General features: G+C 44.0%; 3 protein-coding genes across 5 annotated transcripts; all 3 read right to left on the bottom strand.

Annotated features, from left to right (window-relative positions):
- Positions 1-12,008: 12,008 nt before the first annotated feature.
- LOC119456019 (ras-related protein Rab-11A-like) lies at positions 12,009-39,180 on the bottom strand. The gene is made up of 5 exons (XM_037717611.2): positions 38,915-39,180; positions 33,893-34,088; positions 25,708-25,901; positions 20,177-20,257; positions 12,009-13,465 (listed from the first exon to the last, which is right to left on the bottom strand). Exons 1-5 carry the CDS (start codon positions 38,952-38,954, stop codon positions 13,323-13,325), a joined length of 654 nt encoding a protein of 217 aa, XP_037573539.1. The 5' UTR covers positions 38,955-39,180; the 3' UTR covers positions 12,009-13,322.
- Positions 39,181-39,410: 230 nt separating this feature from the next.
- Positions 39,411-78,214, bottom strand: LOC119456016 (centrosomal protein of 152 kDa-like). 2 transcript variants are annotated; one of them, XM_049669502.1, is made up of 22 exons: positions 77,982-78,214; positions 76,475-76,581; positions 73,886-73,962; positions 72,520-72,586; positions 69,376-69,631; positions 68,850-68,987; positions 65,891-66,030; positions 64,763-64,963; positions 62,192-62,357; positions 60,964-60,990; positions 57,865-57,956; positions 57,727-57,803; positions 56,489-56,669; positions 54,552-54,653; positions 50,644-50,774; positions 48,712-48,840; positions 45,759-45,937; positions 44,277-44,437; positions 43,761-43,835; positions 42,754-43,011; positions 42,325-42,391; positions 39,411-41,742 (listed from the first exon to the last, which is right to left on the bottom strand). In XM_049669502.1, coding segments are annotated over exons 1-22 (3,015 nt in total). In that variant the 5' UTR covers positions 77,983-78,214; the 3' UTR covers positions 39,411-41,359. The 2 variants fall into 2 exon arrangements, with proteins under 2 accessions (XP_049525459.1, XP_037573533.1); XM_037717605.2 differs by lacking the exon at positions 60,964-60,990 and having other exon boundaries at positions 62,210-62,357; positions 77,982-78,213.
- Positions 78,215-80,685: 2,471 nt separating this feature from the next.
- On the bottom strand, positions 80,686-118,858 carry LOC119456017 (hypoxia up-regulated protein 1). 2 transcript variants are annotated; one of them, XM_037717608.2, is made up of 22 exons: positions 118,657-118,858; positions 118,301-118,397; positions 117,686-117,750; positions 117,083-117,114; positions 116,892-116,970; positions 115,220-115,451; positions 114,310-114,438; positions 113,154-113,331; positions 111,771-111,957; positions 111,067-111,201; positions 110,172-110,390; positions 105,091-105,275; positions 103,867-104,008; positions 100,020-100,103; positions 98,083-98,205; positions 95,916-96,002; positions 93,487-93,638; positions 91,005-91,215; positions 90,072-90,284; positions 87,403-87,583; positions 84,677-84,760; positions 80,686-82,177 (listed from the first exon to the last, which is right to left on the bottom strand). In XM_037717608.2, exons 2-22 carry the CDS (start codon positions 118,374-118,376, stop codon positions 82,098-82,100), a joined length of 2,874 nt encoding a protein of 957 aa, XP_037573536.1. In that variant the 5' UTR covers positions 118,377-118,397; positions 118,657-118,858; the 3' UTR covers positions 80,686-82,097. The 2 variants fall into 2 exon arrangements, with proteins under 2 accessions (XP_037573536.1, XP_049525460.1); XM_049669503.1 differs by lacking the exon at positions 100,020-100,103 and having other exon boundaries at positions 118,657-118,849.
- Positions 118,859-125,042: the final 6,184 nt, after the last annotated feature.

The raw sequence follows: 125,042 nt of genomic DNA, 5'->3' as shown, positions 1-125,042 counted from the left end.
CCAATCAGAGAGGGCCACAGCAGCCTCTGATTGGCTTAAATTGCCGCCATTGGCAAATTCGACAACATGGCGGAATTTGGCAATGTCCAGAACAGTACCCCCGGTCACCTCGTACCCTGAAGTCGCGGCTCCTGCCTCGTCACCCACACGACGAGTCCCCTAGCGGCGGTGACAGGTGAAGTGCGCGGTACAGCAATAGTGCTGCGTCACCGGGTTGGTGACGCCACCGGGCGCCGTCGGACTGGGAGGCAGCGTGAACCTGGACGGGCGCGGCGGCAGTGAGGGCGTGCTCTGCTCTGCGCGTCCCTCGCGCGTCGAGAAGATGGGCACGCTGTACTCGTCGCCCGAGTGCACGTCCAGCATGCAGATGCCGTTCATGCCCGAGGTGCGCGTGAACCGGATGCAAGTCAGCGTCGGGCAGCACGGCCGCGTCAGGAAGTGGCACTGCAAGCGCGCAGAGGCGGCGACAGATAGGCAGAGCTCGTGTTATACAATTGCCGCCATCTTGCGCCATTGCTACGAAAGCGTCGCTACCGCAATGAATTTTGAATCGCAGTACAATAAAATAATGTTGTTCAGGATGTCCTCGGCTTTCTACAGATGAAAGGAAAGTAAGGGGAGAAAAATAGAGAGAAGGTTGCCAATGTGCGCGCGCAAATCAAGCGGACACTCACACTCACTCACAAGTATATATATATATATATATATATATATATATATATATATATATATATATATATATATATATATATATATATATATTTCGGTTATGCGCGTACTCGCACTAGCACTAACGTCCATCCATACTGATTGCTCTAATTGCAGGACTCACTCGCGACATTGGCACTCGCGCACTTACTCACTGTAATACAAGCACACAACGTAGAAAAGACAAATTGTGTGCCTACTCTATTGCTCTAAATGTACACAAAGACGTTCTGGAACACTTTCACGAACGTGTTTGTGTACTGTTACAGAAGAACAGAGTTGTATGCAACTATATACAGTGTATACGTGAGAGTCAGTATCTTATGAATAAGTAGCGGAGAAATAAGAGGATAAATATGATATAAGAAAAAGTGGCACACTTTCCAAACTTGCGGCGAAATAAATGGTCATTCAACGTATACCGTTTTCTCACAATTACTTCCGTATGTCCTTGTGGAACAGAACTACATGAAGCGTTAATGTACTCCGTGGCAGACTTCCATGGCGAATATATGTTGAAATCAGTGCCATATTCCGAGTGTTTCTGCCATGTAGAAATGTTCTTGAGATATCTCAGTGTTTTCAATTTCGCAATTAGCAACGAATAACCTAATTACAATTATTTAACTTATTAGGAAGCTGAGGAAATTATCCAGGCTTTATCATTGCTTATCTCGCAATATCGGGTGACCCGTCGGCGTGAACACTGTGTCGCCGAAAAGAAAAAATACGTTACCTCCGCTGCACTGTGTTTAAGATTCCAGCTATGAACACGCTCCATTTCAAGTCCTTGTTGGAACAGTCTCTCTACAACGTCGCAGTTATACATGCCGCAGAAACAGCGTCGGCGACGGATTGACAGGGAAACCCGCCAATGCCGCGTCAAATGCCGGAGCTCGCGTACCATGGGTCTCGTGTATCATTTCCGCTTGTCAGCGAAGCCGACGTTATCCACCGCCGACAGACTGAAGACACCATGCACGCACAGTCCTGCGTGTACGTGCGTGCGTGTTTTCAAGGTTATAGATATTCTAAACCACACAGTTGTCGCGCGTAAGATGGTGAAACATAGCAAGTATGAAGCCTGTGGAACCTTTAGATATTTTTCAATTTGATAAAAAGTTGGTCTCGAAATGCCAGAGCTCGTCATGAAATGCCGTATACCGTCATGACAATAAAAAAAAAAAAGTTGTGGACGTGCGTAGCAACAGGGCACGGTGTTCTTACACCGTGCAACAGCGCTAGTTATGATGATGTTTCTCATGAAAATAATAATAAAATTAAGCAAGCTGTCGGCGCGCGTGACTTTTGTTTGCACTCGCGTTATGCAACCACCACAACGATCGCGGGAACGGAGCGAGCCAGTGTATGATGACGTAACTGGATCGCAGAGACAAGCATTATAGAAAATTATAGTTGGCACGCCAGCTGACGCTTGCCAGTATTTCATCTAGGGTTTAGAAGTTCTACACATTCATTTAAGGCAGAAAAGTGACAAGTCGAAAATGCTGAGCAAGTATACCCAATTAAACGAACACCCTATATACGGGATGATCATTCTTAAGTTCTACGGAATTTTTTTTTAATCGTCTGTGGTAGATAGCATAATTCTATTGGTTTTTACATTCCCATAGCATGTGGGGAAGCGATGCTGCCTCAGTCTTACAGATCTTGCAAATGTTACTAGGGTAGGTGTTCTACGGAAAAAAGTTCTACGGAACTTTTTTTTTTTAATCGTCTGTGGTAGATAGCATAATTCCTGTCCTTGAGCTAGATTATTCGAAGAGGCGGACATTACTAGCACGAGAAACCGAAACACATATAGAACTAATTAACTTCCTAATTATTTACTTTACGGCACATATTTACGAATTGTAGCCGGTGAGTTTGTAAGACGTATCCAATTGAAATAAGTTTGGATGGCACCAGTTTCGAGATATTATTTCCGAAAATGTGGGGCGAATTACATCGGCGTTTTAGATACTTTTGTGCTTCTATGCATAAAAGAGCGTTTTGTTAAAAAAAAGTAAGTGGCACAACAGTGCATTTTTAAAACGAGCTTTAAAAAAATACGTTATGGGGTTTTACACTTTAAAACCACCATCTGATTATGAGGCGGCGTGCCTCATAATCAGATGGCGGGACTGCAGATTAATTTGGACCACCTGGGGTTCTTCACAGTGCACCTAAATCTCGATCAGTACACTAGTGTTTTCTGCATTTCGCCCCCATCGAAATGCGGCCACCGAGGCCGGAATTTGAACCCGCGATCTCATGCTCAGCAGCTCAACACCATAACCACTAAGCAACCACGGTGGTATAAAACGAGTTTGATGGCGCATATCTCCAAAATGATGTCATTCTTGAGAGAGAGAGACAGACAGAGGCAGAAGAAAGGCGAAAGGCAGGGAGGTTAACCAGAGGGGAAGATCCGGTTTGCTACCCTACGCTGGGCAAAGAGGGGAGGGAATGTGATAGGAAGTAGAGAGAGAGATAAAAAAAAAGGGAGCACAAATACACAATCCCAGTCGGTCACTGTCACCGCATACTATCACCGCACAGTAGCACTATAACCATCGGTTCAGCCTACAGCCGCTTGTGCAAGTCAGTTGTCCTTAAAAACTGTATGGAAATTCATTCCAAATGGATACACCTTGTAAGCTCACCGGCTACAATTCGAAAATTGCAACAGGTGCCGTAAAGTAATTGATGAAGAAGCGTGCACTTCCACAAGCACCTGTAAATGTTGGACGTATCTATAGAGCGAAATTAATATATGCAAAGAAGGATGACATTTACTGCTAAGTATGGGTGATTTGATTAAATATTTGAGGAATTAGATTATTTGTTATGCAGTTTTGCAAACACACCACACACACACACACCACACCACACACACCACACACACACACACACACACACACACACACACACACACACACACACACACACACACACACACACACACACACACACACACACACACACACACACACACACACACACACACACACACACATACCTACATACATACATACATACATACATACATACATACATACATACTACTACATACATACATACATACATACATACATACATACATACATACATACATACATACATACATACATACATACATACATACATACATACATACATACATACATACATACATACATACATACATACATACATACATACATACATACATACATACATACATACATACATACATACATACATACATACTACATACATACTACATACATACATACATACATACATACATACATACATACATACATGAGCAGCCGATAATATGGGAGTAACTCCTCCTGCTCCTCCCCCACGAGGGAGGCTTAAACACCTTGAGTATGGCAGTGTATACAAGCACCCCTTGTGTTCAAAGTGCGCTTGGTGAGCTTCTCTTTTTACATTGCCAAAGCGCTGCTTCCTTACTATGCTTCCTTCCGGCGTGCATTTGTCGTCCGCCCTGGCATGACCGGCCGCCCACAGAATGACGACTGCCAGACGCAGCTGCGTGTTCGAAAACGTAAGGGCGCGGTCGGTTACGTTCCAGTGGTAATGCAAATCAAATAATAGTGAAGATCGCCGTTAAATGGGCGATGTTTAAATGTTGCACCGGTCGAAAGCAGCAGACTAAGTAATAAATGATAAGAGCAATGTGTGCGAGAGAAATGAAAACGAAGGTTCATGAAAGAAACACGTACAACGTGATGGTGATCAGCAAGATCGAGTTTTCCATTATCTCTCTAGCTACTTTCAAGAAAATCATTTTAATGATGTTTATGGTAGGACGATATATGCATCGCGTCACATATACAAATTGTTAATATCTGCATGACATCTGTAACATTTTCGCAAAAGCTTTCCCGCGCCCTGCGTGTTGGAAGTTCAAGTCACGTTCAGAAATCATGTTTCAGGTGAAAGGCAGAGTAGCCAAGTGTGAAGCGCTACCTGCACTCGAAAGAGTTACAGAAGCGCGACAACCCGCTAGATTCTGGTTTGCACGTTCGAGCGGCTTGTTTGAAGGACTGTTATATGACCTGCTTGATTCCGCGGACGGGCAGCTTTTAGAAGAAAAACGTGCTAGAATCTGATTTTTCTGAAACTGTAAATGAAATTATACACAACGTTTTATGCGTCTGTTATCGCACACACCTTTGGCAACCTTGGATTCTCATGTGGGTAATTGCAGAATTAGATCCTTATTTAACGAATTAGATACACTGTACAAAGTGGTATACTTACCACAGTATTCACTAAACAAGAAAAGGTTTTTTTTTTTTCTGACGACATGTCTACGCCACGGTGAATGCATTACATTGTCTCAATTATCACTGCCGTATTAATTATCGCTCCTTCAAACAGATAAACAGGGTTAATTTGCACACAGCTCACATCACATGACAACAAAGAGCAGAAAAGCGAAAATCGCAGCATAAGCGCATTTTACTTAGCGATAAATTATTTCGTGAAAATAATGAGCACTGTCAGGATTCAGCAGTGATAATACCAATACACCCCTACATCCTAACACATTTGTAAGTCATAATATGCGAAAATATAGCTTCATGTGTATAATCGAATAATTTAAGGGTGTATCACGGGTGTTTTTCCAATAGTTACGCCCTCTTCTGATAACTATCAATATAGACTGCTTAAACACAAGAACTTTGCGGGACGATACGATGTGCGTCCCTTCAAATCCTTTAGTTCAACGTACGGTAACGCAAACGTAAAGAAAATGATGACGATTATGATTTGTATTGGCACTCCTAAAGCCCCTTCGTTGCGTCTACAGCCGCTACAGGCAGCGGACGAGAGCAGTATATGGACGGGCTTTAAATAGTCACCCAGCCTGCTTGAGCTTAGTCAGGTATTATATACAGGCATAGCAGTCTAGCATTTTGGCTATCTCTCCTTGATATTTCTCTTCGTTAAAACATATGTCTATTGCTTGGGTATGTTTTTGTCCTCAGGCAGCCACCTCGGACCTCTGATAGCAAGGCACTGCCCTTCGAGCTATCATACAGATTTTCTCTCCCGATTTCTTTCTTGCCATTCTTGTAAATCACCATGGGCTTCTTTTAATTATTTTTTCGTTTCCGTCTTTCGCATATAAGTTACAAACTCCGTTTCTCTCACTTTCTCTTTGACGACTCCTGGTTGTTTGTTTACACTTATTTCAATTACCCTGTACTTGGTTGCCAACTTTCTCGCCCTCTTCACTATTCTGCGTCCACGCTTTTGAGGTACGAATATGTGCACTTTAGCCGCCCACTTCTTTTCATCCATGCTCCCGAGTCTTTCTTCAAAACTTCAAGCATTCATAACACAAGACGCTCAAGCGCCGGGCGGGCGGGCGTATATGAAGCGAGAGAAACGGCGAAACCATCGGGACGTTTCGCACTGAAGTGGGAGCCACGGGTGCCACCTTGTATATGACGGTATTTGTTAACGTGCGTAAAGATTACATACATAAATTGAAGTACTCAAACCACGGTGTCCCAATTGCGTACGGACCATGTGTGACGTTACTTTTTTACGTATAGGTTTGCTTGCGAACGCTATTCTCAAGCTCATCAATATCAAAAGTGGTGCGCGCGACTTAACCATTGAGGGCGTAAAACTTTTACCGCTGTTATTCACCCAAGGACAGCGGACCTTACACAAAGTAAGCCAACTATATATATATAGCCCAATAAGATTCCCGATATCTCCGCTCCATGGTGTTCAATTTCTGACAAACAACACCTATACCGGTGCAGTAATTTTCGGTAATGTTGTGCAGAAGCCGCGGGATATAATCTGACACTTACCATTTCAACCACAGCCTCGACGACAGTCTATCCAGAATGGCATAACAGCACGGGTAACGGTTTAAATAGTGTGAACTACGCGGCCGTGAAAGCAAATCCTTGTGAAAGACGATCGAGCGCAGCAATTTATCATTCACACCGGCGGCGCCTTTGATAAGCCGCTCGATCTCTAGCGGCTGCAGGTAAGTTAAAAACCCGACGCAAGAAGGAAGTTCGTAAACGGCGACCATAAACTGTCTCCTCCGGCGGCGCCAATATGCGCACGCAATAATTTTCCAGCCGAGGAACTGCCCGAAAGAGTTCTCGTGGTGCGTGACACGCGCGCGCGGTTAAAACAAGGGCGCCCCTTTTGACGAAAAATACGTGACCAGTAAGCAAAAGTGAGGCGGCGCAATACTTTTTAACCGAGCCGAGCACGCCATCGAAGCACGTATCTGTAAATCGAAAATAACTGATCTGGAAAGTCGCTTCTAACGCGGTAGTTACACGCATCGCAAAATGCGGGATGCGCGTTGATGAGAGCGATGGCAGATTGGGACGTTTTCTTCTCCTTTCCCAAGTCCCGGGCAATTAGGTGTGTTGAGGCCTTATGTTGAGCAGAAAACTTTCTAGTATAATAATCTTGGTAGGCACGGTATATGATACATTTCACAAACGCGTGAGCATGTGGCGCTCATTACTATTACATTTATATCGTTATAATTGTATACTATAGGGCCTACAGATGGCGTAGCGCTGGTGTCAACACAGCTCCAATCTTTTTTTTTTTTTTTTCATTCCGGGCATACGAAAAATCCTGGAAGATAAACACAAGCAAGAAGCCAGTATTCATAGACAGTCTTAAAACAATGATGTGACAACTAATCCAACTTGATCTTGCTAAGTCAGCATGACAAAAAAAAAAAAAAAAAAAAAGCTTTTTAACACTGCGACTGAAAGGCCTTGCAAAATCAGGTCTCTCTTGCACATGGTACTGTTGAAATTATCTGCTCTTGCACGTCAGTCACCGCTTCAAGCGATCGCACCCGCCGCGGTTGCTTAATGGTTAAGGCTGATTCACACTACGCCGACACGAGAACGATTTTGGTCTGCCGACTGATGACGCGAGCAGTTTACAGGACGGAAAACGGTGTGGCCAACGGTTTAAAGGAAGGAAAACGCCGTCGCCAACCGTCGGCAGACCAAAATCGGTGCCGCGTCGGCCTAGTGTGAATCAGCCTTTACGGTATTGGGCTGCAAAGCGCGAGGTCGCGGTATCAAATCCCGACCACGGCGGCCGCATTTCGATGGGGGCGAAACTCAGAAAACACCCGTGTATTTAAATGCAGGTGCACGTTAAAGAACCCCATGTGGTCCAAATTTATCCGGAGTCCCCCACTACGGCGTGCCTCATTATGAGATAGTGGTTTTGGCACTTTTTTTTTTTTTTTTCAAGCGATCGCATTGACGAACTTGCAGTAGCGTGCATTGGGTACACGTAACGTTAAAGAACGTATGTGGTCAAAGAATTAGGTGGTCAAAGTTAATAAAATCGTGTAAAGAGAAGCAATAAATCATTCTTCACAGATAAATCAGTCTTTCAAAGGTCAATTTTCCTTAAATTTCGCGGTAGTATGTTTACTCGCAGTGATAATGAAGGTCGCAGTTCGATTTCTTCAATTTTGCGCCAAAACCACAGGACCGATACGTCACTGTGAAATCACCTTTTTTTTTTTTTTTTTTCCTGCATTCTGACCATTGTGGTTTAGTAAATGTCCTCGGAGTTCAGTCCTCGGCTCCTCTCGAACACACTGGTGTCCATGCTTACCGATAAATAATTAATTGCCTATTACAGAGCCGATCAAACGCCGTCACACAATCCTTGGCGTCACTGAGAGCTGATGCGGGAACTTCAAAGAGGCGTCGCCACGGTCACCACACGTCTTTCGTTCTTGCAGCTGTGCTGGTCAAGTCTCGTCTCACGACAAGAGTTTAAAAAATTTTGGAGGACGCTTAAGCTTCGCCTTTAATATTGGAACGCGAAAACATACGAAGGTCCCTGAATGCTTGTCATGCTTCCCGGCAACTGCAGCTTTCTTTTTTCTCCACCTTCGCCTCTGCGCGCCGCTGCCGTTTTACGCTGCCGTAGGGAGCCCGGAGCCTAACATGCAACGCTCAAGCCGAGCGCGCCGCTGTTGGTATGGTAGAAATGCTAGAAAAGGGGTTTGTGTTTGAGTTTCCTCGTAACAGAATTGTTTTTTCTCGTACATTCAAATTACAATCCGACGCTATCATGTCTGTAGGTTGTGGTTAAGTCGTACTTTACGATTTTCGATTTATCTTACTTTGAGAAATTCAATTCTGTTCACTAACGCCTTGCGCCACGCGGAGGGCCTGTGCGGTCGGTGTGGTTCGGGATAATTTTCTCAGCCACCGACGCCGGATTTTCTGCTACGCTGTCGCGTTAAAATTTCTATTCCGGGGTTTTACGAATCAAAACCACGATTTGAATATGGGACACACCGTAGTGGGGGGGACTCCGAATTCATTTTGACCACCTGGGATTTTGTATAAAGAGCACCCAATGCACGGTACACAAGCGTCGTTGCATAACAATGGGCCATCCATCATCCGTTTTGACACCTGTGCTAAGGCACCAATGGCGCGCCACGCACTGGAGCCGAAATTGTACACGCCGGTCAGTCTACGGCCGCGATCTCGTGGAACCTAGCCCTTAAAAGAGGTGGGGAGGGGCGAAGGATCTCGAGACGCGTCTGTCGTCCACCTGTACTCGAGTTAGCACCCTTTGGGGCTTATCTTGTCCCAAAACGATAATCATCTTGCGCGCCTTTCCTTTTTTAACACTGCGCGCCCGGTACTTCCAGAAACGGCATGCGCGTTGTCAATGTGGCATTTGACAGCAAAGTAGCGAGCGCAGTTTTTTTTTTTTTTTTTTTTTTTTTTTTCAGTAAAGGAAACGCAAGCAAGGCAGATGATTATCGTGGTGTGGGACAAGCCCCAAAAAGGTGCAAAATGTTTTAACCTCTTCTCGCCTGTTGTCGCGATTTCGCGACGTAACGAATCCGAACTCATTAATTCAAATCGGAAGTTTAAGCAAGAGAAATTTCACTTTTGATGCTATGTAGGGTTATCCAGCAAACTCACGTCCTTGTGTACCTATCTCTGACTCGGAAAACAACTCTTTCCGCGTGGTGTTTCAAACGAGAGAACGCAATTCATGCGGCTGCATCCATTCAGATGCATAGTGAAGTCGTGATCTCTGCGATACAGACTACGTTATAGACTGCCATAAGGTGCCAGGCGATTCACCTGGCATGTGCAAGTTTGTTCAGAGCGAAAACATGCGAATACTATCAAGACATTGTTCTGTGTTATATGCTCGTTTCAGTTTTCTTTAAACAAGTCTACAAATTTAACCCGGGGTAGCAAGTGGTGTGACAGGAATTCTGGACGTTTTTCTCTTGTATTCAAGGCTTTTTAAACTGCAACTCGAGTACTTTTCTTCAGATAAGAAAATTCTGGCTATAAGAGGTTAAAATTTGTTTTAAAGAGTATGGGCCCAAGATAAATGTACACGATCCATATGATTGCCGCAAATCTAACCAAGCTTCCTACTAAAAGTGTCCCCATGCGCCCCCCCCCCCCCCCCCCCTCCCAAACGACGGTTCCAGGGTAATTAATCCCGGAGGCCATGCCTTTGCATACTGCGAGCGGCAGAAGCAACGTCACGACGCCCCATTTTTAACACTATACAAGCAAACATTCGGCAGCCACACTTACGTGTCGGCATGCGAAAGCATTGTAGTCGCTTTGGTGAAAAGTTTTCGCTAAGGTATTCATTCATCAAGCATGTCGTTAACGTTTACAACGTGCACGGCGTTACTTTTGAGACATGATGGCAGTTGTACACGTACCTCATTTTACACTCACGATTTGGCATCGAATGTTTCCCGTCACTATGTGGCTCCTACCCGCTATGGTGGATTGGCCAAGAAATGGATACGCGGAGCGCAGCGGTGCCGTTTCGTATTGAAGGTTCATTAGCGCGATAGAACGATGACGACGGCGACACGCACACTATCAAAAGTAATGCGCGAGTTTTTGCATATCATATACGGAAGACACGATGCCGGGTTGTGCAAGAGAGAAATTTGACGTCAATCCGAGAATCCTTGACGTGTTTACTCTCCGCCGTCGGCCATTTTTGGTCACGCCGCCACCGGATTTTCGTGAAATGGGGCACATAATGCTTTCGCATTAAGTCGCTCATCAGCCTCACCACTTACCTATGTACTGTTCTTGGCTACCAGGCTGTAACAGCATGGATAAAACCTGCCAATTTCCAAGACATACTCGGGGTCTTTGCTACCATCCATTCACGATTACAATTGATCTCAATGGCTGTTGTCAAATTAATTTACCGAATAGCCTGTGTCAAGGTCCTCGCTTGTTTCCCATCAATCATGTGGCTCCTACTTGGAACATTCAGGTATCCAGCGAAAAAGAATTTGTCTACTTATGAATGCAACATGAAATTGGTAACTGCAGCCGAAACTTCACAACTCAAACTTCCCTGTGCACTTCTCAATTTCACTTCGTCCGGATTAATTGCGAATATAATTATGCACAAGGGTGCACATACAAATAGCTTTGATAATCTGAACCAAGATTCCTTGCGACATGCACGAACCACTTCGGACGCATTCATGTTGCTCCATCACATTAACAATGCAATGTCAGCAGTGGATGCTGGCAGTGCAATGAACTATTTCCCATTGCAGAATGCGTACAGGCTTGTGCAGAGAAAAGCAAAACTCTATAGAGGGAGTAGGCAAGCAGATCCATGCTATAGACAGCAAAGCTGTGCGTCACAAAAGCGTCAAGACAGCAAAGCTGTGCAGAGTAAGCAACATGGAAAGATTGTGCAATATAGTGGTCAGTTAGCTTGCCAACTCGCCCAAAGAACATTTGAGCTTGGGGAATGCCAAAGCACAACAAATATCAGCTCTGACTGGTGATATGCAATTCTCTGCAAATGCACTTGAGCATCATTATGAACGTAGGCTTTTACAGCAGTACTCGGCTACTTAGATTTTGTGCTGCTATGCACAAGCTTTAATAAGCAAAAATACGATCAGCTTGCTCGTGACAAATTATTGTGCTTGCGTACATTTACGCAGTCATTAAGCTCAGTAAAAAATAAACAATGCCCACCTCAGTGCGAGATAGATGGCTGTCCTCACAGGAACAGGTTAGGACAGGGTTCAGAGAGGCCAAGAATCCCAAGTGCCACCAATGTGCAAAAAGCAAATCAACTACAGAGCCCACAGAACTACGAATGCATCCCTACAAGCCATACAAGCAACAAAAGTATGCAGCTGCATGGCCCGAGGCTGTCGTGAGGCCCCCAGATGACATGGCATTACAATACCACAGAAGAAAAAGCAGCAGCGCTATAAGCGAAGACATTGGGGACTTTATTGGTAATTATATATATATACACGGGATGACAGGGCCTCCACGTACACCAGCGCTCACTGCCACGGCGCTTGCTTATGGGGCGACATGCACAAAACAGGGCCTGTTGGCCGGGGCAGCCAGTGCTGGTGCACCGCAGATGCATAGCAGATTCCTCTCTCTCGCACACGCTCGTATGGCATCCAAGAAATCGTCCACGCAAGCAACGACGTCATCCATTGTACAGTCATCGAAATACAAATTGATCATTTCCACAAAACTTTCTCTCTCAATCTGTCGCAGCAACAGCTGAATACAGAACACCTATGACAACCGAGTAAAAAAAAATAGAAAAAGAAAGGACTACCCAAGCGAGGAGCCTCCAGCAAATTACTGCCGCAAGTACACACTCAATGGAAAGATTGCATGGGCTAAGGCGCAGTTAGGGACCAATGAAATCGGCATGCCTTCACAACAAAACACCTGGCACTTTGAATCAATTCGAGGCTAAATTATGGGGAGGAGAACAGCTTGAAGCGCTGCTTTGAATACCAGAAACAATGCACCAGGGTTAAATTTCGCGCCCATCGCTCATGTCCCTCCTCAAAGGCAACAAACATTGAAAAGCTGAACGCAAGCCACTGAATTCTAAACAATACACATGTAGTGTATCAGCAAACTTTATCGCGACATAAGCGCGCAGCTGTATTAAATAAACAAGTGTCCTCTTTATTCTCACAGCATACAGCAGCATCAGGAATGGCAGAAAAAAAAGCCAAGACTGGTCTTCAAAAGAAAAAAAAAAAAAAAAAAAAAAGATTAGCTTGTACCTCTCACTAGACGATTTGACAGTTCCCTTCAGGCAACTGAAGGGCCTCACTGAGCAGGTGACTTGAATACACCAGTACGCTCGGCCCGCTGTAGCACAGTTCACGAGCAATGCTGCTTCAGTTCAACACTGAGGATCTCTAAACGAGAGCAACGCTGGTGCTAAACATAGCAATGCTACAAAAATTAGCCATTCCTTGGTAAAAAAAAAAAAAAAAAGTAAAGGAAGGGGCAGTAGCTGGGGGTCATCTGAACAAGGGAGAAAAAAACTGAATCAAGGAATAGGGCACTGTTAAAAAAAGTAAGAGGGCAGAGGGCAACGTAGGGGCAGTTTTTTGTTTCCTTTGGAAAGAACAAAAGTGGAAAAAGAAAAAGGCCACAGTGCAGGAGTGCTCTTGTGCCCTCCTCGTTTCTTTTTTCTCTTGTCCCTCCTACTTTACAGGGGCCCTGCGCAGCCGAGTGTTGTATCCAGCGGTCAGCATGCTACTGCTGGCAGGCACACGACTTCTTGCGGTTGTCCGTTGGGTCCGTGGGGGCAATCGTGATGGGGATGTTGTCTCGAGATGGAGACGGATCATTGTCCCCTTCACTCCGTATCTGCTTTTGTGACACGATGTGGTAGATGTCTGCACGAGAAAGGAAGTAACAGTGAATGCTCTGAGAACTCTCATGCTCCTAAACAAAAGACCTGCACACATCAGTCTAAAGACACATGGATGGTCAGAGGGACCTTCTGTGCACTGTTGATGTGGCATCTGAAAACCACATGCAGTAAGTAAATTCTGCCCTTGCCAACACTGCCCCATGATGACAAGTTAAAGCGTAACTCAGCCAACCATGGAAAGCGATCCTCTTGGGAACAAAGGATAACACAAAATGACACTAATTGTACCCTGAATTATTCAGGGGTGGGACAGCTGCAACAGATTTTGGAGCAGAATATCTTTAATTTGGAGAGATCTGGAGCAGCTTAACAAGTGTAATCGCTATTTTTGCACTAGTCGTTCCTTTTTTGGATTTACTCCTGCAGCACTTTTCAAAACTGCCTCACAGTTGCCCTACTAGATCCAACTTCAGAGAGCTCAAAAGACTGCCATGTTCTGCTTTCTAGTGTCCACCACATACCGTGCAGACTCTTATTACAGTTCGTATAATTCAACTAACAAATAGCTCGAGCAGCATTTTATGACCCATTGTAGTGGAAGACATTCAAATTGAAAACTCGCTAATCGGACACCTTAGTACACAAGACGGTTACTAAAATTCCGGTCAAACACTACGGCGTACACAGCAGTGTTGCGGAATGGGCAACCCCATTCCATTCCAATCCGGGAAATTAAAACTTGCCGCAATTCCATTCCTTTCAATTCCTCGGGATGAAAAAAACTTAGCCCATTCTCACTCCGGGAATGGCCAGACAGTTCAATTCCATTCCTGTAATTCCTTAACGTAGGAAAGGCATCTTGATAGTTTTATAGAGTTAACGATGAACACATCATAAAGCTGATGTCATCAGACGCGTTAAGAACTGCAAAAATACGCAAAACACGTTACCAATGTCAAGAGAAAGTAGCTTGGTGACATATCTCATACAGTAAAACCACCCTACCAATTCCCATAGGGGCAGTTCTCCCGCTACCTATAGATTTTGCATGGTCAGCATCTTTTACCGGCTTGTAAATATTGCTTAAGCTTAACCCTTTCAGGCCTGGAGTCGTCAAATGACAACAGGACTTAAAATCGGAATTTTCAGCATGAAAAAACAACCGAAACTGCTTGTACTTTTCCCACATCATACTATTGGAAATGCTAGTGCCATCGCCATGGTTAGTCACATGACTCTACGGAGCCGTGTCGAACGAGGAAGAAGAAATGACAACAACCAACATGGCAGACACGCCGTCGGGTACGTACGCTTTTTCTTTTATAATGAATAACTCCTGCGTAGTTTCAGTTATTTTATATTGTCTAAACAGATTGCAGAGAACGCATGTACTTGAATAAGCGTCATTGCAAGGTGATATTAGTTGTAATGCTAAAATGACGACAAAGCGAATTTTTATGCTGACAAAAGTAGTGTTCGAGAAGACCTTATATTATGGCATGGTCAAGAGCATCCTTTCAATTAACAGGTGCAGAGCTCCATCCAGCGATGAAGGCTGACATTATCTTTGGCTTGGCTTGCCAGCCTCTTGTTGCGTGTACTCACGTTCACGCTTTCTTTTTAGGTGTCGAATCAAATTAGATGAAACTCCGACTACAGCATGTTTGTTTTCTTCACGGGTAACTTTAAAAAAAAAATTGTTTCCAATGTGCCATGTTGGCGGACTTACTGTGTGCGTGAGCCGCTGGGCACAGGAGCCACATTCTTTTCTAGGACAACATAGTCCAAAACAAGCCCGCTGAAGAGCTCGATAACGGTACCGACGCAGATGTGGGACAAATGCCCCAGAGTCATCCACGACCCGTCATAAGACACCGCGATGTTGCCCGGATTGTTCAAGTTTAGGTCCGCATAAAGTTCGCGAACCGAAATCGCACACTCGCTGGTCAGTTTCTCAGCAGCGCGGGTAGCGGCGGGCATCAGCTTCGTTTTCACGTATGCCTGCCACGTTTTTGTATGCAGGCCGCGATGTGTAATATTCATTGTTGCAAACACGTCATTTAGAGCGGTTTGCCTGTTTCCCGTGGCCCGCATAGCGCGCGCGGCGAGCACATTCACGCTGAACGGATTCATATTTTGGTCTCCATCGACGCGCGGCGAACTCCACCCCGATGTCACGCCGCACTGTGCACACACAAACAGCAGCTTGACGGCAAGGCCATATTCCCGCTCACCTTTGTCAATTTTCACGTCGCCGTTGCAGATTTTGCAGTTTGCAAACGACAGCAAAGCATTCACTAACTCCAAGCTCACAATTGTGAATGTTGTAGTTGTAGCATCGGGCGGGGGAGCCGCGGCACTGGCGCGTTCGGTGAGGAAGTTTTGTTTTCGTTCCATCGCTGGAAGGGATGACATCTGCTTAAGTTTCACTGCAGCTTTTTCCCGGATGTCTTGTAGCTGCGGAGCTTGCAGGATTTTCGTGTCGTGGCGCACACGGCCGCTGCCCGCGGTGTTGTCGGTAGCCGACGGGTTCGCTGGGCCACCGTCCGATAGGCCTACCGCTGGTGGATCGGCCGGCTCGGCCGGCTCAGCGATCGCACCAAGCACTGCCCGTCCATCACCTTGGGCGTCCTCAGTTGTCGTAGGACGCTTGTTGAAGTTTTCGGCCAACGACCGCTTTATCCGCTTCCCAAACTTATGCTTGCTGCGGAACTTCTTCAGTTCTCGAGCCATGACTGCTTGCACCGTCGGCGACAGACAGAAAAACAAAATGGCATACGCGAGTGCGCGCGACAACGCCGTGAAGCAGACGATGGAAAAGCCGCTAAGCTAATCAGATGGCGCGCTGCGCAAAGCAGCCAATACGATCGCGCACTGGTACCTCACGATGACGCTTATTTTCTAGAAAGCCAATGAACAAGGACAGACTGGGTTGGCGGGAAATTGAAGTTGAGGGGCCGCTCTTTCAAATGAGACCAAGATGGCCTCGATAGTGCGTCTGCAACGGCTCCTGTGCGCGATGAGAAAATGCGGTTTCGGCGTAAATTCTGGCACAGATCCAGCTCAAACAGATTATATAAATTAGTTTTGCGGCAAAAATAATGATAAGTGAAGCTAGAAACTTCGCAATTTAGTGCAAGAATGGTTCTAGATTTCGAAAATGCCAGCTTCAAAAAGGATTTTTTCGCAATTTTCGGTCTTTCAATACCCGTGTCCCCTCTAAACTGACCGATTTTTTTTCTCAGGCTTTCATTCGAATTTTGTACAATTCGAATTTTCGTAGCATCCCTGCGGAATTCGAATTAACGAGCTTTTACTGTATCTGGTTTCTAATCTCACCAAGGGTCACCACTAGATGCTTGCTCCTTTATTGCCCACAGGGGTGCGATTGCACCTGTACACAAGCACGCGCTAGTATATATAAACAATGCCACCTTATGCGAACGATGCTGCCATATATTAATGCATTTCTTTTTTTTTGAGAATTGAAAAATGATTGCCCCTCGTTTGGTGACGAACTGAAGGATTACTGCAAGTTTTTGACTCATTTGGTTTTTCTGATGGGCGCACAACTATAGAGCGTTTTGTGTGTGTTCACATACAAAGTTTGATTATGGTATGGACGTGCGTGCCGGTTGCTATTCTGCATGCGAGTCTCGCATCGATTACTTTGATGCAGACTACTGTGCCGAATCGGATGCAGTCAAACCCACTTATAATGATTCCAGATATAACAATATCGGTTATATCGTACACACTGCAGTGCATTTATAATTTTACAACCCTGCCTATGAATCGGCATCACTGTCGTTTTTGCACAATTGTCAGGGGAGGTGTATGATAAAGGGCATGCCAAGGGGTGTACACTCGCGCATGCGCCAGTGCAATATCAGATGCGGCGACGGTGTCTGTCTCGCTCTTACACAATTGTCCGTGCAGCACCACATGCATTACGTCTGTTTCAACGATTCGGATTTGGAACAACCATCTATGGCCTTTCACCATGTAAACAATGGCCGCTCAAGTGTTCCCGTTGACGCAGCCCGAGTCAGCGAGAATGCTGCACCGCACGCTGCCGCCATGCACTGTAGCAAAGGATCGGCAGTTACTATGCCATAATCGGGAGATGACGGTTCGTGGTAACGTTTTACCTTTTGAACATCTCATTCCTTTCGCACTAGGGGCATGGGTAACATAATTTTACGGCCCTTGTATGGCTCACAGGCAGTCATAATGCTGAGACCATTATGCCCAAGACCTTTGCAGAACGGTGGCATGCCACAGTAGTTTCCGAAGTTTACGCTTCCAGTCAACTACAGCAAGTCGCTCCCTTGTGCAGAATACAGTCGTGTCCCACCGGTAGTAAAATACATCACGAGCTTCACAATAATAATGGCGACTGCGCTTGCAGTTTCAGAATGACAGGTGATCGGAACCGGGAGCTGTTTTGAAAGAGCTATGAAAGAAAGATGGACGTTTCTAACAGAAGTTTGCAGCTAGGTCCCGGGAATGCACTGGGAACAAAATTGAAACTGAAAAATCGTTTTCAGAGAAATGTGCTGCACAACTTTCACTGCTGACCCCAGCTTCAATGCAGTTAATTTGCGAGTCCATATGTAATGAACTACTGGTATAATGACAATTTTTCATGGAACTATTGAGTTCTTTATAAAGTAGGGGTGTGCAAATATCAAATATCACTGAATCGAATATTCAGCGTTCGAATAATTCAATTCGCAAATCAAATATCTACTATCCGATTTTTTAAATATTTGGTGTAGAGACTCGCACAGTGTCACGGGCGCGGTGTCACGAGCGCCGTTGCTCCATGCCATCCGAGTGAGCGTTTCACTTTGTTTTCGGCGCAAAAGGAGCGCAGAGTGCACTGCGGACGGCCCGCTCCAACATCGGCTCGGTGCGGGGGATAGCACACACAGTGCCCGAACGCATAATTCACAGAATGGCACCGCGTCAGCCGGGGCCCGCCTCTGTCAGCACAACGTTTCAGCACAAGGTTCGCCCGGGTCAACAGGACCGATCGAAATGATAACACGACGTGGACAGAGGGAACGGCAACATAAGCAGCGCATATTACATAAAGTGCAAAGATCAGGTCAATTAGCCGCCGATAGGCACAAAGATCAGGTTGGGTATGCAGCAACGAACCTCACGCCACTTCAACAGCCGTCAATCTAACCCACATGCATAACCCTGGAATCGTACACATGATGAGCCACCCATATAAACATACTTGTGGCAAGCATTCTGCGACAGCTTGCTGCCCGTTACTACATCGACCAGCGGCGAATGTTTGTCACTGCCACACCGCCTAGGCCATTATTAGGCCGAATCAATGCCATTTCGTCGGGCGTTGGCAACTAATGTTACGGTTTGGTTCAATCTCGATGCAGATCTATTCACAGTAGCCACGCTACACTTGGACAGCCGACAAACCGCCTCGCAAACAAAAGCAAGTGCGCAGGATGGCAGCAAGTTGTTCACGGCCGCCATGTTTGCCACACACGAAATGGCGGTCTCTCGTTACCAGCACCGTTCGTAGAAACTTTTTTTTGTAGCTTCGAGCAACCCATCACAAAACTAGCTTTAGATTTCATTTAAACGGCAGGGGCGTGTAAATGTCATGACCTGGTTGCATACAGTGGCTTGATCTTGCTGCGACCCTCCAGATTTTAGAACTTTTGACAGGTGGCAAATCGCACCGAACCTGACAATGAAATGGAGCGGACGGCACCTGCTCTTTAATGTCAGCGCCGGCAACACCAGTCACGTGACTCGTGGTCCTTTTGTATGTTGTGCTGATCGGCCTTACAATACCTTACCTGCCATAATGTAGGGATAGCCCTACTGCATTTCGTAGAAAAACTGGAAAGCAAAACTTTCTATGAAAAAAAAAAATAATAATGATTGCCGCAAAACACAGGTCCACTATTAAGCTCAGAACGTTGTTGGTATTCTGTAGAACATATCGTGGGAAAAAAAAAAGCACTTGATTCTATCAACAGAAATTCTGATAAAATACATTTCCAGACCTTCATAAACAAGAACAGAGCTGTAATCAGTGCTGGCACATTATATTTGGCATTCCCTTTAGAGTAGACCGTACTGTATGTCTTGATAACTTGCTAGGTTCTTGTTATGCAATGCTAGGAGACTTCTGAGCAAGTGCAGCACGGTTTTATTTGAAAAAATTTGTAAAAATTAATATTTGTGAAAAATTTTTCGATATTCAATTCAATATTTGACCTTTCTTTTTCTTGATTCAATTCGACATGAACTCTACTATTCGGTATTCGCACAACCCTATTATAAACGGGTTTGACTGTATATTCCAGTGTATCTACTTTTTTTTTTTACCAAGATATTAAATCCACAGTAAAAAAAATTTTTAAGTGACCCTCAAAGGGTGAATAAATTAAATAGAAAAATTTGAATATTGAAGTTCAGAATAAACATTCCTTAAACCCAAACACGAACATTTCTGCCGAGGGCAACATGCAATGAAGCATGCACTGTGTGCGTATCACATTGCTGGTCAGCTTTCTCATCACAGTTTACAGACATGGAGCAGCACAAGCTGCGTATCCTATGTGGTTGGGCCTTTAGAATAATCTGGTTTTACTGCACAAATTATCAGACTGCACAAGCACTTTGATGAAACAAAATGAAAGACCACCAAGAGCAGCATAAAAAAAAAAAAAAGCTGTTGCCTCACCTGTTAATATTTGATGGAACGCTGCTTCTACATTCGTGGAGTCTAACGCAGATGTTTCAATAAACGAGAGCTTGTTTTTCTCTGCAAAGAAAGCAAAAACAATACAGGATAAGGCAACAGACAGACAAAAAAAAGTTAGGAGGAAGCTTTCCCTATTCAAATACAAGTAAAACACATTCTTTTACAAGGCAACCACTGCACGAATTTCAACAAAATTTGTTACATTTGAGAGAAAAATTCTAGCTACTCTAGGAGATAGAATTTCGATTTAGAGCCTAGAATTCCAACATTGAGAGAAATTGGCAAGTATCAAAAATTTGAAGCATGGAGTTTAGATGTACAGTCAAACCATGTTATAACGAAACGAGATGCAGTCAAACCTGGATATATCAAATCTGAAGGGGATCACACAGAAGTTCGATATATACAGTGGAATCTCGATGATACCGATCACGGCTAATACGAATTTCCGGATGATACAACTTTTTTTTAGGTCCCGGCCGAGCCCCATTACTTTGCAACGTGCTAGAGAACGGTTGTTACGAATCGATTTTCGACCCGCGTCGGTTGATACGAATAAGCGCCGCCCCACCGACGGCCGCGAAAGAGAACAGCGTGCAGTCGCGCGTTTTCCCTTTCTCTTTTAGTGCGGAGGCGCGGAATCCGCGACTGGGCGCGAGGAGTTTGAAGTGGTGGCGCTTTTGATGCTTTTGTGCTTTTCTTTTTGACTCTTTGCTCGCTCGGCGGCTGCACTTCCCCACGCGTGGCCGCCGCAGCAAGCGAAGGTTCGTGCGGTCTATCGCTTCAACGGGAACTGAGCGGCGTAAGCACAGCGCATACAAAGGTCAGAGCCGTGTGGAGATCGCTTTCAAGATACGGTGCGCGCGACAACACCGACAGCCGGCACAGGTGCAAAGTACAAGAACGCATTTGTTGGCAGAGTAAGAGCCGCCCCTCCCACTCCCTCCTTCCCGTGCTACCTTCCCGCTTTGCTCCTTTCGCGTGGGGTGATTGCGTCGCCAGTTACCCTTGCGCTCGGTTGCAAGATACGCATTTGGTGCCGCAGCACAGCTTCGCCCCCCCCCCCCCTCCCTCCCTCCCATACCCCCACGGCCTTTCGTGCAACAGAAGTCGCGTTTGCTCTCCGCTGTGCGTTCGCTGTCCGTGAAGGCGCGCGTCGTCCCCCGCGCGCTTTCACTCGCACACACGGCGCGCGGTGACTACTTTATCGCCCTTGGACTCGTGCTGCACGTCTCATGCTCCTCCTCCGCATCGCCCTCGTTGATTTCCTCTCCCATCGGTGGGCGCACCTCGTGCTCGCTACCGCCCTTGTCGGCGAGATTTTCCCGCGGAAGCCGCAATTTCGTCTCACGCGGCTGCATTGTAAGCGGTATGCGTATACATGGAGTTCTATGGGAGGGTAAACGGGAGTAGGAAAATGCCGCGTTGTAGCCAGTTCTGCACTATAAACAGTTACGTTATAAGTGGTCTATACTGTAAATGCTTTTTACGTACGTGTGCCTGAAAGAGTTCACCTCTCGACTCTTTAATTTAGCTAGTTTTAATTGTGTTTCGATGATACGAATTTCCGCTAATACGAATTTTTTTCGTGACCCCGTGAGATTTGTATCATCGAGATTCCACTGTATAGGTAATTCGATATACAAAATAAAAATTTTATACAAAAAGTTGCAAGGGGATTTTACTGCTGTTTGTTTTGTGTGCTATATGAGGGTACGATATATAAGAGTTCGAGTGTATAACGAAACAGTGGATATAACAATTTAGGTGAAATTCCCTTCGAAATCCCCACAAACATTCATAGATACAAACTCGGGCTCCCCTTTCAAATTTGTTATAACGAGGTTTTACGGTATTAGGTGCAGTTTGCAGAATTCCAATATTTTTCATTGTCAAGGAGTAGTAAACATGATAGTGAAATCTCGATAAAACGAACTTCAGGGGAGCGCGGTAAATCGTTTGTTATTCTGAAAGGTCGTTATAGTGAAAGCCCCAAGATTAACCTTTCTGCCTCATCAACCCATCAGTTTATTAGTTGTCACCATTTGAGCTAGCCACAAAAACGTCGCTGTTGGCTCTCAGCCCAGGCTGTTGCTATTTTCCATAGATTCTGCGACTATGCACCATCGTAGTACAGCATGAGACGCATGCAAAACAGACGCCTAGATAACTACTGACAAAGAAGGAAGCTCTATGTCGCCTCCAAAGCACAATCTTTCTTGTTTGTTCTTTTTTTCACATTCCTTGCCATGGACACCACGACTTTCTCACTCAAGACAGACACCTGAATTATTCCAAAGCGCAAGCGCGTGTAAACGACAACGTCCAGAAAGTGCAAAGTGCGATTGTGTGGCATCCCCGCAAGTAGGGAGGTTACATTTCTCCGCATGCGTAGCTATAGCTAGTATGACCGCACAAAGAAGCACGAAAGGACAAGAGGCGCCTCCGTTGCTAGGCGGCACTTGTCTAGGCAGAGCATTCGCTCACAAAACCCGATGCGTCGTCACCTCCACAGTAGACAAAAATCTCCCACATTTTTTTTTTTTTTTTGGCATGCGCTGTCTAAGGTTTTGCGAACTTATGTGCCATGGCGTCCACTTTCTGCACCTCATCTGCTAGCTTACTGTTTCGGCTGCCGTGAAGGATACATGGAAATCAAAGAATCCCCCCCCCCCCCACACACATTTTGGAATATTAGTTCGTAGTACTGAGGTGTTAACATGACACGGAAACCAAATAACAATCGTTATTCTGAAAAGTTCGGTATTCTGAAGTTCACAGTACTGAAATATTTTTACATTAAAAATATAACATGTCAGCTGGGGATTTCTGAAAAGTTCGTTAATGTGGTGTTCGTAGCAATGAAGTTTCACTGCAGTTGGGTTTTTTGAAGTTTTACAATATTCAAGATTTCTGGAAGATTGACGGCCTAAATAAAAAGTTTGCTGCCTAATTTATCTTTTTCTTGTAAATGCAACAAACCTAAATTAAAATTGGTGCAGTGGTTGAGAAAAATTATTTCTCCATTTCCATGTATTTAGATAGCTCCCGAGCTAAACCTTCCTCTTAAAGCGCGGGTACAGTCCAGCGTGCCCAGCTGCGGCCAGCAAAGTGACGTCACATCGGCAATGCCAGTACCACCAAAAGTTTACACCCTGTATACCTCGGCACGATGAATGTGGCACGTAGCAGCGTGGTGATCAGCTGTGGCCGCAACACGCCATATGCCGCTAGGCACGATGGCTGTGCAGTGACGCTATACCCAAGGGCGTCAACTTTGCACTGGTGTAGCGCAACTACACCGCGCATGATGCATGCCCGCGTTACACCGGACTATATCTGAACCTTTATGGTAGTGACTCTACTACTTCAATAATGAAGTGCTTTAAACTGGTAATAAACCAGTGTGTGCAATCAATAACAATAATAGTACTATCACAAAATAAAAGGCTTAACACGAACAGAAAAGCATGGCCTGCCTTTTTCCTGAGGATGCTCTAAGTAAACCGGAGAGAGTGCTGCTAGACAGTGGCCAAGCCAGTAATCCTTTGAAAGAGCTCACTTCACATACGATGCACTACATTCAGATGTAATTTGTCCTGTGACAATAACTGTCCTTTGTTATTTTTCACTATGTTTTCTTCTTTCAGATGTAAATTGTAGAACATACGGCAATAAAGATGAGCGCATCACACCGTATATGCTGTGTATTTACGTGTTATTGCAACTGTAGCTTATCCTTGAAGTTAAGCATCTTTGTTTCTGAGGAGCTGCTTCTAGTTTGCTTTCAAAAAGGCCCAGCATACTTTTATACAGTGCAGCATCATAACTTTTAAACAAATAAAGCACAATTCATTGAACTTCACCATTGTAGTCGTGCAGAAGGGACACTGCGTTCCAAAAACAATATTTACAGTGGCTAGATTTTCTTGGGCTTTACTGAGTTAAAGAAAGCACAGAAAAGACAAAATTCTATCCTAAGGAGTAAAATTTTAGTTGGCCTAGACTGCCCACGCGCCACTCCATCCTACCATTTAGTTCAAGGCATCATCTACAAGGTAGTGCCACAGCCAGAATATAAATGATTATATGTCTGCTTACAAATTAAACCTACTTTTCGCCACTGAATCACTCCAAGGACACTTCATAATGACAGTGGCGTAGTCAGAATTGGCAGGCAAATTATAGTCTTCTCCCACGAAACTCCAGCAATTACCAGACTAACATAATTGGTTTTCTGCAAGGGCTGCTTTAGCAAAACGGCTGACAAGCAAGTTAGTTGCAGAACAGCTTCCTAGGAAAAACAACTGGCAAATGAGGCCTTCAAGCAAGATGGGCAAAGGTTTGGTACAAGTGCAACACATCGAAGTGAAAGAACACTAAACAGGTCCTACAGAGCCATTCTCAATGTTCACGTTGCACATTAAGTGTTAAAATTACAATCTCTCCAACTATTCTAACAAGCAAAATGTGCCACATGCTTTAGTGGCTGCTTGCCACAAATGAAGTTTGTAGATTTCAACAATGGTTTTACAAACTCCAAGTAAAATCTTGCCAACGTTTTAATAATACGACATGCAATCTTCAGAAATTTTTTTTTTAAGTGCCTCTTGAAGTGAACAAGGGTGGACCCAATATGTGCCATTTTCCTGGGCAGTCTTCATCGTACTGGTGTACATAATGTGAAGACACTATAGATGTGCAATTACTGCCGGGACATGAGCAATTTGTCAGATCACCTCCCACAGTCGTTGCTCAGGTTTTCACTCGAGTGTGTGTGTAGGGAAAAATGTGTTAATGTGGGCACAGCAGGAAGCATGAACATGACACAGGCCCAATCACTGTTTGCACAGTCAGTGAATTCCAAGAGCACCATGCCTTTCTCTGCCAGCTCAGGAACAGTGGGTTTGCAGGCATAGCATGTTTTTATAAGCAGCGTTGCTTACCTGCCAACTTTGATGAACTTATTGCAAAATACCTAGTTTTCAAAGCTCTCTTGCGATTATCATAATGACACCAATATTTTACAATTTATTTGCATCTAGTTAAAGGTACAACTGATTAAAAAAGAATAGAAATAGTCAAGTACCAATTGCTCAGACATTTTTCAGACCTGCTCGATTTCCTGTCCTACTTGATGCAGCCGCCAATCCCATTGAAAAATTTTTATAACAGCAACCGAAATTTCAGCCACAACTTTGTGTATCTTGCTTAGAAGTATGGCTTTCCTGCCTATTTTGAGTACTGCTACTGTAAATTTGTGGCGCTTTATGAAAACTGCTGTCAGCAACAGCTAATCTGATCCATTCCAGTGGCTAGATCGAATTCCTGGTTCGAGCATTGTAGATCATGTCTCGCTTTCGCTTGCCCATTTCCCTGAACTTGGCCTCATGCAAACTTAGCCTCATGTGGATTACAGGCAATCCCACTGAGGCGCAAACGATTAGCAAAACAGCTTTAAAGGCTTCAATATTTTCATTTTTATGGGCTGTAGTGCAATTAACACTAACCAGCAAAGGCCTTTGCTTCATCAGTAGGCACAGCCCGAAGGTGTCTGAGGTCATTCTTGTTGCCCACAAGCATGATGACTATGTTCTGGTCAGCGTGGTCCTTCAGCTCCTTCAGCCAACGCTCCACATTCTCATAGGTCAGGTGCTTCGCTATGTCATACACCAACAGTGCACCCACAGCTCCCCTGTAGTACCTGCATATAGGCACAGCATACATCCAACCATGAAGCAACACAGCAAGCATTCTTATGCACAGGAATGATCATTGCAATGAAAAGAGGCTTCTAACTTTAGTTGAGTAATTATACCACCGGAAAAATTTCTGTGGCAATGAAAGGAAAGCTAAGGGGCTGGAGCTTTAGCACATGTGTTGCCACGCCATGTAGTTCAGCAGCGTTTGACAGCACTTTTCGACTTCTCAGAACAGACGCAGCTTCCACACGAAACAGTTTCGTGTTTGCCCAGACACCATTAAGAGAAAATAGGTCAAATTCAAGACTCAGTGTGTTCTGCCTTATTTTGTTCTTGTAAATAAGGTGTTCACGGTTCACATGGATGAAAATGTGGGACTTTTTTCAGAGGCGCGTTTGACGCTTTCCCTTCACTGCCACAAAAAGTTGTCCACGAGTATACCGAAAATACAAAGGGTTATAAGAGTATTTTGATGCAAAGGTGAAAAGTGGATGGAAAAAATTTAGCAGTATCATGTGTAGCATTGCTATGAAATCTAGAATAGCAGTCATAGGTCTCCATGCCTAAAGAGTGCATACAAGCAGGTATGCACCCGATTTTCACTTTGAAGCAACCAAGGACCCTTACGCATTCTCATACTAGTGTCGAACCCGGATACAGTCAAACCTCGATATAACAAACCTCGATTTAACATAATATGCGATGTAACGAACTATTTATATTTCCCCATCTTAGTTCTATTCAATTAACAAAACCTCGATATAACAAAGTTTTTCGCTGCAAGTATGTACAACTTCGTTATATCGAGGTTTGACTATATTGAATCTGAAGGACATCACAAAAAAGTTAGATATATAGGTATTTCATGCAAAAGTTTTCAAGGGGATTTTACTGCTGTTCGTTATACCAATTATTCGTTATATGTGGGTTCCATATTGTTATGAGCCCGGGTTCAACTGTTATGAGCAATGTGCCCTGTGCCATCCTCAGATTTTAAAACTAATGTCTGATTGTTATAGTAATAATCTGTGCACTGTTTTACAAGGTTCAGCATTTGCTTCATGGTAGATTACCCCCCCCCTAATGTGTAATCCGGTTCAATTCCCACTGGGGGCAAAATTTTTTAGCATGTTGATACACAGCCACGCATGTAGCATGTTCCCATGTTTAAAAAAGTGGTATATAATACCAGCGTTGTTTGTCATTTGCTGCCCCTGAATACAAACCTGAAACTTCTGCACATGTGTGATGCTATGATGAAATAAATAGGCCACATGCTAAGAGCTATAACAAAAGCAGTACGTACACTCCCAGAGGTTAACTGATTTATGGGGAAGCCCTCAGAACACATACCATAGAGAAGTTTCCCTTCAGATGAACAAGCAAGACATCTAGGAAGGCATTTGCAATGTGCACAATGAGCACCTGTGTAAAGCTGCATTCTGCACATTAACTCAAGTCGAGAAAGATTCGTTAGTTTTAACATTTTTAACAAAACCCTATTTATGTCAGCATGTGTTTAAAGCATGCAACATCACCAATCATAACCTGCCAAGGCTATGATCACTTCATAAATGAGTCCTGGTAAGTGCCACTACAATATGTTTTTAGCCACAGCACGACATCTTGTTTTCTGCATATGGCTCAATAAAAAAAAAAAAAAAGACCTACCAGTGTTTTAGAATGACCTGTACCCTAATCAAGGTGTCTAAAAGCTAGAAGTTTGAGAACCACTTCCAAGCATACTTTATAACAGAATAAGTCACAAACAGCAGACAGACTCTACAAGCCTAGTACATCCTGCGAAATTGGTCCTATGTAAACAAGTGTGTGGCGAAATACCAAAAAGTTAGAAACACTGTATTGGGTCAGGGACCCAACTTTCTTTTAGCCTGCTTTTACCTGAACGTGCATCTTCAAAAAAAAAAAATTATACTAACACTGCCAGGGTGACCCCCCATCAATGTTAACAAATTAGCATACAACTACACTTAGCAAGCACATACACGAGGCCAGATTCCAATTGCAATTTTATAGCTCTGCTTCATTCAACGTTGCAAAGGTTACAACAGGGATTCTCAAGTTAATGAAAAAAAAGGCTCATTGCAGCGCTCTCAAATCGAACAAGAAACCCAAAAAATGAACTTCAGCATATCAAAAATTACAACTCTATCCAACTCTTTGCAGTACAGTAAAATCTACGTGCCACACCAGCAGGCCATGAACAAGAACTAGATTGGCTCATCTATTGTTGACACCTAATCCTCCCACACACCAGCTGAATGACAGGATTGTACAAATAAGAGGGTGTTTCTAGGTTGACCAATAGGAACTGTAGCTTTTATTCCACTACACAGTTGGCTTTGAATCAAATTTGGCTACATAGATAGGCAAACATTGAATCCGTACTACATTAAATTGTCCTTATACAAATTCCGTAATGTTCTTTGTAGAGCACCTGCACGGGCCAATTTTTTCAGCCCGGGCCCGATTTTACATCGGGCTGCCCACCCGAGCCCGACGAAAGGTGTTATGGCGAGACCCGGGTCCGGCCCGGGACCGGAAATAATCTACATTACCCGTCCGGTCCGGCCCGCCACCCCTTTTGCCCTAGGCCCGAGCCCGACCCGAGACCAAAAAAGACCACCGAGTGGCACTAAAAAAATAAAATAAATGAAGAGAATGAAATTAATTTATTCTTAAGGCATAAATACGTCATATGCAATTATGAACACCATTTAAGCAGTCTGAACGCAAATACCAGCTCGCGAGGTAGTACGAATGACCCTGCAGAGCAGTATCGCCAGCAGTTTCCAACGGCGTGACTTTGATGCGGCCCTATCCACTTCTATCAATCTAGTAACAATTACATTGATTAAGTTAAGGAATACAATGGCATCCTTTGATTTCAGGAGACTTCGGTCTTTCGGTTCAAACAGCACAAAATACAACGAAATAAGAAAAGGGAAGAACACCGGAGTAGCACTGCTAGCTTCCAGCTGCGCCTAGGCAACAGGTTTTTCAGAGTCGAGATGCGCGAGGATAACTTGCTGCACGTTACATGCACACCACCAGAAAGTCCAAGCCCAGCCTGGGCCTGCGTCGAAATACCCGATCCCTGCCCGGGTCAAAAAACCCATGCCGTGCCTGAGCCCGGCCCAAGCCCGTGAAAAAAACTGCCCTACCCGGGCCCGCGCTTTTGGGTAAGCCCGAGCCCGTGCAGTGCTCTAGTTCTTTGAATGCCAAGTTTCAAAGAAAATTGCAAGCTAAAGGCCCAACCACAAGGAACCGATTTTCGACGGATTTTCGGCGCCAGGCCGGCGGCACGCGGCGTGGACGCTCAACGAGGTTTATTGACAACTCTCAACCACAAGAGGAGAGTCTCGGCTTCGACGTATTTCAAGCGTGGCGCAATGTGGCCAGATCCTTGGCCCCAATTTAGCCAGTCAGTTTTGCAATATGTTGCGCTAACAGAACAATTGTTTTTACTTTATAAGGACTTGTAGTTGTAAAACTTGATAAAACATGTCCGTAGCTCTAGTGCAGACGTATACAGTGCTTTGCTGGTTGTCTGTACTGAAAAATGTAGCACCATTGACATAGCATGGACAGCATCACCAGCAGCTTCTGTTCCTAGCAAAATACCTTCCACTAGATAATGTGACGCGTATATTGTATAAAAAACGATATCCACTGTCGAACGTTAAACATGAACGAGAGCTGCGATACTTGTCGAGCTGCAGTGCACGGCTACCGACAGCAGACGACGGTTGTGCCCGCATCGCAGCCGACGGCGCCGCTAATATCAGCGCATTTTCTTCTTTGTGTATAATTATTGCGAAGAGCGACAACAACGGTGAGAAAATATTACGGCTTGTGAGCGTCGGTCATTCATTCCGAAGCACCGTCAGATTTAGCTTTCGAGTGAGCCGGAGAAGGCCTAGCGTCAATAGCGCCGCCGCCGAACGATCGGCGGCGGTGAGGCTGCTGTCGGTGCCAGAGTGACCACTCCTCGGTCACCGATTGGCCACTTCGCTGTACGACTGCCGCATAAATGGGTCCTGGTCCCATCCTGTCTACGGCAAGGAAATCTCGCCACTCGCGAACGAAACCGCCATCGAACAGCAGCCCGCGAATGGCAAACGGCGAGTTGCTGTGCCAGTAACGTGGACAGGCCTTAGTGTGCACTTCGGCGTTCCTTGCATGTCCCTGTCTGGAAAGAGTACACCACTATCAATGATGCCGTACAAAGCTGCACCATTTGCAATGGCCGGAGCACACACGAGCGATCGGCTGCTTAGGACGCGGACGAGGCACTCGCGGACAGCAACGCAGGCACTCGCGGACAGCAACGCCGGAAGCTCGCTTTGTAAATCGCCTCCGAGCTCACTCACACTGCGGGTCCTGCCGTCTCGGAGGCCACTGTTTGCTTCTTGTGTCTACCGCCACTTCCGCAGTGGGCGTTGAAGTCTCGACTGCTCGGTCTTGCGGCGCCGAGCAAGCGTGAACCGGCGGCGCATTGTTCTCAATGCCGCCGGCCGCCGCCGAGTGACGCCGGTTGGCGCCGAAAATCCGTCGAAGATTTCTCCCTTGTGGTTGCGCCTTAAGGTTCCACACTTTACCCCATTTAAATTGCCCACAATGAAGGGGGGCAATGTGTTGGCGCACGTCACTTCCCACTTCAACTAATCGCAATAAGTTGGCTCTCTACAATGCCACAGTGATGGCACTACAGTGTTCATAGCAAAGGATGATGCAGCATTTTGGAGGATCAAACCAAAATGCATGGGAATAACTGAGTAACGAGACTGCGAACTGTGCATGCACATCATAAAGCTATTTGAAAGGCTCGTCACAATGTTCCTGTGCCAAAAATCTCGAAAGTCGTGCCTTCCTAGGTGTTACCGCGTGCACTGTTGTATTTGGCAGTTCACTTGTGGTCTGTTTTTCTGCTACTCATCTTAGTCTACTTCTCTATTGACCCTTTTCGCAGCGATCCCGTGGGCACTGCCATGTTTGAGCAAGTGGTGATGCATCCATTGCTTGCCTCAACTGCCTCCGTGTTTACAATGGATGTGCATGACACCAGTGCGGCTTAGCAAGCCTCTGTTTCGGGAGATATCGTAGACGGTGACTGGGTGGACAACATGAAGCTTTGGCCACAGCTTCAGAAAACATGCAAAAGCGCTTTCGGAGCCAATTAAGCTACGTCCAAATAGTGCGAGCAGCGTTTATGGCGCTTGTTCTAAAAGCGGGCCTAAATATATGTATTCCAAGCTATCCAAACTTTCCGCTCATGAATTGAATCAGGATTAGTGTGTTTTGCTCTTTGTTCTTTATTTGGCAAATATTTTGAAGCAGCTGCTTGTCATATTTCTGACTCAGTAACGTTCATCGGTGCGGTCATTATCCGATTATTTTCTGCCTAATCGCTCGTGGGTGTGCCGAGTTGCGATAGATTTGTTCTTGCTGCGCACAAGGCTTGACATGTAGCCGTTCTGTACATTGTAATGCATTGTAGCAAAAATGTATTATCGCTAGTAACTCGTTTGCTCTTGTGGAACGTCATGAAACATTCAGCTTCGACCATTCGAGCTCTATTGGTGTAGTCTAAAGCGCACATATATTCAAGTGCGCACCCATTCACTTATCCTTGACACGTTGGCGACAGAGTGGGTGCAAGTTTCCGTGCCAGTCGGGGTAGATGTGTGTAGTTACTGTGCACGAAACTTGCTACGACAGGAAGCGGCGCTACTCCCTTTGTCATTGTTTAACGAGCGTTACTCACTCGTGTAGGTTAATGGTACAACATTGGCAGATGAGAAAATTTCTTTATATTCTAGGAAAGCCATACATCTCGAAGTGCCGGTAACACGTACAGACAGTTGCAGCAGCGGTTCCAGATTCATTCCATTCCTTAATATTCCAGTCATTATTTTTGCAGCCAATTACTGCACACGTCTTCAATACACATGATTCAATCCAGCATGATTGGAGCACAGTGTGTTAGTGAAAACAGTTGCATTTCCGACAGGTGATCGCATAGAAGCAGGGTAGGTTTCGTATTCGTGTGCTGTCGCAGAGGCCACGTGCGACGCACCACCGCAAGCACCATCTCGTTTCTTAAGAATAAACTGCTCCATGAAAAGGGTCAATATGACAGGAACATAGAGAAACGGTGTTGCACACCATAAAAAGGGCCAAAAGGGTAACTTCAACACTTGACATTTTCAAGTTATGTTTAGAAAAAAAAAATGATTTCACACTGAAGTGAAACGAAAAACCTGCTTTTCATGTGACCAAATATAAATGGGTTGTAGGGGCAGGGCTGGTACAGTGTTCTCACAGTGGTGACAAATCCTGTACTATGCTTACACTAGGTTTCTCATTTTGGAAACCATTTTCAGTGAATCTGACGTCCTAAAACATTTTGAAGCACTGTCACTTAATATTAGCTCAACATTTCCCTTCAGAATCCTCTTAAAAGTTTGACTTTAATGTAGCCTGCAAAGAAAGACACTTGTATTCCGCCCCCATGACTTCAAACATACACTGGACCAAAATCTCTGCTATATGATGCTGCCGGCTCCTAAGGGGCTTTATTGGTGCTGCTTTGAAAAATGCTAGCACAGTGCACATTCTTGCATCCTCAAGTTACTCTTGCTTGCTCAGCTGTAATACCTTGCGAGCAGGCAAAGCAAGCAACAGGACTTATCAGAAAAACAACATTGCTTCCCACTTTATACCAAGGTTAGCTTCCCCACAACTGCTGCACTGTCATAAAAGAGTAACTCCCTTCAGCTGCTGCTGCAACGAATATTAAGGAGACCTATGAGGAAATCCTTGAGCTCAGCACTGCACTACAACCTATGTTTTGGACACCTCAACCAATGAAAGTTTGGAACAAATCTATCCTGAGGGACAAATTTCACCAACAAGGTGAAGCAAGGGGAATAACATAGATAACCGATTACAGGCATCTCGTAAGCATGTGGTGTACATTGTTTACCAGCAAGTGGTCACAATTACTATCAGCATGAACAAAACTGATATACAAAGGGTTAAACGGCAGAATTATTTAAGACACTAGCAGAAAAAAAAATTGGTGCAGGCGATTTTAACTTCATTTAGCCCTCGTAATCGAATGCCACCAATACTTTGTGCGAAGACTGAATTTTCTATGAACTTTAGCGTATGTCATGAATTCGCAACACCCGACACTTCTTCCAAAAAATGTTGCACACATATTGCACAAAAAAAGAAATGAGTGAGGCCTGTTCCTGGCTTAACTTGCGAAAAGCTTAATTTTGTACTAAAGATGACCCCATATTTTCTGAATGGGCAACATGACCTTTTGTGGTAACCTATGGCTGTTGAAAATATTGAAATCAGTTGGCACTTTTGTTCAGACTGAAATGCACATTGAACTTTGCGCACGCAGAAACCTGTCCATCCTTTGTATGGTTGACATGTGCTGTTGACGGCTGGCCAGTGTGCAGTGGAGTCAGTGCTAACGCAGGCTGCAGGCCAGAGGTATAGCCAGGGGGGGGGGCACACTAGACACGTGCCCTATCGTGGCCAGGGTAGTAATACGAAAATTGCATTCTCAAGCTCACTACATACCAGTCGTACTCTCTCGGATTTAAACAATACAATGAAAACTTGAAGCATGAACTGATGTTCTTTATGTTCTGGACAAATGTAGAAAATAGTTGACGTTGCACGTGTGAGCTCCTAGTCATCGCAAGCCCAAACAATGGTTTCCAGCCTCCCGCTATTGCTCCTAAATGGCACCACATCTCAGCACTGGAAAACATTGTCACAAACGCGTGACAGCCGGCACTTGAGCCAGCAAACATACTCCCAGGGCATAGGCTGCACTTATTTGGTATGTCGCGAATTTGCGACGATTGGCTTTAAAGGGTTAAGCTACTGCATATTACTGAACCTTAGAATGCATTTAAGCACGCTTTTACTTGCAAGCAATACTCACGCGCTAGTGATAGCACGGTAGCGTTCCTGGCCTGCTGTGTCCCAGATCTGAGCTTTGACTGTCTTGTTGTCCACCTGGATCGAGCGTGTGGCAAACTCCACCCCGATGGTGCTCTTGCTCTCCAAGTTGAACTCATTCCGCGTGAACCTTGAAAGAAGGTTGCTCTTGCCAACACCAGAATCCCCTATCAGGACCACTGCAAAGGAATATTAGAAGCAGTCAAGGCCAAGTGTGTACACACATGTCAGCCAATAGTTTCATCAGTAAATTTCTCTGAAATACATTTATCTGCAGTTAGGGACTGATTTTAGAGAGGCCAGCTACAGCAAGCTGCTCTTAAAAGTGGTTGAGGGGGCTGTTGCATTAGAAGCTCGCTGCAGTTGAGGAAAGCAGGATTCTTACTCTCAATTTATCACCTTTGGAACTACTTTGACTGCACAATGCAATGTTCAGTATCATGCCACATTGTAGCAATGGGCATTCAAACATGTCAAAGCAATTCTGATGTCCACTCTGCAAATGTACTCGGCAATTGTAAGACACAAAGATAACAGTGACAGAAAGGGCACCAGCCTGCAAGATTCTTTTGCAAGTCTGCACTGGCTTCCTTGACCCAAGTTTGATAGCCCCAAAAGTGATAAACTCAGTGATCTGCTATGAATGCATTTGAATTGGGTGCATACATGCTGTCAGCATATTACCATGAAAAGATGCAGCCTGAAACAGCAGTGATTGTGGCAATATCTTGTAACACGGTCCATCCAGAATCCATTAAAAACATTCTTGCATTGCCCATTTTCTTGACAGAGAAGGGTTAAAACAGTCTCATTAAGACGTGAAATTGTTACGAAGCAGCCAATGAAGTTTCATGTTGCAATAAGAGTTCCACACACTGTTTCAACATGGCCACACCTGCCAGCACAGATTCCTAGCTGCATCTTGGTATCAGAGCTATATGATAATGGTGATAACAGTACATTAGGCTAGGTACATTAACCCCATCCCAGGTTTCACAGAATGACTGAGAGCCACATTTATGCAGTTGGAAAGGATGCATGCATAATTTACACAGGCAGCACAAGGCTGGCAGTCGTCACCATATTGCTGCTGAGCAAGATGCAACCTTAGATCAAGTGCACAGGCTAGCAAACTGCCGGCATACTTTGCAAATATTGCTCATGAATGTTCCTGGCCCACATAGAATGGTACTTCCAGAGACTAATTTCTTTGTACTGTATAATTATGCAAAGGGCAGAGGGGATTGCATTGCTGGAGATACAAGGTCACTGTGGATGTTGATCCTACTAAATTGATAGCTACAAGGTGCTTGCACTGCAGTAACAAATTTTATTGAGTTTACATGCCAAAACCACAATATGATTATGATGCATGCCTTAGTGGGGGGGACTCCAGATTAATTTGGGCAAATGGGGTTCTTTAGATGGACCTAAATCTAATTACACTAGCATTTTTGCAATTCGCCCCCATCTAAATGCAGCTGCCGTGGCCAGGATTGATCACACGACCTCAAGCTCAGCAGTGCAACGCACTGCAGTGGCAGCACAGCAAAATCATTCTGGCAAACCACACATGTATATAGTTTCACAGAAGAAACGACGGTGGCAATTGTCACTGCTTCACGCCATGCATTGATGTGAAACAACGGAGTGTGCAGTAATACGATTGGTCATACTGTTTCTTTCATTAGTGTTTCACAACACTTGCAAATTTGATATTTTTATCGTTCTTGTGTAAAATTTGCTATACGAGTATACAGTAAATGGCGACAAGTCCAGTGCTATAAACATGCCAGTCATACATTTGATATTTGCTAAAGCTGGCACAGTGTCCACCTAAAACTGCTAGCAGTCACATAGATGGCTTTATGACCCTTTTGCAAAATCATTACTGTAGGATGCTGAACCTTAAAGCCCACTTGGCATGCAGAATTAATGACCATGTTTTAGCATAAATTTTGATGAAAACAAGACTTCATTTCACCCTAAACCTTATATAATCACTGTTTCGATGCTCTCAGATTTTCGGCACACTCACCACTCTTTAGAATAAATACAAGGGGGACCCAAAAATAAACAACTTTTCTGGAGTAAACAATTTGATTCACTTTTAAGGGAAAAACAAATTAGTTGCCTTCAAAGTAGTCTCATTGGGCTGCTATGCACTTGTCAATTCATTTTTTCCACTGTTCGATGCATCCTAAGAACTCAATTTGTGATGCTGTCAAGCTGCTTTTACAGCCGCTTTATGATCGAAACACTGCCCCTTCAAATTTTTTCCCGCCTCACGTGCAATTCCTCAGTCAAAATTTGATGGCATGCACTCTAATACTTATGTTCTCTGATATCGCATCAATTGTCATTCGGTGATCTAGCTTGTTAATTTCACAAATCAAAACATTTTTGTCCGTCCTACTGGTTGATGGGAGACCATAACGATCATCTTTAATGCTCATTCTGCTAACCTTGAATCAACAATAGCAGTCATAGACTTGGGTATGGCTCAAGGCTTGTTCCTTGAAGGCTTCTTAAAGCATTCCATGAATTTCCATGAGCATCTTTTCCAAAAGAAAATGATTTATGCAGACGCGCTGCTCCTTACGATCGCACATGATGGTTTCACAGACGTGTTTAACCTCTCCAAAACGAAGTGATGCACAGATTTATTTGCTTCTACAATGGCTTTCGTCAAGGCACTGGTAGCAGAAGGCGTTTAATGGGGGCGAAATGCAAAAACGCTTGTCTACTTAGATTTAGGAGCACGTTAAAGAATCCCAGTTGGTCAAATACACCTAGTGGTAGGACATGGAAGTACACCCATGAGAGGTGTGAAAACGAAAGTTCAGTTTCTTCTGAGTCCCCCTCGTATGCAACCACCCACAGCATCACATCCCTGCTCTACATCCAACCATGCAGTAGCAAGCCCTGGGCACAAATATCAAAGTGACTGCAGAATTCAAAATTAGATGCAAACAGTTATATGCCACAAAATTGTGACTAAACTCCTTTTGGTGACATAAGCAATGACCATCAATGGACTCGTCCGTAAACCCCAACATTTTAAGCGCACCCATATTTTAGCAGTTAACAAAAGAGCACACAAGTCGCCCTCTGCATTTATTTTAATATACCCCTCGCCTGTACATGAGCTTTTCTTCAGAACAGTATTAACTGTTGCATCTTTTCCACAATTTTAATATGAAGACACTGTTAGCCTTGCTAAAAGGAAATGTCCGTGTGCAAGGAGCCACACACCAATTTCGACACAGCGTAAGCAACTGAACTTTATTGGCAGAGCTCAAGGCTCAGACTGACCATTCGCCGTGTTGCAAAAGTGTAAAGCCCGGTGTTACAGTGGACAAGTGCTCCTTTATGTTGGAGTTCTTTCAGAAACTTTATTCATATCACACATTCTAAGGCCAGCATCACTTCAGGCGAGTGCAGTACCAAATCACGGGAGATAGCACGCTCTGGCTAGGAAAGCCTTGGTGCGTGCAGCAGACTATAATAGTGCTTTCCACGGGAGCAATACATCTTCACTGGTCGCCAGACCATGAGAATGTGGCAGCTCATGGAGCTACAAGCACTGATAGATGTGACGAGTTCAGTAAATCATTTGTACCGTGTGGGGCCTGCTCAAAAGCCAATAAGCTTAAAAGGCAATATCAACAGCTGTTGCTCTTCACAGAGCATTTCACAGAACAGGCAGAGAGGTCGCGCAATCTGCCAATGAGCACTAATGTAGCCTATATATATATATATATAAACAGCTATGTCATCCTTGTAGAGAACCATGTTGTGCAAAATTTGTAATATTGCCTACAAATTTAATGGCTTAATTATATCACACCCAGTTACTTGTCTATTAATTCACATCTCCATATTTCACAGCACGCTTTCGGGTCAGCCGGTTATCGGTCTGTCCCGTGTCCCGAACACCGGCTGATTAACACGTAATGCGACAAGAAAAATGCTGGCGTTGCGTTGCTGACGTAGTACCTGTTATCAGGAGCGATACAGCTGAAATTCCGGCGCTGCTTTGTGGGTGTAAACCTCAAATCTTAAACCGCATCGGAAGCTCGACAGGGTAGGCAATATATGAATTGGTACTGGCGGCCGAAACGACACGTCTCATCTTCGTTTCACCCATTACGCAGACACTGCATACGGCTCTCGCACGGCGTGGTGGGTGGCAACGCCAAAAGATCTTCCTTCCGATATGAACCTTGCCATTGCGACGTACTACCGCCTAGACAACGAGCGAAACCGACAACCGTCCCCAATGTTTTCCTTGACGTCGCGTCCTTGAATGAGCACAGGGTATGGTGCGGTTTCCCGGTCGGCAGCACTGGGCCAATACTTCACGAGACGAGCACGGTAGACTGAAGTCCAGAGAAAGGCTGCCCACGGCCGCGCACACGCACGTACTATGCAGTCATCTTCCGCTCAGGATGACATCAACTCGCAGAATCGCGACACGCACACACGTCAAAGCGAGCCGACTGAACTAGGCTTATGGACGAGTAGGCGTTGCACATCGCCGTTAGAAGACTAAGAAGAGCATTTGGCGAGATTCTTGTTGAAAGAAACGCGAAAAGAATGTTGCAACTGTGCTTCAGCTTAAGAGGCAGGTGCTGCTGTAGCCGAAAAATGTCGTGACACGGTCAAACAGACTGCCGACTACAAACGTCACTGCCTACTGTCCGCCCCACTCAAAACACCGGGAAACGGCAGAGTTAAATTAAAATATCCGGCGAAAAGTCAGGCGGCGAAGTCGCGGATGCCTGGTCAATAAATCCGCGCACAAAAGCTCTTCTGAAGTTGAGGAAATAAAACTTGAACCGCAAAATTAAGCCTATGGAAGCCTCACCCAGTTGAAACGGACTAGGTAACTCCGGCAAACAGGGACAGGTACGAAAGTAGCTATTTGAAAGCGCGGCAGAAGTACACAAATTACGCGCCGCAGCTAACTAGCACCGGCAACCAGAGCATAAAATTGGCTTACCTTTGAAAAGATAATCGTATTCATCATCTTTATTGGCCATCCTAAGCCGCTGACTCCTGTGCCCCACTGGCGACGAGTGAACAATGAGGCTGAAATCAGCTGCAATAAATATCTCGCGACGAGGAGGGGCCTCTCAAATCATAAAATACACTCCGGACGAACGCACAGCGCTTCGGTGCCGGCCGATTATCACAGATATAATACCCTTCAACAACACCCAAAACACCAAGATGGCTGCGCGTTCGACGCCCCCAGATTCTGCGCACTCTCCGAACGGAACGGATGTACACGGCCGGAAGTTGATTTCAAAGTGCCCGTATGTAAATAGTGGCACGTGAGTTTCCGTCACCCAGCTGATGCCGGCCTCGAGATTGACAAAGGAACGCAAGTCTATATTTTGTTACAAGTTTAGCTTCCGTTTCAGTGAGTGAGAAACGTGGACGCTTCCCTCTGCGTTTCAGGCTGATGACGCGGCGCGGAAAGAAGCGACGCTGGGTCAGGTTCGTAACAATAGTTTATTTAAATACGTCATGATGACCCGCCAACACACGCGAGAGAATTGGAAATGGCACCACGGAGTCAAATGTCCTTTTTTTTTCTTCTTAGCGGTTAACTATAATGCAAACCAGAGACCATGACATCAAATAAGCAATCAAGAAATCACACAAGATCCCGGCCGAACACCGTAAGGAGCTACCGGTTATTTAAAAAAGAAAGAAAAGTTATACAGAGTGCGTTGCACTAGCGGCTTAATTTTATGACATTTGGCACATGGGGTGATCCCAGAGTGTATGATAAGAAAAACAGCTGTCGTAATGCTGTAAATCTCCAGTTCCTTAAATTAAAAGAACTGAATATATGTATTCAAGCTAGTCTCATGAAGTCCACAATATTTATGTTCTCTCTATTAAATATCGTAGCCTGAAAGAAAATTTCAGGTCTTGACAGTTTAAACTATTATATTTCTTTTAAGAAAACTATATTTTACTAATGTTATTTTGATCGTCTGCCTTTCCCACAACTGAAACCGGGTATGGTAAGAAGGAAAAACAGAAAAGAGTGTATAGAAAAGTAATAGTCAAAGCTCGACAGTAGAGACAACAAAGGCATTTTCATGCCGAAACCCCCTGAAGTACTGATAGTGGAAGGGAAGCTATGTGCAACATCAGGTTCACATATAAAGGTTCTGGACCAACAGAATTCCACTTGGAATCAAATCGGTAAATGCATTCAATGTTTTGCATAAAATATGTGTGATAAATAAGAAAAAAGATGAGCAAATATGCCTTGCACATAAAGCGCATGGTATAACAAGTTCAGTTTGTCACCGAGATACATAAAACCAGAAAAAAAATTTATATAAGTACACTGCAAAAATGAGGCCAAATACAGCCTTGTCAACATCCCCAAATCTTCTATGAAACCCCATGAGTATGTTTTATAAAATATACACAAGTATATGACGCAGCAGCGAATGAGTGAACATTGTTGATGAGGATTACACGTACACAGAATGAGTAAATGGCACAGCAGTGGGTTTGCATAAAACTTGTAATGCAGTCCCATAAGAAGGTAAAACCATCTGAAAACATAACTTCTGTTCCATGCCAAACATTGAATGATGCAGGTGTTTGAACATAAACATATTTACAACCACACGTGCAAGACAACTGGAACTTCACTACACAGAGTGCAGTGCACAACTGGACATAGGAACTGCTTCTATGAGAAACACACCAGGCTTATTCCTATCATAAACTGTCATGAAAATACAGCCTGCCTGTACGCGCAATGCTACACTTGGTAACCAACACATAAATTATTGTGCATGGGTAAAATCACACAGTGGCTGTACAACCTTTTTACACACACTAGCCACACAAACAACCAGGGCCCCAACTTTGTAGCGATGCCTTCAGCTCGATTGTATGCCACTCTTATCCATTGTTCACAGCCAGCTGATCCCATTGATAATGCAGGTAGAGCATCACTCTGTCCACTGGCGAAACGCAAAAAGGAACAGCATCGAAAAAAGGTACCGCCACAAAATCGTGGCCCTGCACTAAAGGCAGCGATACATTTGTACTTTCAAGACATTACTTGGGTCAGATTGTGTGGCACTTTCTTGCTGGGTGTGATGATCGCCTTCTGCTGGCACCATAATAAGCACTCAACATTCCAACTGAAATGGTTCTGCATGCTTTGTCATAATTTCATATTTTCAGCAATATGAAAATCACATCGAACTCCACATCTGCAACCTCTCCGTATGAATGACATGATGAAAGACATGCAAAATTATGCGGATCTATCAGTGCAGACATATGCCTTTAAAAACGTGCACAGAAAGGCGACAATTGAACTCAGCACTGTGTTTCTTGCATACACACGCACACACACATTTGATGTATCTGCTGAAAGTTGAACTGATTCTCCATTGCTGAACTACGATGTTTTGATGGGCGATGGTGGTGGCAGAAACACACTTCCATCCGACACTCCGGAAAGGTTCAGATCCACTGGCTTTGAGTGCGATTTCACCATTGCCTCCTTCGCACTCCTGGAGGCGAGACGAGACGGAAACATCTCACGTGCGTGCTCGGACTTCCCAGGGAAAAGTCTCTCCGGAGGCGTGGTCCTGGGTTGCGGTTGCAGGCGTTGCAACGGTGGTGTGGCTGCCGCTCTCGGTGGAATGTTTTCGTTGCTGTGTAATCGTCCTTGCTGAAACGGTGCTTGCGTGAGAAGGTACTGGTGGTAGCCGTGAAGAAGCTGGCGCATCTCGGAACTTTTCGCTTTTTCCGCTTGCTCTGTGTAGCTGCAGATGTCCTCTGTAAGTAGAGAAAACAAGGCGTCGGATATTACTATACGTCTTTTTTTTCTTCACAAGCTAGAAATGATCGATTTATTTATTTGATTTATTCACTGATTGGGTTTAATATCGCAAGCAGCAGAGGGGCTACGAGAAATGTTGCAATGGGAGAGCTCCAGGTTAATTTTAACCACCTCCATTTCTGTAAAATGCCCTCAACGATTGTTACACAAGTATTTCCTTTTTTTTTTGGCATTATGTCCTTATGAGAATATGGTCACAGTGGGCAGTCACAGTCGAACCTGTAACTTTATGCTCAGCATAAGGCCAGACAGTGCTAAGAATCTTCGAAGACTATACGAATATTGAAAAAAGCAATTCTTATCTTATCATGACCTCGACTAAATCATCAGATATGTTAAAAATTAATAACGACTTTACTTTTGGCAAACTCACTACTACTTGGAATGGTGCTTGTTGCTGAGAGCAACAAAAATAAGAGAGAGAGAAAGAAGAAGAAAAAAATTAGATGGGAAGGGGGAGGGCAGGGGAGAAGAAAAAAAAAAGTATCATGCTTTTCATGAAAAATTCTTTAACTTACTGTACACTTTGTCCAGGCAGTCTATAAACCACCCACTCCATTTATCCATCATTTCCACCATGCTTTTCTGCAACACAGAAAGATATTGTTATCAAGACTGCAGTAATTTAAACTACAACACTTGATTCACTCACACGTGAACAATGACTGATGACAACACATGGCACAGCAACTAATACAAGAAAAAGATAACATACTAAAACCATTTTCCCCCCATGAAAATGGAAATGATGCAAAGAAACAACAATGCAGGAAAGAGCACTCTTTCCTGCCCTGTCGCTTTCGCGTCGTTTTGCACCTTTTACACCATAATCAGCAGAAACTGATCTGATTCAATCTTAGATGTGAAGGAAACAGGGCCTTGTTCACCATTTCCGGCACCGTCAACTGGTCACCATCACTTGCAAGACTGAACAGGCAGATAGATACCTGAGTGCCACTGGTGAGGCCGTCGTGTGGCTGGATGTGTAGCTGCTGCAACTGTGTGTTCAGCGTCGCCAGTTTGTCAGCGTGCTGCCTCTCCTGAGCGAGCAGCTGCTCCTTGCCCTCGCGTTCGACCTGCTGCAGCTTCTTCTGGAACTTCAGCAGCTTTTGCTTCAGCCGCAACTCCTTCTCCGCTGATGCAGACAGCGCTTGCTGCAGCTCGGCGTCCTTCTCTCTGATCTGCGTCTGTAGCTTGGACACCACCTGTTTCAGCAGCAAGTTGAAAAAAAGTAAAATACTGCTGTTTTCTTTTTTTTGTGTGTGTGACAGTACCTACAGGAAAAAAAATGACAAGCTCCCTTTACCTCAGAAAATGGAAGAACCAGAAATAAACCGTATCCTTTAGAGGTTACAAGCAAGCTGTCTTTAAAAGAAATGCATTTGGGTCTCATAGAAAGAGAGAAAATAGAGCAGAACTCGTGTTCACAAGATTTCTCATATGTAAGAGTGTTGTCCTACTGGCTGACGCTTGGGCTGACGCACTACCAATGATAGCAATCGGCATGATAATGGGATGGTCGCCACACCAAAAGCCAGTTACAGACGGCACTCACGAGAAAGAAGCTGTGTGAATAACTGGCTTAGTTTACTATTATGATTTCTTTTGTGCAACTTGTGCATTGTGTCGTTTGAATCCTGCCATTTGTATCATCAATTTTTCTTGTGCATTATACTTCGAGGTGGCCAGTGATGAATGGCTCAGATAATGTGGACTTCCACAATAAACAGCAAAATGTGCAGTATGAATTCTCCAACAGAAGTGTCTGTTGAGACGGCCAATTGTCAGCATCCGCAATGTCTCACTTTCATCTGGAAGTGCATTTACGATTTTTATGTATGCAGTAGCATGTAATATACCGAATGAGTTGTAGCTATCATAACTCTTTGCATTTTGTTATCGTGGGACCTTATTGTGGTTGAAAGAAAGTGCAGTGCACAACCCAAATGTGTACCTCTTTCCAGTGGTCAATCTGCTCCTCTGTCTTATGATCGAGGGCTTCCTTTTGCTTCTCCGCATCTTTTTCAGCCTGGAAATGTGAACACAGTTAAATAATGATGTGCAAACTGCATACTTCTAAAATGCAATCAGCTACAATCAACACATACTGCTGTCTTTAACATAGAACAGTCACCAGAACTAGAGTACAGGCAAAAGCAAGAAGCCATGACTCAATAGCAAATGTCATAAATGACCTGCTTTATGAGAACTTCCCGAACACGTCTACCTTGCAAAGCTTTTGCCAAGTCTCAGTATCATCTCCCTCTGCGCTGCTTTAGGATCTGTCAGCTGCAAAATGCTTTATTCTCTCCCACATTAGTCTCAACATATGTAAAAAGCAAAGATGGCCAGAACAGCCACATTATGGGCACTCTATAGTAGAGAAATATTCATTACCTGTCTAAAAAAAATTTCTTTGCATTTGAGGTGGGTACACAATAGAAAAACAAAGAAGTCTATGAAATTGCACCTTTTGAGAATGCTGTTGCTTGTACTCCCTGGCTAGCCGCTCGGTTAGTTCCGCCAACTCCATCTGCTTTTCAGCGTCAAACTCTTTCCGCCACCTCTGTCTCTCCTGTTCAAGCTGCTGTTTGAAGTCCTTCATCATCTCTTGCTCCCACGCAGGCCGGGCTAGAAGTGCACAGCAAGCACACAGCTGAATACACGTTGCTTGGATCATCACAACAGTTCTGGATGCATTATTTACAAAACTAGCTCATGGAGGACTCATGAAAGAGCAAAGCCATTACAACATATACATATGTCTTGTATTGTATATAGCCGAACTTAATTATAATGAAGTCACGTTCGACACAGAAATACCTTCGTTATATCCAATATCCATTATAAGCATACACCCCGATAACAGTGAGAGAGGGTAAGAGAACCGTGATCGGTTTTATGTAAAGGAAACACAAGCATACTGCCTCTGAAAGACCAGCAAAGGGTCTCCTATCCATTTTGATGGCCTGTTAGTGGCTTGTCATACCAATACATGGCACCTGAAAATGCTAAATAACAAACGTACCTTGCACTTTCATTAATAGGCAACCATGCAATTGGTATAATCACACGGTACTGACATGCTGGCTTGCCAGCTGCAGACCAACCAAGCCATGCCGACGACCAAAATGCACACGTGTGTCCAGAATGTGTCATTTCAAACTGCTCTTGCCGAGTATTTGAAGTTCTTGCTAAGAGAACTCGTATTTTGAGCTGCCAAGTAAACAAATATACATTTAACTGTAACTGATACTCTCTCAGATGTTGCATTTTTGGTTTCAATCTAGCAGTAGGATACTCATCAAAGTAAAGCATGGCCAACCAAATTTTAGATTTACTTTGCCATATCCAATAATTCATTAAATCAAGGTTCGACCGTATTTTAGAATACTTCGCAAATTGCAACTCAGTCAAAGCTTCCATAGCTTGTAATACCTGTGAAAGAGACTGCAGTCACAAAATCGTTACCTCTGATTCTAATAAAAAGAAATAAGTATACTGCTAGTTGTATTATTAAAAAAAAAAAAGAACTGCAACAAAGATTGGCCGATAATGAGAAGAATGGAGCTTTGCTTTTAAATAAAAGTGCCTAGTTAAACATTTCGTCATGCCATTGCAGAATGGCAGAATACAGTTGAACTTCGTTATAGTAAATTTGCATCCAACACAAAAGAACTTTGTTATATCCAATATTCGTTATAAGCATGTATTCATCACATGATAATTTGCTTCATTATACTCAATAATTTGCTATATATCCATGTTCATTATAATAAGGTTCAACAGTATAGTGAACTCCTACTAGTTCAGCATAGGTACTTCTATTTATATGAACATATAAGTTAAATTACAGATGGACTGTGTGCACTTTGCTAAACCAGAGCGAAAGATGTCAGCTAAGCTGGTTCAGGTCAAGTTATTCAGGCAAGGCCTCAGATTACATAATCACCTTTTTGCAGAACTTCTTTGAACTCCTTGTGAAGCCTCTGTTCCGTGTCCTGCTTTACATTTCTTTCTCTGTTAGTCAGCTCCTTGATCTGGGCTTCAAGCGAACGCTTTTCTTCACAAGATCGTATGTAGAGCTCTTTCACATCATTGATGGTCTGTTGCAAGGTACTGTAGTTTGAGCTGGAAGCGGAAAAGACAAGTTATATATTAATTGACCCACACAGTTATGTACAGTTGCAAGCATGAGGGCTGAGACCAACCATGGCACAAAAGTTTTTTTTTACTTCTCAGCTTGAGCATGTCGGTTGAAACGAAGTGGTACAGCTTATGTGTCCCATGTTCGATCAATGCAATGTATTGAAGCAATTCCGAGTTGTCAAGCAGTGCTAGAATAAATTTTAATTTTCTGCTGATGCTGTGTGTCCAAATCTTTGCTCGCGAGTGTACATAACATCTGCTCAGCTGCATGGTCCATTGTACAATCCATAATACTTTCTGACGATCTAGTGAGGATTCGGAACAAATTAAGCAATTCAAGTATAAACTGCACATGGTTGGATTTTTTCAGAATATCGAATGCACAGGTGTATAAGAATTAATTCTGGTACTTAAATTGACACTGTCATAATCATAGCAAGACCTGAACGATAAAGGAGTGTTGACAAACAGAGGTGAGGCCATTTTGGATTATTAGGTAAGCAAGTGATCACTGCCTCGTGCTTCTATGGATTTTGGTTCCAATTAATGTCATTCAACATTTTCTATCACGTTCTAAAATGGGTACTATTTCTCTTCCAAACAGCTCAGCATGTCCAGATGATCCTAACACTGCCCCTAAAATGAGTTATATACAGTAGACTTCCATTCATTCGATTCCAGTTAGTTTGATTTTTTGGTTAATTCGATCCCAACAAAAGGTCCCATCCGGCACCCATGCATCTCTATGGGCCCAAACTTTCATTATTTCGACCCTGAAATTGGCCTCCACTGCATAGTTCAAACTTGACCAGACAGCATGCACGTGCCTTACCCCTATGGTGACTCAAATAGTGACCCCTTTAGTGGCAACGTCTGTCTTGGCAGAACTTATGAGACAATGAATGCATTAAACACACATCAACAAAACAAAAAAGAAAACTTTGCCTTTGAAAACGCCTATTTTCGACCTGCCCTAGGGATATGTTTAAGCAGTAACGCTCACATTGTCTGATTACGACATTTACCCGATTCCAACGCGCATATTTTTTTTTCCCCTTAAGAAAATTAAACTAGAGACCATAGATTTCTGTAATGCCGGAATGGCCCTGAAAGTAAAATAAATGAATGAAACCGTGTTCGAGTCATTAGTATGCTTTGCCGCATAACACAGCTATATTGCATAAAAGCTGACTTTAGAAGACCGACCTCCAGCGTGCAACACATATGAGATCCTTGCCCATTTTTCTTGCTAAGAAATTGACTGTTAGATTTCTACTTTGTTTAGGAGCTTTGGACACACAGAAAGCAGGCGCACATTTGATTCGGGGGCATGTTAGAATCAGGCAGATAGTAGCGCCAAATGAATCAGTGGTGTGTTTTGCCGTTTTTACTGCATCTTGTTTAATTCGACCCACCGGATAATTTAATAGATTTCGTCGGTCCCATCAAAGTCAAATTAACGGAAATCGACTGTATATTGTTTTGAAAATTGTTTACTTATATTGCTAAATCATTTATAATGACACCCACAACATAACTTCCATGGTCTCTCCTCCCCTTACATGTAAAATCATGATCATCATCATTATTATTATTATTCGCTGCAAGGTTGTCACAGCCAGACAGAGACACTGTCAGGTCCACAGGACAAAACCTTGCCAGACTCGCCAATTCACACCGAAACTTATACAAATTGCATGGGTGAACAGTATTTTTTTTTTCTTTCTTGTGCTTAACAGCTACAGTGGGGCTAAACAGATCAAAGTGGCAAAGAAAGCAGCCATAAAATTGTAAATATGTAGTATCTCATTAAGGGGACAGTGAAAACCAACACTAAATCAGTACTGGTCAAGTACTCTCTCAGAATTTTGTAATTTGATTGCCTGAAAAGAGGTTGGTTAACCATGTCACCACCCCCAAGCGCATGCTGACAACATCCAAGACATTACAGAGAATCGGTATGGGAACATCGATGTGGTATCACCAACTGTCTCGTTAGTGCACCATTTCTGGCTTACCAAGTCTCTGCTTGTGGTTTGAGTGACCTTTTTGTTATTCCAAAAGTATAGCTTAACAAAGTGAGAGACCAAGCTACCATATACAATTGTCTAAGGTTCGTACTTTTTTCACAATCTTGACGAGGTACATACAGTCTTTACATGGGGGCAAGCCATTTCCGTACAATTTTTCTGGCCATGCGTCATCTCCGCGATTCTCTTGTGCCAAAAGAACAGTCGTTTTTGTTTTCATAATGCACTTATTCGTTCACGCAACCTGTGCGTGTAGTCCTCACCACTTTCACTGTCAGCAGTCGCCAAGTCTCGGTTACAGGCAGCACACTCATGTATACAGTCGTCCAGTTGTCCTCTGTGCCATCCATGGTGTTATATATGCCCGTGGCTTTCACAACAATGTCCGAATACACTGTATGCCACGCGCTGGGAATCCAAGAGCGTATACAGGCATTCTTTTTTTCCCAGAGCATGGAGCTTCCAAGTTGGGCGTGCAGCTTTTGTATACTGTTGATGGTATTCCACGAGCAAACTCATTTAGCGCATAAAAACCACAGATCCCTTTTTCGCAGTGCTTGTGCTTGCCGTATCCCTTTTCTGTCTGTGTTTTTCATGCGCTACACAAGTTTGTTTATTCCAGAAGCATAATTTACTAATCCAGCTCAACTTTATATTTTCCTTTAACATTGCCTTTAAGCATATTTGAAATTAGGCGTCCATAAGTGCAGCCAAGACGAAACTTACTTCAGCTCCTGTATTCTCGCCTCATATTCACGAGCAACCTGCTCCTTTTCCCGTTCCGACAAGGACAGGAGTTCTTCCCTGAGCCTCTTCATTGCACCATGGTGCATTTCCAGGATTGAGTTTTTGCACCTGAAGAGCAACATCAAAACACATACAGCAGTACAGGCGCCGTTCAACAGCTATGTTTATCACGAGCAAGACCAGCTAAACTTATTCCTGAGAAAGTTCTAGGTTTTCTAGCCACATTCTCATCCCTGGAGTTTTGCTTTACGAGAATGGAATGAAAAGCTCATGCATTTCTTTTAGCAACGTAGGCGTGCTGGGTAGTGCAGACTAGCACAGTGCAGTGCAAGCACAGGCAAGTGCAGAGCGCACTTATTGAGGTTGTAAAGAAGTTACTTTCCCTTTTCTTTCGTGTTTAGTAAACATTTGCTCCTAACACTCTGTGATGATCTGTGCTCCCTATTTCACTAAAATGGCACTACTCTTACTCGAAATTGAACTTTGTGTAGTGATACAAAATTAAATAAAAAGTCACAAATCTTATGGCACCAGCTTTCGTCATAGTAACAAACAATCATTATAACAACAACAAAAAAAGGCTGTTTCACCATAAGTGCTAAGCGACATTAGCAGTTTTCATGACTCTGGAGATCCACCATCTTCAATCATCCTCTTTCTTGGTTTTAACAGTGTTTAGAATAGGAGCAGGGAATAGCACCAGACTTTACTGTGAAGCACACGGCCCTCAAGAGCATACAGCCTAATGACTAGAGTAACTATGAAGGTTGTGTGATGTGGACTGATGGTTCGAGTGGGAGTGAGGGCCTTTACCTACAGCTGCAGCCTACTATGTGCATGCATCCTAAATCAAGTTTGTTGTCATTACACAAGTAGCACACAACCTTCAAGCACATGCTCTAATGACTGTAGGGTGAAGGACTGTTTTTGACACTTAAAGAACACACAAAGATACACAGCTCACCAACAGTGGTGGTTGTGCAGCAAGCAATGTGCAGCAGGTGTTTCTTTCTTTTTTTTTTTTTTTAATCTGAGCAGAATATTTAAAAATTACCTGTGGAAGGTAAAGCAATTCTACTGCATGAGGTAGAGTACTTGAAGAGGCAGATATTAATTCAGTAAGTAATTAGCTAATCACCAAATCTTTATTGCACTTTAACTCTGACTTTAGACACCAGTTGGAATTGAAACCAATAAGTGAAGCCATTACCAGTTTTTGAGATAAGTGCTGTCCAACATGCAGCAAAAGGCACTCTTGTTCCACTTACCTTTTTCAACAAAACACCTTTTTAAGTACACAAGACAAGTTTAACTGGAAGGCCAATGCATTTTGTGACAAATTTTGGAGAATGGGTATCTCTGAACTATTACAAGCCTCATAATTCTTTCTAGCATGGATATGCCATCCAAAATCACTAGCTCAATTGGGATACTGAATATGTGCCCCAAAGTAATTAGCTAGAATGTTAGTGAACTTTCTTAATTAGTCACACCTCATCATAACGAATTTGTATAGGATGCAAAGATTGCTTTTTTACATCCAATATTCACTATAAGCATATATTTTTGCAGACTGATATCAGTGAGAATGCTTTAGACTTGCTTCATTATATCCATGTTAGTTATATCGAGGCTTAACTGTAGTCAATTATCATTGTTGATTCTGCATGCCAAGTAATGTCTGCATATTTGAGTAATCCAGGTCATACAGAAACATTGTGCTATCTGTCCCAGGCAATAAGTAAAAATTCTGTTCACATAAAAAAAAAAAATTTGTTACACTGGTGCTGATCTACATTATATTGAGTGTAATAAGATAGATGTCGTAGCCAACTACAAACACAGCCAAGCAAATCAGGAATCCACAATAATAGCTGTAGCTATTAAAAGAGCTAACGCTGGCTCGCTCACGTCTCAATCGCCTGAGCCTTGTCTTCTGCACAGGATCTTAGGAGAGACTCTCTTTCAAAGAGTAGCTGATGTTCCTGCAGTTTCAGCTGCTCACGGGCCACCTCAGCCTGACAGAGCTTAGCTTCCAAGGTCTGCAAGGAAGAAACAAAATCCATCAACATGCTTCAGGCAACAGGATCAGCAACAAATTTCATTAAAAAACTCTACAGCAGGCAGTCTCAAATGGGCATCTGGGGTTCATATGGCATTCATGACATTTCAAGGATTCATTAAGCGATCACTCTTGTTAAAGCACTCATCTGTCGCGTGGGTGACAACGCTACATTGAGCCTTTTATTGCATACAAGTCATGCTTTTTCCAGTCTTTTCAAAATATCACTGCAATATGGCAAGAACTTCTCGATATAACACGCACATATGTGCAATGATAATTTCAAAGAAACAATATGATTCAGGCTATCTTACGTTGTTCTTTTATTCACCTTAGAAAAACAACTCTCTTTCATGGTGAGCATTAATTACCATATATATTCGCATGTGAGGGCTGCTAATTTTTTTTTCTTTAATTTGGGTCTTAATTTCCAGGGTGCGACCCCCACAAGTAAGAAGTGTATCTGCTTTCAACAATATGTGATGACCCTGGGAAGCCTTTATATTATCTTTGGTTGCTATCTTGTACATTGTCACTGGCAAGTGCAGAACTGGAGCAGCTCAATTCTGGCTCACTGGACGTGCGCTCTGTTAATTAAATGGTTCAGCCATCATCAGACACGGGCTCGGACATCATGTTGCATGCAAGGTTGTGCAATGAAAGAAAGAAGTACCCGGGTTTCCACGTCAAATGTGAAGGCAACGTTACTGTCAATAGCAACCACATCGCGAAAGTTTCAGGCAGCACATGAACTATGAAAGCTCACCGTGTAAATACAGTAGAACCTCGTTCATACGTTTTCAAAAAATATGCTAAAAATAAACGTACGATCCGGGAAAACGTACAATCCGAATCCAGTAAAAATTGAAGCTGACAAGCCCATATTGAGGTGCAAGGGCAGAAAACATTTATTTCTGGCAAACATAGTTACAGTCAAATCTCGTTAATTCGAACTAACGCTGTGGTCCCATCAAAGTTATGTGTATTCCAATGGGCGAGAAAACTCAGTAATTCGAACGCAAAAGCATTTGCGACGGTTAATTCGAACAAAACCGCGCACCGACAATGCTCTCAGCAGCACACCAAATCACGTGGCGGTGCCTCCGTCTGGCAATCCTCCAACACTGCCATAAAGCAAAAGCTTAGGAGAGACCCCTCAACGCCGTGCGGAGAAATAAAAAAGAAAGAAAGAAAAAAATACCGCGGCAAAAATTTCCTCTTTCAAATGGTAAGGTCGCCGTTTCAGCGTCGAGCCGGAACACACGTGTACGTGCCAACGTCTCAGCCAACGCAGCGACTGCGGCGCAGAGGGAAGCAATGCGGAGGCCCAGTCCGGCCAACGAAACTGCCCACGCCGACCAACGCTCGCTTCAACGGCAGAAAACGAAACTTCGGGGAGCGGGATCAGCTGCCACCGGGCCGGCGGGCGTGCACGGACACAGTCGAAGGTGAGGGAGCTACAAGGGAGTTGCGAGGGAGGGCGAGGGGAGCCACCGAAGCGACGGGGTTGCCGAGGCCAAATGCGCTTCCCTGCTGCCCTCCTCCCTCACCTTCGACGGTCTCTGCGCGCGCGCGTCCCGCTCCCTGAAGTTTCGTTCGCTGCCGTTATCGAGATGCGAGAGAGAGAGAGAGACTGTGGTTATGAAGAGGAAGAGGCGCTATCGAGATGCGAGCGTTGGCCGGCGTGGGCAGTTTCGTGGCCCTCGCTCGCTGTGTGCTTGCGCGCCGCGATATTTCACGACTCGCACCGGTCGTACGTAGCGCTATGGTGCACAAATACGTCAAAAATAAGTCCTTCTTTTAATTCGAACACATTTCCGGCCCCTTCGAGTTCGAATTATCGAGATTTGACTGTATTTTACTGTATTTTCTGTTGGTGCGTCACACCCTTGGACAGGAACAACTCCTTTTGCGGCGAAAACAGGCGGACTTAGTAGTTCGCGTTATAGTGAGGGGCGAGGTAGCGCAAAGGTCAGTCAATTCGCTCGCCACTTCTGCCGCGCTTCTTCACTTCGGGCGAACGAGCACTGCAGAGAAGCCGCACGGCGGCTGTCTGCCACTTAGCGCTTCACAAGCACATGAGAGCATCCTTTTTGCACACCTGAATGATAATTTTTCGCTGCAGAACGTATCATACGACCGCAGTTTGCCGCAATGCTGAACATTGCTGCCGAATAATCGTATTTTCCGGGAACGTATTAACCGGAACGTATTAACACATTCCTCTATGGGGTTATGTTTATTTTTTGCAATTAGGAACGTAGGAGCCGGGAAATCGTATTAAGCGGGAACATATCAGTGAGGTTCTACTGTATTCAGTGCAAATAAAGTGCAGAGTCTCTGTGCACAATGCACATGTGCTCATTGCAGCACGAAGCAGCAGGCTCTGCCTGCCTACGGAAACTGGCACGCATTGCACAAACACATAAGCACAAAGAAAAGAATTATGCAGATCGACAGCACATGTTGGAACCTATGTGAAGCAAAGCTTTCATAACGCAGTTCATTAAATACTATGAAACTGTTCATCACCTACACCATGTTTTGCAGCATAGCCATTATGTGCCTACACGGAAAGATGGAGAGACACTCACCACACGGCCCACGCGATCACAGATAACACTGTCTCCAGGACCAGCCCAGTTTACTATTGCACTATCTTCCAGATTGGACCACTTTACTCAGTGAGAAACCGACCAAGCAGACGCACACGAAACCCCAGACAAGAGGGCATAAAAAGCTTTGCTTTAATAAAGGAGTTATATGCGCTTGAAGGCAGATATATGTTGCAGTCATAATATTTAGGTACCGTTTGTTGTTTCATTGCGCAATTCTGTAGAGAACAGAGTTGGCCACTGGCACAGCTGTAGGGGTTGTACAGTGAGCTGTACAGGTGCTGTCCTGTGTGTGAGCTATTCTACAAAACAGCAGCAGCAGCAGCTGCAGAGCTACAGTCACCAAAGTCTAGGAGGGCTCGCAATGAAAGCTTCACTTTAAAAGCATGGTGGTACAAGTCATGGGACACCAGGATACAAATATCATGACAATGCAATGATTAGTCGATGAGCTTCCCTCTAACAGACTATAAATCTGTGTAAACAACAGACCGACCGACATACCACTCTATTATCTATGTGGCCCACTGATACTGTGTGGACATAAGCACAGCATATGCTGCACGGTTGAGGGTGCAGATGATGAGGCGTATGCCTAGGAAAGAGGGCAACGGCCCCGTCCACAGATAATTTCCACATTCTTATTTCTTTTCTTCAGTACGTAATACCAAATTTAGCCGTGTAGCTTTTATAGGGTGCAGCCCTTACAGAAGAATATCCATTATGCATCATATAATGTCCAGTTGCATAACAGCAGTTCCAATCACAACAACCCCAAAGCTAGATTTCTTGTCTGTCTATACAAAAGCTCTTCAAAGCATCTATGGCTAGGAACTGTTATTATACAATACTGATCAGCTTAAATTAAAGTACCTGTTCTTTCATTGTCCTAAAAATGAGCTTGTACATCATGTTTCCATGTTGCATCGTTGTCAAACAGAACTAGTATTACTCTATTGTTTTTTCATAGGGAATTACCTTATAAAGAATTAGCCATATAAAGAATAATTTTTTGTGTTGTAGTTGTTATATTAGTTACATCTGCACATACAGGCCTAACAGGCCTTCTATGAGTCTAAGCTTTCTGTGTGCACTCTTTTGCTGTACGATTTGTACACTCGAAATTAAACTGACGTCCTTACCTGGACCTGCCTTGTCAGTTCATCCTTCATGTCTTGAAACTGGGACTCTGTTTCTGAACCATCTCTGCCCTGAAGCTTTTCCTGCAGCCTGGCCAATTCATTCTGAATAAAGAAAAAAATTCAGTGGTGATTTAGCGGTAAAAGCGAGAGAAATGTGTTAGCATCAAGTCGCATCTCTTTGAGTCCTGAATCCATGATTTAAATTGCGTTTACCACATTGCAAAGTGTTGTTCAGTAGTTCACTCGACACAAATTCTGCCTCTTCGAGGAGCAAAGTGCAACTAAAGGTAGTCCGGAACGGACAACCGTCAGCTGCAATATATATATTTGGCCATGTGACATGACCACGACTCCCTTGAGGTGAAACTGGTTTAGGAAGTCTCAAGCTCCATTATCTTGAGAGAGTTCAGGGGTGCCCATGTGAAGTAAGTTCATGTAAGAACTTGTTCATTTACATTTCATTTATTATTCTTTAAGAGCCTGCAGGGCACCACATAAAGCGGCATACAATCATGTAGTACAGTCACCAATCAATAATTCAGACATTCTTGATTATTCGGACAGTTCCATGGCACCGCCAGTAGCCCCATAAACTTAATTTTTAAGGACGATCAAAATTTTGGACATCTTACAGCACGCCGTGCGATAATTCGGACCCCAACTGCACGACCGTGCGCTAATTTGGCCACCGAGTCGAGCAGAAATAGCTATATGTTCGACTTGAACTATGACGATATATCGAGATAGCAATATGGTGTCTTTTCGTCTATTTTCGCTGGCATGGTCGTCGGCGCCTCCTGAAAACCGAAACTACTGAAGCCTAGTCAATCTAGTAATCACCGACGAGAATTCGGTGCATGCATTGACTGTACTTTGTCTATCTGTAGCGACAGGTGGTTTGCATACAACTTGTAATACAGTTCCATGAGGAAGTAAAACAATCCGGAAACAGACCTTCTGTTCCATGCCAAATACAAATAGTAAATGATGCAGGTATTTGAACATAAACATATTTACAACCACACGTGCAAGACAACTGGAACTTCACTACACACAGTGCAGTACACAACTGGAAATAGGAACCGCTTCTATGAGAAACACACTAGGCTTATTCCTTTCAGAAACGGTCATGAAGATACAGCATGTCTGTACGCACAATGATATGCTTGGCAACCAACACATAAATCACAGAGTGGCTCTACAGACCTTTTAAACATGGTAGCCACACACAACAACCAGGGCCACGATTTTGCAGCCAATGCCTTCTGCTCGATTCTATGCTGCTCTTATCATCCACTATTCATGGCCAGCTGATCCTGTTAGTAATGCGTGTGGAGCATCGCTCTGAGCATTGATGAAGCATGAAAAAGTGTGAATAGGAATAGCATAAGAGGCACTGCTATAAAATCGCGGCCACGCAAAGGCAAGTGTAAGGGTGTGCAGAAACGTGTTGACAAACTAGGGCATATTCTTTCAATTATGCACCAGACGTGTCGACAAGCAGCAACGTTTCTGCACTGTAATAAGACAGTGTGCTTAGCACTGTACCAAGAATACCGTCACTCGTAGACGCTGATGCATCTTGCGCTAGTCACATGAAAGATAGCGCATTTGGCACTTAGCCAAGAATGCTGTCGCTCATAGACGCCTATGCGTCTTGCACTAGTCTCGCGAAATTGAAGCTACCCTCGAAAGTGACCATCTTAGAATACAGCACACCTTTTTTGGAATAAAGTCACTCATTTTTGGGCGAATCCTGTATTTCGAATTTTGGATTAATTGGACCTTGTGGCAGTCCCCGTCGAGTCCAAATTCTCGGTCGGCAACTGTATACCAGCATTTCAGAAACGATACAAAGAACAAGAGCTGTTTACTTAATGGCCGGAGTTCATCTGTTCACCTGTTAACAGCCAAGACAAACAAACAAGCAGACATACCTCGGCCATCTCCAGCTTCCTTCTCAGCTCATCAAGCTCTTGATCGGCAAGTGAGAGCCCGTCCCTTGCCCTAAGGACCTCGGAGCGGAGATGCCCAACTTCGCGACAGCACAGGCGCATCTTCAACATCGCATCCTCGGAGGTTGGCTTGTTGAGCGACCGTGCCGCTAGACTGTCATCACTGCAAAAGGAGGTACAAAGGAATAATATTAGTGACTGATCGACCTGCAGTGTCCTGATGCAACACCTGGGTAGCGGTTTACAGCGCTGTGTGCAGTGCTAGGTCAACCTCAGCTACACTATAATCGTTTCACTTCGTTTGGCTATCTGTCATGATTTCAGAGTGTGCTGACAAGTCGTAAACGACTGAGTCAGGGCGAAATCCCTCAGCAACAAAAAGCACACTCTGATGTTATGTTTCTAGCTGTCTGGCAACAAAATATCAGGGTGTTGACATCTTTTGAAGGGAGTTGAATTGACTACTTCAAGGAAAATGCACAGCTGTATTCACCCAGGTAGACAAAGTTTAAGGCCCACCTCTGAAATACAAACTGTTTAGCGAAAGGCACCAGGTGTTGGACTTTTTTTTTTTTTTAATTCAGAGATACAAAAACAAGATGCACAAAAAAGCTGTTTCTTTTTTTTTTTCAGCTTTTTACGAGAAGTCCAGAGATGTCAACCACTAGGAGCGAAAAATTGTCCGAAGGTATTTTTTGAGTGCTACAGTAAAAATTATTGGTATGTGCAATTTAAGCATTTTTCTTCAGAAAAACATTGGGTCAAATGAAGCTGCCAATCAGATGTGCACTGCTCTCACAGTGTCCACCCACAAACTTGCAATCTAATGCATTAGTTCCGCTCTTTATAATTTTCTCAGAAAGTGTTCCTTATACACGCAGTGGGGTAAAACTAAATAAAACACCAACCCACTTCATAGCAGGTATTGTGGGCAATAGATTGAAACAAGTGTGTGTCTCCAGGATTCCTAGTAAGTGGATATAACTTGAGCACTGACTGAATTCAGTTCCACAACTTTGACGTGTGGCGTAAATAAAATAAATTAAAATTTGAATTCATCATTTCCAATTGCTCAACGAGATAATTAGTGATTATACCACACAATTTCTGAGCTCCACATGTGCAACCATAATCTGTCACACATACACACAAAAATGACTTCTGCATCTCTAGAACAATAAATAGTTCTTTTCCAGATAAAAGCCTGGTTTTTCCCTCACCTCTTTGATAGTTCTGGATTGCAAAGAGCCATGTTTGCCTTGGGAACAAGAAGCTGATAGAGGTCATCAACTCCCTCCTGAAATATTCATGCAACAGTTTCAGTGTCCAACTCCAGCTGTACATGTTGGCAAACACACCTCTAGTCGTTTTAACCTCTGCCTTTCCTTTCCCCTTTCTTCTTGAAGGACCTGGAACTGCTCCAGGAGTTTTCTTGATTCCTGGGGTGTGCCTTCAAGCAAAACAATTGACGATCACATACAAGGCAAAGCACATGAATAGAAAACGTACAGCTGCTTTTGGATGAGGGGAAGCCAAGAGAGTCAAGATTTTATTTCAGCCAGCCAAGTTAGCACATTTACTCGATGCTTACATGCACCCTGGTTTTCATACTTTAAGAAATTATGAATGCTATGCTGTTGACTGTTCACTCACCAGATTTTCATAGTAAGAGAGAGGGAGAGGGTAATTAAAATTTATTCTGATATTAAAAAACAAAACTCATTGTATCCTTGTTGCTACAGTATATATACACAGTGACGCTCTTCATTACTGTGTGTGGGCGACTTCCATATCTCTATCAACTGCTCAAAGCTTCAGTGGCACCTGCGGAATTTGAGATACCGCATTTCTTAAACGCCTAGCAGACCATGCCTGTCTAAGTATAGCATCTAGAATATACTAGATCTTAGCGAATGTACAAAACGAGCACGAAGCTACTGCAGCTCCTACAGCTACAGCTACATGTGGATTTGATTGCATTACAGAAACTTTAAGTGTCAATGACTATAGCTCGTCACTATTGCAGTTTTATTGCGATAGCAATTATATGGACACTTCAACCGGATTTCTGCCGTCGGCGTCGCCGTCGCCATGAGGTTCCGTATAGATAAAATCTTCGCCGCGCGCCGTATGCCCAAGCGGAAGCATGCGGGGGACGCGCGCTATCATGGAGAGCGAATGCACGGCGGAAAGCAAACGCGACCGTCACGCGAAAGGCCCTGGGGGTATGGGAGGGAGGGAGGCGGGGCGACGCTGCGCTCCAGCACCAAAGGCCTATCTTGCAACCGGGCGCAAGGGGAACTCCCCACTCAATCTCCCACGCGCAAGCAAGGAAGCAGGAAGGCAGCGCTGAGGGAGCGGGGGGGGGGGCACTTCTACTCTGCCAACAACCGCGCTCGTCGCTCGCCCGCACCGTCTCTTATCTCCACACGGCTCTGACCTTTCTATGCGCTGTACATGTACATTCGCCGCTCAGTTTCCGTTGAAGCGATAGACCGCACGTACCTTCGCCGCTACGGCGTATGCGCTTGCTGCCAGCATTTTGACAGTCGTTGCCTGCAATCATTCAGTGTGATATATTTATGTTTGCTTGTGCGCGCTCACACCACGCTTGTTCATTCAGTTAGTAATAGTCGGGCCACATTTTCCAACGCACGCTACACATGCAATGCTGCCCGGATCGGCAGTGCAGCGCTACAGGTGTGTCCCTTCGCACGCGCTGCCCACGGGAAGCGCTTCTCATCAACACCACCGTTTCACACGCGCCTTCTCGTGGTCATCGAGTCTCTCTTCATGTCGGTCTACTTACGCCGCAGCACACCTGCTTACTTAATCAGCTCATGTTTACTACAATTCATATTGCTACCAAAGCCGTTCACCTTACTTCGTATGACATTGCTGTGTTGCTTTCGCATTCATTGCTTCGCCCTTAAGGCGAAACTGTGACATTTTTTTTATTTCAAACTTGAATATAACATGCATGTCATTTTTACAGCGAAGCTGTTACAGGCTAGTTCCATGTCCGCGTGTAGAAAAAAGCTATCATCATCAGCATTTCGGCTCTATGTGCGCAGCGGTTTCTCGCCAGTTGTGCCTTAGCACACGTGTCAAAGCGGATGACTAACATGTTACGTAACGATTAATGATAATAAAATCATGTGTGGCGCATACCCACATAGGATATGCGGCTATGAGCCAGGGACAAGAAAAAAAAAAGAAAGCAGAAAGGAAGGAAATAAAGAAAGAGAGAAAGAAGGAAGGTAAGAAAGAAATCGCACGTGGCTCACGTGAATACCCGCGTTAGATATGTGGGTATGAGCCGCCGAGAGCAGGAGCGGGGAGATCTCACAGGATCCTGACGCTGCTGTGCAGTGTGCCACAGCTATGAACGCTGTGGCTCATACGCTAGTCTATGACGATGGGGCGGACTGGGCGAAAAATAGACACCGATGTACTTGCTTTTTGACGAACATGCCGAAGACGCTCAATATACGGTATTTACTTGAATCTAACGCGCACATTTTTTCCGATAAAACAGGTCCAAAATTTGCGTGCACGTTAGAATCGAGACGACCCTAAATCTGGGTTACCATATAGCTGTCGGCATTTCAAAATGGCCGCCTCGCACGCGCTTCGAGCCTAGCTACACTCTAGCCTAGCTGCCGTAGCTTCCTCCATGTGCTGCAGTACACATGTTTAGGCATTAGTCTTCCCGTTTTCTGCATCTGCTCTATCACTATAAAGTGCCGAGTTCATCATAATGCCGCATTTAGAAGGAAAGTGGTCATGTGTGCGGAGACGGTTGGAAATCGGGCCTCATCACGGGCGTTCGGAGGATCCGAAACTTGCGTGCGAGACTGGCACAAAAAGAACGAGAGGATTTTCGCCAGCAAAGCATAGCGGAAGGGTTTCAGTGCACCGAAGCAGGACGTATTCTGCGATGATCCACTTCGGCGATACGATCGCCTCGCCCCTATCTTGAAAGCGATCTGCGACGTGGAGAGTCTGCCGCGCGCTGTGTTTTCGCCCAGTCGCGTTGAAGCGAGAGGCATGCTAGCACGAAGGTCAATTCGCTTGCTGCGCTTCATCCCTTCAGCGTTTTGACAGCGTGGTGTTAATTTATGTAGTAAGCGAATGTTTGCAAGTTTATACGGCCGATAAAACTGCTATCGCAATCGATGCTTTGCCTTTCGGGCAAAACTGCGACTTCTTTTTTTTTATTCATCACAACTTTAGTGCACCGGCAGTAAATGTTTGTTTTTCCAAATGAGAGAAAGTTGTATTTCTGTATGAGAGCATGAGGTGCGCACTACTGTTAAGGATATTGTTTTTTTTTTTTTTGTCATAGAAAACGGGTGCGCATTACAATCGAGGGCGCGTTAGAATCAAGTAAATACGGTAATCAATAATGATAATATATAAATTCACTATAGCAATATTCACTACAGCAGACCCACCATAGTCACAGCTTCGCTGGCTTCTATCTTCACAGTACTGGAAGGGCTCTGAATGTTTTAGTAAATTTTGCAGGAAAAAAAGTGCACGTCAGAATCAAGTAAATACGGTAATGCAATCTCAGGTTCACAGTGTTTTAACTCTTAGTCATTGCCCTTCAGGCCCTTAAAGAGGAAGGTTATTTTCGGCATAGAGGATTTAAGGGATATATGGCCGAGTAGTGTTCTCATGCCATCTGGTGGTAGGAATCTGAGCAATATGTATGACTGCATAGTATTCATATGCCATTTCGTGGTGAACTTTTTCGTGGTAGACCCTTTCAGTTCATGACCACATTGTTCACTACGTTATCGTCAAATGATGTTGTTTTGCTGGTTGTTCCTTGGCACCGCCCTCTAACACCAAAACGGTGTTAGAGGGCGCAACCCATTCTGAGGAACTGGCCATGAATCGGGCAGTACAAGGGTTTAAAAGAATAAAAATTTTGAGGACAATAAACAGAAAGAAGGTTAGTAACACAAAATTGTGAAATTAAACTTTAACCTATACAGATATGAAGTGTAAGTAAGTTAGTAACTAAATATTACAGTAAATAAATATGTGAATTAATAAAAGGCAGAGTTAATATTTTGGCGTGCAATTCTTTTTGCCTCGCACAGAAAATTGCAGAGGGCGTCACAAACGTTCCTGTGACCGTCATTTCTTTTTTTTTTTTCTTCGTTCTCTCACTGTCTCCACCCTTCTTCTCATAGTTTCACAACACAACTACACTCAACCACGCCAAGAGCACAATTCATGACACTCTTGTAATAGCATGCAGCAATTGAAGGCTAAGGTTAATTTTGTGAATATTTTGTACATTTCTGGCAAAACTACCACAAAAGAAGCTGCTCTAGCTGACATGTTTTCAATTTCGGCAGTACAAATGTGAAGCCTGCCGACCAACTAAATCATAAAAAAGGTTCTTGAGCGAGTTGGTATGATACTGTTGAGGTATAACTGCTAAATGACGAAGACAAATGCAAGAATGTATGCAACTATTGAAGCAATTCAGTACTTGTGAAACCTTCTTGTCTTTGTCTACATTATTCAGCACTCAAGTTTTCTGTCCACCTTCTGTCTACCTTCTACGCTCAAGATCTGAACGAACCAGCGATGCTGTCTGTCATGTGCATCCACCTGGAATAGAAACTAGTCTAGCCAGACCAGCCCCAAAGCACCACCCCTTACCCCCACTGTCATACTCACTGTTTTCCAAGAACTGTTGGCACTGCCTCTGGCTGCTGCTCAGAGACTGTGTGAGCTGGTTGATAGTGTCAGCTTTTTCCAAAAGCCTCGCTTCAAATTGCCTCTCGCGCTCCTCAAAACGAGCCTTGCACAACCGGAGTTCATCGCCCTGCACCCATGAGCAATGCCGAGATTCATGATAAAGAAATAGTTCATCATACAACAGTCCTTGAATCATGCCACTGTGCTGACAGGTATACAGGCACGGGCAAAATAATATGGGATCTGCGAGCGCATGCCATACTGCATTCTTATGCCCTTTAATGAAGCAAGTGCCTTATTTAGAGACATGGCAATGTGCACGCGTGCCCTTTAATGCTTGTGTGCCTGCCGCTACACCCATTTCGCGTACTGTCGGAATCGCCATGATTGCAGAAGATTATGCTATGGGAGCGGTGTCTGTTTCGGCCAGTTGTGACTTCGTGCCGATGCATTGCATACTCTGTTTCGGCCGTTGTGACTTGTGCCAATGCATTGCATACCCAGACAGCTGAAAAGACACTGCTCTCCTAGCGTAATCTTCTGCAGTTATTGCGATACTGACAGCACACTGGCACGAAATGGGCGTAGTGACAGGCATACAAGCATTAAAGGGTGCACAGTGCAATGCCTTGCCTCAAGAGAAGGCGCCTGCTTCGTTAAAGGGCACAAGAATGCAGTTTGGTGCACGCTCGCAGGTCTCATATTATCTTGTCCCTGCCTGTACATAAGCAAAATAAGTACACTCATTTACGTGTGGATGTGAGGTGCAACTTCAGAAGACAAACCATCTAGGCAGTAGTGACAAGAATATGGCTCAATTGGCTTTGGAGGTGTCGTTATCAAGAAGAATGATTCATCGGCAAGGCATCCACAAGTTGGCACAATGCCGAGAGTGGTTTCATGAGTGCTGCCTTTTGACTTGTGCTATTTCTGTTATGTCCTGGTTCTTTTGCGTAGTGACACAATGATACATGATACAGTGAGTGGTACATGATACAGCTGGGTGCATGCATTCCATGTATCGCATGTATCGCAGGGTGGTCTCCTGTCATTAAACAGTTGTGAGTAGCACTCATGCTTGTCTGTTTTGTGTTTGTGCCAGTTGCAGTTTGTTGCACTATCATACCAATAGTTAGAATGTATGCACGAGACCAGCCAGTAGTGTAAGCACTATATACATAGAGCCTTTATTGAAAGAAACAAAGCCACTAGGAGGATGAGTGTTGCTCTGTCCTGGCTGTGTCATGCCCTGCTCATGAAACTTCCAGGGTTAGAAAGCTCTAAAGGCCAAAAACAAAAGTTCACTTCCCTCTCCAGAACTTTGAAATACTGCAGATGCAATACAAGGCTGACTAGACATCCTGGAGTCGGCTGTGGTCATACATACGATGGCTTCATTTCTTTCGAAAAAGAATGTACAGTCAGTAATGAATGAGGCATAAAACTAACACAGTATAGTAGCACTGGGGTAGATTGTGCCTCAATGTCGTATGCGTACTGGAACCAACACAGGAAAAATAAGAACAAGCACTGAGCTTCAGGTGGATCGCTTATAACTAAACAGGAAGCAAGCAGCACACACATATACAGTAACTGCACAACTTTCTGCATATTATGCACACAGACGTCTCACTCCACGCACACCACCCACACATGCAAGCGGCCTGACACATAACCTGTTGCAGGCAACTGTGCTGTTCACGCAATAATTCCAGTAGATTAGATGGAGACGACATCGGAAAATTTGTAAGCATAGGGTGTGGAGATAGGTTTGCACAAGGCTTACCCTACGAGCGACGATCAGTAAAGGGCACGACACTCCTCCACTCCGCAACGCACAAAGGCGCTGCAGCAGGGTTCGTCGACTCTCCGACATGGCGCAGAGAAGGCTCCGGAGTCAGATCGCCAACAAACACTGGTTTATTCACCCAAGATACAGCACAGTGCAACAGTCATGGTGCTAGGGCTAACCGGGTAGCGGTCCGCCAAGCGCGAGAACGAGGAGTCGCGAGAACAAAGGTCTCATGTGACCACCTCGTTGCGGGCCTCTGAGCATCTGCCGCGGCGAGGAAGCGCTCAGCGAACGGGAGCTCGGGTGGAGAGGGTGCCCGGGGGCCGCCATGCAGGAGGCAAATCAGGGCGCATTCCGGTGACGTGTTCTCGCGGGGCAAGTCCAATCCCCGGGGGGAGAAGCACGGCTTGCGCAGGAAAGTAGGTCCGGCGCGCTAGCCATGTCCGCCATGTTGCCGTTACGGCAGTGGTTCCTGGAGATCGAGCTAAGCGCCACGCGCGAGCTGGGGGATGAGGCGCGGGAAGGCACCTTGATCCCCACAAGGGAGGGCTCAGTTGACACAGGACAAGCATAATTAGAAAACTTGGGGAGAGACCCAAGTCTTGAAGTGAGCTCAATGAAACCTGATGCTAGCTAACAATGATGATGATAAAAGCACTCTGGCCAGAATCAAACAATTGCAGCAAGTGAGCCAAAAGACCCACAAAAAGTACCCACAAAACGGTGCTAGAAAAGCTCACCTTTACAGCCAAGTTTCGGCTAAGTTCGTCAATTTTCTGGTGCATGTTGTATAGTTCGTCCTGGTGCTTCTGTTTCAGTGTTTGTAACAAGTTTTCATAGTCTCGCTTCAGGAGCACAAGGCCGTCTGAGCTGCTCAACTCTGAAACCTGCTCCTGCAGCATTTTGATCGTGGCTTCTGCCACCTTCATCTTCTCCACGTGCTGCAAATGAACAAATGAGCAAATAACAGTAAAAAAAATTGCCAGACAAATAAAAATGTTGTACAAACACACTTTGTCTTATTGCTGCAATAAATCTTGATAGTTTGGCACAACCATCAATACTGCTTGTTACTTTGACATCCTGACAATAATTAAAAATGGAATGGCTTGCTACAGCACATCTCAATTTGTTTCCTTCATCCTCAGACTCACACTAATCTGATTTATTGATTGAATGATTCATGGAGCTTAACTTCCAAAAGCAACACAGGGGCTACGAGAGATGCTTTAGTGGAGGGCTCCAAATGAATTCTGACCCCCTGAGGAAGTGCTGGCTAGCAGTGGAATGAATCCCTCTGAGCCTATCAGGCTAGACAAGACGCTGACACGCCAAATTCCTGAGAAGTAGGCAAAGAAGTATTCGCATTAAAAAACGAGATGGACTGAATGCATGAGTGTGCAATCCATCTGAGACCCATCATTTGCAACCCATCAAGTAAGCAGTGGAGAAATTCAAACCATCTGCACATTAGTAGCAGCAAATGTGAAATTTACACGTTATTCTCTAACTACTGCAACAACGCTTGTAATGTATGAGATAGGCTATATGCTGTCTCACTGTCCAATAGTTGTTGTCAAATACTGCCAAATACATTTCAAGAAATGCTGTAAAATAGTCATCACAGTGTCATTACGCCTTGACTAAAGCCAGTCTTCTGTTGTGCCAACAATGTGAGTAACTGCATCTTTTTATGCTATAGAAAGGCCCACTTGAAGATGACTATTCACATGGCAAACAATTAGCTTTGTCCTGACAAGTCTACTAGTATAATCAGAATTACTAGTAGACTAGTAGTAGAATTACTAGTAGTAGAATTATAATTTAACTACAGGTTGGCATGTTCAAACTTCACAAATTAAACCAACCTCATCTCTGGACTTAGTTTCGATTTCCAGCTGGTTCTGAAGGGTGGAAATCTTGACAGACAGTTCAGCATTCTCAGTGGTCTTGTTTGCTAGGGCTTGGTTAGCTTGATTCCAGTTTTCCATGTACATCTTGGCACTGGCTGCAGAAGAAGCAGTAGAAAAATGTGGAACATGACAAAATATTTTCTGTTAACACTACAAATTTAGCTGTCAACTCCTTCAGATATGCCTGCAGAAGCATCAAAGAAAACAGAGAGAAAACAGCAGGCATAAAAATAAACCAGTAGGCAAGTTGAGACTGCATAGTCAACTAAAGAAAAAAATATGGCATCTATACTGACGAACATTATGCCTCTTCAAATTATGTACTATAGTAAATAAAATAAATATGTTTTCTATTTCTCATGTTAAAAAAATGTGGAGAAAACTGTTTGTCAGTCCATCCTCTTACACCAACACAGCAACCCAAGTTGTCTTCCAGCTAGGGTGACTGGGTATGTTATCATGGTGATGATGCCATCGTGGTAATACCGTTATCATCGCTCCACCGTTTCATGCTGTCGTCATCACGCCTACTATGCCAACCAAGTGGCCTAAGTTGTCTAATAGCCTTGGGTACCTGCTCGTAGTTATGATGTTGTCATAGTCGATACATCATCATCATTCCAGCTTTGTCATCCGTTTCTCGTCATGCCGTCATTATCAAGCCATAGTCATCATACAGTAGTCATGCATTCGTTGTCATATTGTCATCGTCATGCCGTTGTGGTCGTTCTATCATCGTCACTCCAGCTTTGTCATCCAACTTGCCATGTCATCACTGTCACGCTATCGCTGTCACTGTGTCGTTGCCATGCATTTCTTGTCACATCGTCATCGTGATGCTGTTGTGGTCATTTCATCGTAGTCATTATAACTTCATCATCCGACTCTCATCACGCCATCATCGTCACAAAGTCGCAGTCATATCATTGTCGTCATGCTCATGGTTAGGATGTCATCATGGTCATTTCATCATCGTCATTCCTGCTTTGTTATTTCACTCTCATAATGCTGTTGTCGTCACGCCTTCTATGCCGACTTAGTGGCCCGAGTTGGCTAATAGTTTGGGCCACAAGCTCATGCTTGTGATGCGGCTGTAGTCACTGCATCATTGTCATTCTAGCTTAGTCATCCGGCTCTTGTCGTGCGGTCGTCGTCATAACGTTGGCGTGACACAGTCGTGGTCGTTCCATCTCTGTCATGCAACTCTCGTCATGCCATCATTGTGACACCATAGGCGTCAACGAGTCGTCGTCATGGATTCATTTTCATACAGTCATTGTGATACCGTTTCACCATTCCATTGTCATCATGCCATCGTCATAGCGCTCTAGTTTGAGTACACTCCTTAATTCAGAAACATCAACCCATTGTTGTGATGCCTGCCTACAGCGCTCCATTGACGTCATTCAGTTTTCATCATGCTATCGTAATCATGCGTTCGTAATTTAATCTTAATTATGCCACCGTTTTCATGCTATCGTCGTCACTGCATTGTCGTCAGACGGTTGCGCTCATGCAGCCGTTGTCGTACCGTTGCCATCATTCACAGCTGTGCCATCGCTGTCATTCCAGCTTTGTCATCCGGTTGTCGCCATAAACTCGTTGCCATCCCATTGTCTTCATGCCGGCATCATCACGCTGTCCTCATTATACCATTGTCATAATTTTCTAATTGTCATCTCGTTATCGTCACGCTGTCATCTTCTACTGCCTTTGCCATCGATGTCATCCTGTCTTCGTCTTTCCATTGTCATCACACCATCGTGGTCATTGGCGACTTTGGCAAGCGAGTGCCACAGAAATGTCGATTGGTACCGGAGACAGTGAATATTATATATAGCTGAAGCAAGGAAAGCCTCCAAATGACCAATACAGATAAAAATTTGTCGCAGTTTCACCTGAAAGGCGAAGCATCAATTGCAATAGCAAATTAGTAGAGAGCTATACGGAGTAAGTATAGTTGTTTTATCAGATGTATAAACTTGGACATGCAGCAGCACCCGCAACGCGCAGAACTGTTGTCGACGCCGTCAGCGTTTTGCCGGCGTTCGCACCGAGCGCGCGCGGCATTGGTCACTGTTGCCGGTTCTGGGGGCAGCTCGGAGGTTTTCGACGAAATCAGAATGGGACACTCGTCGAGCAGCATCGGAAATCTTACCCACCTTCTCACCTTGCAACGTTTTTCTATATAAATACGCATTTGGTGCCGCAGCTAAACGTCGCCTCCCCTCCCTCCCTCTCTCCCGTCTCCCCACGGCCTTTTGCACGACAGAAGAAGTCATGTTTGCTCTCTATATATGGTGATTGTAAAGGAGGAAAGAGACGCTCAATTCTGCAGCCCTTCAGGGAGCATGGCGCAGAACGTGCGTTTGCTCTCCGACCTGCGTTCGCTCCCCGTGAAAGCGCGTGTCCCTCGCGCCCTCTCACTCGCACATACAGCGTCCGTAGCGCGGCGACGATTTCATCGCCGTTGACATCATACGGAACCTCACGGCGACGACAGAAATCCGCTTTGGAGTGTCCATATAATTGCTATCGCAATAAAAACAAACATGATTTCAGCATTATCATGTGTCCCTGCATTGCTTAAATGCTAATCGCATTACTGTCAACAGTCATCACGAGATGGGTCCTGCCGCAATGTCTTTTATCAGCAAGGCTTTCACTGTGGAGAGTAATACAATGCAGTCATCAGATGGAACAGTTAACCTGCCAAATCATTTGTGCTTGGCAAGACATGAATGCTCAGACAGACACCAAAGCAAGCAGGATAGAAAGACAAGACATGAAACTGCTCTTGTGCATGTCCGCCTTTGCATCCTGTTTACATTGTTATTGACTGCCATGTACATTCATCATCATTCATCATCATTCAAGTTCTTGAATGTAAGGAAATAAATAAGCTGCTACAAACCTTGCAACGTAGTCACCTGGTCCTGCAATGAGGTAATCTCTGCTCTAGATGACTCTCGCAGATTTTCCAGCTCAAACTTCAGTCGTTCTACTTCCCTTGTTCGTGCTTTGTACATCACCTCGAGCTGAACATAGCCATCTGAAAAAGATTGGTTCTTGCATGTTTCTGCAATTCTCAGTGCCTGATGGGCATGCGGTAACACTGAGCAAACCACCAACTGTGTAACATAAACGGACAGTAATGACAAATATTAGTAAGGATAACAAGTTGGAATACTTGGTTCTCATTAATATGGGTAATGCAAGAGTAACATAAAAGAAAACGACAGGGACAGGTAAAACAAGTGGAAAAGAAATGCTAGACTTACACTACTGATTTCACTTCATAAAAGGAGTTGTGGTTGATAATAGAGCACGCACCCTGCAGCAGTGGTCATGATGAATGAATGGCTTGGCTATCTCTGACAAAAGCTGCACAAGTGCCCACAGATTTTGAGAGCAGTGCACGTGACCTGCAATGTGCTCACCTGCTTCATTTGTCGAGGCAGACCCGTGGGGACGAGTGGGGTGTTGGCCATTCGGAGGTGCAGCTGGATTTTGGTGAATGCCGTTGCTTCCACCATTCAAGCCATCGCCCATGCCATGCAGCATCGGACTCCCAAGATCCGGGCCATTGGAGTAGTTGTCGGCATACATGTTGAGCTTGGGAACTTGAGTTCCAGGCACATTCTGGTGGATGCCCATGGCATAGTGTGGTGTGGAAAAAGGCTGCCTCACATAGTTCTGCGAGAAATTTCATTGCAAGCAGCTGCATTGGCTATGATGACCAGCATAAAGGCATGGAATGAAGAAAGTAGCGCAACACGTCAAGTGCGAGTATCATGCATTGCTGAGTTACAGAAATTTAGGCATGCCCGGGAACCCATTTGACCACGAAAGCTTTTGTTAGTGTTTGTATTGCCTGGCAGCAGTTTGTAGTTGCTGAATTTGAGGGTTTTTGTTTATTGAGCTTGCACACATCCCAATCATACCTTGCAGATCCGCATATAACATTTCAATATGTTGTTGCGCTGACTGTTGTAACGTGAGTTGGCTGCTTGTAGGATAGCCTTCATTTCGTCATGTTATGTTTGTAGATGTAATGTTGGGCAGTATTAGTCAATTCGTGGCATAAAGTTTTCTCTCGCTCAACCTCTGAAAATCCGATGCCCAAGAAAATTCTGTCTGAAACCACCTCACAATGACTGCCAACGTTAATGTGATTCGCACTGAAGCAACATAGCAACACACCATATTTCCACCACTGAAACGCGTCATGTATGAGGCATGTACTGCAGCCGGAGTCCACTCTCATGCTTCCCTCTGGATATGCTGCGCTATATAGCTAAGCCACTGAGAAGTCTGCGGACAGCACATGTCTGAACATATATCCAGAGACGATTGCTTGAATACTATATATGTATGACGCGGGTTTGATTCGGCCTAGCACTGAATAAATTTTAAAGATTTGTGTTGTCACTGAAAAGCAGCACATGCCACTGGTACATAGCAATTGAGCCAAGTTGCCATTAAAGAGGTTCATTGAAGAGCAGTCCATTCCCAGTGACCCAAATTGGCATCAAAGAGGTTCGTTATAGAGCGGGACATACACAATGGCACATACTCAGTGACTCAAGTTGCCACGAAAGAGCTTAACTGAAGAGGTGATTATTATATCTCGTTTTTTTAAAGCGCGCCCGGGGGAGGGGGGGGTTGTAACCCCCCCCCCCCCTGAGGCCAACCTTACCCCCCTTTTGTTTAACCCCTTTTCTTTCCTTACGCATTTGAGTACTGCACCTAAGATGTAAGACGCGCAATCGTCTGCACACTCGCAAAAAGCGCATTTTTTGACAATTTCCTGTGATGAAATTGAAATTAGTGCTGTTTAGGTGGTATTGGCAAACTGTCAACCCGCCCCCTGGCAGAGATCCTGGGTGCGCTACTGCAGTGACTCTTCCAGCAACTATAATGTTCCCAATGATTTCGCCTGGTTCAGAAACTCATCTGTATAAACTTGATGGAAGCGAGTACCCTTCTTGCCGCCTTACAGCATCAGAATACTTCCAACAGAAGGTGCAGAGACTGACGAGTATAACTTTCTCGCGAACAGGATTTATTTTTAATAATACTTGACGCAACAGTCGTAAAATCATAAAACAAGCCCAAATTCATAAACTTTATATAAATTTGGAAGATTTGGCACATATGCATAATGAAGATGTCTTCAGACAAACAAAAAACTGAATTACAAAACGTATCACAACTTTCTCTTCAAGCTCCTGTACCTTTACGCATACCACTTTGCCAGCTATCAGTAGCATTTACAAAGTGTAAAAGCAATATAGACTAATAACTTCACTCATTAATAATTTGATATGCATTTTAACCCTTTCCCTACCGTAGACGAGCTGAGCTAGTCCACATGGTTTGTACCGCTCCCACCAAAGACAAGCTGGGCTTGTCCACGCTGAAACAAGCGCTTGTGCACTGCTGCCTTCAAGCTGCCCTGATAAATTTTGCTTACCTAGTTCTCTTTGGCTTCAACAGATGGCGCAGTAAAAAAATAAAACTGTGCTCAAAGCTTGCATCTTGGCCGAAAAACGTTTCGATGCTGACACCTGGGATTTAAAAATGGCATCGTCCTCTGTGCGTTCGCGTGCCTGCAACGGCTCCACTCCAGAAAAAAAGAAAAAAAAAAGTTTGTTTGCGGACGTTTTGTTGGACTCGGACAGTGAAAAAGTTCAGTTCTCCTCCGAGAGTGGCAGCGACGATACTGACCAGCATATTTTCTCGGAATCATCGGATTCTGACGACAGCGTCTCGACGTGTTGGCAGTGGATGCCGATAGATGTAAAGAACCCCCCATTGCCGCCTCCTAGGTTTGTTTTCAAGGCCGCGCCTGGCATAACGGTACCCGTGATAGTATGTAAACTGCGCGCGGTATTACTACAGAAATTCGGACAATCTCCGCTGTGCAGTGCAGTGAAGCCCCCAACCTTCTCTCCATATTTTCAAAAAAAGAATACTATGCATGTATCTTATAAATAAAGTGGCCTTAAGGATATATTTTGGTTATTTCAAGATGTGTAGAATTAATTAGGCAAATAAACATTTTTTTATTTTTTTATTATTTTTGGACAAAAATCTCGGTAGGGAAAGGGGTTAAGTTTAACAACTTTATTTTTCACACTGGTCTTTACAGGATAGTAACTTAGAATGTTACTGTGGTTATTTAATCAAAATAATTATTTGACATTCCTACAGTTTCTCCTTTTCCTCGTTACCAAGACAACACTCAATTGTAAACATCTGCGCTCAACCCCACTCAGATTCTTTTGTAGTAGGACTGCTCTCGCCTGCTTTCTGCAATGCACTTGGGCAAACTTTATTGGTCTTTTTCAATAGCTTAGTGCCTAGCCTTATTATATATAGAGATTGCAAGCACCCTTACGTTATTCCTACCCATTCCCTTGAGCATTTTCCATTAATGCTGCCACAATAAAGCTGCAACAGCACAATGTATGCTATCATGAGCTGAAGAAATTACCTGTCCTTTCATACCCTTTTTCTACCTCACATTATAATTTGTGAAGGAGATAGTACCTTTACACATGTTGAGATTAAGAACTTACCTGCCCTTCTTGGTTTGGAGTAGAAGTCATCCCTCCATAACCAACAACCCCAGGGGGATTGAAGTACCTGGTAATACAGGACTCTGGTAAGCAAACAGAAGCTACTTTCAAATTGTAGCAATCAGATGTATATGTGTACTAAAAAAATTATGACGAACTTTGCAGTAAGGGCCATGAAGAAGCCTTAGCTGTACAGAGCACACCGTGGAGACCACTACACATAACATAGCAGAAACTACTGAGCACATACGCAGGCACCCACTATACACCATCTGTCCACTCCAGGTCACACAGTCAAGTTCTTTATTCTCTCAAATGTTATCGCCAGAAGCTGTGTGGTGAAATCGTTTTGTTGAACCATGGCTTCTGTGTTTTCTGCTTTACTATGCTTTGTTTCATTGCTTACAGCCACCATCACTTAATTTTTTCACTTTCACTTCTTACAGCTACTATCACCTATTTTGTTTTCACCTCAATGGTGATTCACAACTGTTTCACGCACGGTAGCATGAATCGCTTTAAGAAATTTTGTTTTAAAAATGTCACATTTTTTCATTGCATGTCACAAGAGGAAATCTCAACAGAATGATGTGACTCGAAACTGTTGGCCGAACTCAATATACTGCCATTTATTTCACATCTATACCTTCAACAGAAGAAAAGACGGTGTGTAATGAAGTCTATATGCAAGGCCAGGGTGCGAGGAAGAATGAGGGGATGGGTGAGGCCTGCAGCCTGTCCATCGTCTCTCCCCTCTTAGACCCCTGTCTCCTACCAAAATGCAAGACACACCTGTTGACCAACATTCAATCACCAGCAATTACTGACACTTATGCCTTCATGCAAAGAACAACAGCTATGCTCTGCTGGAAACACGTCAATATGGCAGATAACAGCAAAGTTCGCACAAGTTCCATTAATGATGGCTACACCTGCCAGTTCGCCCGCCGTGGTGGCTTCGTGGCTTTGACGGTCTGCTGCCAGGCACAAGGTGGTGCTTTCGATGCCCAGCCGACAAGGAGACAATCTAATGGGGGTGGAATGTTAAATTCTTGTTTACTGTGCGTTGGGTGCATGTTAAAGAACCCCAGGCAATCGAAATCAATCCAGAGAAATCCACTAAGGCATCTCTCATAGCCCATGTGTAGTTTTGGAGTCTTAAAGCCCATCGATGAATCTACATATTCTAGTTGGCCTATAAAAAAAAATGAAAGGTAAAAATGCAACCACAATCAAAATAGTGATAATTTTGCCATCAACATTATCAAGTTCTCGTGTGTCTCCTGTGGTTCAAACAAATGTGATTATAACTATATTTCTTTACTGTTAGTAATGTTGGTCAAGAAGGAAAGCTAAAGCAACTCACTGGTCAGCAGAAAGGTCTTCGTCGTCATCCGACAGTCCCTCCAGGTCATCAAACCCATTTGCAACTGCTTGTTGAAGCTATAACAAGAATTAAATTCAGATATCACTGTTGCACTGGTAGTGAACTACTGCACAACAATTTAAATATTGTAAGAGCATCTAAATGGCAGCTTTAACTTTTTTTTTTTCTTCATTGCAAGTAACAGGAATTTCGTATGCTAGTCATGAAAGTTGATACAGAGAATGCCTGAATGTTTACTAAGCATCAATTTCTTTGTGCACTTCCTTCATCAAATAATTTCTCATTCCTTTTCTAGATGCCAGGCAGTTGATGTAACATCACACTAAAGTGAATAGAGCATGTGTAAATGTTGCAACAGCTATGGTGTTGAAGGGATGCGAAAGACCATCACTAAACCAGTTTTGTAATGGCAAAGAAATCTTTCAAAACAAAGCAGTTGCTCTTTTGCTATTGCAGCCCAATTTATTCACACAACTGAAGTTAATATTCTTCCTCGGTGACCTTTTAATAGGCCTCATGTTAAATTCTGCAAGTAAGCCAACCTGCATACTTCCGTTTTATTAATCACGTTGGTCAACCCCACACTTCAAACAAAAGCAAAGCATGATCATGTGAGCTGGTGTCACCATTCACAGCTCATCACTCACTTAACACACATCCCAGAGCATTGGCAGCATTTTGGGCATGAGCTCAAGCATACTTGTACAGTTATGTGAATGTGTAGAAGTGTCTGCTTGCAGACTTTCACATTTGGTGCACTGCACAGTCTGTAATGACACATAGCAAGTTTCTCTATAGAACAAAATTTTTCAAGCTTTAGCCATAACAGCAGCCACATTTTTTGAGCAAATTTATGTGCCATGCTTCTGACATCACAGTGCTGTGAACAACACTTCTGACTGATTAAGAAACTGAAACTGCACTTCCCAAGAATCCTTTCATCAAATTAATTTTTGAAGGTTAACTCATTCCTTATCAGGCCCAAAGAAATCGATCAATTTGATAGACAATCTTTCGACCCGTTAAACATTTCCGTTGGAATTCTTCCAGGAGCAATGCCATGCACCGTATAAAATGACGACTGCACTTGACAATTTTCGGAACATTTGAGAGCGTGGAAAAATAAAACTTCTACAGGAGGTATAGTAAAAACTAGCCTCCAGTGCTCCTAGTACTTCCCCAATCAAAAAAAGCTAAATCTGAGGTTTGGTTGACTTGACAACATAATTTTTAGATGACTGCTTCTTTAAGCTTGTCAAATTTTCCAATCTGACGTTTATGCTGTTTTAATGACGTCTCAGACATCAGTAAATGTTCAGGAGAGTGTGTTATTTTGATGATTGTTTGACTAATATCACGTGCAACTTAATTTTTTTCCCGACAGTAGTTGCATTTATTCATCAGCATTCTGACAGCATATGTACAACTTATTATGAGCAATCCTTCCCATCACATGGAGTTTTCACTCAAACAAGAGCACGCAGTGGATTCCAGATCAACCTTCAGCAGGAGCTCGGTTAGCCGTCTAATCTCTTATTTCCTAAACAACACCTGTGCGAGTGCCTTTATTCATTGCTTTGCAATACTGTGCAACACAGTACATTAGAGTAAAGGACTGTACAGTACTGCACAAAGCATGTGAAGGCTCCAATGCCAGCTCAAGGCTCACGACTAGACCAGCTTGCTTGCACAGAAAACCCGGTTGAACACAATAATCAAGTATGAGCAGGCTTGTGCATGCTCCCCAACCTGAGAACCATTTCCTCGTGAGCCTAAAGAATGAACCAAAAAAAGGAACCAGGTGCTTGCTGCAATTTGCAAAGACAAATGGGCCCTGCGCTGTAGGCGCTTAGTCGTTTTCACATCTGCAAAAGTCAGGCTTTCTCGCATAGCATGGGCATCACTATGGCTAATATTCACACCGGCAAATCTGCATAGAATATTTTTTTTTGTGTAGTCTAACTTACATAAATTGGGAACTAGGAGGAAGGCACCATACTTTGCATATTACAGCTTTTTTTTTTTTTTTTACTCTCAGTACTTATGCTAAAACTTGCAAATTAATCATTTCGTCCATGCTGCTTGGGGTGATTCTTTGAAGTATCACAAAAGAATTATCTGAGAAAAATTCTCTGAGCAATTATTTCTGCTTTACTTCCACTCAAAGCATCAATGATAAGGATTCTATTTAATGTATCATGGTATGTGTTGCAACTAACAAGTCTTGAAATAAAATGTTAGAACATAAAAACACCAAAAATGAACACACTGCCAGTGGCAACTTGAAAGAAGAGAGTTAACAGTGACTACATAAACATTTAAAGAAACAAAATGAAGTCGATATATTGATGCCTCTACTTCTTAACTTACATCTGAACAGGTTTGTAGGATGATGGCCTTGTAAGATGACGCCCATCCCAAATAGCACTACAAGGTTTTGTGATTTGTGGTTAATACTCTTTATTAATGGGCTGTCAACTAAGCTCTGTATATTTAAGGCACAGCAGTTGCCCCATTAATATTCTATGCCGTAAATTACAACAATAAATACGTGGTAAACAAACAGACCTCTTCAGCCTTCTTTCTAACTTCTGCTGAAGCCTCGTCCTCTTCATCGTGGTCAATGTCAAACTTTAGTTCATCAGCGGCACCAAGCAAGCTCATGCCCGGCTCCACTAAAGGTGAACAGCAAACAACAGGTAAGTACTCACGTATAATAAAGCCGTTCTGAGAAATGGCAAGGTTTAGAACATTATCAAAACAAGAAGAAACAGACACATTGACAACAACAACAGATCCAACATTAAGGTGCAAATGGAACTGTTTCTCATGTAAAGCACAGGGTCATTTACACTCATCATAATGATGTGCGACATGGCAGCAGCTTGTTGCAATAACAAATCTGAAGACAGCAAAAGCACGTACAATAAAAGTAGATCATACTGTACTGTTTTAGTGCAATCCAATGCCAGTACTTTATCAAAGCGACTTTTTTTGAAGCCACACAGAAAAACTGCCAGAAATTATAAGGAAAGTGGCTCTTAGTTGCAGGATGTCCATGATTTATTTTGCAACAAAAGTGCAGGGATTTCTATTTTGACTGCGCCACACATTGGGGAATATACTCAATTTATTCTGAACAATGCAGGAAAGCACAGCACGAAAACAGAATACCGCACGAAACACACAATTGAATGCTACTTCCATGTAAAATTTGTGAGCCAGCAAGAGAGTTATTGGTTCGCATATATTTGACTGAATCTTATTTATTTTTTTCGTTCTTTCTTTCTTCTTCTTCTTTTTTTTTTTTTTTTTTTTTTTTTTGATTAACCTGCCCCGAGACTAGGAACCGCTGGTCTCCGGAGCATAGATTATTTCCCGCGGTGCCAAGCGTTGCAAAGCGAGTTTCTGATTACAAGTGAAGCATATTTCCCGGTGCATTTGTTTGACGCAGCGTTATGAAATACAACCCACGAACTTGCAAACGCAGGCAAAATGTGAATGTCAGGACGCTGGGTTTGTCCGTGAACACATGGTGAGCTGTTGTTGCTAATTACGATCAGTTGACATCGTTCTAAGCTTCACCCTTGTGTAGCCGATCATGCTTCGCATAGGCACTACTGAAGAGTGCAGTCAGCTGCCAATGCCAGGGGTCTAAAGGCATCACCTCCTATCTTTCAATACGATTGCTATATGCCCGCCAGTAACTGCGGCTGTCTTCTCTGCACAACAGCTCATTCAGATGACTTGCCCATATGTTTGCAATGCTCGTTTTAGTGAGATGATCCTTCACTCTGCAGGAAAAAAAGACACAAAGATCGCAACGAACGTTACCGAAAATCTTCTATAACGCAAGAAGAGCCAGGTATGAAAGGTTATTCACGTCTACAGTGATGCCAGCGCTAGGTACATGCTAGCGTGTTTGGGATCAATTCGCATAGATCAGTGCGTCTAGCCGCTTTCTCATCGGTATAGAACGTAGGACATCTCATCGATCGTCAATAACGCTAACTAAATATCCCCAAAACGCGAATACAGGTGCAAAACAATCGGTTACAACGCAATGCGCGCTTACTTGAGGCAGCCGGTCAGCCTGATGGCGGGCAGAAAACGTACAGAGCCTAGAGAGCAGGCTAGCGGTCTCGAGAAACTCGTGCCATCTGTGGAGAGCACAAACGAGGACAGCCGGGCAAGATAAAAAATGTAACAGCGTCGGCGAACTGGCTGCGCGGTAGCCGCATCTACTCAGTAAACAAAAATCTGAACATGATCGCTCGCGCCCGCACAAAACAAAACAGACGCCGTGATGCGGTTGAAGCCGCGAAGTCATCAGCACTTCTGCGAGCGTTACGTAAACCTTTTTTTTATTATTGTATTTTGCATTTTGTTCCTTGGGCCCGCTAATGTTCTTGTTTAACAATGTATTCATATTTTAATATCAACTACATTTTCTACTCAAATAAAAAAAATTATCTTGTGCATGACAATCTCGGAGGCCGCCGCTACCGTACCGCCGCTACGGTGGCTAGCCAGAGCAGGCAAAAATACATAGAGTTAATATACTGTCAGTATATTAACGCTATGCAAAAATAGCAGACGAATGCATCCACACTCATTTTCTTCGCTAGACCAACTTTGGAAACCTTGCCCTCAAGCTTTAACCTTGTCTTTCGAGAAAATTAACACCCTTGCAGCTATGATTCGAGTTCGTCGCGAGTCTAATGCAATGCTATGCAATGCCAAGTTGCAAGTCAAACGCGTTTGTAGCGCCCGTGTGCAGAAAAGCGATAAAAGCACGTTTTAACTGCGGCAAGACAACTTAAGGCATCCGTCAGTAAAGTGGGACACCGTGTTAGTCATGTACGGCAAAAAAGAACCTAGGCTAGGAGGCTTTCCTCAGATTCACCATGTGTGAGGCAACACCAACACCAAACATATATAAGACGCGCTTGATTATTAACTCTCCTTGACTCTTCTTCCTTTCTACAAGCCACTGGGCTGGACGCACGCCTTTAGAGCACGACCTCTCTAGAGTGTACTACCTCTCTTTAGAGATACCACAACGTTGTAAACTTGTATATACACACCTCCGCCTCTTATCATCATTCATCAACCCTTTTCCTCCCCGTCCTTTTTCCCCAAGTGTAGAGTAGCAGGCCAGAGCAAGTAACAGCTCAGGCCAACCTCTCTGCCTTTCTGTCAATAAATTTTTCTCTCTTGACTCTTCTTGGAATAAAATGTTACTTCGGGAACACATCCCTTCACCAGCACCTCTTTAGCTGATTAGGTGACGAGAGTTCCTAGATGTCAAGTTTCTGCAACGTTAAACGATTTCAGATCACAATTATTAATCACGCAAACACACCACAAATACGCACACAGAAATAGGAGGCTGTCGCATGTATCCTGAAAGGGGCAACATATACCCACCCACTTGAAAAGGAGAGACAAACGGGAGATGGACAGAAATAATTTCAGTGGCGATTTAGCAGTGAGAGAAATGCGTTAGCATTATGTTGCACCTCCTCAAGGCGCCGGACCCACGATTTAAACCGTGCTCACCACATTGCAAAGTGTTGTTCAGGAGCTCACTCGACACACACACACACACACACAGATATATATGCTCATGCATACATTATGTAACACATACACACGCTCTTTTAAGCTCTCCCATCACTTCTCTACCTCGTGGTCAGCTTCCCACACTACTTTGACAAACCTAAAGTTAATACATAAAAAAATGGACCACATCACATGACACACACAGCCAACATAGCAGCTAATGCAGACAAAGCGAAAGAGTATTTAATTTAAGCATCATCATCCACCTATTTTATGTTCACTGCAAAAAAAGTCTATCTGCATGCTCCGTTTCCCCAACGTCGCATCACCCGACACCATCCTATGCTTGCCAATTTCCTAATCTCATTACATAACCTAATACTTTACGCTCTTTGCCTGCATTTCCCTTTGACACAAATCCAGTTTCTCAGCCCACTGGTCTTTGGCTCTATGCATTACGAGATCTCCGGCAGCCGGAGATGGAGGCGAAATGCAAAAACGCCCGTGTGCTTGCGTTGTAGTGCACGTTAAAGAACCCCAGGTGGTGAAAATTAATCCGGAGCCCTCCACTACGGCGTGCCTCATAATCAGAACTGGTTTTGGCACGTAAAACCCCAGAAAGAAGAAGCATTACAAGATCTGCCCAATTCAGCTGCTTCCTACTTATTGATGTCTACAAAATTACCATCTACCCTCATTTGCTTTTTTTTTTTTTAATGAATGAACTTTATTTTTTCTCGTTCAAACGAGGGGATACTGGGACTAAAGGCACAGAGGCCTGACAGAGGTCCCAGCCCCCACAGTTACAACAGCGGTGATAACATACTTTTCTTCATTGTATTGAGTAAACCAAAAAAAAAGAACATTAGCACAAATGGTACCTATATGAACTTTTTATGTCACACATGCATACGTACAGATGTGAAAGAAACCAAATATCAATAACTAGTGATGTCTTCGGCGAGTAATAATGCACTAAGCTCTTTTTTGAACGAGCTTTCACAAGCTCGTTGAATCTATGCTGTCTTCCAGTCTCGAATTATTACACCTTTCATAATATGTTCCATCACTTCATGTGCAGTCATCAGTTTCTCAAATTACTTTGTCTTCTACACGTTTCAGAAGAAACATTGCCCCGTTCAGAGGTTTAAAAAGGAGGTCAAATCACACCATACCTGGTACGAATAACAAAGGAACACATCAAAATGCGAGTATACGACGAGACCACAACTTTTATTTGCAAACAGGACGTTTATCTGTCAATATGTACATGGTGTAGAGAACCATCACGCAAAAAATACATGGCATTCTGCATCTGGTCAGGGGTCATTCACTCTGTCTTGCCCACACTCTCTCACTTCACTCACTTGTGTGGCCACTGCACTGTCGTGCGCAAATAAAATTTTCCATAACTCACTCAAGGGAATACACTTTTAGGCCTGCCACACTGTGCCAACATCTCGTACAAGAGGCATTGTGCAACCAAATATGCGAGTACTAAAAAAAAAAAGACAGACAGACAGACATAACAAATCGAGGCTGCCTAATCAAATACCTGCCTAAAAACAAGATAATTTTTGTTTTTTATGTTGGAGCAGTAGCCACCAGCTATGAGCACATAGTGCAAAGCATTAATTTTTTGCCTTTATACGCCATAAAGAAGACAGCCAGACAACACCTAGAAAAAATGTGCAAACAAAACAAGACAAAAACAGTTTCGTCTGTGCCCCTATACAATGTTCGGTAAAGTACGCCAACATAACAAGTGGTCCAATACACCTTCACTTAACTAAGCACGAGAAATGTGAATGTTTCTGCGAGACTTTCCACACCATCAATCGGAGTACTATATCACCGGCTTTTGTGAAATATGACACGAGGTCAAACTTCGACAGCTTGCTTCTGCCAATTATCGAGTAAACTAGCTCACCAGCGTCTGCCAATCTAAGATTATCAGCAAACAACTTCACCAGGTTCTGAAAATTAGTACACTTCCATCAACGAATTCTAGTTCACCGGCTTCAATCAAGTCACAATCATCTATTCAAATCGGAGCCTACCTACAGAAGCATAAAAAAACATTTCCTACAGTTCAGTCTGCCAATTCAACTGTAACACCGAACTGCAATGCTGCTCAGCAACTTTGTGTAGCATAACTTCATTTACAAGCTAGATGCAAGGTGATGTAGGCGACCTCCATCAAATCCATTTCTGCACAAAGAACAAATGAAAAAGTGATAAACATACATTTTCTGGTGGCTACTACAGCTAACAGCATGAACGAAGAAAAGAAAATGAACTTCTCATTTTCGAAGAGCTCCCATTTCTCTCTCTCCTATGTGATGTTTTCAAGCACGTTGACCAAAAAGCATCAAAGATGCTTCTAAAGAAACTAGTGCCAAGACTGTTTCATGGCAAAACACTCTCCTGCTGCTTCGCTCTTCAATGAGCACACTGCAGCCCTAGTCCCCAGTCTCGTTAAATAATAACTCAAGCAAAATATGTACAAAACAACAACTTAAAAAGAAATTGAAGAACCCTCCCCAACAGTTTCCTCCTGGCTGCTGAAGTGCCGTAGACAGTGAGTGACAAGTCCATAAATTAGAGTGCAGCGTTTTGTGATCCATCAAAGCTCGGTGTGTTGGCCATCCTCGGGTTGCTCAGGCGTGGGCTCCACAGGTTCAAAGGGAACGGCACCTTCACCTTCTGCAAAAGTAGAGAGCAAGAGGCAATATCAGTGCACATTCCATGAAACAGTACGATTTGCTCTGCAATAGAAATGTTTCTTTACTCATCAACAATTTTCTGTGTCAAGGAAGGGAAAGTTACAGAGGCAAATATTTTGCACATGTTACTGCACAAAGTACAGTAAAACCTCATTCATATGTTTTAGAAAAAACGCATAAAAAAATGTACGATCCAAAGTCACTGAAAAAATTGGCAGGTTCAATTGTAGTTGATATCTACATAACACGAATCATTGCAAAACGAAACGCCGATGTGCGCCGAGCTGGTGTGGCCCGAGTGACCCAAGGTGCAAGCTGTCGTTTTTGCAGCTTCGGCAAGCTTATCTTTGCGCTCCTCGAATTCAGCATGGGTCAGCAGCTTCTTCGGGCTGGGCATTTCGGAGGCAAGTTTTGACGTACATACTCAGCGTGAATCGTTGTGGCAGGAGACGCCGACACGTGTCAAGCTGGCAGGGCCCACACGGCCCGAGATGCACATTGTCATTTTTCTATAGCGTAGCGTTTTTAAAACGAAATCAAGCTGGTGGGCTCCAACAGAATACGATGAATACCCCAGAGGGAAACACGACGCTCCCTTCGCGCCGCCTGCTGAAGGGAACAATGATGCGTTTGGGTTATCGCATATTAAAAGCGTGCGGTACGCTTCCTATGCCACTATGCCACGCACGCTATGACACAAATAGGTGAAGATGGTTATCGCAATACAGTTGGCGGAAATATCTGTGAATGCGGCATGCGACGACCCGCAAGGAGATTTGCTGGTACCGGAATAGGAAAGTAAATGCATGCTGGCGTTTTCACGCGACACAGGCAGGCGAGTACAGCAGGGAAGCTGCTGCAGCAGGCAGCTACTTACCGTTTTCAATCATGCGCACCTCCTGCCTTTTCTTGTTTACATGGGATCTAGCGGCTGGAAAATGTATCATGCGATCGCACTTTGGCAATGTACTGAACATTAGTGCCAAAAGATAGTGTTTTCCGGGAACGTATCAACTGGTAAAAAAAGTTAACTGTATTGAGTCAATTTTTGTGCGCTCAATCATGAATGTTGGCCTTGGAAAATCGTACATAGTGGGATTGTATCAACGAGGTTCTACTGTATTCCAGCAGACTCTGACAGTACTTTCTTTTATACTGAATCAGCGTAGCTTACATGTGATGGTTTCTAATTTGCCAAAACGAAGAGAAAATTGATGAAATAGCAATCAGATATAACAGTGTGGGCTGTATTTTAAGTCTTATTTTAATATAAGGGCTATAATACAGCCACACCTCGATATAATGAACCTTGATTTAACAAAATTTGTGATGTAATAAACTATTTTCATTTCCCGATCTTAGTTCCATTGAAAACCATGCATTTTTTCTCACGATCTAACGAGGTAATTTCCTGACAAGATTTCAATTTAACAAAGTTTGGGCCATTTCAAGCATCTACTTGTAGCCTGTATGATTGGTAAACCTAGCAAAAAAACTAGAAAAATGTTGGCCGAGGCAAAAGTTATGTGCAAGCCTTCTACCGCATGGAAAGACCCTCGAGCGTCTGTCCTGTCAAGTTTTTCTTCACCCCTGCCGTTAAAGCACTCGTACTTTTACGAATATTCATATATTTTGACACTTCAAGGGCTGCGGGCACTAAGCACAGTTACCGTGGCATCCAAGATTTACGGTGCCACACGACGCAACAAACGCACATATGAGAGGCCCGTGAGCCAATCCGATGAATTGCTCTCAGCGCAATCTGCATCGCACGCGCCGGCACTCATAACTTCACTATTATGGCTTGACCTTCTTGCAATTTCTTTACAAGTGCTTACCGATTTACTGCTGAAACTTAAAACTTTGAATTAACGAAATTCGCTGATTTATAATGAAGTTTTTGCAGCATGTACAATTCCGTTATATTGAGGTTTGACTACATATACATGTACAAGATGCTTATGTTTTTTGTTACCCAGCTTAAATGGGAATGAGACTGTGGGCCTATTTTCAGGAGCACTGTCACTCATTGTACTTTGCCTCCATAGCATTACCTTCATTGCCACAGAAAGATGTTTGTGAGTGTAGGCATCACTTGTTCCATTGCCAGTCTATTACAGTGAAAACTGTGACTTAGGCATACGAAAATGTCACAGAACTATAGCCCTCATTGTGCTCATGCAGATCTCCTCTAGACATGACACACACACACAAGAAAAACAACATCACCTTTTAGCAACAAATTAGTGTGCACTCAGTAAAGGACAAATTGAGCTAGGACGCACTCACACACTGCTCCCTTGTGGGCTTCTTTATCAGGGTGAGGAAAGCTACTAGAAACTCGCACTACTTTTGTTTTTTTTTTCTAATTCTATAACGGCTGTGTTGCACATTCTTTTGCACAGTGCTTGTTCCACTGTTTCCGAGTGCTTCAAGAAGTGCCAACTGGACCAATCTTCCAGCCTTCCACGGCTCTTACCTGTTGCTGGCTGTTCCACTGGCACTGGCCCCTCAGGCATCTCGACATCGGCCACAACCTCTTCTTCAGCCTCTTTTGCAGGTTCTAGAAGAGGAAGAATAGGAGAAACTTCTGAACAACATGCGAGATAAGCAGTTGTTATACTAGAGCAACATTACACAAAGTACAAGACCTTAGATGTGTGCGCAACTTCTAGTAAAACTAGAAAAGCTTCTAGCGCAAGGCACCCCCCATGCTGACCTCGCACAGAGAACAGATCCTACAGAAGGTGGTGCACTCATATAATAGAGTTTAACGTGTTCAATGAGGCATGGTTTAGTTTCCTGTTCTTTTCATAAGTTCGCATGTTCAAGCTGTTCATTATCTTTAATGTTAAAGATGATGACATTTCAAGGGCAAAATAAAGATGCTTCTCACAAAGGTAACATTGCGATTAAACCCTGCGCTGCTGTTTTCCACCAGCACAGCTGGAGCATCACTGCTTCTGAAAAAGGCTTACTGAATCATTAGTAAACAATTTCGTATACAATATACAGTAGAACCTTGTTCATACGTTTCGGGGAAAAAAATGCACTTGAAATAACGTACTAACCAGGAAAACATACGATCCAAAGTCACAAAAAAATTTGGGAAACTCTACTATATAACTGACATCGTATATGAAGCGTTGCAGGCAATCGTTAAAGCATGATACGCCGGTTTGAGCGGCCCCAGATGAAAGTTCACGCTGAGTAGTACGTTTGCGCTCCTCAAATTTGGCCATGGGTCAGCAGCTTTTTTTGTGAAGTGCATTTTATCGGGAAGTATTGAGTAGGCGACAGGAAACCGAGATGAAATCGGGTTGATAGGTAATGCCAGAATACTATGTCAACAGAGCAAAACATGATGCTCACTTCACGCCACCTGCAGCAGGAAATGGCAGTGCGTTTGGATTATCGCCTATTAAAAGCGTGGAGTACACTTCCCAGCACTATGTCACATGTGCTGCGAAAGAGATAGGTGAAGATGCTCATCTCAATAGGATTGGCGGTGACAGCTGTGAATGAGACATTCAACAACCTGCAAAGAGATTTGCTGGTACCGGAAGAGGAAACCCGAGTGCCTGCTGGCATTTTCATGCGATAAGGGCGGAGAAGTACTTTACATGGGATATACAGTATAGACCACTTATAACGTAACCGCTTATAGTGCAGGACCGGATATAGTGCGGTCTTTTCAGACTCCCGTTAATTTTCCCATAGCACTCCATGTATACACGTATCGCTTATAGTGCAGTTGCGGGAAACGAAATACCGGTTACAGTGCGGCTGCCTGGGAGTACGGAAGTCAGCGGAGACGGCGAACGCTCCCCTCAAACGGGCGCCCCAAGGAGTGCTCGAGGAAGAAAAAGACGAAGTGGAGGAGAAGGGCACGTGGTGCGAACGAACAGCCGAACGAACAGAACGAAGGCTGAAACCAGAATTTTGAGTGCGAGTCAAATCGTGAAATATCACAGCGCGCATAGCGAGCGAGGGCCACGAAACGGCCAACGCGCACTTCACGATAACGGCAGTAAACGAAACTTCAGCGAGCGAGCGGGTGGCACCGGCACAGCACGGTGAAGGGCGCACGCGGAGGCCGTGGAATGTGAGGGAGGAGGGCAGCAGGGAAGCGGATTTCGCCTTGGCAACTCCGCCGCTTCGGTGGCTCCCCTCACCCTCCCTCGTAGCTCCCTCACTTTCGAATGCCCGCCGCCGTGCAGGCGCCGCCGCTACAGCCGGCCCGGCGCCAGCTCGCCGAAGTTTCGTTTTCTGCCATTATCGGGTAGCGGACGTTTGCCGGCGTGGGTAGTTTCGTTGGCTGGCCTGGGACAGCGCCGTGCTTCCCTCTGCGCCGTAGCCGCAGTGTGCAAGGTCAACACGTGACTAGAAAGTAGAGGAAGCATAAAGGAGAAAGAAGGGTTCACTGCCGTTTTCTACGCGTGGCTACGGTAGCGTGGCTGAGACGTCGGCACGTACACGCATGTTCCGGCGCAACGCAGAATCGGCGACCTTGCCATTTGAGAGAGGGTGAAATGTCCGCCGCATTTTTTCTTTTTGGTCTGTGCGTGTGGACATTGAGGGGTCTCCCCTAAGCTTTTACTCTATGGCGGTGCCGGAGCAATGCCGGTCGGAGGCGCCGCTGCGTGATTTGGTTCGAATTAACGAGATTCGACTGTAAATTGAATGCAAACGTTCTAGCCTCATTCCTTGACTGCCGCATACGCGTGGCGGCTCGGTGCATATGTTTTGCATATGTGCGGGCCTTGAAAATTGTTGCTTTGGTTATAGTGCGGTACCGCTTATAGTGCGGATATTCGCGACTCCGGCGACTTACGTTATAAGCGGTCTACATTGTAGAAGCCAGAACACTTATCATACGATCACTGTTTGACAATGTACTAAATGTTAGTGCCGAAAAATCACGTTTTCCAGGAACATATTAACCAGCAAGAAAGAACCACAACTGTATTGGGTCATTTTTTTGTATTCTCAATAGCAAACGTCGGCACCGAGAAATTGTATGAAACAGGAATGTATCAACGAGGTTCTACTATAGAAGACGTAGTGAACTGTACAGCTCATCGATATGCAAAAATAAGCGGCTAGAATGGTATAAAATTTACTCAAGGAATATAAGGTTACTGTAGTAATCCTAATTTCTGCGAAACAGAGTATATGAGCGGTCAACGTGATGACAAGGCTCACCTGGAGTTTCGGGCTTCTTGGTCGTTGGTTTTGGCGGTGGTGCCCGCTGGGCCTTGTTCAGCAGGTATTTGGTCTCACGGTCCAAAAGTTGGATCTTTTCAAAGATCATTCGCAGGGTCATCTTGGGTGCCTCATGCAGCGGAGTCTGTGCCTGTATCGTCACTTGCTCTGCTTGCCAGTCCTGTTGGATAAAGCCAAAACGAAACTCGAGCCAAAATACTATAGCACACTAATGCTGGTAGGACAGTACAGTAAAAGCTCGATGATACGAATCTCACGGGGTCACGAAAAATATTCGTATTAGCCGAAATTCGTATCATCGAAACAATTAAAACTACTGTCGAATCTCGATAATTCGAACTCGAAGGGGCCCGAAAATTTGTTCGAATTAAAAGGACGTATTTTTGAAGTATTCGTGCACCATAGCACGATGCACGAACGGTGCGAGTCGTGAAATATCGCGGCGCGCAAGCGCATAGGAAGCGCGGGCCACGAAACTGCCCACGCCGGCTAACGGTCGCTTCCCGATAACGACAGAAAACGAAGCTTCAGGGAGCGGGCGAGCGGCGCCGGCACACGGGTGCGCGCGGAGGTGAGGGAGGAGGGCGGCAGGGACGCGGATATGGCCGCGTCAACTCCGCCGCTTCGGTGGCTCCCCTCGCCCTCCCTCTCAACTCGCTCGTAGCTTATTTTAGCCGCCCCCTGAAGTTTCGTTTTCTTCCGTTATTGGGAAGCGAGCGTTTGCGAGCATGGCAGTTTCTTTGGCCCGACTGTGCCTCCGCCGCTGCTTCCCTCTGCGCTGCTGCCGCAGCGTGCAAGGTCAACATGTGACTAGAAAATAGAGGAGAAGGGTTCACTGCCATTTTATCCGCGTGGCTGAGACGTCGGCACTAGTGTGTGCTAGAATACGGTTGTCTAGAACACTCTAGTCGGCACGTACACGCTTGTTCCGGCGCGATGCAGAAACGGCGACCTTGCAATTTGAGAGAGGGGGAAATTTCCGCTGCGGGTTCTTTTTTTTTTTCCCCCCGTTCCTTCGCGCGCGTCATTGAGGGGTCTCTCCTGAGCTTTTGCTCTATGGCGGTGTCGGAGCAATGCCGGTCGGAGGCGCCGCCGCGTTATTTGGCGCGCTGCTAAGAGCATTGTCGGTACGCGGTATGTTCGAAGTAAGCGTGTTCGAATTAACGAGATTCGACTGTAGCTAAATTAAAGAGTCAGAGGTGAACTCACTCAGGCACATGTACGTAAAAAGCATTTATTTCTTGAAGCGCCACCGCTTCAAACTCTTCGCGCCCAGTCGCGGAGTCCGCGCTGTCCGGCGCCGCGCCTCCGCACCAAAAGAGAAGGAGAGAAAGCGCGTGACTGCGCGCTGTTCTCTTTCGCGGTCGTCGGTGGGGCGGCGTTTATTCGTATCAACCGACGCAGGCTGAAAATCGATTCGTAACAACCGTTCTCTAGCACGTTGCAAAGTAATGGGGCTCGGCCGGGACCACAGAAAAATTCGTATCATCCGGAAATTCGTATTAGCCGTGATCGTATCATCGAGCTTTTACTGTACTCCATTACAACTGTGATTGTTGTTTCCGAGTTATAAGTGTTGTAATAATGTGAATGTCTAAGCTAAATTGCTGCATCACTTATAACAATTCTGGTAGAGCCAATTCTGGTAGAGGATTGGGTTGCCACAAACACACAGCCACATCAGCAGGAAACTGTGCACACTGCACCATCAGCGCCAGAATGAGTGCTGTGAAAAGGTGACCAGCAACGTCTACACCATTTTCCCACTGCTTAGCAAATGGGTCTCGGAAGCCATCTTGCATGGCTTGCCACATGCCACCAGTCAAGGAGACCAACAACAAGTGGCGAAGAGATTGTTTCACAAAGAGAAAAATCTACATTTTGCATGCAGCATCATTGCAGACTGAGTGTGCTCCAATTTATACTAGACAAAACAGCAAAGTCTTGCCTACGAACATGATATTGTACGAAGCACACTGAAATGGCACGTTTGTTCAAAGTTTTAGTGTGAATGAGAATGCAGCACATCTGGAAAAGCCATTTATAAGAACTCAACAATTTGTAGATGCAGACAGCACATGCACTGAACTAAAACACTATGGTCTGGGCTCTCTTCAAATCATACTTTTTGTCCGTGTTATACTTTCTGCGCAGCAACAGCACAACCCACAGCAACCTATCCCACTTTACCAAGAATCGAGTCTCGATTGTTCGATAAATCTTCTGCAAGAACTGCCAAAGATAAGTCTTATCTACACATCCTGCTACGAACTTTGAATGCCAGTAACAAAAGCATGCGTGCCAGTTTTATTTCAGCGTTGCAGCAAGTTCCAAGTATGTGTCTTTTGCTACCAGAGAGGAGCACTGAATGTGAAGGTAATTTCTATGCAATATCAATGTACCTGTTACACCTGCTTCCTATGTCATGTTATGGACCTGCGATCAGTTTGCTGTTAGGACATAGAACAAATAAAAAAATAGCATTAAAAGAAATTTTTCTCCAATTCTGACCTAAACTGTTAACAGGGTCTGTTCAAAAACAAAGCTTTTCTTATCAACAGATATGTGTAGGTACTTGTTTTACTTACACAAAGTGACAACATGACCGAAATGCCATAATAAACTGTGCGAATACAAAACACATTTACCTTGGTTTCATTGATGATCCTGGACAGCGTTTCAATCTCGACAGGAGTGAAGACCTGGTCCTGGAGGCCAGTGATGGCCGACAGATAAACCTCGCTGGCATTCAACATGTTGTTCAGAGCAACGAGGGCTCCTGGTCGCTCCCGGTGTTCTTGGACGCGGTCGAACAGGTCCTTGACAAGCCGCGTCAATCCAGAAAGCTTTTCCTTGAAGGTCTATGTAAAAAAGTATGTGGTTATCTTCAGTTAAGTACTCGCAATACATGCATTCTGATCATTTTTGACGCCACATTTTAAAACTGGCACTCTGTGTGATTAAGTTGCATGCAGAATGCACAACATACCTTAACTGCCCTTGTCAGCAAAGTATTTATGCAAGCACAGCTCTCCAAGACAAACTGAAGGCTTGTCAGTGAAGAGGGCATTGACAAAAAGATTATTTTTCACTTCAATAATATTTGCTGCTTAGCAGGTTATCTTTGACATTAAGCTTATGAAAACTTGCTCAACAACTAAGTTCACTCTCTAGCAAAATTTGTGCCAATGGAGTTTCTCACAATCGCATCATTATACCCATTTTAACTCATGCACATCATTCAGCAGAGATGACGCACACTAAAACTGGAAGCAGTGCCACTTCAGCTCAGCTCGTTTTACAAATTCTATATACACACTACAATTACATTTTTATGCCTGGATACCTACCATCCATATGAAGTGCTTAACATGCGTAGCAATCCTTCATTAAATGGCTGCACTGTTAAGATCAATGTATAGTACAAGTTTCACCACTCTATTTACCGAACTCTCCATTCTACCACGCCACAAGCATCGCCTTTCTTCATCACTCCTGCTGTGCTCGTAACATAATGGGTACCACAACACATGAAGCATTGCTTCAATAACTGAAATGCTACGTAGCAAGCGCATTCTTGCCTTGGTCTCAGCGCTATCCGATTCGTATTCGAGCCAGTCAGAGCCCTCTGTCAGCTTGGCAATGATGTTCTGGCGCTCCTCCTCAGTGGAGGCCTTCTCGTACTCATCACTGTACATCTTGTCCTTGGTCTCGTGCAGGAATGACTCCAAAGCGTTTCTAGCATGGTCCCTGGCAAGCTTGGCCCTGTCCTTGCTGTCCAGATCAGAGAGCCTGCAAACCAATAGTTATCCAATAAAGCTTCGGAAAATTTTGCCTTTCCTTTCTTTTTTGGAACAAACATACATTTGGGCACCTATTTTTTGTTGCTTTCATTTCAGTAGTTTCAGAATGAAAAACCTTGAAGACAGTCTGTTATATGCCATACCAAAATGACGGGTCTGATGACAATGACAGCAAGCAACTGCAAGCTAATCGTGGCTGCATGCAATTAAAAAAAGAAAGGATGTTAATCAGAAGGGTAAGCCTTCAGGTATATTAGCTGACTTCAAATAAATTGCTTCTGCAGTACAGTACTAAGCATAAATGTGTTTCAGAAAACAGTGCCACATTACAGTACCTGTCCAACAATATGTTCCTTTAATGTTTTAATACAAATTACATGTCCAATTGCACACAGCAATGTGAAAAAGAAGTTAAAAGTGGGAACTAGAAATTGAAAATGCATCAAAGTTAACAGCATTCATAATGTAACTGTCCTATGTGTTGTCAAAAAGGCATTGCAAATTTCTCACAGCTTAGTTTTCATTTGACCCGTGACATTTCCTATTAAATCGCTATAATAATGCTTATAAGTAGAAATAAATTGGCAAAGGACGACGTGTTCTTTGCTTAAGTCCTCAGATATGAGCGTTCTTCATTTGCTATTAGTGTAAGTTGCTGCAGAGCCACTTGCAGTCACAGCTACGTACCTGTCAACACTCCCAAATTTTTCGTAAGGTTTCTAAATTTGGGCTGGTTTTACGATTTTACGCAAGTTGCACCAAATTTTAGCAGATATTCTGTTCGTGAAAGTTTTCGCTCTTCCAACTTTGCAGATATTTTCGCAAATCTTCAGACAGTGAAAGGACAACAGAGGGATACTTGCTTCATGCAGGTTTAGCCACACAAGTTTCTATACCAGGTAAAATTGGCAATGATAAGGTTACTGCAAGTCACTGACTTATCTCAAAAACAATGTGCTGCTTGTCAGTTTAACCCTTTATAGATAAGTGTTGCCAACAGGCAACAAACCAGAAAAGACAAAAAATTTTCTCCTGCAGAGTTTCGGTATTGAGTAAGAAGTTTCTGGCTAAATGTCATCAACTACTGAATGGCACGCAGCAAGCTCCATTTCTTGGTTTAGAGCAGGAAAAAAGGGCGAGGAAGAAGTTTGGCTCGTGCCTCATGTTTTTTCTTAAAGCACAGTCGTAGGAGACGGACTGTTGCAACGTATGCAGCTGCACCAGTATCACACACACATGATGTAAAGCAAATGAAATGTACACCCATGGCTCACATATGAGAGTTGTCAGCAAAAATATCAAATGAAGCCATGGTGAAGCCCACTTCGTTTTCTGCCTGGTGTTTCCTTGGCATTACCGAAAAAGTTTCTGCAAAAGATGTGTTTCTTTTCTTCGATTATGCTTATTCTCAATGTGTTTTGCACATTTGCTAGATAAAAATTGTAACAATTTTTGCGGGTACCTATGTATATGTCCCGTGCTTAAAGGGTTAATGTTGTTCAAAGTTGACCGCAACACACCCACCCATGCTTTTGCTTGCCGTAATATTGTCGCCTTTATGCCATCACTTATGCAAGCTGCAGCGAAGTTCAGGTTGTAGCTTCCACAAACCCTACTTAGTGAAGAAATAAAGTATGTTTATTTGATCTCACTCAATTACTGTGTGTGTGTGTCGCCATGTCGCACATCTGCTTCCCACAGTGTAGCCAAGAGACGATAGCATGGGGCTCTGCATCTATATGGGAGCTAGTGCACAGAGTTTGGGCCAGGCACAGCCAAGACATAGCTGCAATGTCTATTTCAGGATAGTGCAGCAGTACCCCAACCTATCTTAATGTGTAATACCAACTACAATAAGCTACCCTGCACTGGGAAAGGAGGGGACTGAAAGACGAGAAGGAGAGAAGTTGACATTTTGCACGCACATACAATGAAGCGTTCACTGTTCAGTTTACCACAAGCAGTCACACAGGCACCTCAATAAGCTGAGCAGCACTTATGTACTTTGCACATCGCAGATGCACGAAACCACGGTCCCGAAATCTCTTCTGTAAAATGCCTGTCACCTTAGTGCCCTAAAGCTGTTCAAAGGGTAAGCCTTCAGGTAGTCACACAGAGGTGTTTTGTGCCTAGCAAGGTTCCTAGCAAGGCATATGGCCATGATGAGCAAAAACTGGACCCAATGAACTTGAATCATAGCTATGGAAATGCAGCTTGAAAAGCAAGACACAAAACAGTGCAATTTGTTCTGTGTACTTACTTCTTGACGGATTCCGCAAGCTGCTCGGCAGTGAATTCTGTCCGGTCCACGAGAGTCAAACGAATGGTCACCGGCTCTTTCACTGTGACCAGCTTCGTAGTCTTGGTAGTTTCATTGCCGGCAGCCTCCCCTTCCGAGCTCCTCTGCTCAGCCTGCAGATACGTTTACAAAACGTGCACAACAAACATTCAACGAGCAGATTCACAAGCTTCAATACAATCAAAAGAGAGCACAATGGCACAAATTTGAAAGGAAATTACTCAGCCCATACAAGCAAAAATATTGTCACATTTTAGTGACGAAGAAGAACCAAAAACTGCCATAAGTGTGAGCCTAAAATCCAACTCATTTGGTGGGCGAACTTGTGCTCAGAAAGACAAGCAAAACTAGAATCACAATAGCGGCGAGCACAGCTGTCGGTCATCAAACCCCTCCCCTTCCTTCCCCTCCCTCCCAAAATATGGGGGATTACGAAAGGACATTTATATGGCATGAGAAGCAAAGACATGTACACGCTTTATATCCATGCTGCTGTGTACCTTGACGGGACCAATAATTGTGTTTGTGACCATGTTTTATGCAACTCGGGATATTTCGATCTCCTAGCAAAAAAAAAAAGTTGTGGCTTCCAGAAGTTTAAATTAAGGCAAGTCGACTGTATCTGAGAATATAAGAATATTGTTCACTGTGGAAATGAAAGGGAATAGCTCCTTAACCATGAGTCCATGATGCAGTGGAAGATTCAATTAACAAAGGGCCTCTCGATTCCCTTTAATTCATTTCTGAAATTCCAGCCATCAGTGAAATGACATTCTGATCCTAAATTTTTCCAATGCTTTGCTGTAGAATGAATCAGTCTTCAAAAAATACTACCGTAAAATTCCGAGCAAGCGCCCCCCCTCGAGCAAGTCGAAATTACCGGCAAAGTTAGGGGGGGCGCTATCCCGGAACGGCACCAAAATTCAAGATGGCCACGACAAAATTTTCCCGCAAAAAAAAAAAAAAGGAAGCGCAGTTGGAATAGCATTAAAATTTTATTGAACATGAAGTTTATTAAGCCAAAGATTTGTTAGTGGTGTTTATCACTCTCAACACCACCGTTACTCAAAACCACCAAAAGAACTACAGAAAGCGCATCGACGCTGCACCGGCGCGTCGCCGCGACCGGCGACGCGAACATTGGTTATGCAGCTTCTATTCCAGGCAAAATTATGTCCGCGAGAGTAAATTGACGCGTAATGTTCACTTTATTAAAAACCATGTCCACGGTGAAACGTTTAGCACTAATGAGAGTTCCGATACAAGTGAAGCTCAGCTGCAGTGCATGGCTACCGACGGCGGACAGCGAACCGCGGCTCGGCCATGCTCGCATCGCAGCTGGTGGCGCCGCAAATATCAGCATGTTTTCTTTATCGTGTGAAATTATTGCGAGGAGAGGGTAAAGCGGCAACGACGGTAACAAAACATTGCTGCTTGGGAGCGTCGGCGGTTCGTTCTGAAGCGCCGTCTGCTACAGATTCGAAGTGAACTGAAAAAGGCCTAGCGACGATATCGGTGGCGAGTGATTAGCAGCGGTGAAGCTGCCGGCGATGCCATAGCGTAGCCGCGACCACTCCTCAGTCACCGAGTGGTCACGTCACTGTGCCGCAGGGAACTCCTTTGTGCCGTGCGAGAGGCAGATCTCGCCGTCGGCCGGCGGTCCGTGAACTACAGACCGCCAGCCGCAGTTCGCCCCGATGCACTCGCGTGCCCACTGGGGCGCCCGGGTACGACCATGATTCGATGAAATGGCTCATCCGGGCGTCCGACGCGCACCGGTGCGATTTGCCGAATTTGCCATCATTTTCGTGGACTGGATGTGGCAGGCCAGTGTTGGTGCGGAGCGGGGGGGGGGGGGGGGGGGGGCGCTTTCCCTGGAACGGCGCGGAAATTTGAAATTAGCAGTGAAGTTAGGGGGGGGGGGGGGGGGCTCTTGCACGGGTGGGGGCGCTTGCTCGGAATTTTACGGTATGAATAAAATAAAAACAAGATAGAAATAACGAACTAAATTAACTACTTTAAGGTATGCCTCACAGCCAGGAATACCCAGCACCAAACAATCTAGGTAGTACTGCCCACACCCGCCGGGGTGGCTCAGTCAGCTAAGGCGTTGCGCTGCTGAGCACGAGGTCGCGGGATCGAATCCCGGCCCCGGCGGCCGCATTTCGATGGAGGCGAAATGCGAAAACGCCCGTGTGCTTGCGTTGTAGTGCACGCTAAAGAACCCCAGGTGGTCAAAATTAATCCGGAGCCCTCCACTACGGCGTGCCTCATAATCAGAACTGGTTTTGGCACGTAAAACCCCAGAAAGAAGAAGAAGAAAAAGTACTGCCCACACAAGAGGACACAATAACAAGTCCTGGATGAATGTGCCACACCAAATACCTTACCTGGGTCCTGTTTTCACTGTCATGGCTGGCAGTGGTATTGTCCTGGGCCTGCGCAGTATTATTATCAGCTTCCTGGCCACTCTCCTCCTGCACAGAATTAAGTTTTCACATGCTTAAAACGCAGAAGTCAATACAAGCCAACACATGCAGCTTCTGCTTATGACACAGTGTTCTGAAACTATATAGTGCTTTTAGCATATTAAGATATCAACAGTGGTCATCTCTAGTGTTTGCCCACTGTTAATCACAAACAGTAGTAGGCTTCCAGGAACCCGTATGGGTTTCCTTTGTAGCAACTGCTACATTTGGGTGGATGTCTCACTTTCCCTTTAAACAGTAGTAGTATTACCCTGATCTTTTATCTATAAAAAACAGCAACTAATAAATGTTGAAGTTGCAGCAGTGACCTGCACTGTTGACATCAGCAAGGTTCTAGTAATATGGGTGCCAAGAGAAAATGTCCATGAAAAGAGGCCAAAATTAGGCATGACAGCTATTTCCTAATGCCTCTTGAGAGCCGAGCAGTCCAAGCTGCAAAAGCTTTGCTATCCTCCCAAAAAAGGCAAGCTATCATAAAGACAATGACTTGAAGAGTTGTGTATCAAGACATCCAGGCCTTTTAGAAGCCCAAATCAAGTGTTTTGCAATACAAAAAGCATTTATGTAGTTTGTGTTAATCTCTACATTCAGTGCTCGCCATGCCCTGTACTGCTTCCTCACTGTGGCCACTGGTGTCATCTCGTTTGACCAATTTTGCTATGAGCCTTCACACAAACAGTGTGCTCTGTTACATACAGTAAGCATGTTCTGTATTGGGTAATATTCATAACTTTTTAACATGAAAGTGTTTTATGCCGGGTTTCACGACCAATTTCCGGCTCCGGATGTAATGGTTGTGACGTCGGCTCCGGCGCCGCCATCTAGGAGCAGTGAAGCGAAGTACTGCATCGTGGCACTGACGAGTGCCAATTTCCTCCCTGCTTTTCTTTCTTGCGCGTGCGAGATTTAGACGCAGTTGTCAGCCACTTTCACTCGCACATACAGCATACGGCGCGCGGCAATGGCGTTATCGCCCTTAAACTTTTTACGGAACATCTATGAGCCAAAACCAATTTTAGGGCCACAACACATCATAGACACCATCTTTAGATAGCAAATACGGATCTCAAGGGCTATAGTTTTGCTAGTGGAAACTGAAAATACGTCATAGGTGTCGTCCCCAGCACTTTGGGCAGTCAATGCCATCGTCAAGCCACCAAAGCCAAGCAACATGAAAAGTCAAAATGGCCACTCGGGCCGGCACGGGGTGGCAGTTCGCAACCTATGATGCGGGAACGGTCCCACAGTTGTGACGCAACAGCGGCGTTACCAATGCATTGGTTTCTATGGGAGCTGTGCCGGGACTGGCCGAAAACGACGTAACAGCCGGAAAAATGCAGCACCCGGGAACGTAACAACGGGGTTCTACTGTACTTCTGTGGCCATGTGTAGGCAGTTCGCGTTGGATTATCCTGTGGCGCCTCGTCGCCTACGGATCGCGGCTTCAACGTGCATCGCCTACTGCTTCGCTTGTGATGGCACGACCTAAGACAACTGCTGTGCTAAAAGGCGCAGAAAGGCAACAACGTCGCCGGGCGAATCTCGCTTTGCTCAGGCGAGAGACATGCCAGCATGAAACAGAATGCCTTCCCACGTTCGCAGCACATGGTGCGAACTCTGCCACTAGAATACGTGCAGCTGTGCGTGTCGCAGCTCGACTGGCTGCCGTAGCCACTACAGAGCCGGACTAGAATGCTCGCACCTTCGCCAAAGCCACTCACAAGCAGGACGGCACTCGCCAACAGAACGCCACGTGCTAAGCAAACCTGCAACATGGTCGCCGGCCCGCAGATTGTGCGCCTTTTGCCGCAGTGGACCGCGAGTTCACGAAGCAAACATGCAACAGCTTCTGTGAAGACACGTTTCACTTTCGTGTTCTACCGATTCCTATGACAGAGTGATCAACCATAATTTTTTTTTTTATCTAGAAGACAATGCTAAAGGTAGTTAATGGAGCAAATGTGTTCAGTTAAGGATACGTGAAATGAGGAAATAGTAATTACGTTGAGAGAAGTACATTTGCACCACTACAACTATTGTTTAAAATGGCTAGTCCTCAATTACTCACCTTTGTGGGCTCATCTGCACTTCCAGAAAACAGTTTCCCCAAGGTGCTTCCTAGCCGTGACAATGTTGACTCCTCTGCTGGAGGAACCACTTCCTCCACGGTCTTCTCAAAGGTTGCCTCGGCCTGTCATCCCCAAGGCAGACCAACCCAATGAATGGTGGTTTCACCAACAGACAAGCCCATTCAGATAGTTATTTTTAAAACAAAACGATGATCAAGCCACTTGGGGTCCAGTGATTACCAGCAGAAAGGTTATTCAATGTAACAAGTGACTCATTCAACTTAAAGTGACCAATGAAGAGAGTCAAGTGATAAAGCAGTCACATTTAGGAGTCCTTCTGAAGGAATTGAAAAAACTCCAAGAAGTTGAGTTAAATTTAATAAGCCTGAAGCTTCATGAAGTCGCCCTTGATGAAGGAGCCAAAAGGACTCAACCATCGAGTTAGGTCAATTTAACAAACTGATACGATTGGTGTTTCTTTAATTAGTGCAATTTAAAATGTTTCCCAACTAGACTGGTTTCAGTCAAATGCTTGCATTCAAATCTATTAGTCCTATGTAGCAGCATACAATGTCTTACACGAATACTTATGCTTGACTGACAAACCTTCTCAGTCTTAAAACAGGCATGCCAAAAGCTTGTCAAGGATACATGATGTCGACACCGTAAAAGATGACCAAAAAAATTGTTGCACTGCTAAGACAGATAAATGAACACACCTCAAAAAGAAGCGACACAAGCACACGCCTGCACTCATGTCCATCACTTTATTCTTAATGTGTTCTTTGTGCATGTTTTTAAGGTGCAAGAATTATATCTGGCTTACAGTACCACCAAAAAGCCAAGTGTTAAGTTCTGTTTGTTCTGCTCTAGGCTCTCATGGAAACTGACATAATTAGGTCCACGGGGACATAAACATTCCATGACTGCACATCAACTATCAAGTTTAACACAATACCCCAAGCACCATCACACTAGTGCTGTCATTAGTTGCAGAAAATATGCAATAATTCCAGGCAAATGGCAAGCGTAAGACTTATGCTGAACTAGATACCACACACTATGTGCAGAAAAATATGCAGTGCAGCAGAATCTCTCCTCAGATCAACACACGAAGCACTGATCTTCAGACAGCAGGTGCATCTGATCTTATGCACTAGCACTATTTTCTAAAATACAAACCTAATCAGCAACATTAGTGCATGTATGCACTATGAAAACTTGAAATGATGAAGAACAAGCATAATTTAAGTCCAGCCAGGTCAAACAATGATGCATAGAATTAAGTAATATGGTACACAAGGAGCCAAAGGGAAACATAGAAGCAGCTGCGAAATGCTAGCCAACTACCACTGCGTTCCCACAAGTTAACTCCGAGCAACACAGCAAGAGTCTGTTGGAGATGCACAACACCAAGCCTGCACTTGCAAGCATGTTGGCATTACAAGAAGCACGAAGTTTAACTTACAATTCCGCACTAAACCAAATTTCATTTACGATTGCTCCGAAGCGACGGCTTTCAATTACACCCAATAAAAATATCAGAGATGGTAGTGTAAAAAAGGCTGCCTTAGATGGCTAGCACCCAAAAATAAACAGTGAAGGAGAGTAACAGTTACATCATCGCTGAAAACAATGAAGCATGAAAAATGGGTTGTGCTGTTATACTTAAAATGAATATTTTGTGTAAATCTATGGGAAACTAAATTTTGCAAGTGGAAGTTTACAGCAATGGTACCCAAAAATTAATTTCATTATAGGTATGAGGACATCTCTATGTTCTGCACCAACAAAAGGAACTGCAACTTCTAACATAATCACACCTGCAACCTTGTCCGAAACCAACAGATAAAGACGGCTTATTGACTGCAACATCAACTGGTAAAAATGCGCCTGCAGGCCATGCTACCTCTTCACACACACGCAAACAATTTACCGGCTTGGGAGCAGGCGGGTCTTTCTTAATAACCTTTTGCTTCGCTCCAGGAATCGGAACCTTTTTGTCGAAAAGGTAACTGACCTGTGCGTGAAGAAATGGTGAAAGCGTGAGCACTGAAGCTACTGTACATTCGCAAGTACCAAACGTGGCAAAACTCGTCTGCTTCATTTGCATACCTTCGATGCATCCTGTCATTGCTCATTCTATGGCTTATAATCCTCAGACCCTCTTTCCCATTTTTATCTTTCATGCTAACCAGCCCCTAGCTCTTCTCAACTTGCATGCAAAAATGTTTGAGGAAGCATAGAAGGAAAGCAAAGCAAAGCAAATGAAACAGAAATGAGCATGCAATATGCGCAATGACCTGTGTGTTTATCCAAACTTTAAAATATTGCATTTACGGCCCCTTTCATGGCATTGAAATTTCAGGACAAGGCTAGATTTTAATATACAAAAAAGAATTTACCATAAGTATTTGACAGGTTCATCCAGTAAAAATGAGAAGTTGCTTTTATATGCTTACACAGTATGCTGGACAAACCAAGCTCACGAGATAAACTACAAAATATGGTCATTACAAAAATTTTGAAGGTCAACAATGGAGTAGTATGAACTTAAGTTTGTTTAGCTAAACACACAGGTCACTGTACATTGACCACAAATCGACTATTCAGTGGGAAACACATGCCGTTAGAGAAGTTTCAGAGGTAAGGCAAGTTGCAAGGAAACGAAATCGGAAGCATTAATGTACTCTTGTTTCATGCAATGCGGGGTGCAGGCTAAGCATGACAGCAAGCAAAAATGGAACACAGAAAGTGCACATGACCAAAGCAAACAGAAAATAAAACAAGTGCAAGAAAGCTAGCAATACAAATTCCCCCCTCACTCCAGATACTGAATTCTTGCAGAAGCCAAGTGCAAAAGCAAAGGGCAGTTGCTGAAGCAACATGAGAAGCAAGCACTGTTGAGCAAAAGTTCCTTCAGGCCCTAGTGCAAGTACACACATGACAGCATATCTTCATAAGCAGGGATGCTCGAATAGTGAAATTTTCTAATCAAATTAAGATTACTATCAGAAAAATATGGGCTCCATATGGTCGAATAGACTATTTTTCATATGTAAAATAGAAAATGTTTAATAGAATTCCAAATAGAGTTACAGAAATAGAAGAAATTGAATTCTATATTTATTACCACACTTCTTTCCCTTCTTTATTTTCCCACTTTTAGAAACGGAAAAATATTCTATTCGACATAAAAAAGAAGTGTGGTAAAAAAGTACTATTCAATTTCTTCTCCCTCTATTTAGAATCCTATTAAACATTTGCCTTTATTAACAAGCTTCTCAGCTGAAGACCACTGCAATTACTGGTTGGCTTGCAACAGACACTTGGTGCAACCGGTAGACCGTAGGCATGGATGCTTTTTCATGGCAGGCTTCAATCTATTTGTACTGAACTCGCATATCTGAACATGTAATCAAATATTCCAAATCAAATAGCCGGCTCTACAATTTAAATACTTTGAAAATACTTCAAATACTTCTGTTTTGATTCATATTCAATATATCAAGCATTTGTACACCCCAATTCGTAAGTGCTAACACCCAATGGCTTGAATAGCATAATGAATACATGTGATGAGGGAGCACACCGTGCATGACCCTCGATATAAGAACCATGGATATAACAAATTAGTACAACACATAACTAAGCAAATATAAAATATGGCTGGTCATGCTTTATTTCAACGAGTCTGCTGCAGCAACGAAATCAAGAATGCAAGGTCTGAGGCCACATCCGTTATTACAGTAACACTAATATTTCCTCGCTTGTAGTCGTGAATATGTATTCTGGTAGCAAAAAATGTTACACTCAGCAAGAGCAACTGGCACATTCTGGACATGCACATGCATTTTGGCTAACAGTTTGGCTTGGCTAGCCAGTAAGCCAACATGCTGGTCTTGTGCGATGGCACCAACCATACATTTGCATATTAACGACAGTAAAATACGCATGTGAAATTTAATGTTGCTGTGACATGTTTTGGAAGGGCAAGCAGCCAACAGGGCAACAATATCAACAAGAAAGTGGAGACCCTTTGGTGGCCCTTCAGATGCATCATGCTTGCACTTTTTTTGCATAGACCCGACCACACATTTTGTATGATGATATCAGCATATATGCTTATAATCAATACCGCAAATAACAGAGGTATTGATGTAAGGCTATTTGTAGATAGGGTAGGTGCCGATAGCGTGCGCACTGACCTCCAACGCAACGTATACGTTGGAGGAAAAAAAAAGAAAAAAAAGAAAAAAAGAAAACGCGGAGCACCGCAAATGCGCGCCGCAGAAGAGCAAGAACGGCATAGCGTCCAACCGAAACGAAGCGGCGCAGTCCGCGTCGCCGTGGTCCTCAGCGGCAATCGTACGCGGCACGTGACTGACAGCAACGCCGAAGCGCTTCGTGCCTAATTGTGCCTTTAAAGCCTTTATTCTTGCGTTTATCGCCGCGCGTAACACCGCGTTGGCGGCTAGCCACGTGCCTCCGTAAGTGCGTAGTCGCTATCTCTGATCGCGTCGATAACCACCGCAGTTTCGTCCGCAGCGGTTGCGGCAAATAGTAGTTTCGTTTTCACTCGATGCGCGCGTCGGCTGCGTGCCTTCACAACTGCGTAGTCGCCTCCCATGGCAGCGTCGATAGTGACCGCAGTTTCGTCCGCACTTCTTGCCGCGAAAGGTAGTTTCGTTTTGACTTGGTGCGTCTGTCAGCCGCCTGCCTTCTGAACCGTAAAGTGACCGTCCATGATCGCGTCGATAGCGGCCGCGGTTTCGTCCGCACTTCTTGCCGCGAAAGGTAGTTTCGTTTTGACTTAAGGGCCGTATTCTGAAACGTTTGCCTAGGCCAAATTTCTTTTTTCGCTTTCAGGCGTGCGCTGATTGGCTGTTTTAGCAAAATTGGACGAGCTGAGCCTGCCTTCTGAACCGTAAAGTGACCGTCCATGATCGCGTCGATAGCGGCCGCGGTTTCGTCCGCACTTCTTGCCGCGAAAGGTAGTTTCGTTTTGACTTAAGGGCCGTATTCTGAAACGTTTGCCTAGGCGAAATTTCTTTTTTCGCTTTCAGGCGTGCGCTGATTGGCTGTTTTAGCAAAATTGGATGAGCTGATTGGGTGGTTGAGCCCGACGTCATTCAATTTTGTTCAACCAGCCAATCAGCGCGCACGCTGATTTCGCCTAGGCGAACGTTTCAGAATACGGCCCCAAGTTGGTGCGTGCGTCAGCCACCTGCCTTCTGAACCGCAAGGTCGCCGTCCATGAACAGCGGTTGCGGCAAGCAGTAGTTTCGCTTTTACTCAGTGCAAAGCTGTCGAAGATAAAAAGCACCGGCTACATCGCGATGGACGGACAATTTGTGTAAGGGATGCAATTTTGTTATAGGAAGGTTTGACCAAGGTTTAACTCAGTTGACATTAACAGGAAAAAATGGAGCTGGGCAGGCCATGTAATGCATAGAATGGATAACCGGTGGACCATTAAAGTCACAGAATGGATACCAAGAGAAGGGTAGCGCTGTTGAGGACGGCAGAAAACTAGTTGGGGTGATGAAGTTAGGAAATTTGCAGGTGCAAGTTGGAATCAGCTAGCGCAAGGCAGGGGTAATTGGAGATCACAGGGAGAGAGAGGCCTTCGTCCTGCAGTGGACATAAATATAGGCTGATGATGATGAAACAACCAAGAAATTAAAAGCTGTAATCACTACAGGTGCATAAAACGGGGTTCTCATGCCCCGTGCTGCAGGAAAGCACAGCTCAGTTTGGTGTGAAAGCAGAAAAGTACTCACAGAGTCTAGGTGAAGCAGGCCACTCTCATCTAGCCTAAAGTGAGCCTTGATGCCCTTGGGTTCAGCATCGGTGGCATGCTTTTGAATCGCTTCTGCCACTCCAGTCAGCGACACTTTGCTGATGTTCAGTGATCCAAAGTTGCTGCACAGGAAAGGTGGGAACAAGGTCTAGATGTTTTGGAGCAGTCCTACACGGAACTTTCACAGCATACAGCAGAGAAGTACAAAACCAAAGCAAAACTAGGAATAAATACCAGGCAACACAGTCAATGCCTTAGTGCTTGTTTTTTTTTTTTTTTTTGAAACCTCAGGCAAATCACATAAATATGTTCCACGCCAAGAAAATACATTGCAATTATGGCTACATATACCTGCTACCTTATCACTGACACCTTAGCAGTCTGGCAGCAAAATGGGAAAAGGCAAGTTTCATAGCCATGATGATATGAGAGATTAGGCTAAAACTTGTTAAGCCAATTAATTTTTTTTTTTTTTTGTAAGCATCTCTGTGCCCAGTAGTCAATTTCACCACAGATATCACTCCCATTGGCTTCATAGGAAAACTGTGGCCTTGGCCAGTGGTATAGATGATGCCAGCCAGTGGAAATGGCCTTTACTATGTTTCAAACCCATTTCCATTCAGTCTTAACCGCAGCGCCCACAACCCCAACCCCATGATTTAGTTAAGGAAAACAGCCTGCAAACGCAAGTTCCTCATGCTGGAACTAGTAGTCTGTTTGCGTGTTTGTACATATATACTGCAAATCTCTTTTTGACCTTTAGCAAAAGCAAAACAATCCCCTACACTATCATCAAAAGCAGAATGTTCCTGAAAAATATAACAAGTGCAGCACAAATAAAGTCAGTGAATTCTCAAAAACAATCTTCCTTTATTACAAAATATGTTGCTTTATGTTACATGTTAACGTTGCATGGTAATATGTTATAAATATGCTACGATTACAAAATGTTACTTCTCTTCAACAGCCTCCTAGCCTGGTTCCTTCTCAAATGCTACCAGTACTACATAATGCAGCGCTGACTTTGTGGCCAGTCAGCTAACAAAGGCAGTCAAGACATATTCATATACTGTATAACAGTAAAGTGGGTCACCAAACGGGAACAAAACAGAACCCCATGTACACACACTGGTTGCAAAATACAGCCATTAGCTCAAACAGCAAATTTAAACAAGACCAGCAAGAGTAGGGAGAAGCACCTCACCTCAGTTCATCACTGGACAGGAAGCTAAGGTCCCCGTAGTTGATGTCAAAGTCAAAGTCTGACGTGTAGCGTGAGAAGGTCATCACCTTCTTTTGTGGGTAAAGGTTGTTCCTGTTGAACAACACTCGCCGCACCACCTTTGTGCTCTTGACGCCATCCGTGTCAACATCTCGGCTGAAGTCCACCTGCATCATCCAGTGTGTAAAAGAAAAGAAATTAGGGGTGTTAAAATAGCGAGATTTCCAAATCAAATCGAACACAGATATCAAAGAAAAATGACCTTTGAATACTGAATCAAATACCAAATATTTTCTCATTTTTAAACAATGCAAAATATAATCCCTTCAGGCGCTATATGCACAAATGTGCATGCAAAGATGGTGAATCAAAATCAAGAGCACTGATTAAAATTATAATATTTAAAATATGTCACAAAAATCTTGAAACACTTTCTATTGAACCTGTACGGTAAGTTTGAATAATAAGTGTAATGTGCTTCCGTAAACTGAGTTGGAAGGTAGACGGCTGGATGTTTGCCCTCACAGTGTCAGTTTGTCTTCATGTAGCAGGTTCACTTCTTCACAATGTTTTACATCAGGCATATATTTAAAGTGTCTGGGTAGGTGCTTTCCCAGTACACTAGACATGAAATAGTTGGTATTCTCATATGTGATATTCCTGTAAGGAGTTCTCGCATGAAAGGTTGAGAAGACTCACTGAAAAATTGGAAATTCCTACTACGCACTTAATTCGTTCTGAACTATGCGGTTTTCACGACTCAGAAAGTACAAGATATGTGACTAAACTACATTTTCAATGGACAGAATTAATTGGCACCTGAAGGGGATAAAAAGTTTGCCTTTACATTATTTGATACATGCATTTAATGCCATTTGCAACGGGATGTCCAGTCAACTAAGGAGCTCGTAATTAGAAACTACCAGTTTCAGTGATCTAGTGCGCCACGGCAGTGACAGTAAAGAAACAAGAAAACTGCATGTCACCAGTTGCACATAGAGTGCAGTGTTCATCGAAGGAGAGGAGCGCGATACTACAGCACCGCACACAGGCATGGAAATATGGTGAAATTGAGACAACAAATTCATATATACAGGCTACATAGAAGCTAGGCATTTTCATTGAATGAAGGGAAATTACTGAGCAAAAGCTATCTGCCCTGTGCATAACTGGGGAACTGGTGCCTTTGTGCAACAACCGCAGCTCTCCTGCAGCAGAATTTAGAACAGTCATTGATTGTGTCTGTCTTTTGAGAGACTCCAATATGCATTATTATTTCTTATATGCAAATAGAAATGAATATTTGACAATTTCTAATTATTCAGAGCTTCCACTATTAAAACACCTAAATCAATGCTTCATAAAGCCTGCATGATTGTTTTCACTTCCAAAAGACTCATTAAAGGGACAAGCTTGAAGTACAAGCATTTTAAGCACGGGAGGCTTTCCGAGGTTTTTTTTAAGTGTTTCGAGGTGCTCATAAGAATTTAAAAAAGGATAGCTAGGACGTAAGCACCAAGTTGGTCTAGTCGGTTTGCATTCAACATGGCAAACAGCGTAAACAAAAGACAAATGAAACAAACAGGGCACATACACTATCAACTAATTATTTCATTCTGAAGCGGTGAAATTTACATAACATTATAAGAACACAATGTTTTAAGGACGGTGCAAGAATAATGAGAGAAAATATGCAAGCAACCACTCTAGGCATTTTTAATCTATCTATAGTCCTGACTAACCCTCATGAATAACAGTTTTTCTAGCATCCCCTCTATGGCAAATGCAAAAGTCAGTGGTTTGAGTGTGCTTGAGGGGCTCAGGCCCTTTAGATTGAAATGATGAAACCGAACAGTTTTTGTATTCACTTGCACAGCTTGTTCCCGTCCCCACTGCTGGCGACGTTGTATGGAAAACAGCAGCACACGTGCCCTTTACATCAATCAATGTAGCCACATCTGGCATTATCAATGCACGTCAACAACCTAGAACATCTGGGTACGCACTCCTAGCAAAAGGTCGAAAAGCTACTCTTGCAAGTCGTGGGATTGTACCTTCTGCCATATTCGGTTTGCCAATACTACCCACGACGGAAGTGGTTTAATGCGAGCTTGTGTTCTAGACACATGATGATGTGAGGCATCGCCACGACTGTGCGAGAGGTAGCACATCACATTAAAGGGGCTCTGAACCACTTTTTATTGAAATGGAAAAATTCATTTGAAGTTAAAATAAGCTATTTCAGAAATACTTTGCCACAAAAAGTACTTCAACGCATTCAGCAGAAGCGGAGTTATTGGCAATCAAACACGACCTTTGCGGTGTTTCCACTCCTCCTTCAATTATTTGCACTGCGAAAGCTATGGCGGAACAGGGTGTGCCCAAAAAGGTCCGTCCGCTTGCTGAACGTCACCGTGGCGTGCAGTTCAAATTTGATTCTGGATGCCACTACTTCCGATTATGGCAACTAGTATGACGTGCCAAACGTAAGCCAAATGCGGTTGTCTTCAGTGAGCCGCAGTGCACTTGGCCAGTGGACTCTTTGCGACACCCCGCGGCAGTCACTGTATCTACACTACGTAGCAGACTGCAGAGTACATGCAACTGTAGCGCATATGCGCAGCGTTTGCTTTGTGCACGACAGGGCTTGAGTGCGTGCTCACACTCATATGCTGCAGTCTGACCGTGGTGCAGACCGGCTTAGTCCTTCCCCAGCTTGACCGATGGATAGTAGCCACATCCAACTTGCACATTTTGAAGCGCTATCAATAAGTCTGCCAAGGCGTCTAACCAGGAGAGGCCAGGAGTCCGCACACGCTGGCAAGCGTGCATGTGGTCTAACCTTAAGTTTATCATGGTTCGAGACTATTTGAGTGTTCAAAACTAGTTGAAATCAGCGAGATCCAACGGCTACAACACCGTTAAGCAGGGTGGCCAAAGTTTAATTCTTATGCATGTGGCCAAGCGTGAGCAGACGATTGTCGACTTCTTCCGGAAGTACATAATTATCAAAATTCAAAAGCAGATTTTTGCTTACTTCGGCCTGTTTATTAACTTCGTCAATAAATATACACAGTAACAGTAGGAAGAAACGCACTGATCCAAACACCCCTCTTGATTCACTGTCAGCTTTTGGCCAATAGCAGCCGCATTTTCTGGACACTTCATTACGAAATAAAGTGTCCAGAAATGATTTAAGAGCAGGGTTCTGTTGAAAAGAGAGCATTTGAAAGAAAGGCAACATTGCGCTCTGCTTGCGAGATCCATGCGTCGTGCACGACTGCAAAACTTGGCCGAGATGTTCACAGCAGCATATGCTACCCGCGGACTATGTTTTTTCACCAAGCCCGAGGGGTGGTTCAGGACCCCCTTTAAGGCGAGACATTGGCACACTGCACCAACCCTGTAATGCCCAGCATACATTACATGGTACAACATAATCTTAGCTTTAAAACACACTTGGAACCCTGTTATTGGCGAAAATTGAAGAGTCGAGAGAAGGTACCAAGGCTCCCCACCTAAATGTGTCGTTATCTCTAGGTGCAGCGATTTCCAATTATTACCTTATAGATGTGCAATGCACGCCATTGCAATGAATCCTCATATGTTGATATACTGTATCCACTCATTTACAGCCCATTTTCATGCAAGGTCTGCACCCAAACGCTGAAGCATGAAAATTTCAAAAAGTAAAAATTTCACTAAGCAACATGTACTATCGACCCAAAATGGTACAGACCACGGGATCTTGGAAAACGCTAAATATCCGAGCAGCCTTTAAAAGTAGCCAGTAAAACCGCACATCAAAATGTTGTTCGCATATACCAGTAGAGGCTGAAAATGGGAATACCAGGCTGCGTTTTGAGGCTGCAGAGATATTCAGCTTTTTGTCAAATCCCTTGGTCCGTAAACTTTTTTGGTTGATAGTACATACCAATGTGCTGATTAATTTCCACTAGCTGCTACTAGGTGGCACTAGTTACTGTCCTGCTGATAACATCATCATCATTATCACCGCACCCAGCTGAATCAGGTGCCATAGGTCCAGCACATTTCAAAGGTATTGGTGCACTGTTTAGCTGCATTGCGTTTTCGGGTGCATAAAGGGGGCACTGCCGCAAGAAGTCTGCATATAGATTTTGAATGCATGGCGTGCGGTTTTGTTCAATACCGTCATCAACAGCTTAAAGGTAACTGGAACCTCTAAGAGTATGGACAAGCAACTTTGGGTCGGCACTGATGAGGCGAATTCATCGAACGATGAGGGCAGTGGAAAAGACGACGATGACTGAATAAAAGTGTTCATAGTCAACCGTCAGTGGTTGCATTATTCTGCATTGCAGTGCGAGCACACCTTAAAACAGAAAGCAGCCATAAGCCTGCCTCATGTAAGGCCTGCAGCCGGTAAACGAATTGAAAAAAAAAAGAAAGTAGGGACCTTACCACGAGTAAATACAATACTTTCAGATACAACATACCATACTTCTCACTTGGTTTGGTCTGACTATAATAACCCTGCAACAAGTCCTGCTTTTCACAGGCGCAGCTGTAACAGACTAATCGGCAACAACAGATGCAATTTAGGTGAGGCACACACACAACATGCCCCTTGCCAAGATAGTTAATATTGTCATCCACTCAAGTGTATCATGAAGCTACAAATAAAACCCAGATGGGTTTCATCCCATATGGGTTTTATCCTGGACCAGAAGAAATTTTTTCCTCAACTGCAAAGCTTTCTTTCTAAGAAACCCGTATCGGCTACCTTTGTGGCTTCGTGCTACATTCGGGTGGACAACAATTTTCCCTTTCGTGACACTTCCTCCACCTTGCAGGATTCCGCAGAACTGATTTGCCAAACGTACTTTGCTGCGCCAATGTGTGTGCTGCACGCATGCACCATTGCTATACATTTAGAATCCTGGTATAAAACATACACCAGATTTTCAACAGGGCTAAGGTTACATGCTCTCAAATGAGACGTGGGTACTTCTACATTTATGCAAGTGTGTTATTCAAGCGGGTCACTCCATCAACTCCATCACTAAGCAGGCGGCACACACCTGAATCGGGAACAGACTGGCCTCCTTGACCTGGAAGAGCTTGACCTTGAATCCTTTGCTGAGGTAGGCGGCCTGATAGGCTGCACCGAGCGCCGCCGCCTCGTCTGCATTGACGCTCTTGCCTAGCTCTCGGCTGCTTCCCAGAGCAGTGTGCAGCTCCTGCTGCACGCGCGGAATGCGGGTGCTGCCACCCACCACTATCACTTGGTCGATTTCACCCTGGAAAACGATAGAAACAAAGACAACAGCCATAAAATTAAATGGACAATAAAATGATTTAGTGTTTCTCTTTGACTGATAGGATTCTTTACACACTCAATTTTCTTTAATATTGTGGTAATAAGTTAAATACACATTAGAAGACAAAGTAAAGGTCAAAGTAACATTTTTGTTTTTAATTTCGCACCAAAACTCCAGCACTGGTACATTAGGTAGTGTGACGTCACAAATTTCCAAGTATTCTCCCTATATGGGTTCTTGTGGCTTTGTAAATGTTCTCAAAACTAGTTAAGTAACGTGTTTTGCTCTTTCTAGAATACAATGTAATCCATCTTTACCAATAAAAATTAACTAGGCCCTAGCAGATGGCATTAAAATCCATAACTTCACAGCAAGAGGGTGCGGGAACTTCCCCAGGCAGTATTGCCACCAGTTCATTTTTGCACCTCTTCTGGATTGTGAAGCTTGTTCTCACAGCAAGAGTTACTTTTTTTTTTTTTTTTTGCTATTGTCAGAGGTAATTTATTAACATATGGTGAAAAATACTTATGCCTTTATGGCTGCAAAGAGCAGCATGGAGCAGCAAACAGTTCTTTTCTAAGCAAGCTCAAAATTTTTGCACTGGTATACCAGCTATGGGAACAATAATGCGCAAGAATTAAAACCCACTGCTCACCAAGGTCATGCCAGCAGATGAAAGAGCCATGTGGATTGGTGCAGCCACACGCTTGAACAGGTCATCGCTGATTTCCTCAAACTCAGCCCTGGTGATTGGGTGCTTGAAGTCCACATCTTCCATTACATTTTCAACCTGCAGTGAAAGAAAGCCCAATTCAATCTCAGAGGAATGTCCGCAGATTTATAACAGAACACATGCATAAAGAAATCGGTGTGCATCAACTGTTAACACTGTTACAATAATTCCTGGGAAAGGTTTTACTGGGAAAGGTTTTACAGTTGCACATCTCACCAAAATTAGCAAGGAGCTCAGGAATGACAGCATGTTTGTTTTTACAAAACACTGCAGATCTGCTTAAACAAACCCCACAAGTTCCAGGATGTCAGCTGTCCCTTTGTTTTCTTACATAACAGCACTTTCCTGTGGGCAACAAGTGATAGCTTGAAACTTCATCTTTCACCCAAACCATCTGGATTAACATGTGAGGCCTTTCACTATGCTATCTCCAGCTCTCATTAGTCTCTCTCTCTAAATAAGGCAGCAATGTAACTTTTCAATTAACCAGTATCCATAACAAAGTGTGTTTTCCATTTGTTCACAAAGGTTTCATTCCTGTTTTCCCCTTTAATAGTCGGTTCATTTCAGTTCCATAACCAAAAGTTAGCTCAAGCCCACAAGAAGAAAAGGCTCAATGATCGCACCTGGGCTATGTGTTCAGTGTTGGCACTTAGAACTTTCTTGACACGATCAGCCTCCTTGAAGAGTTTGGCCAGCCCACGCTTGTTGTCAAACACATCCTGCTTTGTCTTCTTGAGCGCACTGAATTCCCGGGCGAATCGCTGGCCCAGTCGCAGCTTGAACTCCAGGCCACCCAGAAAACGATCATACCTGTTTCAGACAGAACAGTCAACTCTAAGTGCTGGAGAGAACAAATAATAAACAGGTGTGTAAGCCTGTTTAATTGTTCTTCAAGGTGTGTAACCATGACTACCACCCTACTGCAGGACAAAGTATTCAGTGCTAACCTACCACTGATGTCCTGTGTAAATTGTGTTCACCACATGTCTGACAGTTTCATATTAACTGATACAGAGCGATAAGAAGCTTGAAAGGGAACTGGGGGCAGTGCAACAAGTGAACACAGATAAAGTTATAGGTGCCCTGTTAAAATATAAAAAATAAATGCACTAATTGTATGAAGTCATAACTGAGAAACCAGAGATTCTTAACAACTCAGCACAATGCCACCATTAAGCACTGACATTCAGCCAAGTGCTTGCTGCTAGCTGCAATTGGTGCATCCTTCAAACATCACAACTATAAACCTAGTTCATTTAGAAACTAAACCGCATTATACAATGACCTGCATTGTACAAGAACCCAGCATGCATCACGGCTCACGGCATTGAAGTACTATGTACTGTTAATCTCATCTACTGTTAAGGGGACAAGCGATATGTAGGAAGCAGGTCAAACTAGATATACGGAGCAGGCATGTATACAGCATGAATTTAAAATTAATCTGTAACATAGACTTTTTTTTTTTTGGTGGGGGGTCAAGATATGTATTTCCAATAACTGAGGTATTGAATAAAACAACAAATTGTAGAGGTGGCACAGTGTAAAAACATTAACACAGGCTACTTCTACAGCTGCTCAGAGATGATGAACATAATAACAATTACATGATCCACAAAAAAAAAAGAAAAACGCACACACAAAATGACTGGTCCTATTAAGAAAATCTAGAATTAGGTGTTACCAAGCTTACTTCAAAGAAGTTTGCCCCATAAAATTACGCCGAGCATGAAAGTATAAGAAACAAAGCTGACTAAAGTGAAGTGGTACAAAGAAAAGAGAATACAACTGCGTGATATATAATCGGTTATTCGTCATTCAGGCCACCTACATATATGCTATTCTATGCCTTAGATTAAGCCACTCCAGTAGACATTTTATTCACATTTTGACTGCCTCAACCCATAGAGAATCATATACGTTGAACATAAAGATGCCCCATTTAGGCACCACTCATTAGCAACAGCTGTCATAGCTGACCAGAGCAACCTGCAAAGGAGCCTCACCCCACACCCTTGATGGAAAGCTGAGGCACATGCTCGGCGAGAATCTTGTCCTTGGTCTTGACCGTCTGGTAGGCCACGATGGTGGCTGTGGTGCTGCCAGTGCCCATGTCGTAGAACAGGATGTGCACTGGAGTGTCATTGAACTCCTTGCGGCGGAAAACACCATAGTTGAGTGCCGCTGCAAAAGGATTAAATCATCACTGCAATGATAATTTTTCTTTTTGTTTTAACAGACATGACCAAGATGACATTGAACTTGAGATAAACTTCAAGAGCCCGAATTCCAGGAATGTACTCTGACCTGCCTAGGAATAATGCAACTGTTGCCTGATCAAGCAGTAAATGATGCTCAATACGACAAATAACATTGAAAAGTGAATACATCACAGCAATGACAATGAGAAAATGATCGACTCAAAGTCATAAAGCAGCCTGGCATCACATAGCATAGAGTTTTAAGAGGAATGTTTCGCTCAGGGCCAACTCTGATTTGCCTATTCAAATACATATAAAATTCAGAAATGCTATTACGAGACAACTGCTGAACTGATTTGAATGAAATTTGTCACAGTTAATAGAGAAGGTTAAATTCTAGCAACTGTAGGAGGCAGATTTTCGCTTTAGGACCTCAAATTTTTACAAGATTGCTGAAAATTCGTAAAAAATAACAATACAATGTTAACAAATTTGCAAGTCTGGACCAAAAATAACAGATATTGCCATTTTCTAAACTGCATGTGTTAAAGCAACTGATGCGTACAATGCGATATCCAAGTTTAGAACTTACATGAAATCATTACAATTTTTACAAGGATATTGCAAAGGGTTTCCCAAATTTCAGAGCAGCGTATAAACAGATAAATTTTGTCCACTTAGGATGCGTTAGATGTCATTAACAAAACTGTGGTATTGTTTTTTTATGGCTGAGTTACAGAGTTATAACACTGCTAGTGCAAGACAGGGGCAATTGGAGATCGCTTGGGGGGCCTTCGTCCTGCCCAGTGGACATAAACATACACTGACGATGATAAAATTTGTTATATGCACTAGTTCAAATATATAAAATGATCTAAAACAAAACAGAAGCACCAATGCAAAGACATGACATGCGAGTACTACGCGGAATCCGGTAAATAAACAGAAACAGAAGCCTCACCGGCAGTGTTGGCTCCGATGAGCTGAAGAAGTTTCAGGCCCCCAAGGCTAGCAGCCTGAGCAAGTGCTCTCCTTTCTGCTTGGTTGAAGAACGCAGGAACTGTGATCACAGCATCCTTGATTGTCTGTCCTGGAAAGCAAAAAGAAAAAAAAAACATGGAGCCATTCTGGAGTGCCATTGTGCAGAGAAGATTGTCATCTAGTGCTTGTCCAATGGCTACAAGTGCAGGCATTTACTTCGAGAAACTGTGTAAGAACAATAAACGAGACATTTCTGAAACATGCACATTTGCATTTTTCTCTCCCCATTTGGATCAAGCAAGCTTAACACTGCCATTCCCATACATTACAGAAAGGGCAGTGTTTTAGATTTCAGTATTTTTTTTTTTGTCATGCTTTGCAAGCTAGCCTGCTCAGAAGGGAAAAATGAGTGTCTGAGTAACAGTAGACAGACTAGTGCACATACGAAAGAAAAATACACTCAAATGACCATTCACTCATTGGCCCAACTTCATTTGGCCACTTTGGCACTGAAACACTTCCAACAAGGACCACAATTATAATGCAAGTCTACACAGTCCACTGTGCTTCCAATAAAACTTTCATGCCTCGCTTGTTTGGTCACTATAGACATTTCCACACAGTTGGAGATACCTGCCTTTTGGTCTGCGGTCATCACATGCGAGAGCCCCCCTTATGCACCTGTTCCCTTCAGCATGTTTCAGTACACCTAGCATGAAACTGCCCCAGTCCAGCCGCCAACACGGTAACCCCCATCAAGCTATTAAAGAAAAGGTTCAAAGTTTTTTTTTTTTTTTTTTACATTGTTTGCCATCACCAGACAACAAATTCCTACAAGTCACTACTTGCTCAGAAAGTATAGGCACTGAAAGAACTCTGTTAAACCTCACCAGCAGCATTTGAAGCAAACTCCCTTGCATAAGCCAGAATCATGCCAAGCAGTTCCTCAGGGCTGAAGGTCATGCCCTCTGGGTGCCTGAACAGGACACCACCCGTCTTTGGGTCAGCCTCCAACTGGTAGTATGGGAAGCGACGTTCAAATTCCTTCACCACCGGGCTGTTCCTGTCCTTGCCCAACAGGTCAAGGAAGTGCGAGTAGCTCTTGTCTGGAAATCTGACACCCTGCATGGCAAGATTGAATGTCGGTTCTTATGGTTGAAGGTTTTTATAATGCCGGACAGCTAGATTGTATTCTACATTCTTTTGCGTTCTAGTTGCATTTTCATAAACATAGTGGCAGTTTCGTTTTTGTTGTGGTTCTAGTTCTGTTGCGGGCCCTGACCGTTCACAGTACCTCTATCTCTATTGGCAACTGAGTTAGTCGGGCAACTACACTGTACCTTTCTTGTCGAAAATTATTTTTCCAACGTTGCTGCACAAACAGACTGGCGGCTCCCGGCACTAACAGAGTTGGTCATTGCCAGCCGCTCACCCCGCCCCTCATTTTGTCCACTCGAGTAGGCCACCCTAGACTGCAGTGCTTTAGCCAGCACTGGAGCTGGAGTGCCGGCAAAGTGAGCTGCACATTTATGTGTTGCCTTTAACAGTAGACTGTACTGTACTTACAGTTTATACTGGACAAAATATTCAACTAATGAATCCAAATGTGCTGCCAGGTAGCATACACCGCAAAATGTTACCTCTGTGTGAAATTTAAGCCCGAACAAGCCAGCCACTGAGTACCTGAATAAGCAAATTGGCATACACTAAAACTGCCTTTTATGTTGGGTGGACAACAAGGAATGTGCCTTGGCTTTGTTTTAACTATCATTAGCACAGGTTTAATGTTACCACAGGTGTCATTGTGACCAGCAAATAGTGAAGCTGACGACAATCGGTAAACCCAAAATGAGCATATGAATGAGTTGGGGGATGCTAAACTATCTTCTGTTTGTTTGGGCTGCATTGCAAAAAGAAATCGCTGTCTGCTCTTGGAAGGAACTGAACTGATCGTTGGAGGTTTGTTATGGTACTGTGCAATAAATTGACCACTATCATAGTGACTCAGGTACAAATATTTTGGACCATATACAGCTGGGATGTATTCTGCTTTGTTCTGCTACCTTCTAAAATCAACCTCAAGCACTGCAATAGCACCAGAGCACTACCAATCTGGTAGCAGACCCAGATTTCGTAAAGCAGCATGTTTTGCCCAAAAGAAATTGTGTGCCTATAGTTAAACTAGGTATTACTGCTTCTGGAGCTCTGTTAAAATGTAGTGCACCATTTTCAAAGCATGACATGACAACACCTCTCATAATGACATTGCCTGGCACAAGGTAGCAGTATAGTTATTTGCAGTCATCATTTATCAATAGCTTGTCCATTTTCCCGAGATACTTTCAACATTTGTGGCTTGCAGCTGCTGCTCTTTGGCTATCCTTGCAAAAAATTGTACTGGCTGTCTTGCTCTACCCAAAACTGTAATCGAAACTAGATGCACCTTTCTTTAACAATGCGACTGCACGGTTGCAACATTAAGCAAGTACAAAAAATAATAAAATTAAAAGGAGCTACCAAACGTGATCCAGATATAGATGGTCATAAGCTAGGAACACTTACAGTTGAAACAGCTTGTTCACCAAAATGCCGTTCCCCATCTCGAAATGCAATAGCAACTGGCGTTTTTCGTTGCGAATCTCTGAAGCAAAGGCAAAGAAATCATGTAAACAATGCACATAATTTAGAATGTCACAATATACAATTAATATTTAAAAGCAGTTATAGCCAAGAAACCCTGAAAAGGAACTTACTTGTTTAATGCGATTTCCATAGGGACTCCAGGCTGAAAAAAAGATTATGTACAAGTTCAGTAAACAATCCCTTAGGTGTGCAATGTAACTGCAATACAAGGGCATTTGCATCTAACGAATGTCATATCACAATGGTTTGTTAATTTATCTGCCTAAGGTACAAACCTCGCAGCCAATGGTAGCAGTAAAAACCATACCACACAGATATGCCTTGTAACGTTTTCCATCAAGCAAGTTCTAGAACCTACACCATTACATTTAAACACAATACATTGGAGTGTTTCTGTTTGTAGTTTAACTTAAGCCATGGTGCCTGAATACTCTCATTCATTATCATTCTAAAGGAGGCACACTCGAGACATGGATGAACATCATCACATTAAACATGAGCACTCGGGTGCATGCGATTTGGTGTTTGTCCTTGTCTCAGCAAATGTGCTGCCTTTAGAATGATAACTGCCAACCAACTAGCCCACTAATAAGTTTTGGACACTTAGTCATGCCTTCCATGCACCTTGCATTATTCTATGAAGAATTACTGAAGGAGCATAACTATACTGCGTGATACGACAAAAACAGTAATCAGGTATATGACAAACTCACTGAAACAATGGCAACTTTCATCCACTCAACACCAAGGTCCACAGACATGACTGCAATGCATTCAACTGAAAAGAGAGAGAGAGAGAGTTGGAACATTTGCACAACATGCGTATAGGCAAATTGATAAGCTATTCGCTAGTATATCAAAGTAAAGCCGTCGTGAAGCTCTTCTGCGCGTATTATGACAGGTCCAGACACACGACATAAACAAAATAGAGTTTCCTTATTTTGTGTATGCAGAAAATAAAATCGTTCCGAACAAACAAGGCCGATTGTGCACGAGGGAACTCTATGACGAAACATTATTAGAGTGTACTACATTACCGAACATATGTCCCACCCAAAGCGTGATACAACGTGGTGCCAGGTATCCACAAACTCAAGCAGACTATAACAATATATTTAAGAAAAATGTGTGCTTAAAGTTACATATAGACAGAGTGCTGCTAGGGTAACGGTGACCAGGGTTTCGTTCCACACGCAAGCAAGTGCTGACTTGTGTAAACATAGGAGACGGTGCTTCAGTACGTGCACCTGCCTGCCGCGGAAAACACACGGTAATTACAACAAGCGAAGGAACAAACATATTGCAAAGAAGGAGATGCTTATACTCACCTTTGTAGAAGCTAATTATTGACAACGCGACGACACACCATGAGAGGTGCAGTCGCGAGATTGACGAAAAGGCCATTGCTACTGATTAGAGTGGGACCTGAAACGAGTTCATGGAGGAAAACGTGTTCATAAATTCGGGCTTTCACTTTAAGGACCAAGAGATGCTGCAACACTACGAATATTAAAGTAAGCGTCAGAAGCTCCGGCCGCTGATCGGCTCTAAGCGCAAGGATCAGCTGCAGAGCATGCACCTTTCATTCATTGGCAAGACACCGGCATTGGAAACTTCGCTCCCACCGCCGAACACGAGTTACGTGCACGTACAATACACGCAAACTGTACAGGGGAGTACTCACCTAACCAACCTAACTACTCTGTGTCCAAGGCTGAAATTAAACAATACTATTCATCACTATGCACATGTCCCGAAGCGCCGGCGAACGAATTTCGGAGTTTTTACTGATGACCGGGGAATGTGGCGATGGGTGATTGGACTCTCGCCGCCGGATATCCGGTAGAATGACACGTGGATCCGATGTTTGAATCTGTGGTTTGAATGCACAGAGCACCTACAACCAAGCGACAGATATATTCGTTACTTTCACAGCTGATAAGATTACTGGGGTACTACAATAACGTAAAACGTCATTTCGCTTGTTCTTTTTGGTCTCAAGCTCGCGAGGAATCAAAACGTAAGCAAAAGCAAAGCGATGTAAAACGTTGGGATGCCTCGGACGTCGACGGCAACGGGCGACAGTACTCGCTACTGTGGCCCTTGGACCTATAAAATCGAGTGCAACGGAATACCATTGTCATACAGAAGAGTGTAATACGACCTAACTATTAATACAACGCAAGTTAAACGAACTGAGCTGTTCGCACCGCCCGTTGCTAAGCGGGCCACCATAGCTGTGCCTGGGACAGGGATTTGCGCGGGAGTTTTGAATTTACATGTAGCGTCACATTAGCGTTTCCGGTTTTAACCGAAAACACCGAATTCTGCGGTAACGATCAGTGAAATCTAAATTAGCAGATAGCTAATACGGGTGTCACACGGTACACTTTCGATCGCGATCGGGCTCGATCGAAAGCGCGCCGTGTGGCACCGGTATAAAGACATCGATCGCCACGCAGCTGCTAGCTACATGTCAGGTGACTCTAGGGGTGGCGGGCGGCCAATCCCCAAAATTATTGTCGTGTCCCCCTCCCAATTCCTCCTCCTACCACCATGAAGTGCTCAAGGAGGTTATACTAAAAGTTTAGTATAACCTCCTTGGAAGTGCCAAACAAAAATGTAGAATCATGCTCTGCAACTCCCCCCCCCCCCCCCCCCCTTCCATCCCCCTTACAGAGAAATTTTGGCGCCGCCCCGCGCTCCGACGTAAGGAGCCTGGTGAGGTCAACGTCACGCTTCAGCCTATAACCCTAGCAATATTTATCTTTTAAGCGAAGCTTTATAGACTCACAGGTGTCGGCGATGGTGGTGGTGGTGGTGTCACGCTGAAAAGTGAGCCGATCCTGGCGATTGTGCAGAAATGGTCCAAGCTCATAGGCACATACCCCCGTGGGCTCGGGGACCTGTAAAGCCGATCCTGGTGATAGTGCAGAAAGGGTCCACGCTCAATGGCACATATCAGGGACAAAAAAGAGAGAGAGAGAAGAGAAGAGAGTGAGTGAGAAAGGAAGAAAGAAAGAGAGAAAGAAAGAAAATCACCACGGAGGTCAGATACACACACGACAAGCTTCGCTTAACCCCATTTTCTCGACAGGGGAAGGACTGGTGATTTTTTTTATTTCTTCATACCTATTTGCTCTAATTTTGCCTGTTGCTGCGACGAAAACGAGAAGCAGTTAGGGCAGTGGTATAGCCAGAGGGTAAAACACCTCTCCCCCCCCCCCCCCCCCCCCCCCGCAACCTTAACCTTTATGTTAGAAGGTGGCCTTCCACCCCCTACCCTTCACCCTCCGCGTCCCCGGTAAAGTGGGAGCCTCCTCCTAAAAGCATTTCTGGCTACTCCACTGGTGAGGCCGAGGGCGGCTGTGCAGAGCGGTCAAAGGAGCTGTGACACGGCTCTTTGAATTCTTCACACTGCGGTCACTCTGGCGGATAAACTGGGCATGTTCCGTGATGGCAATGCCGGGTCGTGCCTATACCTTGTTATGCTTTCTTTCTTTCTTCTTTTTTCTTTTCTTTTAGTCGTTGGATCTCTGTACCCGCATAATGTGACAAATAAAGGTTCATTCCATGTCTGATCGAATACCAAATTCGCTGTCTTTCATAGTCACAACGCCGTATGGCATAGTGCCCAAGCTTACTGCAGACTCCTTCTCGGAATCTGTTATTCTGTGTTAATTGGATGTGTTAGTGCAGTCAACCACTGGGCGAACAAAATGACGCAATTGAAGCGAACACAAATGAGCGCAAAGGACCTACAACGGAGATCGCGCGTACCCCGACGCTTGGGTGTGGCTTGTGTATAGCCTATTCTAAAACTCTCTATTATAAAACTTACCATGATACCTTGTATATAGACGTTCTACGGTAATACACGATCACGTATTGGGCCTTTTTTTTTTTTTTTTTTCTGGCTTCAATTTTATCCTAGGATTGAGCGTCACGGGATAGAACTGAAGCCAGAAAAGTCGGCCCAACACGTGATCATGTGCCGCGTTATGGTCGAGCTCAGCGCACGCTCTTCCGAAAAGACAACAGGTGCGAAAGCAATATGTGGCTGACACACTCGCACGTCATGCGATGAAGACGATTAATTTACATGTTGCGATAAACGGTCGAAGTTGCACAAGCATATCGATAGAAAACGTGCGCGAAGTGGTTGGCAAAGCACCCGAACAAGCTATAGTGCCCGCAAAAATGAAAACATACCGAAAACCTCCAAGCACACGTGCGCTGAATCCGCCTAGCGCTGAGTCACGTGTTGGGCCAACTTCCTGTGAGAGAAAATTAATGCAGGCACAGTCGTAGATTATCCAAGTAAGCGAATAGCCGGACCTGCTATCGACGGACGCGGCGAAACAATTAAAAAATGTCACAGTTTCTCCATAAGGGCGAAACAATGAAGGTGATAGCAACATGTTAGAATATTACACGATGTGTAAGGCTCGTAGCTGTAGTGGCAGTATGAATTGAAGTAAACGTAAGCTGACTAAGTAAAAAACGAGCTGTTGTAGGGTCTGTGTGAGTCCTGCCATCGGAAAATTTCATTTATGTTTATTAATTAAAGCCAACGTCTTTCTTCGTGACTTTACCACCACTTTTCCGTATCGGCCGGTATGTTTCAGATCTCTTTCCTGAGCCGATCCCGGAGATACTGCACAGCCGCGCCAATAAAATGACATCGTAGCTCTGTTATTGTTTCGCAGTTTTAATGTGTAAGTCTTAGAAGATTTAAGATGAAAGGCTCGTGTGCGGCGTGCGTTAAAGAACCCCGGGTGGTAGAAATTAATCTGGAGTCGCCCACTACGGCGCCGCGCGCCTCATAATCAGATCGTGGCTTTGGCACGTAAAACACTATAATTGAATTTCATTTTAACGTTGGATACAGTGCCATATTCCTTGTTCTACCATTGTTCATCATTTCAAGCCTCCATGGATCTTCATGTGAACTTGTTTGGTTTGTCGACCAGACAGCTCAAATAGCCAATTATAGAAAAACCTTTCATTCCCATTTAATGTACCGCTGGTTCTTCTAGAAGTCATATCGAGTGCTGTCAAATAACTGAAGGAAACACGAAACACCGTTGGCCACAGCTTTTTCCGTCCTGTAAACTGCTGTCGCCAACAGTCGGCAAACTAAAATCGGTCTCGTGTCGGCCTAGTGTGAATTAGCCTTTACGATGATGACACTTAATTGGCCGCTTGGTCGTAAGACGTATATCGTTATCGCGGAACGTTCGATCGTGCATGCAGGCGTCGACGAACTGATAACTAATGGAGAGGTGTTGCCAAAAGAGCATCGCGAACAGGAAGGAGACACAACGGTCAAACAGAGATAATATAGAGATAGGGTGGAGTGATGTGGTCACTAGAGAAAAGGTATAGAGTGCGCCTTTGCTCGGGATACTATTCTGCGCTATTTGCTTTCACTCGAGCTGATGTGGCGAACTTCGAAAGAAGCGCACTCGTATATAAATTATATGTTGCGGATACATGACGTGCACTCAGTTATCGTGCAAATGTTGAGCGAAACCAATGAACACAACGCCCTGTCACACTCTATTTCTGCTTGTACATTGCGAGAGAGGTGACGCAGAGAAGATGCGCCGTGTACCTCTTGTATATAGCATTATTAATTTCACTAATGTATAGCGATAGCATGATTCAACATAAGACTTGGTGTGTATTCTTGCGTGCGTGTGAATTATGCACGCTCCTTATGTTCTCTTGCCTCTTCTCTCTTTCTTTAACCCGGCAATCATGCTTCCCATGCACCAAGCACCCTTCGAGAACAAACTTCCCTCAGTGAAAGCGTTGACCACGGACACGCGTATAATAATAATAATAATAATAATAATAATAATAATAATAATAATAATAATAATAATAATAATAATAATAATAATAATAATAATAATAATAATAATAATAATAATAATAATAATAATAATAATAATAATAATAATAATAATAATAATAATAATAATAATAATAAATAACGACATGTTGCGCAACATGCCGTTCCTTCGATGTGCCCTCGCTTTTTCAGTGTCCTAACCACTCTTCCCACCCGAAATATCCTTTTTCGGGGGTGCAACTTCTTATCCCATATTTGACTTCACTTCCGACAGCTCTCGCACCCCTCTCCTCCTCCCACTGCCGGATTCAAAGGGGGAGGGTTCCTCTGGACATGCGGGCATGCACTTTTAACGCATGACTTGCAGAAAATTCGTGAATTCTTCGGGCGCTGTCAAATTTGAACATGCAGTGAGCACCCTCTCCCTCCCTACCGCGCTTTTCGAGGTACGGCGTTCGTGGTTCTAATTTCCCAAATGTCGGCGTACTTCCGAAATTCGGCAGTCGTAGACAGTCACGCCTCTCTTGTCTAGATGCACTGTTTCGTTCTACGTGCAGCGTATATATTCTATACGCTGGCACTTCTCACACACGACTTGCAGAAAATTCGTGAATTCCCCGTGCGCTGTCAAATTTGAGCGAGCAGTTAGGTTAGAAGAATCCTGAGCATCTGGCCGACGAAGGTGGGTTGGCCAAAGTTCCGCTAAGTGCTACGAGAGAAGCGGGCCCGGTATACACGTTGCCTGCACATCCCCCATAACTTGCCCCTTATTTTCACAAAATGTAAGCAAAGTAGCCTCCTTTAGTTCACAGAGAACATCTGGGGGAACCGACCCGTGTCTCGTCGAATGCATGAAAATAGGTAGAAAACGAGCATTCAATAAATATTTGCAACGGTCGTAACTAATCCAGACTTGCTCCACGTATCACCCCTCACATGGCCCCCATTTCTACCGAATGCGAACTCGGTGTCACGTACAGCTCTTCTATAGGACAATGGGAAACATTGCCAATAACGGCCGTATAATTAACCCCTACGAGCACTTCCTTCGGGAATTTTTAACGAAGCCCGTAATTAAGTGAAGGTCTTGAAACTTTTCCCGCACCATCACCCATCAGCGTCCCTTAATTAGACCCTCGAAATGTCAACTTTGTGGCACGATAAGTTCTTTCAGAACATTGGGCAAACTAATCTAATGCTAATCCAATCCACTCATATGTCAAGAAGATGCGTGTCACACCCTCTGGAAGCTTTGGAAGCCTTATAGGGTATGTTCTGACATTGCCCGAAACCTACTCAACACTTTGCAAACGCCCTTTACGATTTCCGGTAAAATTCCTTCGCTATATCGGTGTTCACACTCAAGGGTGTAAGCGTGCGAGTTATAGACCGATTTACACCCCTATAAGTTACACTCACACCCAAACGTGTAAGGCTGTGGGTTATCGACCGATTTACGCTCTTAAGGGTGTAAATTGTTTCAGTGTTGAGTCAGCTGTTATCTTACAACTCTTGACAAAAATGTTTTCAAAACAAATACTGGGCCCCGACGCATGCAGGCTGCAGCTTTGCTGGCTGTTTTGTGATTGACGTTTGATACCGACCATGCACGCCGTTGGTTGACATGTGATACAAGGGCCTTATTATTGATACCGACCACGTCATTGCGCGGCGCTTCTGGCTAATTTTCTACAGAGAGAGAGAGAAATAACTTTATTTTGTCCGAAATGTGGTTAGAGGAGGGGGTAATGACTAGAAGCCTCCCCCGTCCCCCCTTTATACGGCGACTGGCAGCCCCTGAGCCGCGGCGGCGTCTTCAGCCATTTGAACTACTTTTGCTTGAACACCCGGATCCGAACACCCGGATCCCCAGAGCTTGCTTGTAGGTTTTCCTGATCATGACGTTGATTCTTTTCTTTTCTTCAGTTTTAAGGTCTAAGAATGGCGCTACGTAGACGATCCGGCTGAGAACAAAGGCTTGAATTAGTCTGATCAAGCTATTTTCTTTCATACCGTGGTGTTTATTTGCTATGCGCGATATAAGACGCGTTGTCTGATATGTATTGCTTTCTAACTGTCTGATGGTTTCAATATTGTAGCCGTTGTTCTGAATCCGCATACCGAGGATCTTTATACTTGTAACCAGCGGTATGGGTTGTCCTTGGTTTGCGAATAGCTGTATATTGGGGACTTCTGCAGTTTTCTTTTTC

The sequence above is a fragment of the Dermacentor silvarum genome, chromosome 6 (genome assembly GCF_013339745.2).
Source record: "Dermacentor silvarum isolate Dsil-2018 chromosome 6, BIME_Dsil_1.4, whole genome shotgun sequence".
NCBI classification, from domain to species: Eukaryota; Metazoa; Arthropoda; class Arachnida; order Ixodida; family Ixodidae; genus Dermacentor; species Dermacentor silvarum.
The sequence above is the reverse complement of the archived record's forward strand: the minus strand, read 5'-3'. Positions and strand labels throughout refer to the sequence as shown.

Excerpts from the sequence above, each read along its gene's own strand:
- LOC119456019 (XM_037717611.2), bottom strand. The coding sequence starts at position 38,954 with ATGGCCAATAAAGATGATGAATACGATTATCTTTTCAAAG. Across the intron at positions 34,089-38,914 it reads ATACGATTATCTTTTCAAAG|TGGTCCTGATAGGGGATTCT; the intron begins GTAAGCCAATTT and ends ATTCCTTTGCAG. Across the intron at positions 25,902-33,892 it reads TACCGTGCTATCACTAGCGC|GTACTACAGGGGAGCTGTGG; the intron begins GTGAGTATTGCT and ends GCCTATATGCAG.
- LOC119456016 (XM_049669502.1), bottom strand. Across the intron at positions 50,775-54,551 it reads AACTGACAAGGCAGGTCCAG|ACCTTGGAAGCTAAGCTCTG; the intron begins GTAAGGACGTCA and ends TCTTCCTTGCAG. Across the intron at positions 44,438-45,758 it reads CAAAGAAGTTCTGCAAAAAG|CCCGGCCTGCGTGGGAGCAA; the intron begins GTGATTATGTAA and ends GTGCACTTCTAG.
- LOC119456017 (XM_037717608.2), bottom strand. The coding sequence starts at position 118,376 with ATGGCCTTTTCGTCAATCTCGCGACTGCACCTCTCATGGTGTGTCGTC. Across the intron at positions 117,751-118,300 it reads AATAATTAGCTTCTACAAAG|TTGAATGCATTGCAGTCATG; the intron begins GTGAGTATAAGC and ends CTCTCTTTTCAG. Across the intron at positions 82,178-84,676 it reads AGTGGAACAGCCAGCAACAG|AAGGTGAAGGTGCCGTTCCC; the intron begins GTAAGAGCCGTG and ends CTACTTTTGCAG.